The 144,179-nt window shown below is 41.3% G+C and overlaps 3 protein-coding genes and 1 pseudogene across 5 annotated transcripts; all 4 read right to left on the bottom strand.

Moving 5' to 3' along the window:
- Window positions 1-7,438: 7,438 nt before the first annotated feature.
- Window positions 7,439-8,920, bottom strand: LOC147880836 (uncharacterized; annotated as a pseudogene).
- A 20,593-nt stretch (window positions 8,921-29,513) lies between these two features.
- Window positions 29,514-47,114, bottom strand: LOC147880835 (synaptonemal complex protein 2-like). Its single transcript, XM_087370672.1, has 22 exons — window positions 46,961-47,114; window positions 46,828-46,877; window positions 46,536-46,743; window positions 46,310-46,435; window positions 46,033-46,131; window positions 45,795-45,949; window positions 45,400-45,709; window positions 45,104-45,321; window positions 44,612-44,836; window positions 44,353-44,481; window positions 44,034-44,102; window positions 43,812-43,922; window positions 43,604-43,687; window positions 43,401-43,511; window positions 43,167-43,274; window positions 42,921-43,028; window positions 42,656-42,751; window positions 41,920-42,000; window positions 41,573-41,662; window positions 41,369-41,449; window positions 31,339-31,344; window positions 29,514-29,597 (listed from the first exon to the last, which is right to left on the bottom strand). The coding sequence occupies exons 1-22, from the start codon at window positions 47,112-47,114 to the stop codon at window positions 29,514-29,516; spliced, it is 2,703 nt and encodes a 900-aa protein (XP_087226798.1).
- A 28,332-nt stretch (window positions 47,115-75,446) lies between these two features.
- LOC147880834 (diacylglycerol kinase 1-like) lies at window positions 75,447-90,374 on the bottom strand. Of its 2 annotated transcripts, XM_087370689.1 has the most exons (7): window positions 88,572-90,374; window positions 77,157-77,535; window positions 76,973-77,049; window positions 76,755-76,874; window positions 76,383-76,547; window positions 76,170-76,307; window positions 75,447-75,999 (listed from the first exon to the last, which is right to left on the bottom strand). In XM_087370689.1, the coding sequence occupies exons 1-7, from the start codon at window positions 89,874-89,876 to the stop codon at window positions 75,850-75,852; spliced, it is 2,334 nt and encodes a 777-aa protein (XP_087226815.1). In that variant the 5' UTR covers window positions 89,877-90,374; the 3' UTR covers window positions 75,447-75,849. The 2 variants fall into 2 exon arrangements, with proteins under 2 accessions (XP_087226815.1, XP_087226816.1); XM_087370690.1 differs by lacking the exons at window positions 75,447-75,999; window positions 76,170-76,307 and having other exon boundaries at window positions 76,412-76,547; window positions 76,733-76,874.
- Window positions 90,375-100,847: 10,473 nt separating this feature from the next.
- On the bottom strand, window positions 100,848-140,351 carry ATMAK3 (Acyl-CoA N-acyltransferases (NAT) superfamily protein). 2 transcript variants are annotated; one of them, XM_087371320.1, is made up of 5 exons: window positions 139,881-140,351; window positions 139,525-139,715; window positions 133,009-133,129; window positions 114,677-114,732; window positions 100,848-101,919 (listed from the first exon to the last, which is right to left on the bottom strand). In XM_087371320.1, exons 2-5 carry the CDS (start codon window positions 139,669-139,671, stop codon window positions 101,536-101,538), a joined length of 708 nt encoding a protein of 235 aa, XP_087227446.1. In that variant the 5' UTR covers window positions 139,672-139,715; window positions 139,881-140,351; the 3' UTR covers window positions 100,848-101,535. The 2 variants fall into 2 exon arrangements, with proteins under 2 accessions (XP_087227446.1, XP_087227447.1); XM_087371321.1 differs by having other exon boundaries at window positions 140,152-140,351.
- Window positions 140,352-144,179: the final 3,828 nt, after the last annotated feature.

Here is a 144,179-nt window from a genome sequence, read left to right as displayed (position 1 = left end):
TTGAGTAGACTAAGCTTTGTCCAAGATGTGTTCACCACCAATTTACTTTTTTAATCTCCTTCATGTGTGGGCCACCTTCCTTTATGATCTCTCATTTCCTCACATGTCCACATATGCCACTAAATGTTAGCTAGTCCCAGCCTTGCATCACTTGATTGCAATTTGTTGCTCCTTGTCCTTTATAATTGAATCTAAGAGGGCATCCTAGAAAAAATAGCGTTGAAGCTGATAGGCATTATGAAAGGCGCAAGAAAAGGTTTGAAATGCAAAATGCAAAACCTATTTCTACACCTTTGACTAATCATTTTAGATTATGCAGAGACATGTGTCCCAAGACATAGGAGGAGATTAACGATATCTCAAGGGTTCCATATGCATCAACAATTGGTAGCTTGATGTATGCAATGGTATGCATGATGCTAGATATTGCACATGCAGTGGGAGTTGTGAGAAGATTTATGAATAATCCAGGTAAAGAACATTGGATGGCTATAAAGTGGATTCGCATATGTTTGAGAGGTACAACTACTCATGCATTATGCTTTAAAGGCTCAAAAATTTCTTACAAGCAGATGTTGATTCAGATATGGTAGATGATAAAGATAGAAGAAGGAGTACCGCCGGGCATGTTTTCACCATCGGTGGAACAACAGTAAGCAGGATTTCAAAGTTGCAAAAGGTTGTTACACTTTCTACAATTGAAGCATAATATGTTGCACGTACAGAGGCTAATAAAGCGATGATTTGGTTGCAAAGATTTCTAGAGGAACTTGAGAAGAATAAAGAAAATTGTAGCTTGTATAGTGATAGCCAGAGTGTTATTCATATTGCAAAGAATTTAGCTCTTCCTTCAAGAAACAAATAGATAGATCTCAGATATCATTTCATCCATTCTATTTTGGAGGATGGACAGTTGAAGTTGGAAAAGATACACACTAGCCAAAATCCTGCAGACTTGTTGACTAAGGTGGTAACAAGGGAGAAGTTGAGCTCTTCCTCAATTTCAGTTGGTCTTCAAGAATGAGGAACAATATGAGTAGGGTCTCTTAATACCTCAAGATTATTCTTCCACTGTTGTTGTTCCATATTAACATTCCTCCCACTTGTGCTTGTCTTTATATTTCAACATAATTGGTTTTCTTTAAAGCATTGGTCCCCAGTGTCTCCTTTTTGATTTGGAGGAGTCCACAGTATTCATAGCAATTTAAATCTCCAATCCTCGTGTCAAGTTTTTCCTACTTCATAGGTTTGAATAAAAAGTGTCTAGCTTGATTTCTAGCAACATCCTTGCAAGATGCCATCATGTTCTTAATGACTTTGTTACTTCTAACAAAAGTGAAAATCTCTAAATCTATGCCTTGGATTTCCATGAGATAACCAATATACCCTCTCGGCTATCTTGTGCTTTCTTGCTACCCAATTGTGTGATTTACTTCTATGTGATGTAGCTACCTATCACACCTAGTTTGTATAGGACATCACAAAGGAACTATAATCAATAGGCACCGACATATAGGGAAATGCCAACTACATCTATGCTTCAACAATCTCTAATGCCATTCATGACCCTAGCCAAATTTTCCATGCACACATCCATAGTTAATCAATCTACCCTATTGAGTTTTAGCTAAGGATATATTCTCCTTTGATTCCACTTCACTAGACAGCCTAGAAGGCGACTCAATCTTGCTCCCTTATTAATGGACAATGCTTGGGCAAAATTCCCCATATGCTCAGATGTAATGTGGCAAGGATCATATCCTAACATGAATAGCAATGGAGCCTTCATCTTCTAGGCTTAACTTCAATTTAAATGGTTTGCTCTTTAAAAAGTGCTAGTAAAGAGCATAGATCCTAAAGGTACTCCATAGCTCCTAGTAAATGGAAAAGAAGAGGTACTCCATAGCTCCTAAACGATCTAGGCAAGGACACAATCAAGGTGCTATTTTACCTAAGAAATAAGAAAGTTTTGCAAATGAGGGCCCATAACAATGCACCTCTTGTATTTTTTCTTCAATCTAAAATCTAACCTGTAGAGGGAATCTAATACAAATCCCCTCCCCCCCCCCCCCCCCCCCAAAAAAAAAGAACACGTATTGTATAGATATGATTTTACATAGTTCTACAAGGACAAATAAGAATTTCTTTCTCAGCACAATGGAGGCCAAAATCGATCATTGAACTCTTGATTTCAAGCAACTCTCATACTCAATGTAGTTTTCCAAGATAGAATCAACTTTAAGTCTAGTGTGTCCATTGTCGTCTCCTAGCCTTAGCCCCAAAATTGTAAGAGGGAGACAACGATAGTAAATTCCTTTCATAGGTGAACAAGAGGTTCTAGGTTAGCATGCAAGGTCATGATGTAACAAGGTGACAACCTCCTTCTAGTTTTGCCTAGCGAATGTATGTGTTTTTTCCATAAGACATTAGCCCAAGGTTATCCGAGGGTCCCATAAAACAACGAATTGAACCCTTAGATATGTCACATTGCTCAAGAGAAAATTCCATTTAATTAGTTTGAGAGGTATTAGTATTACCTTGTCTTTAAGACTATAGAGTACATATGTTAAAGACCTATTAGGCAGGCATGGATTTTCCTTGTAAATATTTCCCCTTTCTAAGTTCGGCTTATAAAAACATGAAAGTTTGAATAGTGGACAAGCACTCATTGCATATGGTCAAAATGAGAAGCCCATTGGTGGCAAGAATAAATGTAGAGATTATCGAAGGGAGAGGCACTATCCTCATAGAATTGTGTGATGAGGAGGTTTAAAGTGGCAAAGAACATAGCTTGTTTGGTCACCAAGACAAGTGGCTAAAGACCCTTGAGTTAGGAAATGATTGCACAAGGCTCTCATACTTGATGGAAATAAGCCTTGTAGTAAGCCCCTACATGCTTCTAGATTCACTTAACCCTCCAATTCAACCATGGTCTTAATACTATTGGCTTCTTGCAAAGGATTGAATCTAGCTTTACCCAAACCAATGACTGAAATAGAGGTCAAAGATGTTTGATTACTAGGATAATTATAATATACATGATCCTTAATTCTACTCAAGCCTTTTTGGATGTATCGCCATCTTAGATTTGCATTTAAGACTTAATCTTCCACATGAAATAGCCCCTGTGCTAGGGAAGGTGTGCAAGGACCTTACAATTAATAGCATTGAGCTTGTAGCTAGGATATTTTAGCATCAAAATCCATTTCTCCCTCCAATTCAATCATGATGCTTGATTTCTAGTTGTGGAGGATTGATCTTATAGCTCTCTTATAGGTGTGTCTATTGGTTTGTGAGCTTTGTTGGTTTAGCTCCACCGAAGCACTCAATTTTCACAAATTGTAATAACAGTTTGTCTGGAAAATGTTGCCAAAATCTCAACAACATGAGAACAATAAACCACGTGACTTTGCCTTTACTTTCCCAACACCAATTGCCAAAAGACTTTTAAGGTCTCCTGATGTTGATTGTGATCAAATAGAATAATGTTTGAGAAGATTAATAGGATATCGCTGATGAGTCATAGAAAGTTACTATAGGCAAACATTGTTGAGGGATTCCTCTACCATAATCCCTAGGAAAAGCACATGTAGTTGATGTGCAACATTGTGTGCTAAGGGGGTAAGAAAATTCTAGGGAAAATTACAATTACCAAGACTATGCGTAAGTTGGTGCACTCTCACATGCACCACATGAGAAAATTAATGGCTTAAATATAAGTCTTAATAGCATTATCTTGTGTGGAGGAGGATTTTTGTAGGTAGTCAACACACATGATTGCATAATGCTTTTGGGGTTATGAGGAAATAGCACATGCTACAACCACATGGTATTAGAGTGCAAAAAAGAGGCATGCAATGCCCTTGAGTGTGGTTGCTGCAAACTAGTGTTTAAAAGCATCTGTAATTTGATGATTAATTGGTTACCAAAATTTAGAATTCCAATGAATGTACGACTAGTAGGTAACAAAGGGCAAATTGTCCAAGTAAAAACGCCACATGTGTGTTTTTGAGTAGTTTATTGGGAGTCTCTTTTGCTAGAATGTGATGTAGCTTGTGTAAAAAAGTGATGAATTAGAGGGATAAACAAGGCCCAACACTTTAGATAATACCAAATGTGCAAGCATTTATTGCATCATTCCACGCATACTCAAACACAATAATTAATGGTCTTATCCTTCCTCAAACCCCTAGCCATTTTTGTGTAGCTTTGGTGAGAAGGGTTGGGATGACTATTTGACGCATGGTGCATGCAACACTTTTGAAGTTTTGGGCAACATGTCTATACTACACCCACGAAAATATCCTTCAAAAGAGTTGATTATGTTGAACGGGTGCTTGTGAACCATGAAATCTTAAGATAAGTGAAGTTGGAAGTTGGGCAACTCGTCAAAAAGGAGAGTGAGCCAAGTATAAATCAAGCATTGTCTAGCATGATGAGGACAGCACAATAGCCACACAAATTAAAAACAAAGGATGAATGCCGATGTTGATCATGGTTATTTTATCCAACATTACTGGATGGTTACACCATAAAGAGATAATCAAAAGAGACATTCTTGGGAGCTTGTAGACCTCTCAGTAATTGTACATGGGTGTGGTTAGGTCAATTATAGACAATAATAATTCGATGTTCAATCATTATCAAGAGAATTGGGCATATGGATGTTTTGAGTAGGATGATCTAATATCCATCTAATCAATGAAGTTGGGAACCACCAACTAACTTGGGTAGCCCATGGTAGGTTAAGTAAATTGGTTAGGCTACTTTACAATAGATTTTAAAAGGTTAGTTAAAATGGTGGTCAAGATACTACCCCGATCCATTTGCTTGCGTATACTAGCATGGTAAGAAAAATGACACCCTTTGAGAATATGAGAGATTATTTTGATTTATAACTTAGATTAGATTAGAATCCTAGGGTAATCCTATATTAAACTATCCGTGTAATGATGGTTATCTCTTCCACGAAAAAGGATTATGTGTTACTTGATCATTTATATAGCAAGTAATGGAAAAGATGCATTGGCCACTATGTATGGAAATATAGGAGTCATTGCTACTTCACAAGTGATAAAAAGAGAATTTAATGAGCCAACTATGAGACAAGATATTGCAAGGTTTGTTGTAAAATATATCACTTGTTAAAAACGTTATTGAAAAAAAGCTACTGGTTTATTCATAAGATAGTAAGCCCCAAAAAGATGAGAGTACAAAACTTGGCCCACTCTGGAAAACAACCTATGGCCTACACTGCTCTGCAGCAAAATATAACCTTCAAGTCTTATAACTGAGAGAAAAATTGATATCACACAAGGAACTTCCCAATGGATCTTTAACCCATTAGATGGTACTCGTATTATCCAGTGAGGTCTCTAGTCCAAGGTCTCCAATCCAACTACCTAGCTCTACCTATCTTATTAACCAGCACAAAAAGAAATCCAACTTCCTATTTCTAGCCCTCGTCTAAACACTATCTTATTCCTTAGCCCCCAAATCACTATGAAAACCAAATCCCTTAAGTAGGGCTATATTGAGGCCAACATCAAGGTGTAGCCCTATGAGTCCCCTAAAATGATCTCTCTCCACTTGGAGGAACATGAGAAGGCTAGCATACACTCTAACCTTCTCAGCCCTCCTTCTAGGCATCTTCAAGTACACCGCGTGACCAAGCAACTCCAAAAGAGATGATGTGGAGTTTCAATTGACACTCCACACATGGGGCACAACAGATTAACCTTGAACCTTTTAGTTAGGTGCCCTCAACTAGGGAGCCAATTATGAATAGCCTTCCAAAGTAGGTATTTGGCCTTTCCCAAGTGACAAGACCTTCCAAATCAAAGGAACATGTCTTTCCACTAGGATGATCCCCTTCTCAAACTCCACTTTGCATTCAATGTGGGCACCAATGAGCCCTAAGTATGTAGATGCCAATAAATAATTTTGGCCATGGGCTTTCTCAACAACACCTTACCTTCCACTAGCCAATGATTCTTTCTTCAATTTGGGGAAACCATGTAGTTTGTTGACCAACCTTTTGGAATACATCCTAACACCAATAGGTCCATCTCCCTCATATAGAGACAAGTTCCTTAGCATATTTTCAACAACATTAGCACAATGTGTCTTCCTAAAATACCATACCGACCCTAGATCGATAGTGGTTATTGCTGCTAGACAATACATGTTGAATGTGTTAGAATTATTGATATATTAGGCAGTGACCAATGTAATGACAATAAGTGGGCTAGGGACACTTTTCCCTCATTTGGAGGTTTTCCCCCTTAACCACAATTAGTTCACTAACTACGATTAGTGAAGGATAAGGTTTGTCACTTAGACAAAACCTTATCCCCCTTTGTATTTTCTTACACTGTTCAATTGCATACTCGGTGTTTAGCTCTCACACTCTCTTGCTTCCTGCTCTCTCTCTCTCTCTCTCCATTTACATCATTTGGTATCAAAGCAGCTAGAGCTGCCGAACCTGCTCTCACCCACAAGATTTAGCTCAAGCATGAGAAGCTACCTACCTGCAAATCATTTCGTACAGCCATAGTTGGCTATTTCGTACAGTGCAATCGTCCATTCACCTAGCGCCGCTCCAATCTTACTGCATTTTGTTCTAGTACCAATCTACTCCCGTTTGTACTAGCACCGTCGTCCGTACTACAAAGTAGCATTGTCACCATCATACACTACTCCTGTGAGTAGTTCGTGTTGGAAAAGAGCAAGCTGAGCAAAATGGAGACAAGAAGATGGACACAAATGAAGAACTATCTCATAGAATGAAGAGAAATGAGGGCCATATGTAGGCTACCTCTACATCCACACTGACATCATAGATGACCTCATACCAAAGGCCGCCAAGCTCCTAGAATCTCTCCCCTATCCTCTAGAAGCATCTAGCTCCACCTAACACACCTAACTACCCCTCTAGCACACACATAGGATCACAAGTGTGCCTATGGAGAGGTAGGACATTGACAAACCCCAACAAACCCCCCCTCAAGGGACTGCCTCATGCTAAGTCAAGGATATAGCTTGGACAAGGTGTCACATGCCATCTCATGGTGGTCATGGATCTATTAATGGCTAGGATCTCAAGCTAGCAAGGGTTCCCATGGGTGTAAGGTATACAGAGTGGGGAACACAACCCCCCCAATGGTTATCTCCCTTGCATGTACAAACAAAATGTCTGCAAGAGGTACCATGAGGGCAAAAAACGAAACCCCTCCTAATGGTTATCTCCCCTACATGTACAAACACAAGTCTGCAGGAGGTACCAAGGGGACAACACATACTCACATGGTCTACATCATAGGTGACTAGAGGTGAGGACAAAGAACTCACAATTTATTACAATCATTTTGGAGGACTATCCAGGCAGAGTACCTTGACAACTAGGGGAGATACAAGTGGAGCTCAAAAAACATACTCATCATCTCCTGGATGATGTGGGCTTGATAAGAAGCGTCTTCTTGTAGCAAAGCAAAATATCCATGTAAAGGCAAGGTCTTACCACATGGGTAGCTTTACTAGCAAGCCAAGCTGTTATGATGACAGTTTTCAGAAGCCACTTATGTCTACTAGCAAGCCAAGCTAATATGATGAGAGTTTTGAGAAGCTGAAGATCATGGTTTGGATTGTTGTCGTCTCCAAAGATCGAGTTTTTTCCATCTTCCCTCTTGGCACATGATAGTACTAATCTCGACTTCCCTTCCGCAAGTATACCCACTCCTGAATTTGTATCAGGACCAGAGAAGCCACCCATCACCGGTGCTAGCGGCGATCCTGTCAGCAACCCATCTGCCCCAAACTGAGGGCCTCCTCTAGCATAATCGAATAACGTAGCTCCGCTGCCTCCCACTTTTTTCAACATCACTGGGTCCAATCCATCGTTGACAGCCCAATAGAAAAGGAATGCCTCAAATGTGTCATAGTAGTCGTTTGTACTTCTGTAACCCTCTGGATTAAAGGCTCCAAACCTGACTCCCTTCTTAGTGATGCCCACGATCACGCAAAGACCCTTAAAGTCACATTTCTAGTGAAATGTTGTGGCACTGAAGCCATCGACAGATGCCTTGTAGCAGCATTTCACTTCTCGATCGGCTAAGAAAGTGTCTGCTAGGAGAGCATCGGGAAATGGAACAGCGAAGCTTGAGGGAGTTGGTCTTGTGGTTGCTGCTGCTGCTTTTTACTGAAGAGGCCTTCGAAAAGGCAAGAAGGAGGAGGAGGAGGAAGAGGAGGGGGGAGACACCATAGCTGAGGGTCGCGAGGTCTGATGAGCAAAAGACGATGCAAAGAGTGAGAGTGAGCAACAGGAGAGAGGAGAAGATGATGATGAGGTGGTGGGATCAGGCTCAAGGAGGCTAGTACTACTCTAATACCATGTTGGAAAAGAGCAAGCTGAGCAAAATGGAGACAAGAAGATGGACACAAATGAAGAGCTGTCTCATAGAATGAAGAGAAATGAGGGCCATATGTAGGCTACCTCTACATCCACATTGACATCATATATGACCTCATACCAAAGGCCACCAAGCTCCTAGAATCTCTCCCCTATCCTCTAGAAGCATCTAGCTCCACCTAACACACCTAACTGCCCCTCTAGCACACACATAGGATCACAAGTGTGCCTATGGAGAGGTAGGATATTTGACAAACCCCAACAGTTCGTACACTGCAGTATAGTGCCGTACGTGCGTTGTCTTTTCTGAAGAGTGTTGTTTGGTACAGTCTTGCACCATACCACCCGCTCCTCTTATGCAGCTCTCTCATACAATCGTATAGACATACGGTGGTCTTACGCCCTACCACCTGCTCCTGTTATCTGTACAACTCTATCATACAATGGTACGGACACTTCTGTTAGTAGTCCATACAGTTGAGCAGAGCCGTCCGTACACAGCCACGAAGGCATACGTACACAATGCATCAACCATCCGTACAGCTCTTTGTACACTCTAGTATTGCTTTCGTACTATTCCAGCCACACTTTTGCTCTCGTGCTCCTTTCAATTTGTAGCTCTGTGCCATTTGCAGGTTACTCTTGCAGGTGATAGCCACAAAGTGCATTTTGGGCTTTTTTGTTTGCGTATGCACATAGGTGCATTTTGCAGGGAGCCATTATTTGGCTGTGGATTCAAGCAGGTGCATTTTGGGATTATGGGTGTGCTCATTTGCACACATTGGCAGTAGAATTTGGTTCTTTTGCAGATAAATTGCAAATTGGGGCTTTCAATCAATTTGGCCCTTTTAGAGTTACAATTTCTTGCAAAAATTTGGGCTTTTTTGCTTTACAATGCCATTTCTTACATTTTTGGGGCTTTCAAACAATTTGCCCTCTTTTGGATGCAATTTCTTGAAGAAATTGGGGCTTTGGCATTCTGATGCAATTTGGCAGTGTACAAGCATTTTGGGACTGTTGCAGGCAACAATTTTGGACTCATTTTGAGTGACATTGTAGACATTGGCAAGTTTTGCAGCGTTTTTTTAGCAGATTGAGAGCATTTGCAAGATAATTGAAGTGCATTTTGAGCCTTTGATAGGCTGTGACAATATTTGTCATTGTGGGCATATTTTCTTTGTAGATTTTACTTGTGCATTTTACATCCTAGGAAGGGATTTTACTTGGTCAGTTTGCTATATTTTTTGAGATTATCTGTGAAAATAGCTTAGAACAAACCCAATGAGGTGTTCGAAGTTCTCACATAGGAGGATAAGTTGGATGGCACCAACTACTCCTTGTGGAGTTTCATGGTTCGCAATATCTTGGTTGGCAAACATCTTTGGGATTATGTCAATGGAGATGCAGCAAGACACTAGATACAGCGGCTACACCTGTCACTCCCATAGCTGGAGGTAGGGGTAGAGGTGCAAATGCAACACAGGTAGTTTGAGCAGCCACTCCAGGAGCTCCTATAGCAAAGCAAAAAAGATGGGACTCTAGAGATGCACAAGCTCTTTCAATAATTTCTCTTTCTATCAAGATGTTCATTATACCTCATACTCGATCAAGCAAGACATCTATGGCACGTTGGGAGATACTAGAGGGTATGCTTGTAGCAAGAAATGATGCCGGGGTTTCCTTTCTGAAGCAAGAGCTTTCCCATATGCATATGGATGAGGGAGATTCCTTGAATTCTCACCTCACAAAGCTTCAAGACTTGAGGGAACAATTGCTGAATATTGATGAATTTAGAGATGATCACCACCACTCTGAACTCTCTTATTGAGTGCTATCTTGGTTTCCATACCTCGCTGAAGTTGTCATTGAGGGGGGGCAGCAATCCTCTCTCTTTTCACGAGTTGGTAGGACTTTTATTGCAAGAGGAGCAGACTCGCAATAGAAATATGGCAACCTAGGTTGGGGAGCATGCCATGCTCTCCAAGTTCAAACCAAAGGGTAAAGGGCAACAAAAGCCACATGCCAATCAACCCACACATCAGCATAAAGCTAATTCTGGACAGCCTTCTTATAAGGCAAAGGGTAATGCAAATAAGTAGAAAAAGAAGGGCATTTTTCATTATTGCAAGAAGCCAAGTCATTATATTGGAGAATGCAAGAAGCTCATAGCCAAAGAGAAAAAAAGGGACTTAGGTCACATTCTCATGATGGGGAAGATGTTGCAGCCAACTTTGTGGAAGAGCACTATGCCTTTCTGTCTTGCATTTCAAATTTTTTTGTGGGGGTAGTGCAGATGCTACAGGTGATGACCCATATGCTTTCTTGACTTGCAGTTATGATCCTTCAAAGGATGCATGCTCTCTTAGTGTCAATGAGACACTTCATACTTGGTATTTTGATAGTGGTGCTTCAAAGCACATCACTTCCAAGAAGAGTCTCTTTGTATCTCTGCATCCTCCACCCACCAAAAAGAAGGTGACTTGTGTGAATAATTTATTCAATGTGTGGAGTGGGAGACATTATTCTCACATCCACTGATGGCACAAATTTTAGAATTTTAGATGTTCTCTATGTGCCAGGCATAAAGAAGAATTTGCTTTCAGTGTCCTCACTCGATAGAGGAGGATTTTAGGTTGTTTTTTATGATGACAAGTGCACAATCAGAGAGACAAAGAGAATGACTATGCTTTGATGTTGTCTGGCACTTTGTATCGGGGTATTTTTCAACTTGATCTATATGAAAAAAGGTTCGATCTTGCATTATTAGGTAGCACGCCCACTGTTGCGATGGAGAATGCAGAGTTATGGCATGCTCGGTATGGGCACATGAGCTATGGCAGCTTAATGATGCTTTAGAGGCATGATATGGTTGATGCATTGCCTCGCCTCCTCCTCATGCATGTGAACATTGCATCCTTGGCAAGATGCATAGACTTCCCTTCAAGAAGGATGGTGCAGTGAAAGCTACACGGAAATTACAGCTTATTCACAGTGATGTCTGCGGTCCCATGAGGACACCTGCTTTTGGGGGTTATCTCTATTTTGCTACATTGATAGATGACCACCAACTACACTTTGGTCTATGGTCTCATGGCAAAATCAAAAGTCTTTATGCATTTCAAACACTTTGTGGCTATGGTTGAGAATGAGATAGGACTCAAGGTGCAGACACTTTGCACAGATTGAGGGGGAGAGTATATGTCTCATGAATTTGAGGCATTTTTGAAGGAGAAAGGCATCATGCATTAGCTTACAATGAGGCTTACACCTCAACAGAATGGCAAAGCTGAGTGAAAGAATTGCACTGCCATGGAGATGGATAGATGCATGCTCACAAGTAAGAAGTTGCCTCACAGGTTTTGGCTTGAAGACCTCATGTGTGCTAACTATATTTTGAACGGGCTCCTACAAAGGCTTTAAAGATAATCACTCCCTATGAGGCATGGCATGGGAGAAAGCCTTCAATGGAACATTTCAGAGTTTTGGTTGTGTTGCATATGCCCACATGCCTATGGAGTTTAGACACAAGTTGTCAAATAAGGCACTCAAATGCATTTTTGTGGGATATAGTTCACAAAGCAAAGGCTATCATCTCTATAATCCTGCTACATGCAAGATTTTTGTTAGTAGAGATGTTATATTCTCTGAAAATTTAGCACATACACATGTTGAATTTCAGATTCCAGCTTCTTCAGATGATGTGTTTGAGGGGATGTTTCCTATAGCAGTTGGTTCCCTCACTGAAACTTAGAATTTACATCAACCTCCTCCAGATCCACATGCCTGGATTCAACCACCGGCTGATTTAGTACCACCTCAGGGTGTGTATGAAGTTGTCAGGCAAGAGATTCAAGAGATACATGCAGCTAAAACAGTCCCAAATGGGTTGCTTCAGACTCTCAGGGAGAGTAGGCTTGAGGCTCCATTGCCTGGCATGACTCGTAGTGCAGTAAGGCATGCAGGGGGGGCTCTTTCAGTTGAGATAGCTTATGCAGGGACTCTTCTTGATGAAAAGGAGCCTGAATCTTTCAAAAAGGCAAAGGATAATGTGCATTGGATGCAAGCCATGCACAATGAGTTGTAGTCCATAGAGAAAAATCACGCTTGGACTGTTGTGGATGGATTTTTGCCACCAGGTAAGCATGCCATCAATACAAAATGGGTTTTCAAGGTCAAACGAAACCCCCATGGGTCCATTGAAAGGTACAAAGCAAGGCTCGTTGCCAAAGGATATGCTCAGCAAAAGGGCATTGATTATGAGGAGACATTTGCTCCTACATCCAGGATGACAACCATCAGAACTGTTATTGGCATGGCTGCACATGTGGATTGGAAAGTCCATTAGTTGGACATAAAAACAACATTTTTAAATGGAGACTTGTTGGAAGAGGTGTATGTGAAACCACCTTCAAGCTTTGCATTATTAGATGATGCACATAAGGTATGCAAGCTGAATAAAGCTTTATATGGGTTGAAATAGGCTCCTCGTGCTTGGTATGCAAAGATAGATGCCTTTTTGTCCAGTAAGGGTTTCAACAATAGTCTAGCTAAAAGCACCCTCTACATCAAGAAGGATGGGGGGAAATCTCGGTCATCATTCTTTATGTAGATGACCTACTACTCATAGCGCCAAATGGTGATAAAATTACAGATTTCAAGGTTGAATTGAAAGCCACTTTTGACATGTCAGATTTGGGCATGTTACATTATTATTTGGGGATCCAATTCATTCAAAAGAGACGTGGTATCATTAGGTCTCAATCCAAGTATGTTCAAAAACTCTTGGATAGATTCAATATGTAAGATTGCAAGCCTATAGCTACTCCCATGGAGCCAGGGCTAAGGCTTGGCTAAGGCTTACAATGTATGATGCATGAGAATCTGTAGATGCCACACTCTATAGTTAGGCAGTTGGATGTCTCATATATCTGTGCAATATATGGCCTGATATTCAGTTTGCATTATCTCAGGTGAGCAGGTATATCCATAGCCCAAAAACAACACATTGGTAGGATATAAACCATTACTTTCCAGGCACAAAGTCTTATGGCTTGATTTTTACCAGGGGGGTTGACTTGCGGATGCATGCTTATAGTGATTTAGATTGGGTTGGAGACTATGACACTAGGCAGTCCACAAGTGGTAATTGTTTCTTTTTGGGCAAAGCTTGCATTTCTTGGTTGAGCAAGAAGCAATCTACTGTGGCTACTTCCTCATGTGAAGCTGAGCACAGGGCAGCTTTCACAGTGACAGTTGAATGTGTTTGACTACATCGTTTGCTTGCTGATCTTCATCTTTCATTGGAGGGTCCTTCTCCGATTCTCACTAATAGTCAAAGTGCTATAGTAGTGGCGAAGAATCCTGTGTTTCATGCTCGCACAAAGCACATTGAGGTTCATTATCACTATGTCAGAGAGAAGTTGCATGTAGGAGAGATCAGTATGATCTATGTGTCAACACATGACAATGTTGCAGACATCTTCACCAAAGCACTTCCACCTGAGAAGTTTGAGGCATTTCCCAGTGCCTGAACTTATCTCCTTTTGGTGATTGATCATTTCCTTGTACATGACATTGGCACTACAGGGGGGTGTTAGAATTATTGATATATTCTAGGTAGTGACCAATGTAATAACAATAAGTGGGTTAGGGGCACTTTTCCCTCATTTGGAGGTTTTTTCCTCTAACCACAATTAGTTCACTAACTACGGTTAGTGAAGGATAAGGTTTGTCACTTAGACAAAACCTTATCCCCCTTTATATTTTCTTTCACTCTTCAATTGCATACTCGGTATTCAGCTCTCACACTTTCTTGCTTCCTGCTCTCTCTCTCTCCATTTACATTAGAATGGACAAGACTTTGGCATTCTATCTTGCAGTAGCAGTGCAGTCCATCTTGTGTCAGACTTTTGACATGATAGATTTTGGGCCTCTTACACTACTGTCTTAGCATTAAATTTTGGCAAACCCAAGGGGGGATCTCTATGTTATAGACAAAATATTCAAAGGGGTTGTTGCAAAAATTTAAGATGGAGAATTGTAAGCCTGTGGCCACTCCATTGGAAAAGGGAATCAAGTTGAGTAAGCATGATACAAAATATTCAAAGGGGTTGTTGAAAAAATTTAAGATGGAGAGCTGTAAGCCTGTGGCCACTCCATTGGAAAAGGGAATCAAGTTGAGTAAGCATGATATTGAAATATTTGATGGCACATTGTACAGGCAATTTGTTGGTAGTTTGATCTACTTATGGTCCATGTAGCTAGACATTGCCTATGCCATAGGGGTTCTTAGCTAGTTCCTGCATTGTCCCACACTCACACATTCAAATGCAATGAAGAGGGTTCTCGATGTACATGGTACACTTTGTTATGGGTTGCATTCTGCTCCAGATGGTGACATTTCTTTGAGTGGTTTCACCGACTCAGATTGGTCAGGGAACATCGATGATCGTAGGCCCTTTTTTGGCTACTGCTTCTCATTGGGCTCAGCTTGCATCTCATGGCTTACTAAGAAGCAAGCTGTGTGTCTCTCTCCGCAGTGAAGTAGAATACATAGTTGCAAATTCAGCCACTATGGAATGTATGTGGTTAAGGAATTTTCTGCATGACTTGCATCATGCTTAGGATGGTGACGCAATTTCGATCTTCTATGACAGCCAGAGTTGCATTGCTATTGGGAACAATCCTATATTTCATGCTCGCATGAAACACATTGAAAACCACTATCATTATGTGCTAGATTGTATCACAGATGGCTTGATTGATCTCACATATTGTTCCACTGAGGACAATGTGGCAGATATCTTCACTAAAAGCCTGTCAGCACCTCTCTTCGCATGACATCGACATGGCTTAGGGATATGAGACATTCAAATAATGTAAAGGGGGGTATGGTACTTTAGGTAATGTAGGTGCCTTTGGGATCATTCCAGAGCATTTCAATCATATCATTGAGGGGGGATTTATGGAGATATATACAATGATATGGTGGTGTAGGATAGACATGGACTTAGTCTAGTTTAGAGTTTTTGTGTGCTTTAGTACTTGGACTATATATACCAAATAATTGTACTTCATTTGGTTGAACATTTCACTTGGAGTTCACTTGTGTTCACTCCTTGTTCTCTTGTGTTCACAACTCTTGTCCATTCTTGTTTACTATACAAAGAGCTATGGAGGATGGAAGCAAAGGAAACAACTAGAAAGTATGAAAGACATAATGAAAGAGCATGAACCAAAAGAAAGTACTCACATGTAGACCAAATTGCTTGTAGGCTTGATTCGATTGAATGATTTGACAAGTGACAAATACCAGCCTTTATAAGATGATAGACATACACACTAGAGTGCACAAATGTATATGGGATGGCTCACAATATGACACGTGGCACTCACACATAAGAATCCACTAGAACTCCTAGTAGAATAACACTAAAACACACTCAACTTGACTTCATGTTCTAACACTCCCCCATGAAGGAAAGGTGAGGGACTATTGGAATGGAATTAAGAACAGAACATGACAATGATGGAGTACTAATGCACCCCATGTAACTCAAAGAGGCTAAAGTTTGAGCGTGTTCAAAGGTTGATCCAAGCACTCTCATGGCTTGAGACTCAACATGACTTAGAGGCTCACGTCTCAGCATGGCTACATGACCAGCTCATAGGTTTAGGAATACACCAACATCCTAGGACTCGGCCAGGCCTCATAAAGAGACCATCTCAAAGCCAATACATGGCTCCCACAGTACATCCCCCTCTTTGCTCCAAAACAAGGTGACATTGAGCCACACACCATAGATAACAAAACACAATTTTAGGAGGACTATCCAAGGATGAGAACCTTTATTGACTCCATATAAAATAGAAATTATTTCATTCATTTTATGCATAGCAAGGGTAGAGAACCCATAAAACATCCCCAAGTAGCTGCCTACACAAATGTGCACATCTCCCAGTTGATGAAGTTCATGGCAAGGATGCCCTTGAAGATATGTCAATGTCGGCCATGGGAGCAGCTACCAAGGGCTATTACTCCATGACTCTCTAAATGGCGGGTGGAGAGTCACCAAAGTCAGACTAGATCCTCAAATGTGAGAGATTATGCTTTAGAAAGGTCTTAATATTAATATGGATTAGTGTTAGTGTCTCATCCTTTACACTAAACTGGTAGAAGTAAAAATAGGGTTTAGGGTTTTTCACCAAAATTAGAGTTTTCAAAAATTTATGGTTGTAGGGAAGTGTCCTAGCAACACTCAGGAGCCCTCTAATCATGAAATTCCCAAAAAGTATTAAGTATCCATGGTGAAGTTTCAAAACTCAACTTTTAGGTCAAAAAATACAATTTTGACTATTTTTCTCAGATTTCAACACTGGATTTGTTGTTCAGAGTGTCATCTAGTAGCAATAGAGGTGGGCAACTAAATTTGCTATTCAGAGTGCCATCTAGTAGTAGCAATAGAAGTGGGCGACTATAGCAATAAGGGAGGCAACTAAAAAACGACCTCAACCAAACCCTAAATCATCAAAAACAGTGGAGCGACTAGTAGAGAGGCTACAAAACTACATATTTGAGTTGTTGAATAGCTAGAAAGTGGCTCTACAATAGTCGCCCAGCAAGTAGGAGCTACTTGAAGCTGATTTTTGATGATTGAGTGCCTCCAGAATTCCTCGAAATGCAGCAACATACCACAAACTTGTTGAAAAAGGGGTCTAGAGTAGTCGCCCTAGATGGAACAATAGCTTAGAGTGAAGTTTTCGTGATGAAGAGCTCCAAGACCAGTAGCTTCACCAATGGCCAACTCCAAGCTTGAATTTATTGAAGAAGAGTAGCTCATAGAGAGGCTAAGGGTGAGAAGGGGGCTATCTTCCAAGAGGCAAGAGGGAGAGTAGCTCCTCTTTCTTGGCCTCCCTCACCTCAATCCCTTGGAAGAGTAGGAGGGTAAAGGAAGGAGGAAGGATGGCTCTGGTACCACATGAAGGAACATAGTGGAGTAGGGAGAGGAGGTAGGGTAGGAAGGGAAGAGAGCTATGGAGGATGGAAGCAAAGGAAACAACTAGAAAGTATGAAAGACATAATGAAAGAGCATGAACTAAAAGAAAGTACTTACATGTAGACCAAACTGCTTGTAGGATTGATTAGATTTAATGATTTGACAAGTGACAAGTACAAGCCTTTATAGGATAGGCATACACACTAGAGTGCACAAATGTATTTGGGATGGCTTCCAATATGGCATGTAGCACTCACACATAAGACTCTACTAGAACTCCTGGTAGAACACACTAAAACACAGTCAACTTGACTTCATGTCCTAACACAAAAAACAAGCTGTATTCTAATAGATTCAAGTGTAATAGCAAAGTTTCACTTGTTTATACCACGAATGGGCTGAGCTCGGTCAAAAATAGGCTAATAATGTACTTGCAGTCAATAAGTACAAACGTGGCTTTTATAGTGAAGCCAAAATAGAACTAACTGTACTAACTAGACTATCTAATATAGTACTTATTATCCTAAAAAATCATACCTTTGTACATACTCCTGCAATTGGGTATTTTGATCCCTCTCGTCAGATGCTTGACAATATAATTATCAATTGCATTAAAAATACACCTTTGATGATGTCTAAAAATACTAGAGAGAGAATAGCACTTATAGATACATGAAGCATTCTTTTTTTGCCCCATAAAAGAGACTTTTATTAAGTATGAAAAACCCTGCATGAGCAAGCTTGTTGCGGAAATACATCATGCTGGGCATGAGAAAAAAAAACAATCCAAAGGAGTAAATAAAGACTCAAAATGAGCTGCCAGAGAAACTAAGGTTGAGGCTGAAAATGCCACCTCAACCCTGATGTAGTCTTCCAGAAAAAGGGTGAGCCCCTCCACTCCATAAGGAAAGTAACCCTTTTGGCAGAGGCTGCCCGGGAGGACCCCTGCATGCTCACCCAACTGGCCATCAAAGTATGAATACTGTAAGTCCAAATACATAAAGCATTCTCACAAATTGGGTAAGCCTTTCTTGATTATACTCGCAAATATTCTAATTGAAATAATTTTTGCATTACCATCAATTTTAGCTATATTTATATATAGACTTTCATATGATGAACTAATTTCAATTTCCTACTCTCTATCCTTATAGACACTAGGACCCTATCAAAGCTTTGAGTATTTTGACATGTAATAAACTGCAATATATCTTTGTATTTTTCACATCCCTCTCTTGATTTACTCATTATATCCTCTTCCTAAGGTACTTAACAATCCCAAGTTTTGATTTCACCCATTCATTGAGTGCTTTTCATGTCCTTATAAGTCATGTATCCTTAATGCACATGTAGTTACTGTGGCATTCTTTTATGGATGAAATCCTATTGCTCTTTGAATTCGACTCTCATATGGTACTAACATCAATTGAACTAAGCTTCAATTAACGATTTCTCACCTAGAATACCTTTATTGAGTAGCAAAATTTACAAGAGTGCATATATTATAGTTCTAACTTGCAATAGCGTTTATACTTCTTTGATCTATGTGCATATCTTTGTTTGACATGGCTCTTGTGGATTTTTGTGCAAACTATTTTTCTACTTGTTGATTGCATATGGATACCTTCATAATAATTAGTTTAAAACTTCGTCTTAGCTCCTCAACATTTTGCACATATATGTTTCTCTTTTAGCTAAGCTTGCACCTCATACAAAATAATTTAATTTTCATACCATCAAAGTATGCCAATTATATTATTATTTGTAAAGTTGTTTGGTAGTAAAGCTAAATGCATTTTATACTATTGTACTTTACAACACCTTAGATTCTTGCTTTGTGATGGCTCATTGATTTGAACAGTTCAGGTGAAGGCTCCTCGAATTTTAATTCATGGAACTCCACCCATAGTTCTATTTTCATGAAATAATAAACACAACATTAATATTACATGTATTCAAAAGACAAAGAAGCAACTTCATAATCTTCAAAGAATCTATTTATGAAATCTATATTTCTAAAATCCAGAGTTTAGTGTCTTAGCCCTGAAGTTGTATCATAGAATTTTAAATTTGATTCTAACTAAAACTTTTTCATAAGTGATTTTCCTTATTTGCAATCCTTATCTATCCATCTCATGATAATTCACTAAGAATTTTGTTTACTTCTCAAATAACAAGCTTACACTACCTTGTCCATAGCACTGTCTAGAGGAAAGATCGGCCACCTTTATTTGATTGGTTGCTACCTTCAAGGGAGTCAAGAGATGATTTTTACCATGAAGATGATTCAAATACAATTATGAGAAGTACATATTTTCACTTTGAAAGATTTTGAGCCAAAAGTATATACATCATGACATATAGCATGACACTCTTCTAAAGTCCCAATCAACGAACAAACATTGAAGTGAAGACCTCGTGCCCATGTTCCTTTTTCTACTTTGGTAACAAAAATGTAACGTTTGGATGTAGAGACTAATAACATGCTAAATCCCCTACTCTTGTACGCTACTACCCCCTCACCCACCTCCCCCCTTCACAACCTTCTTGCATTGCCCTACTAGATGACATGCAATTACAAGCTTGATCTTTTAGTTTCTTAGGGCCTATTCCCACAATTAGTTAAAAAGGATAATTAAGGATTTTAATGGGAGTGGGATTCAAGGGGAAATCTCTTAACGACATGTTAAAGAAGCATGGAAATTGAACCTCCAAAAATAGGTACCTTAAGGAACTTTTGTCAAGGGAAACAAGTTGGCTACTTTAATAGAGTCTTTTTAAACATATTTTTGAAAGACCCATAGAAACTATGCAATATGGGTACTCATTTGAAAGCCTTTGAAAAGAATCCATTTTAATTGTATGCTCAAATAATGGACATCACAATGTAAAGATATATCATTTTATGCAAAAAAAGATCCAAATTTTCTTGTTAAGATAACTTTATGCTGCATAGAAGAATGGGTACCAATGGGAAGGGAATTGTGTTGTTATGAGTAACTTTAAAATAACTGAAATCGTTATGTTAAATTACTAAGACAACATAATGGTAAGTAGGAAAAGGCCCTTGGTACATGAATGACAGAGGAATCTACTTTGTAACACTTCTCATAAGCAAAAAAAAACTTATGAAGTGGAGATAAACGAGATTCTTATGGAGACAACAATGATGCTTAGAAAAGAAAAAATAAACATCTACATAACCTACCGAGCAAGGTTGTGCTAACCTTTGTGTTAGTAAGGAAAAAAGACTTGAAGACAACTATAATGAATTGGTCCCAAAATGCATTCGTTTATGTTTTCATTACAATAAATTTAGCGTTCATGAGGGTGGCTGATTGTAGTAAATTTCTCTTTTGGGATTTGTATAGTCCCTACCATGAAACTTTTTATGAGACGACATGTTAGTCGAGTTTATACTCCAAACCACAAGCTAGATGAGACATTTGCAATGTATCCTAAACTTAGCCTTTCCACCCTTATGTCTCTCTTCCATATCATCATTGGGCATGAGGATTAGTTGTATTGGTTTCAAGAGAGATTAAGGGATCATCAATACTTTCTTGCCTAAAATTGTGCATAGAGGGTGCATCAATTAAGTGCAACAAATTATAGAAAGGGTTTATGCTCCTTGCAATGAATGAAGTAGAATCCCAAACATGGACGTCCACCGGTTCAATAGATAAATGCTGCCACACCTTTGGATTGGGTTCTTGCAAGTGGCATGCATTATTCTCGGTCTACTTGTCTTGGGGCCTTTACAAGATAAGGGATCCCAATCCAAATTATAGGATTACGAGGATCAGATAGGAATGCCTTGGCCTTTGATGTTCATTATGGGGGTAGAGTGTCCAAGCCTATGGACGATATTCTTTTGCATATTTCATTTCAATCTATCAGGGTTGTAGGTCATGGGGAGTAGTGTTTTTTGGCTTGATGTGCTGTCTAGACCCTAACCCAAATCACATTCCCTTGGGCTCATGGAGAATGTGAATTTATGGAGGTGTGCGGATAAAGTATTTACAGTGGGACCTTGAGGAGTGGGAATGGATTGATGCAGGGCATCGAAAGACGAGCTTCCCCTTCTCAATAAGGCAAAAAAGTTTTGTTGGAAGTCCACCAATGCTCCTCATTCGGAGAATTTTTAGATTTTTGTTGAATTGCAAAAATCCTTTTGGAGAGTCTCTAGAATCACTCAAAATAGAAAATTCACTCTATTCTTTTGGCATTGTCTTCATGTGGAGGGATTGCAGTGAACAAGTGGAGTTTTGTGTTCGGGCTGATTCTACTTTAATTCATTGCCTTTCTGCTCAGGAGTTGATTTAGCATTGCTTATGAAACTAGAGACAAGTAAGGACAATTTGGAAGGGGATTTGCTAGCTTATTGAGAACTATATGCCTCCTCATTTATTCATGACCTGGGCTTGGTAGCTTGGCTTTCTCTTTTGGGGCCTTGGGTGTTCTATGAGATACATGACTCTTCTTGGGCTCTTTTGGTTCGTTGATGAGTTTGGTTGAGTCATTCTCTCTAGATGAGGTTGGATGGTTCTCCTTATAGACCCCTATATGCCTCTATGGACACTTCATGGGAGGTTATATCTAGTGGTTTGTGAGTGTTTCTTTTATGATACATTTTGGATTCTTTCTTTGGACATTCTTATTCAATTATCGGTTGTCATATAGTGTGGTTTGCAAGTACACCTTTTTAAATACAATTTGAGTTCTCTCTTTGGACGTTCCTATTCAGCTATCAGTTCTTATAAAGGGCCAAACCAAAAAGGTAGAATAGATCTAGGATGGTTTCCCAAAAACAACTTGCAATTAACAAACACAATCATTGCAATAACCACCTACATCCAAAAGGAAACGATGAAGAAGTGACCCTAAATAAAAAACAAAGAAGAACAAAAGATAGAAAACAACAAAGAAAACAAAAGGTGCAAAGAGGTATCTAATCTCTGACTCATTAAACACTCATCACAAGACAACGTACATCAACTGATGCAATTAACTACCACAATCATTGCAATCACCATCTACATCCAAAAAGAAACGATGATAGCAATGACCCTAAATGCATATTGTAAGCCTCACCATTGACAAACTTATTCTTATCTCCTGATTAAATTCCTCGCTAAACCCCGAAGAATCCAGCAACAAAATTTTCATTGTCTTTGACTCACTACAGTTAAGCACATCAAGTGAAAAATAAGCAATATATAATCAACCTTGATGAGGACACATAATATTCAATGGATGCAGTTCAATCATACGTCCTCTCAAAAGAAACAGAATTGATAATAATGCAATTGTGCAGGATACCTTGCAACCAGAGTGATCATCCTCACCAATCTCAATAGAGCAAAAAGCATCTTATTCCCATGACATTCAGCTCCCCTATCAATGAATTGACACTGGTTTTGGACATGGAAGAGCACAAAAAACCGATGAATAGGAGCTAGACAAGAACATAAAAAATAATATGTTAGAGCTTACCTCTATCCAATTCAATGGGACATTTAAATTTCTTCCCATCAATTAACCAATCGTGCCACAAAATAATAGAGTTGCTCCTTGGAGCATCCAACGTGTTCAAAGTCCAACCTTTGGGCCTTTGACCAAGAAAAATATTGGATACAGTATTAGGACACACTGGTAGAATTCTACAATGAATGTGATATCAAGCTTGCCCTTAGATAGGTAGAGATCCTTCAAGCATAAACTCATCATGGCCTTTTAAGGATACAAACATTTTAGCTCTCACTTGATTGACTCAAGTGATCATGTAAAGGATGCAATGCATTCAAGCAAATACATACAATTGTAGCGGAACATACGAAGAAGACAATATACGAAGAAGACAATCGAAAGTAGTGCCATATATAGAAAATGAGAAATGAATCAAGTAACGATTGCTTTGGACATTTGACAATAGAATTCAATAGAAATCAATCACAAATACAATTACTAAAAGAGGAAAATTCTAAAAACATTTCTCGTCAAAGTATCAACCAATAAAAACCCTTCTCAATCATATAGTATGTACCAGTTCCATGCTAACACCTGACAAAAATCCTACAAGGCCATGATAAAAAGGATAGATGTAAAACACTTCAATTCCAAATGCCTTCATTACCCAAGGACAGGTGACCAAATTTGGGTGGGGGAGTCTTTTGACATGCAAAATGAGAACTCCTATCATCAGAGCTGCATGTGCGTTGAGTAAAGTAAACTCCACCTTACTGCATCATGATACTTTTCATATTTTCAAATTTTATGCTCTAGAGTGAGAAGTCTAGATTAAGCAAGAGAATGGACAAGGGTTTACTAAATTGCCAAACCTTTGCAAGACAATCTCATCGAAACTCCAAATTGACTTTTGTCTATTGGAGGATCCATTTCGCATAAGATCTTGGATTCCAAGATTTCTTTGAGGCTAGAGAGAATACTCGTATGTAAATAGCCCATAATACAAAACACTCTACATTGTTTGTGTAGTGTGTTCACTCCACTCTTGTATTTTTGTGCATTTATAATCCCCACTCTTGAACCTTGTAATACCCCCTCCCCTACCCTCACTTCTCAATCTCTTCAATCTCAAATCTACTTTAACCAATTCTACTTCCATAACCTCTTCTTCTACTCTTGAGCTACTCTTTCAACTCTTAAAACTCTTAGATAGGATTGATCAATAGTTATCTCCTTCAACCGGTAAAGAAGACTAGATTTCTGCTCATATCTTTTTGTCAACCCTACACCCTTTATTGAAACATGCTCTGTGAACATGTTGACACAAATACGCAGCTTACATTTTCATAAACACAATGAAGAGGCACCAACTTGTTGGCCATACAAAAGTACACTCTTCCTTACTAATAAAAAGCACATGATACAATTTATAATGAATCCTAACGTGGGATTCCCTAAGTCAAGAGGACTATTCACAATGGACCTTAGGTCCCTTCTAGAGTTCTCATTATCCATAACTATCTATCCCATGTATACAACATATACATATTGGTCTGACCTATGTACATAGATGATGACCATGCCAATGACTTATACTTCAACGCTCTCCATCATTGGATAGTCTCTATATAAAATAGAGATAGATAGTTTTCAACATTTTCAAACTTCTTAGGAGACAAGGCTTTTGTAAAGAAATCTTTTGCCTTGTCCTAAAAGAAACCATGAACTTGTTGGACAGTTCTTCTTCCTCCTGATGTCATTTGAAATGGTAGCAAACCGATAGCACTACCTTGGATTGTACAAAGTCCTCTAAGAGCCTTTGGAGCCAAACTACTTCACATGTATATCAGTTAAGAAAAATTTACTCAGCCTCTACTATAGACAATGAGATGGTGGCCTGCTTTTTCCTAGACCAAGATAGACACTAAGAATTAAGCATGAATGTATATCCTAAAGTAGACTTCTGGTTTGGGCCATCTCTCTAATCTGTATCACAAAACCACACAAGTTGTGGATCTGCATATGGGCTCTCTTTCATACATGCCAGCCTATGGTTATCTGTCCCAATAAGGTATCTGAAAATCGGCTTCACTCCATTCAAGAAGTGGACACGCCGCTTTACCATCAACTAGCTCACGAGGCCTACTACATAGAAAATATTAGGCCATGTCGATCATCGAATAGATGAGCTTACCAACTCCTTGTTGGTATAATGTAGGGGATATTCAAATGGAGCACTTTCCAAATTTTGCATATTATCAATAGTTGTACTCAAAGGTATGCCATCTAACATTCTGAATTGCTCCAACATAGAGTCAATGCATCTTGTTTGGCTCAGAATTTTGAATTTTTTGTTTGCTTATCTCAAAACCCAGCACGTAATACAAGAATACCAAACCATGCATTTCAACTTGTTTGCAAAGATTTTCCTTGATCAACGTGTTGTTGCTGCCCACTATGATGAGATTCTTTGTTTGCTTATCTCAAAACCCAGCACGTAATACAAGAATCCCAAACCAAGAATTTCAACTTGTTTGCAAAGATTTTCCTTGATCAACGTGTTGTTGCTGCCCATATGATGAGATCATCCACATATAGTACAGTGAGAGAATTGCATCTCTTCACATACACTCCATGATCAAGTTCCCTTCTTGTGAACCCTTGCTACTTGAAATATGTTTCAATCTTGCTTGTGGGGCTTGCTTGAGACCATAAAGTGCTATCTTCAATCTGCACAATAAGCGCTCATATCCTTTCTGCACAAATCCTTTTGGTTGCCTATATATATCTCTTTGATATCTCCATTGAGAAATGCAGACTTCACATCCATTTGATCCAAGTGTAACCCCATATTGCATGCAAGAGAGAGAATAAGGTAGGTTGTTGTCCTTGTGATTTGTACAAATGTGTCCTTATAGTCAATTCCCTCCTAGTGAACATATCCTTTTGCTACCAAGCTCGCTTTATATTTGTCTGCACTCCCATCAGCTTGATGTTTAACCTTGCAGATTCATTTACATCAGATGCTATTCTTCCCTTTACAGCACATAAAGTATAGTTTGCAATATATAGGTTGAAGACTGCAATGAGTTATGACCCTTTGGAAATACACTATATTGAATGACAATATCATTACCAAAATAGACGCAGCCACACAAGTCTGATTTGTCTTCATGAAATGAAAGAACCCGACACAAAGGTGTAGAACAAAAATCACACTGGCTGCAACATACGCAGCATGTAGCAGCTCCACACACAATCACAAAGAAGTAATCGCTGTGACACATGCAGTTGCTCTACTCATACACATGTGAAGGCGACACACACCCAACCTTACATAAGGAGAGAACTGCCTCAACAAAAACCTGCCAGCACCTAGATAGTCTAAGGAGCAAATAAAGAAGTCACATAGCTCTAGTGCACTGCCAAAGGTCAAAACAACCTTCCTAAAATCTTGAAGACGACCCTCATGGAGAAGAATCTCATCTTGAACCGTTAGGGGCCCACAAGGCAAAGCTGTAGGAAGCCACGCACAAGTAACCATGTCCGAACCTGCATGGGGGTCTGCCACGTGGCCACTACCTCACACCTTAGCAATACAAACCCCTTCCCACACAGTTTATTAGATCTAATTAATCCTAACAGCCCCCCATAAACTAAGGATCTACTACTAAAATCATCAAACAAACCAAAACTATTGACTTCAAACTGTCACTCAAAATGCACAGGACTAAATAGGCATACAGATTCTCATGTTTCCATCAACCAAGCATGCTTTCAAACTATTGTCTTCTTTGCTTCTAACATCATAGCCTTTTTCTTAGTACTTCTTCTTCTCATGGTCATCTCGACCACACTAGTCACATATTATTGAATTCTTCTTCCCACTGTCTTTTATCTTCCTCTTTCCTTTGACAACAAATGCCTGCTCACCGGTAGCTGCTGCATTCATCTCTACTCTCCTTTTTTCGCCGAGAAGCATTGCAACAACATCACAAAAGTTAAAGCATCTGAGTTAACTCTCGAGATGACAACCAATTCATTATATCTTGAAGAGAGATTGGTTAACAGAATAGCCTTTGCATCGTCGTGCTCCACGCGTACTCCCAAAGCTTGAAGCTGTTTAACTATAGCTTGCATCTGATTCAGATGTGTTGCTAGATGGTCAACATCCTCCATCTAGAGATCAAAGAGTTCTTGCTTGAGATAATCTTCGAGTTTTTCACTCTTGAACCGAAAAATTCCTCCAGTATACTCCATTTCTGAGTTGCGGTCTTAGATATATCAACGTGGTGGAAATATTCCATCCCAGAGCCCTTCCAAGTAGCCCCAATGCTCTTTCATTCTTCAAATCCCAGGTCTACATCTTCTTTAAGTCTTGGTTGTTGGCAGGCTTCTTTTCTAAGCCAAACATGACTCACCACAAGCCTTTTTCTTGAAAAGAAGACGTACGAAGAGTTACCAAGAAGAAAAATTTCTCCCATGGAATTTCACGACCGAGGTATCAGGCAGATCTGTTTTGGACAAGGACTTCAACCAGTTTTCCATGGCAATTCCACAAAACTATGCAACCAAATAGCACATGGGCCCTTACCGACCTGGTTACTCTGATACCAATTGTTGCTATTTAGGACTGAAGACAGTACATAGCATATAGTTTGCAATATATAGGTTGAAGATTGCAACGAGTTATGACCCTTGGAAATATACTATATTGAATGACAATATCACTATCAAAATCTGCGTAGCCCTCTCAGTAGATTGCACCTCAGGTCCAACTACAGAGAGGATATGAATCATACATAAAAGAAAGAAGAAACAAGTAATTTATTAAATATAAATTTTAACATTTTGAAAATTGACTCCTAAGTCTTGAGAATTGACTTCTTTATACTTTGTGCCTAGTTCATCACAGGGCCACTCAACAAGTTGGTATATATAAATGCCAACCTACGTCTGCTTGAGAAGTATATGTTGGAGCAAAGAGGAGTAGGGACATGAGGTAAGGTAGGAAGCAGAAGAGGAAAGCAAAGATTGCTTGAAATTGAAATGGAAATGGAAAGAACTAAAAAGAACTGCAAGTCCCAAAAGTGCAACTGGCTGCAAATGTGCCTGCAAATCCCAAACTAATGCTTGCTGCAAATGCAAAGTATGACTGGCTGCTCTGAAATGCCACTGGCTGCACAGTGCAATCACTGTAAAAATGGCATAAAACCAATCACTGCACTCTGCTACAATCTGAAGTGCAATCCCAAACTGAAAATGCACAACCCAAATCTGAAATAGCGCACCCACGAGTGCTCAAATGCATCCAACGGAGCTCAAAGGCATCCACATCTGTAAAGTAACTGCAAATGCACCTGAGAGTGCAAGAGTTTGGACTGCAAAAACAATCCTGAAGCGAAATAGACAGCTCAAAACACTTACTGAAAGCGCACCTTGGCCGGAACCACCTGCGAAATAGTCCACTGATTGTGTGGGCAAGTTGGAGATGACAAAGAGATGAAGTGAGTTGTTTGGAGCTGAATGAAGCTGTCAGGAGTACTTCTGAACACAATACACATGTAGGGAAGAGCCTGGAGAAGTATGGAGACGCCTGGAGCTGCTGGGAGAAGATGGAGCTGAAAAGAGTCCAAATGTGAGCAAAAACGCTAAAAAATAGCCAAAAACTACTCAAAATCACCTTCCGACAAGGTGTAGGGACTCTCAGCACTGTCCCGCAACTGTATGAACAGATCCGTAAGAACGTGCATACAACTGTACGAACAAAAAAGTCAAAATAGACTGAACTAGAGGAGCTGAATGCTAGAGCTACTTCAAACAAAAGCTGGAGAGCTGAATGTGAGAACCAAGAACGCACACTGGAGCACCAAGCTTGCGGGTGTCTGGAAGCAAGCGCGGGAATGGGCTCTAGAGATGGAAGCGCTCTGATACCCAATGTAGAAACAAAGTGGATACAAGTTGTGAATACAAGTGAGCAAGAGTGCACACACAAGAAGGCTACGATAGAAATTTTCCAATGAAACAATACAAGTACTTGGTATATATAGTACCCAAGTACTACTGGTCAACCATAGGGTTGACTTTATGAATACAACACCATATCTTTGTAATCTCTTAAAACACTCAGACCCTAAGAGCCAAAAACATCCAACACCTCTTATCAGACTAGTAGTGCCACCTTCTATTAATAGCAATCATGCTGATCTCACTGCCTATGCCAAATTTTGCATGGAATTGGAGCTCCTTCCACCCTTGCACAAAATATGTGTAGGTAGCTATAGACTTTATTCAAGGGCTGCATCAACTACCTTTTTCCTAGCAGGTTTGTTCCATTACTTCAGGTAGATATTCACATGGATTGTTCAACCGTCCTTAAATTTAACAATGACTTTTATTTCTTTGGTTCAAGCAGTGTTGCACTCCCTATATTTTCCACGAAGCGAGCAAGGTCACACACAGGAACATGCTTGTGCAACGCTCTTACATGTTTTAATAGATTTAACTTATATCTAGTTTTTGATTGTAATGCTCATGTTGATATTCTTAGAATTGTGAATCTCTGCAAATCCCTTGTTGTCGTTTATTTATGAATTGCATACTCTCAAGTGCACTTAAATTCAAAGCACTCACCTGTTCTATCAATTGAATGCATAAGGATCATCAGAATAAGGATCCAATGATTTTCCTCCAAATAGATCCCCCATGATGCATCCTTGAGATGGCTTGATTTGCCCGATTAAAAACAAAAAACAACAATTTCTTGTCAGAACAATTGTAAAATCACTTTAAAGTAAGACATACAAATAAATCAACACATTATTCAAATAGAATACTCATCTTGAAATGGAACTCTTAAAAGTGTTTTCATTCTTTTTCAAATACCCATTTTATTATTAGTGGTACAATGATTGAAATCTAAAAGTCTCACATAGGAATAGAGTTTTAGACATAAAATTGTCAGTTTTAAAAATTCGAAGAACAGTGCTTTTTCGAAGATGTTTCCTTCTCCGGAAAATCAAGGGTTACCAAGTTGTAAAAAAGAGGAAGTACTACTCACAAAAATTGTTGGAGTAAAAATTTGAATAGACAAGCTACGTAAAAACAAAAATATGAACTTTCATATTAAAACTTTGATGTATTTGCATGAACACATTTTGCATGAAGCAGATATACTCAATGTCAAATGCAATTCTAGTGAAAGATAGGACTTGCCATACTCAATTGAATATTTAAGGAACTTTCTTTTCTTCACCATAGTAAAATATCAGGAATTTACTCAAGACGTTCATACTCTACCATCCAAATTTATCTTTATTCTTATCTTTCTTAAGATCTTAATTATAGTAGTAATCCTTTTATGTAAAGCATACATTACATAAAATAGTTGTATTGGTTCGTGATACATCCCATTCAATAACTTTAAAAATGAGGTGTTCTATACATTAGATAAATAGTTGTATTGGTCCACTTTACATCCCATTCAATACCTTAAAAAATGAAATTCCCTATATAATTAATCGATAACATCATGCAATATCACAAATCACAATAATTGATAAACTATAAGAAAAGGGTGATAAGTATGCAACTTGCTATTTGATAACTTAAGAAATAAAACGTTGTGAATAAAGAATGGACAACATGAGGCAATATGATAAGTTGCAATGATTGAAAAAGTGTACCGCTACCCCTGATATGCAAGATATAATTTGGGCAAAAGTTTCCCCTCCCAAATGTATACACAAGATGCAAACAACTTCAATTTTGGTTGTGCTTACGTCCAACACATAAAAGGCCTTCAATGGCACCTAGATTTTTGGTTCCGTTTTCTTTTCAATGAAAAGACTTCTATTAGTTATGAAAAAATCCCAGAGATCAATGCTCATGGCAAAAGTACATCATGCATAGCATGGAAAATAGAATACCCTAAGTGGGTCAACAACCTACTCATAAAAAAGAGCCAGTAAAGCACCAAGGTTGAGGCTGAAAATACCACCTCAAACCCACAGTGGACTTTGAGAAAAAAGGGGAGACACTCAACTCCCGCAGGAAGATAGCCCTCCAAAGGACACCCGGAAAGACCCCTGCATGCTCAACAAAATGACCATCAGAGTGCGTATGGTATCTGTCCAAATATTGGCCAAAGTGTGAGACGGGTCGACTTGGGATCCATCAAGTGCCTTTGTGTATTTGGATCTCCATATATGCCATGATGAAATGCTCACTAAGATCTCCCAAGAATTATCCACCAAGGCATGTGCATGCTTGTAAGGAGAAAGGGGAACACCATCCAAAAAGCATGACTCGACTAAATGTCATCGAGCTGAAAGAGACCAAGAGGAGCTATGGATATCATAAAAGATATGAGGCCTCAAAAGAGAGCTACGCTACCAAGCCATACGTCATGAAGAAGGGGGAGGGAACAAAAGTACTCCAAAGCCTAGCAATCCCCTTCTAGATTACCTTTGCCTATCTACAACCTCCTAAACAATACTGAAAGGACTCTTAGCAGAAAGCAACGAGGGCAAGTAGGGGCTGATCAGAACTTGACCTCCACAAGTTTAGTGCAATCCCTCCATGAATAGAAATCTAAAAGAAAACAATGATTTTTCTATTTCCGAGGGACTTACAAGGTTTTCTCCAAAAATATTCTGCAAGACTAGAGAAATCTGAAAATTCCCCCAATGAGAAGATGTGGTGGCCTTCCAACCCTTAAGACTGAATTGGAGCCTCTTGGCATTGCTAACCATGTAGCAAAATAAGGGAGGATGTTCTCATGGCCCCTTGCATCATCCACTCTGACACCCCAAGGTCCCATTGCAAGTACTTTATAAGAACACCTCCATAAATACTTGGTTCCTTTTTTTTTCAAAAAGCCTAGTAATTCAAAAAACTACCCCCATTACTTGATTCATCACTAGGTAGCTTGAGGCATTGAAGATGCAATACTGCCTTTGAAGAATGGTTGTTTCTAAAGCACTGGTCAAGGACATATTGATTTATCTATGAAGTTCAAAAGAAATATAGTTAAAATTAGAGATCCTTCCCAATGGAAAAGCAAGAGGAGCCAATTAAGGCTCCAATGAGTTCATAGGTGTAGGTGTAGAGGTTGTAAATGGAGATAAGGTGGTGCTCATTTTCTCTTTTTGGGAAACCATCACAAGAGGTTCTAAATGGAGACAAGGTAGTGCTCATTGTCTCTCTTTGAATAGCCATCACAAGAGGTTCTCTTGTTAGAATCTCTAGTAGGAGTTTCCTCAAATGCTTGAGATACCTACACTCAAAAGTGTCATGTCCATGTATCTTGCAATATGTGCAAAATAAAGCATAGTTTGAGACCTTGCATTTTGAGGGGCATTCCTAATGGAATGGACATGTCCAAAACCTCTATCCTCAATGGATTAGAGACTAGCAAAAATGAAGTCTCAAAGGACAATGTTTCCTCATCCCATGTCCTTCCCTTAAATCCTTCTTTAATCTTGTCCAAATCCCAATTGAGTCGCTGCCATTCAAGAAGTTCCATCTCTATGAGTAAGATAGAGTGTGAAGTCCAAGCTAAGATCTCTCCATTTTCATGGCTTCTTGCAAGGTGGCACGTCCAAAGAAGATTTTTTATCAACTTCATTCTAATAGAAGACAGTAGAGCCCTTCAGGAGACTTCTTCATCACTATGTCATTAGGTAGGATAGACATCTTAACTTCTATTACCTTCATCTAGGTGGAACAACTCAAAGATAACGCTTGGACTAGCATTTTCTCAAACTTCTCCAATTTAAAAGTCCTTAGAAGTCATCCGTCAACTCACTGACCTTGTCTGGAAACGATATGAAGAGAACTAATAGTACCATACATCCATAGCATCTTCTAAAGAAGAGGCAAAGATGTGTAAGAAGGCATGCTCATTTTCCACCCCCTTAGGCTTGCAGGCCATGAGGAACTTCCTTACATGTATCTCCACATCCTCATGTAGATGTCCCTTGAACCTTTTTCTTTACCAAGACTTTGTTCAGAAACTCAAGAAAGCGTCTCTCGTCTATGAAGTTGAGAGCCACCATGGTTGACACACAATGCCTCCACCCCCTCCTCTTGATCCCTAAGCTAGCATGACAATTCAAGGATCCTCGATACCCTAGAGATGGATGTTGATTCCCTGGGGAGAGATGGTGAGAAGGGTATAGTCAAGGTAAGGACTACTAGGTAAGACCACACTAGTGTAGAAGTCACTAACTGATGCAAATGTAGATCAAGTAAACAGAGGGTACAAAGGTACATGGAAAAAAAAAAGATGGGATAGGATCCACATATGACAAATAAGGAGATGAGAAAGACATGGGATACATGTGTGTGTGTGTGTGTGGTGGTGGTGGGGGGGGGGGGGGGGGGGGTTCCTCTGTGGATTTCATTGTTTTTCTTGATCCTCCCTGCATCGATCTCTTTAGGATGCGTATGCCTAGGGTAATATTCCTCCGGCCCAATTAGAAGCATTCTTTCATTGTTTTTAGTTTTTAGTAGACTTGCTCTTTTTTGGAGCAGCTTTAAGTGTACATCTTCCTTTTTTCCCCAAAAAAAATGTGTGCACACGTGCGTGCGAGTGCTATTGCGCTCTCTGGTTGTTGTATTGTGCTCATACCATTCAGATGTATGAGCACTCTTTTGTGAATGTCTTTCCCCATTTTCAAGCTTCTTTGTTTTGATGTCTTCAGGATGCTCTTTCCTATGGAGATCTTCTTCTAGCCAAGTTGGAAGTCTTTTATTACTCTTTCTGGTTTTGAGTAGTAGCTGTCCAGATTTGGACAGCTATGAAAGTGCATTTTTCTAAATGAAATATCTCTTTTACCAAAAAAAAAGTGTGCGTGTACGTGCGCATGTGCATGCGCACACACACATATACAATGATGAAAATGATACAAAAGGTGGAAGGGAAGTAGGAAAAGGCATAGATGATACAAAAGGCACAATCAAAGCAAGAGGTGTCACAAAGTAAGAACTGAGAGATATGGTGGGTCTAGAGGATGGGGTGATAAGAAGCTGAGATTGAAGTAGAAGCAATATTGGTTGGGACTATTGAGTTAGAAACTAGAGTCGTTGCTACCCTTGATGAAGTGGCAAGACATGGCTGCAAAAGAGGAGGAGATGTACTCTTGACCATTCTGAGAATCAAATGAAGACTCATCCTCCTTGCCTTCCTCCTTGACTTGTCCTCTACTTTGTAGCTCTTCCTCTAAGTCATAACTCTAGTCTAGCCACCATTGCTCTTGTTGATCCAAGCCCACAAGGGCCTCAACGAAATTGGTGGCTCCAGTCAATCTCTAGATTGGTTCACTTTGTGCTCTCCTAGAGGACTTCATGGTTCCATTTTATGTACCAACCTCGTTTGTTCTGAAGGAAGCCTTATCAAGTACCTTCTAGTTCTTACACGTGCTCTATCAATATCATCTTCATATCTGTTTGGCATAATATCTCTCTCCATTCAACCTTTAAGACTCTAAGATGTCACTCTAGTTTATGCTCCTAGCACCACAAGAGTATCATTGTGATCGTCAAAAATTTTAAAGATGGGGGCTCGTTCTCTTTTGGAAATAATACTAGAGGCCTAGGGCCATCGATGTGAGGAGATATGCTTTTTACTTCATGATTCAAAGGAACAGAAAGAGTTGTGGTCCAACATACGAGAATGCAAGGATATAGGAAGTGTCGTGGTAGAGTGTATGAGGGATATTGTAGTATGAATACACAACATGCACTTTGGTACACATGTACAAGAGGTCCCATGGAGCAATTGTGCATGAGGATGCCAAAATGTTTGATAAGTGCAATTAGAGACACAATCATACACAGAGAGGAGAACGCACTCACTTCTTATTAATGCTACATGCACATACAAAGGACTAGTTCTCCAAGAGTCATAAGCCAGTAAGCACAAGAATTCTCAAACCCATTCACCATCAACTCTTAGTACATAACCCTTCGTATAACACTACAGAACGAGCTCTTAGCTCAAGCCTCTATCCTTTCCTTTGCCCAATGGCAGTTCCCTCTAGCTCCACGTTTTCCTTCATCTTGGCTGGTCACATCCACTAGCAATGACTTGCGCTGGTGGAATGTCTTTCCTCCACTCTCATTGGTTTTCCTTTTGTCTTTTGCATCCATTCCACCTCTGAATCACTTAATGACTTGATATATCACTATTACGTTGAAGTCTTGTCTTCTTTCAATAATGCTTTGGCTCTCCACCATATGCATGTCCATAGGCAATCATTTGGTCATCCTTGCAACAAAGGTCATGTGGTTATCCCTTGGCTGAGATGGCAAAGAGCAAGGCAAAAATTCCAGTTTTCCCCACCTTCCCAATCGATCGTCAATTGGATGACCTCCCTCAATCATGGTCTTTGGAAGGTCATGATGGAGTCTATGCTATAGTCATAAGATTTGACAGACTTCATCTTGGTGGGAGTTGACAGGCCTGATCCCCTTGCGTCCAACCTTGGGATCTTGCAATAGGAGGCCAAGATCCTGTCTCAGCTCTGGGACCGTGTTAATGCAAGGGTGAGCTCATTCATATTTCTAAACTGTACTCCTCAATGATTAATCATGTAAAGCATATGACGGTGGCCAAAAGTGTATGAGAGCGTTTGGCATCCTTGTACAATCAAACCTCTCCCATGAAGAGGGTCTCTTTGGAAGTTTCGATGAGATTGTTGGGTCCCAAGAAGTCTTCATCGATGCGGGAGCACATCAACAAGTTGCAGGAATTTCAGCAAGACATCCTCTAACCAGGGAAGCAGATATCTTCCGAGGACATGGCCATAACATTGCTGTCCCAATTATCTTCTCAGTGTTACGCTCAAGCTGAGGTAGCATGACCTCCGGAGGGTCAATGCGCATTTTCATATCAATGTTTATGTGGGCTTCATGTAAATGGTCAAAGGAATTAGTGTCAAGGTCTTCGGTGAGGGTGACATGGCACAGACTAGATGAATCGAAGGTTGAGGACCTAGGTGCACCTAAATGTGTAAATTAACAAGGGACAAATGAAATTAATGTTATCCCAAGAGAGGGGTAAAAAGGGTGCATGGTAGGGGATTCTAATTAAGAGAAGTAGGCTTTAACATTGCTGTCCCAACTATCTTCTCAGTGTTACGCTCAAGCTGAGGTAGCATGACCTCGGAAGGGTCAGTGGGCATTTTCATATCAATGTTTATGTGGGCTTTATGTAAATGGTCAAAGGAATTAGTGTCAAGGTCTTCGGTGAGGGTGACATGGCACAGACTAGATGAATCGAAGGTTGAGGACCTACGTGCACCTAAATGTGTAAATTGCCAAGGGGCAAATGAAATTAATGTTATCCCAAGAAAGGGGTAAAAAGGGTGCATGGTAGGGGATTCTAATTAAGAGAAGTAGGCTTTACGAGAGGTTGGCTGGGTGGAACGATGTTGTGCCTATGCCCGTGATTTGACAGGAAAGTTTGGTGTTATCAGTTTATTCGTAATACTCAGTATGCTGCATTCTATTCGTCCTTGATAACTAGTGGAAGGATGAATATGTTAACTAGAGAAGGCATTTTCTCTTTCTGTCATGCACATCTCTGAGGAGCCGAGAAGATCATGTTGGAGATCGTGTTCCTTGAGGAAGAATCTGTGGTGCTAGTGGCGCAGGTGTTCAGGTCGGCATCATAGTAGCGTGGCACAACTAGCGAAGCAACAATTTGCTATGGAATAGCAAGGAGTGGAAGTGTCGGAACGATGCAGCAAACGTAGTCAATGAGCTGCTCACTGCTGCCCGTCGCCTCCAATCCATTGCTCGTGATCAGTTTAGACTGCCTGAAGCTCCACATCCAGCTCGCACAATGAGCAGTTGCAGCGTCAAACCGTTAGTCAACCGCAAGATCACAAAGAGCTTCATGAGTGCGTAGATCACGAAGAGCTCTGATCTCCGTGACCTGCCCAGATTCGACCGCCATTGTTCCTTATATGCATCCAGAAACAGCCACCCTTGCCCGTAGATTGATTTCCTGCCCTACATAGTCCCCAAAACCCTAAAATACGCCATCTGCAATTTCTGCTCTGATTTTCAAATTTTTTTGGTGATATCATGCTCAAGGGTTCTTGAGTGCTGTAGGAACACTCTGATACAAGAAATCCCCAAAATATGTTGAACCCTAATTTTTTGGTAAACCCTAATTTTCAAAATTTAGAGCTTCTCTTCTTTTTGCATCCCTTGAGCTGTATTGAAGTCTCCTACATGTAGACATTTGGGGATTTCATAAAAAATTTGTCATTTCATCACTATATTGTACATTCATTTGTGAATTTTGTCCCTCTTGGGCATTATTGCCCAAATTTGAAGTTTCCAACCCGACCTTGGTAATTCAACATCTCCAGTTTTGAGAGTCATGGGCTGATTGACCTTGGTACCTACTCCCATGACCGACATCGACATATCTTTAGGGACATTCTCGCCATGATCTTCATCGACACATAATTGACAGGACAGATGTGCACACTTGTTTGCAGGCAGCTACACAGGAAACATCTCTCATTCCGAGAGATCTACATTTTTTATTTTGTGTAGGTGTCTAAGGGTACTCTGCCTTGGGATGTCCCCCAAAATGAATGCAAATAAATTGTCCATGAGAGGTTAGGGTAGGCTCAGTGAGGGCCTTTGTTGTGGGTGTGCCCACCCCCCATGAGCGTAGAGCAAGGTGGGGCTGAGGGCAAACCTATCCATTGTGGAGGCCCACCTGAGGGTCCATCTTGGCCTATTGGCTGCCACAAGCCCCTCCTTTGGTGCATTTTGCTAGGTAGTGTTGGGGGCCTATGTGGCTACCCATGGAGCGGCAAACCTGCCCCTGTGGACGCCTTTTGTAGGCTGAGGTGAGCCGACCTGCTGGTCAGACACCTTGCCTTATTGGTCGCCCTAGTGGGAGGGGCTCACACCTTCTAGATGGCTTTGTGGCTATCCATGAGGGGGCTGGAGGGGGTCAGCCCCTTGGAGCAACTCAGTCAGGTAGAGAGGTAGGGGCACAACCCCATATAGGCTGCATGGCAGCCCCTTATAGGGCAGCAGGCTGAGGTGGCCCAATTGGCTAGTGCATGGTAGGGGGGGGAAGTCCCTTTATAGGGTTGCATGGCAACCCCTATGGGCAAGAGAGGGGGTCGGCTTATCTACTGCAGGGGTCAGCCCACCTATAGTAGGGGTCAGCTCATAGATCAGCCGACTAGGGGAGGCCGGCCCACTACTGCAGGGGTCCAATTGCAAGGGTCGGCCCACTACTACAGGGGTCTAGTTGACTAGGAGGGGCGGGGGTTGGTTACCTATATATAGGCCCCTCTGAAAACTAGCTAGTTGACAACCAACGCTTTCTTTTTACTTCTTCCGCAATCAGCACCACACGGATTGCTAATTTGTATGGTTGGTTTTTTTCTCAAGCATCACTATTCTTTCTCTGGAAAAAAAGTCACAAGTTTTTTATGAGTTTCATCAAGATCCAAATTGATCTTTTACTATCCCTCAAAGGTGTATATAAGCATGATCATTATTTTGTATATGGCAACAAGTAAATGTTAGGGCCCAGATGAACTAGGTTGCTTGAATTTAAGAGGGAGATAAGTATTCCATCCAAGTTCATGGCATGAGCTAGCATTAATGGCGGGATTAGGTCCAAGCGTTGGACCCTCTAGGAGGAGTCACCTAGCATACCTAGTGTATGAGTGCCCTAAAGATAAGGACACCGAACACAGATAGTTGTTTAGAAACACAACATCCTAGACAACATTTTGCATTGTAGAAGGCTATGGATTAGGCTTTCGGTCTCAGCATTGTACTCCAGTGATATAGGCCAACTCCTCTTGGGGGACACAAAGGTGATTGCTTTTCTCTTCCCACTTGGTTGGCCAAGGGCTTGCCTTCATCCCTATCACTCTTTATAGAAAACACCCTATCGTACTACTTGTGGTCATTGGGATGCAGTTTGGCAAAATGTGCTTGCCAATCCATTAGGAGCAGGACGACTCCAAGCGTAGTTCACATACAACAATACACTCGTGATGGTCACATGTTTGAAGAGGGTCCGCTCCCTCATTGACTAACAATTTCTAGCCTTGGGTGATCGGATCTACTTACATAACTTAGTCAACTTTCTCAAGAAGGCGAAGAGTTTCCTTTCATGGTGATAGGCCTTACACTTTAGATGGATCTCCAAGGGCAAAGCTTTGCAATATTTGAGATGTCAAGTAGTGATTGATATGTAATCCAAGTGGTAGGTGGCACCAGTGTTGGAGAGTATTTTGAGCAAGCTTTTGTGGTGGAGCTTCACCAAGCACTCATTTACAATGAGAGCTTTGATGGTGAACTAGGTCTATTAGCGACCATCTCATACATAACCACTTGCTAAACCTTTCATCAAGGGTGCATGATGCAGCTTAATCAACTAATCGCCAAGTTCATGTGGCTTGGTCATATAGCACTTGTGACGTTTTTTTTTTTGCAAGAAAATTACTTCATTAATTATGAATGAAAACCGCGAGAGCAAAGCTCAAATGCGGGAGTACATCATGCAATGCATGAGGAAAAAATAGCTCAAAGTGAGCTAATGAAGAACCAAGGCAGAGGCTGAAAATGCCATCTCAACCCTGAAGGAAACTCAGAGAAGAAAGGAGATCCCCTCCAAACTTTGAAAAAAGTAACTCTCTTGGCAGTGGCTGCTCTGGAGGATCCCTGCATGCTCACCCAAATGGCCATCAGAGTGTGTATTGTGTCAGTCCAAATACGAGCCATAGTCTTGGAAGGGTGAACCTCGATACCCTCCATCGCCTTTGTACACCTGGCTCTCCAAATATGCCAAGCTGCAATGCTAGCCAAAATCTCTCAAGACATGTCTGAGGCATGAGTAGCTCTGAAAGGAGTGAGGGGAACATCCTGGAGGGAACAAGACTCCACTGAGTGTCGCCGTACAATGAAAGCTAGATCTGGATCATGTCCCTCGAAAAACACCTGTGGGTCAGTAAGAGATAACCAAGCCACTGAACCCCAAGTCATATAGAAAGGTGCTGTATGAAAGATGCTGAAAATCCTAGCAGCACCTGTGATGTTTAGATGTGCAGTGAATGGAAACCAGTGATAGCTTCCCAAGCAACTATCCTAGCATTGCTCCCCACACATGGTGGAACTTAGCCGCACTCACATTGATGCATGTCGGTCTCGTGTCCACCAACGGCCCTAAGTGACCACTGACCTGCTTCTTGGTAGGCATCCTGCTTTAGTCCTCTGAGATGTGGCCTTGCTTTTGGCTGCTATCAGACCCCTTGCTTTTGTCCACTGCTAGGCCGCCCTGCCTTGGGCCATGGCCAGGCCACTTGGTAGCCGCCTTGCTTGGCTGACACTAGGCTGCCTAGCAGCTGCCTTCTCTTGCCAGGTCACCTGGCAGCCTCCTCACCTTTAGCTGCATATTGGCCGCCTATAGGCGGCCTTGCTTGTGTCTCTCTGTTATCTTTAGGCTACAACACGGGTTGAAGATAGCAGAAGATGGGAGATGGAAGGGTGCAAGGGAGGGGCGGGGGGTGGGGGGGACTGGCTCTCAGTGGGGGGGCTTTGACCTGCAGATTGTAATTACATGTAGAAAGGAAAGCCTAGTCTTCAACTTCCACAATATATTTAAAGCTTCGTTAATGTAACCTTCAAGCCATAGACACGTCTTCTTTAGGTGTTTGTATTTTTCACACCCCATATGTTTTTGTGTTCAATATCACCGTTAAACATTTTGTATCTTCTATGTTGATCCCTTCCCATCTGCATGATTCTACCTCAAAGTGGGAGATGCACAGCTTATTTTCGTTTGAGCTGCCACTTCAAACACTCATATCCTCCTTTAGGTTTATGTTCCATGTACCATGTAGATCACCATGGCACGTTGCATTCAGGTAGGTCATGTCAATCTAGCCCCTATTTTGCAACCAACCATTTCCACACCCACTAAAAACCATTCAATACATCAAAATTCTAGAAAGGAGTGCCTGACTTTCATCTGGCTTTGAGCAGGGAAAACCAGTAAAGATCAGGTTCCTTCGTGGCTCATGTAATTTGGTTTGCTATCATCTGACCTTAGGGCGAAACAAATCTACACATAGCTCTGGGTACAGGGTAATTGCAATGGTTACTCCTAGAATCTGCTTCACTCCCTTGAAAGACATCCATCGAGCTAGGAGTAAAGATCTGGCAGCGTTATGCTGCATGCAAATTGATCCAAAAGGTGATAAATTGATCTAATAATTGATGTACAAATTGATCTAAAAAGTGGCGAATATGCCTGTTTTAGGTTGACAATCGTGGCATTGCGAATGCAGCATACAAATTGGTACCATTATGATATATAAACATGCCATATTTACAACTTCCCCAGTCACAATGCACAAGTAACTTTTCTTCTTCTTCAAATGCTGACAAGCAAATGCCAACGATACTGCCAAGGAATTAGATGAATTTGTGCCTAAAATACCTTCCTGTGCTGAGATGAGAGTCTGGTGCTCTTTCTACTTCCGATCCTTTTCATATCTAATTGAGACACGGCTGATTGTCCCTGTTTAGCAAACAAGATAATATGATACTATATGCAGCACCAAAAAGGGCCAAGTTTCAATCTTAGTGAACACCATTTACAGGATTGAACTAACAAAACACAATTTGGTAGATCAAGCTTTACCTTAAACATTACTGTACTCTTCGTCCTCTTCCGTCTTGTAATTGTCTTCCTACCATCCGATGTTGCAACCTCATACTCGTGATGTGTGACCTTTAATGAATTAAAAGGTTCAGATATTACATATATGATGTTTGAAGTAATTCATCCAAGGATGATAGAATTATGATCTTTTTCCTTTCTTTTTTTTCCTGAGAATTATGCAATTGTGATCTTAGCAATATCTGGTTTGACACTGCAAGCTCTTCATCTTCGGCAGGCTTCCTACTATAATAAATTTCCTATCTCTATCAACCATTAGCTAATTAAAACTCCCTGCAGCATTGAAAATATAGGGGCGTTTGACTTACAGTCTTACTGTGTGTTGGTAGGCTGGCACTCTCACATTTCCCTCTCTCTGTGGCAGCCTGAGTTTGTTTCCCATGCATTGGCTGGTCACCAAAGTTCACACAAAGAAGTCACAATGAGATGAGACTGTGCAGTGTGATTCTGTTATATGTTCCCTTATGTGTTTGATCATCTGACAATGCTTTCTTTTAATCAATAGAGGGAGTCCCCCACGCCCTCCTCAAAAAGAAGAGCAACAATAGAAATAAAATACTGATGGCCTCCTTTAAAGAAAAATTTAGCAATGTGATCTACGGTTTCCAACAGAGCCTTATATGCCACTTAGTACATGGAAAGACTTAGAATCAAACTGGGGTTTGTATTAAAAATATGAGACTCCATTTTCCTGAACGTGTGCGTATTGGAAGGTCCATTTATGGATATTTTGTGCATTTTTCAATGTTCCTGAATGAATTGATAAAAAGCACTTTATGTGGGTAAAGATATGGAAAACAACTTTGTAAATGCATCTAATCAAACCCCTGCTTTTTCATGCTCTGTAAAAATTGCATACAAGTGTACTACAAGGAGTGTTTGGAGTAACATTCTTTTAAAGATCAATCGCAACTCATGGAAGCAAAAAAAGTTTAAATAACTCTGACAGTTGTCCTAGCAGCTGCTTTCGATTTGCCATAACTAGCATTCATTCAAGAAAGCATACTAGAAATATCTGAGTATCATAAGCGTGAAATCACCTACTTGGACAAGTTCTCTACTTTTGACAGTCTTTGCTTTTGTATCCTGGCTATCCAGGCTTCTGCATTTCATCTCCCAAAATGAAGCTTTTTTTTTAATCTGACAAAAACACATGGAGAAATCTCAGAATCCCAGAGCCTCTGCAAGCCAGTATATTGCCGGTATGATTTACATGCTTTGATATTTTAATTATCATACGTAGCGTTTGTTTGTCTTCCTGAAAAGCTACTCTCCATGAAACTGAATGACTAAAGACGTCAACAAGTACCTCATCGATCTCTTTCTGAAAGGAACCTTGCATCGCCAATGAAGACTGTCGATGGCTTTCTTCAAGCAATTTGCATTCCATTTCAACACTGTGAACTGCCTCTTCATACTTTTCACAGACCAAACTCAGTGTTAAGCTGTAATTTAAACATCTGTTGATGTAACCACTGTCTAGGCAGTAACACATCATCATTTTGAAAGGGTTTTATAAAGCCATGACAAATATGAAATGCAAAAATTTGAGAACCTTCTTCGAAGTTGCTTTGAGATCTTGTTCCCTTGTAAGCTTCTCTTCCTTCAGCTGCTGGTTTAAATCCTTCACTTGCTGCTCCAATTTAAATGCTCTTTCTTCAGCCTTGAATGAGCAACCAAAGAAGCAAGGACTCCTCATAAGTTCGATTTTTATATTTTTATTCTTGCAAAAAAAAGGTTCAAAATTTTGGATATATCATACTCTTAAGATGAATTTCAGTGGCATTACTTGGGAACACTGTGATAACTTATCAGCCTGAACTCTCTTCATCTCTTCCATGTGCTTCCTTTGCAACTCATCAACTTTGAGGTCCAAGTCTTTCGCCCAATTAGACTTTTGCTGCTTGACACAAATTAGATAATTTTCAAGCTAAAGAAGTATTCTCAAGTCCCTCACAAAGAATTTGTGGCAAAAGGGAGGAGCTATCTGACCTTTTCCAGTTGGTGAATCAAGTCAATATTCTTTTTATTTAGCTCTTCCTTATATTGAGCTACTGTCATATCTTTCTCTCTCTCCTGTAATTGCAGAAGCCCTCTCAGTTGCACACGTTCAGAATTAAGGCACGAAACAAAAGAAAACACAACTACGCCACGATAAATGTGCATGATAGTGACGGAGGTTCCCTCTCGTTTTAATTACTTGAGCTTGATGCTCTTCCCGGGAGGCCTTCTGATTTTGGAGGGTAGCTTCTTCCAGTCTAGCGATTTGTGATTCGTACTCATTCCTCATTGTTTCAAGCATCGACCTTGCCTGGTCAAACAAAATAAAAAAGTATTGTCAAAATAAATGAGAAAGATACTAAAATGCACGAAAGCAGATAGAAATGGTGAAGTCATTGATAAACCATTGCTGAATTGTGACCTTTTGTTCTTGTTTCAATATAGCTTCTTTTGTCTCAGCTTCGTACTTCCTGCACATATCTATCATTTCCTGCAAAATGAAGTAGTTCAAATGTAGCTTATGAGAAGTCGTGAGGCAAGGTCACTAGGATTTATAAGCTTCTAAAAGCTTCTCACGCGCACACAATTTGCAAAAGGCAATCACTGAGATTCATCAGCTACAAGGGACTTCTCACGGGCACAGGATCTGACCTGCCTACAGACAGCCGATGAGACTATCCGAATGGGAGTCACTGCAAAACGGATAAGGATATTCCAACTGACGTACAGGAGGCTCATACCTGATCATTTCGCTCAGAAATATCTTTAATGTGCTTGTTAAGCTCCATTTGCTTTGTTTCCAGTTGTGCTTCAGCCTGCCTACGAACTTCTTGATTATGCCTTTCAGCGGAAGCCATCTCGGCGAGAATCTGTGACGAATTAAAGCACTCCTAGTATCAATCTATTTTTCTCCTTAAGAGGGTTTAAGACGGTCCTAACATCTTCAGTCTTTTGATTTCCGATTTAGAACACCATGTGCTATTTAGAGTTGAATCCAACCTCTGCATGTTCACTTTTTATGCGCCGTTGCTCTTCCATCAATCGCTCGATCAATTGATCTTTTTCCAAACAGATTTGACGGAACTGGGATTTCTCATTTTCACGTAAGACGAGCAACTGTGCATCCTCTGCAATTTTCCTCGTCAATGTCTCAAGTTGCCTTGCGTTTTCGTTTGCAATGCCCATTTCGGCTTTTAATCGCAAATTTTCAGAAGTCAATTCATCCTGCAAGAACGTATGCATGTGTTTGCTTTAAAAGTATGATTTACGCTTCAGTACTACTCAGCACAAACGCTGATCTGGTGCTTTGTTAGTAATTTCGATGCTGACGCTTCAGAGAGGCACACAAGAGTCTTCTTGCTCTTCTTCGTAGGACATATTCACCTGAAAATGGGTTCCGTTCATAATACAGAAGAGGGCACGAGTGTAATGGAAAGGTAGTCAATCCCTACAGTTTCAGAACATTGAGAAGTGAAGGAATAGGTTGCACACCTTGCTCTTCTCTAGTTCGTTTACGGTTTTTGACAAAGACGTGATCCTGTCTTGCATGCCTTGAGCCCGATTTTCCAATTCAATCTTTTCATTAGCAAGTCCTTGAAATCTCTGCTGAATAAGAGCTGCTTCTTCCTTCAAGCCTCGCAATTTCTCGGTGCTCTCCTTCTCACTTATGTCGTGGCGTTCATTTTGATCCAGCAGTTTTTCTTTCGTTTCTGATTAGGCAAATCGTGCTAAGCCCAGGCAAACTTCAAGGACAAGTATGACAAGCGGTCAGGGCGCTGATCACTTACCTTTAAGCTGTCTATCCGATTCTTCTTTCATACGAACAACTTCCTGATATTGTAATTTGAGCTCTTTCAAATGATTGCACGCGTCTTCCTTGGCACGGCGTTCTTCTTGAGCCCATTCGTTACATTTTTCCGATTTGCCGCGCAGCTTGTGTACAGTGTTGGCTGCCACAACATTACTCTCGTCGAGTTCCGATACTTTTGTCGTCAGCCGTTCTATTTCCCCCTTCATCTCACCTGTCTTCTCCTCTTCGGCCGCAAGCTTGTTTCTTAGATCTTCCGCTTGAAGATCGGCCTCAGCCTTGACCTTCATCTGGGAAAACAAGCTTGTGCAGGTCAGAAAAGGTGCAAATTTATTGGAAAACTTAAGTCAAATACGTTTGGCTGTCGAAGCTCACCAAATGAATGTGCGCTTCATGCAAGCTCGCCAACTCATCAACTTTCATCGCTAGATCCGTTTGCGCTTGTTCTAGCTGTCTCTGGACAAACTCTAAGGTCGCCCTTTCTTCCCGAACTGCTTCATTCGAAGCCCGCATTTGTAATTCTACCTCCGCTGTCGCAAATATCACGAATACGACGGTCAGTGCATGCTTTCTTCAGATTGAGAGGTCACATGTTTCTTGGTTTTCATCAAACCTTTTTCCAGTTCAAGCTGTTGCGATTTATCGATTTCATGTGCAAGGGAATGGCTCAACTCTTCTTGCTGCTGCTTCAGCGCTAGATATTCATTTTTCCCTGCCAAATGGTTGTATTTATAGAGATAAATTAGCACATTCTTCGCGTCATAGCGCAACGAAACAAAGAAACGCCGTGATCCTTACACTCTTAGCAGCTTTATAATAGGCAAAGATTTCAAACAATTACGAAATCTTAAAGATGTGCTCCTCCTCGTATAAAATCTATAGTGTCTTACATTTTCCCGCAGTTATTTTAGCACTTTCGTTCTTCGAAAACAGGTCATCAATCTGCATTTTCAGCCCTTCGTAAAATTTCGCTCTCTCCGCCAGCTTTTCCTCGAGCGTTTGTTTGGCTTGTTCAGCTGCATCGAAGTTTAACGTCATTAAAATCAAGCGAAAGCACTCACTTACAAGTTTCGATCATCCGTATATATATGTATAATATGTAATATAGCAAGAAACCTTCTTGCACTAGAAGTGCTAGCTGCTGGAGAGTTTCCGTCAGTTGATCACAAAATGTCTTGGTCGATGAGACCTTAGACTCCAGACCTTGCCAGAGCTTGAGGGCCTCCTGTTGCTGTACTCTGAGTATGGCGTTCTCATTATTTGTATCCTGCAGCTTAGTTTCCAGATGATGAACTTCCCGTTCGGCCTTCTGGAGCCTGGTTTGCTGCAGCGTCAACCACTGGTGATCCAATCTCATACGTAAATAGGAACACTAAAAGAGACTCTGCGGGCAAATGAGAATGTTTACCGCTATTTGGAGATCAGTTCTAACGCACGCCTGCTCCTGTATCATCTTTTCTGTTCAAACATTGCTTAATCAGTGTTCTCTGTACAGCTGGATAGCTGTTCTATAGGACTGTGAACAGTATTCAAGCTTTTACCTGCAGTTAGCTTCAAATTTGTCAAGTTTTCGCTTGCTCTGAAGTCTGATTTGTGGTAAGTTGACGGCTTCGCTCCCATCAGAGGCCTTACAGATTGTCTTTGAGTTAGTTCGAGCGTCGTCATTGCACCAGTTTTCGGAAGAGTTGATTGCATCGTGGCTATGTCGGTCGGGTTGCGCAAGAGAGAGGAGAAAGGAATCGAGACCTCAACCAGAAACACCACAAAAGTGGATGTTCTTCTCGACGAATTTGAGATAATACTCAAATGAAAGGGAAAAACATTTCATCGCTTGGACCCTAAATTTGGCATTCAATCCACCCATTAGTTAGTGAGTCACCTATGGGCCAACAAAGTAACCTATACACAACAAGGGGCACACACGTACCTAGAGCACTCCTCCCAAGTGGGGGATTATAACTCTTGCCTCTACAATAGAAACTTTGTAGTAGGTAGAGCTCTACCCCGCACTGCTAACAAATCTCTACCGAAATGGAGTGACACCACATGGCATGTTCTTTATGATTACCAGCCCGTTTGGGATTTTACTGTGGTGGCCTATAATTAATATGGATGGAACCTCGGGCTCCAGCCACTGCGGTGGCTCGACCTTTATAATATAAATAAGATCCATGGCATTTGGCATTTTAATATAATATAAATAAGATCCACACCCCTTTTCTAGCTCTTTTTCGCCCTTGCTCTACTTTGCTCCATGCTCCCTCCTCCAACTCTCGTCATTGCATCTGCTCCCGTGCTCGTCTTTTGCTCACCCACTCATCTTCAGCATGCCTAGTACCACCCCCCCTCGATGCTCTGTGTTCCCAATCATATCTGTCTTCTCATATAAGGTGATTGCATTAAGGTGATTGCATTGCACTCACCTGGAGTAGAGATGCTAGCACTAGTGGAGACCCTTCGTTCTCATAGGCGACTCCCCACACATTTGAATGTCATCACCTTAGATTACATGCTCACAGAGAGGGCCTCTTTATGGTTATGCTATATCGGTTCCCCCTAGATGTCGACAAAGGCCTCATAGCAGAGTACTCTCGACTTGCTGGGGGGTCCATAATCTGAGTCTTGGTAATGTGCATGGTCTTCGGCCTCTCCATCATATCTTCCTTTGGCTCCCTAAAATTTTTTAATGCAACAAGCTAGACTGGCAGAAAACTGAGTTGTACAAATTTCCTCTTGCTCAGACGAGGCTCTCGGCAATGGCTAGATGTAATCTTTTGGGCTCTCAACAATCTTTTGGCTCACTGGATGTAATGTTTTGGTCTCTAAGGCATTTATGTAATCTCTTTTGTTTCAAGTATGTACTATTATGTTAACTTTTATATTTGTATTTAAATGGTTATGGCTGCTACTTATAATCTTTTGTTTAAGGCTCTCAGCAATTGCCGAGTTTTTATAAATGTAAGATCCTTTGTTCAATTTTTGCTTGGTATAAGTTGATAATTTTTATATAACCTATTATTGGATGTAAATATACATTATAATCTCTTTTGCTCAATTTTCACTCGATAAATTGTACTTTTGCCATCATTTATATTTACTGCAACAAGGACTAAAATACCAAGAAAGAAGGACTACAATTTTCTTGGTTTATGACCAAAATAGCGCTACAATAACTCCAATGATCCCATCGTTGTGTTTGCATGGAGATACATATAGAAAAATACAATTAAACTTTCAAAAAATGCAATTAACGATATGGCCCTTGAGGGGTCCTCTCTAGGGACAAGGGCCATATCTACGTGCATTATACAATATCCAAGATGCCACTGGACAAAAATGGCATGTCGATATGGCCCTTGCCCCTAAAGGGGACCCCTCAAGGGCCATATCATCAATTGCATTTTGCTTGGTTGCACAACGGAATACACTTTCCTTGGTACATAAATATATAACTCTAAGAACCAACACGGTGGCTTTCATAGATCTCCTCCATAATACGTAAAAATAGGTAATGGAGCTATAACTCCAAGAATCAGTGCGGTGGTCTCTCCAAGACAACCTTGAATTTTAGGCGATGATAGGTGAGGCGATGCTCAGAATGATAGATTGCGTCTCATTATTACATCAAAAACCGGTGCGGTGGTCTCTCTAAGCCAACCTATAATTTGCATGGGCTATGGGCAAAGAAGCGGCAAAAGGTTGCATGATGATAAGTGGTTAGGCTAGAGACTACGCTGCAGCAGTGTTCGAAATGATAGATTGTGTCTAGTTATTATGGCAAGAACCAGCGCGGTGGTCCACCAAGCCAACCTTAAATTTAAATGATCTGTATGGCAATGACAGGTGGCAAAGCTGTAGCAAAAGGCTGCGCAGTGATAAGTGATCAAGCGGCATAGGCCAGAGACTATGCTATGCAAAGCAGTGCAAAGATGCCATGTGTCGAGCTATGCACTGTTTCGAACAAATAGATTGTGTCTCATTATTACGCTAGTGCGCCTTCATGATGTCGGGAAAATTTTTGGTGAGAGAGCAGGTTTGCGCAAAATTCAAATATTCACCCAAAAGTGCATCATGTCGCGGCCCCAAAATGGCCCCGAAAATAGTTCCGCGATTGGCTACACCCAAGCTAACGTTGACCTGTTGGATTAGGTGTCAATATTCTTCCTAATTATCTCTGCTTAAAGCTTAATTTATGTGGTCTAGAACCTACACCATTTCAAGTCAAAATGGCAAATACAAGAAGAATGCAACCCTTGGGAATGATCTGTGGAGTATAGATCTCAATTGAAATTCTTACTTCTCCAATCAATTTTTGTCATACTCTAACGTGAGGAGGGTGATAATGCATGAACAATGACACGTTCTTGTGAATAACTCCTCATAGATAGATTATGCTTAGTTAGGCAATGTATGCAGAAATGTTCTTATAATAATTTGAAATGCATGATGCAATACAACTAAAGGCTTTCACAATATGGAAACTCTTTGTATATAGATCCAAAATAGTATTGTTAACTCACAAATAACTTAACAATTTGACCATTACATAGTCAAATTTGAATTATGTCGTCGTGAGTTCTTAGTATATACATGTAGAAATCTAAAAAGGTTCATCTCCTTGGAGCATGCAGGATGGTCATATGCATCCAAGGGACCATAGATTTTGATCTCAAATGTGACAACCAATCTAGGTTGAATCTAGCTACCTTGACAAAAGAGGACCGAGCAAGAAGCATTGATGATAGAAGAACAAGCAGCCTATTGCATTGTCTTCAGTAGGGGAAAATTATGGGCCACAACACACACAACTTGAGAAGCACTTTGGTTTTATAGATTACTCTCAAAATTTCAAGTGAATAAACATCCATCTACTAGCATACATTTGGCTAGGAACTCAATCTTTCACGCCCACACAAAGCACATAGAGGTGCAGTACCTCTTCATTTGACAAAAGATACTATTTAGACAAGTTAATTTGATCTACTGCTCCAAACACAAGTAAGTGGCATACATTTTGCAAAGCCATTGAGCTTTGATAAGTCCTCATGCTTCAAAGATAGCCTTAGAGTTTGCTAAAACCTCTCCCAATTTAAGAGGGGAAGTAATTATAGTTAAGTTGGTCCAATGTTTCACAAGTTTGCTTTACTTTTTGTAACAGGCTCTCTATTTTGCCATTCACCCTCAAGTTATGACATGCAACTTAAGAGCGAGGTTGAGAATGTACAGTGCACATATGCAGTAAGGAGTGAAATATCATTCTTCCGAATGGTGGATCAGGTGTCAATATTATTCCTAATTCTCTCTACTTGAAGCTTAATTTATGTGGCATAAACCTCCACCATTTCAAGTCAAATGGTAGATCCAAGAAGAATGCAACCCTTGGGAATAATCTATGGATTGCAAGTCTCAATTGAAAGTCTTATTTATCCAATCACTTTTGTCATACTCTAACTTGAGGAGGGACTCATAGATAGATTATGCTTAGTTAGGCAATGTATGCAAAAACGTTCCTACAATAATTTCAAATGCATGATGCAATGCAACTAAAGGATTTCATACGTGGATTACAGATCTTAATTGAGAGTCTTACTTATCCAATCACTTTTGTCATACTCTAACTTGAGGAGGGAGACAATGCATGCACAATGACAGGTTCTTGTGAATAGCTACTCATAGACAGATTATGCTTAGTCAGGCAATGTATGAAAAAATGTTCATACAATAATTCCAAATGCATGATGCAATGCAACTAAAGGCTTTCACAACATGGAAACTCTTTGGATACATACCCAAAACAATATTGTCAACTCATAAATAGCTTAACAATTTGACCATTACGTAATCAAATTTGAATTATGTAGTTGTGAGTTCTTAGTCTTTTCTTAGTATATACATGTAGAAATCTTAAAAAATTCATCTCCTTGGAGCACGCATGAGCATCCAAGGAACCATAGATTTTGATCTCAAATATGACAGCCAATCTAGGTTGAATCTAACTACCTTTGAGAAAAGAGGATCGAGCAAGAAGCATTGATGATAGGAGAACAAGCAGTAGACTCATTTTTCCACTTGGTTCTATCTTTTCTCCTGATTGATGCAGACCTGCTCCCATGCGAAGCGAGTCAGCTCCATCTCACACTCACGAAAACCATGTATCTCCATGAGCAAGGTCTCCTAGGCCTCTGTGGTAACTAACTTCCAGCTTGGTGGAATCTTAGCCACGACAGACATGGCTGATGAGAGCCACCACCACCAGGCATAATTCTCATTACCATGCACCCTAGTTCTCTACTGAGCATGTGAGCCCGGTGACTTGTAATTTTTACTGCACTCATAGTGATCATGCATGCTAAAGCGCGATGGTGGGTGAGTGGTGGCACGGTGGAATCATAGCCATGACAGATGTGGCTAATGACAGCCACCACCATCAGGCATAATTCTCATTACCATGCACCCTAGTTCTCTACTGAGCATGTGAGCCCGATGACTTGTAATTTTTACTGCACTCATAGTAATCATGCATGCTAAAGCGCGATGGTGGGTGAGTGGTGGCATGGTGGAATCATAGCCATGACAGATGTGGCTAATGACAGCCACCACCATCAGGCAGTAATTCCCACAAAAGTAAATAGTTGCTATAGTAACTAAAAGTGAAGAATCTACAAAACCTTCAACAAATGCTCCAACTAGACCACTGGCATGGATGTCTAGCAATCCATCTGATAATGCCTTCAAGGAATATAACTCATCACCTATTACTAGATACTTTGTTGAATTTGGCACTTCCCACAAGAGGTACTTCTTCTCACCTGTCTTCAACTTCACTACACAATGGCCCTTTGAGCTACAATCATGTAAGGTTTTCATGAACCCATCTTCAGTCACATCTAGGCTCAAGATTGCACCAATACTTCTAGCTGCAAGGACAATGAATTTTAGACTCGTCATCACTTTGGATGAACTAATAAAGAAGTGGTAAGAAGCAAGTCACATGCAGGGGTGTGCCTACAAGGGATGTGCCAGTGGAGCAGTGATGATGTGGCAACTGGGTGCACATGCAGTGACTGTGTGCCTTCTTATAAGGTGCTGACGGAATCTTTGAAGATTCACTCCATCGTTGGAGAAGGCTCGTTGATGTTGGAGGCGCTCGTGAGTCATTTGGATCTGGTGAGCAGAGTTGTCAGTTGTCGTCAAGGAAAAGGCGTTCGTAGGTGCTTTTGAGCTGCAGGAGGTACTGGCAGTGGGTGGCGTCAAAGTCGCGTTTCTTCACAGGTCAAGGTTTTCCCGCAGGCTCACATTGGGTCCCCAATTTTGGAGAAGCGATCGTCATAGACGTATTTATTCAGAGGCGAAGATCGCACATTTGGATTTAGCAACATTGACAACAGAGAAGAGCTCAACTTCTTCAGACAAAAGTATCTGCTGCTGATGGGTTCTTAAATAGACGGGAAGCTCTCACCCTTTCAACAGTCGCCCTGAGATTCGATCTTCAGACGAAAGTATCAACTGTAGAGCCCGCTAGGCTGGAGCGCTGCTGAGCCAATGGTCATTTCACGAGAGGGCCGTCGGTGCCGTTGATACTGTGTGGAGGCGGGGCTATCAGCCTATGGATTTGTTGGTTGTGGAGGCCTCTGTGAGGCTGCTCGCCGTACGTCCCGATCTGTAGGCTCGCATGCTGCCGTTTCAAGATGCCGCTCTGTGTCGTTGAAGGTGCCGAGAGCAGCCGCTGCTGCTGTTTGGTCCAGGCTGTGCTGCAGTCCCGTTTGTAGAAGGCCGTGTAGAAGCTACTTAATATTGGAGACAGTTAGCCCTCGTTGCCGCCTTGGTTGGAGAAGGGAGTAGTTGGAGAAGAGGCCCAGTAGTAGGTAGCCGGCTGTAGGGAGCTTAGGCTGAGGCTCGCTGAGAGGTGGCCGTTGTGGAGCAGTTCGTAGGAGAATGGCGAGGCTGAGTCCGTTTTGTCGATGTGCCTTAGTGCTAGACTTTGGATCTCTCAGGAACTCCAGTGTCTCTTTCCCTATAAATCGGAGATTTAAAATCTCTCTTCTTTTGTGCATAAAAGAGAAGAATATCTCTCACAATAGAACATAATTTCGTCTCAATGGATTTTTCTCTCTCTCAAGGAAGGTCTTTCCCTCTCTCCCTATCTCTTTCTCACACACAAAGAAAGAACAATGGACTGAAAATCTCTCAATGCAAATTGAATAGAAATTTCTCTCACAAAGAACGGAAATTTTCTCTCACGAAAGAGAAAACTCGATCTCTCAATCTCTCAAGCTATCACACTCTCTCATACTCTCACATACGGATCGCAGTGCCTCAACGGAAGGCAAGGATGCTCTGATACCATGACAAAATATGAAGAGGGGAGAGGAGAAGAGTGGAGATGAGGAGAGAGGGCGCAGCTAGAGAGCACACCACAAATGATTAACTGTACACTAGATTTAGTTGAAAATGTAGAATATATACAAACCCATTTAGGGTTAGGGTTAGGGTTAGGGCATCTAACCCTTTCCTTTATAGCACTCTATATGTGTTAGTGCTATTCACATGATGTTGAGCATGGTCTCTCAATAGACCTTGCCTCCAAATTATTGTGGAAGACTGCATCCGATCCATGAAGCCCACACCATGGGCTTATTTTGTCATTCTTCTCATGTTCTATGTTAGCTTGAGGTGAATGTTCATCAATAAATGTGTGCACAGGTCCGCATCTTCCAGGATTGTCAGATGACCTAGCCTGCAAATTATCGACAAAGACTACATCCAAAGAAACAACATGTAAATTTTAAAATAGTGATGTATGCATTTGCAAAAAACACATACAAAGCAATGCCAAAAACACATAAAGTTATGCAAAAAAAAACACATATAAAGCAGTGCAAAAACACAAAGTATAAGAGAGCAAACATGCAAATGAGTCACAAAGCACATACAAAGCAGGCAAAGCAATCACATTGCAGTGGCATGTCACAAAGCAAGTAGAAAGAAGTGATAAAGTAGTCAAATGTAGAGCCATGCAGTAACAATGTAGTCACAAAGCACTACCAAAACACATGTAAGGCACTTCTAAAGCAGTTACAAAGCACATCTAGAGAACTTTCAAAGCACATGCAAAGCACAAAGAAAGTAGTCACAAATAGTGCCAAAGCATTGTGAATGCAGTGCCAAAGCATTTACAAAGTAGTGCCAAAGCATTGTGCATGAAGTGCCAAAACATTGACAAAGTAGTGCCAAAGCATTGTGAATGTAGTTCCAAAGCATTGACAAAGATTTAACAAAGCACATGCAAAGCAGTCACAAAAAGAAAGCAACGCCAAAGCATTCACAAACAGTGCCAAAGCATTGACAAATCATTGACAAAGTAGTGCCAAAGCACATGCAAAGAACAAACAAAGCAATCATAAATAGAAAGCAATGCGAAAGCATTAACAAAGCACTCACATTCCACACACGAGGAATTACATAGCACATACAAAGCAGGCATAATGCAGTGGCATGTCACAAAGCAGGTAGAAAGGCAATCTCATGCAAAATCAAAGCATCCATCATTGGCAAATGCCAAGCACACGCAAAGTACAAACAAAGCAGTCATAAATAAAAGTGGCATTAAAAAAGTAGCAGTGCTAAAGCATTGACAAAGTAGTCACATTCCACACACCAAGGAGTCATAGAGCACATACAAAAAGCAGGCACAATGTAGTGGCATGTCACAAAATATGTAGAAAGCAGTGCTATAGCATTCTCATGCAGAGTTAAAGCAACCATTCATCATAAAGTGGTCAGCAGTGACAAATGTAGTCCCAAAGTAGACATGCAAAGTCAGTTGTGAAAGCTTGTTGTATAATTCTTAAAAGTGGAGTAAAACAAGGAGTGAGGCATACATACCACTTGATGACCCCAATACCATAGATTTTACTATAGCGGGGATTTTTTTCGAGCAGCCAGCCAACCTGCAGTGTGATTCTTCTAAACACAAGCTTGCAAAATAGAACTGGTGGTACCGATGTTGACACATAAGCATACCAGCAATGATTTTTTCGCATTAGTTTCGTTAATAAGCAAAAGTTTTATATGGCTTGTGAAAGTTTATATGCTTTTATAAAAATAAAAGCTTAGTATATTCACCACAATTTGAAACTAAAATTAAAAAAAGAGCTAGGTTTAGCCTTTAAGATTATAAAATTATAAATAAATTCCATGAAAATTCGCCAAAGTTTTATATAATAAATAAATATATTTGGAAACTTTCACCAACATATTATATATACAATTTAAAATTTTGGCTAGATCTATAGAATTAAGCACCAAAAGAAGACTTGTGCAATCAAGAAGACTTATGCCCTTATATCCAATGTACATTTGGCTAACTTAAGCCTATGGTAGGCCCATCATCAGCAATATGTCTACCCCTCGTCATATAGTAGGGATATATCTCTTCATGCTTCTATCTTCAACAAGAACATGGAAGGACACTACATACATAGGTAAACAGAAACAACAAGTAGATTCTGAGCAAGAAGAATCAACTGATTAAAATGACACAAAATTAAAGAATGAAATTTTCTATAATGGCCTGGTAGAAGGTGTCTAGTAGTGAATATGCAGTCACGTATTTAGTTGTGTGTGTGAAAATCTAACTTTAATTTCATCATGTACTTCTATACATTTATATATTTAGAAATTTATCACAATGCAAAGAACTTGCCAGTCAATAGAGGCTTTAAATATAAATCTACCCCTCAAGCATTCTCATACATTTAGTACACTTAAGCCATCTATCCAATCTCACAATCTTGTGTAGTGGAAGACTCTATAGATTGATGACAATAAATAAGAAGAAATGAACTAAACCAAAATGCCACATGCAAATACTTTAACGTATGTATCAATGTATAGGGGAACATACTCTCTTTCTATTTTTACACACACACACACATTCAATTTACAAGAGCCTTACACACTTCTTTTTCGATTGGGAATTAGTGACATCAATTTTGTCTAAAGGCATTATTGGCATAGTGTTTCTTATGTGTATAGGCATTATTCTCATGTATTTTCTATGGTTTTGGACAAATAAATATTCTCTTAGGTTTATGAGCATTCTTATATTTATGGACAATTAAAGTATCCTTACTTTCACATATAGTGCACACACACCCAACCTTAATTACCCCTCACTAAATATTATACCCCTCACTACACACACACACACACACACACACACATGCACGCACACACACACACACACACACACTTTGAATTTTGTCTTAATTAGTCAATTTTGATCCTCATTAGAATATTTTGTTATATTTATTAGCATAATTATCCCCCCATTTAAAAATAAAACCTCACCCACACACACTCTTACTTAAAACATAATCCCTTAAGTATATTGCCCCCCTTCCTAGAACACATTCTTTTTAGTGGATAATGTTGACTGCTCCCTTAACCGCACCTTTCTCCTTTAATACCCCCCTAAGCCCTTATGTCCCTTTACAAAACTCCCCTAGACCTTCCCCTATTACCCTTATTACCACCGCCCCATGTTCCCTAGTGTATTGTACCGCCAATTCTTGCCTAACTGCCTACTATTTTCCTTTATATAGCTGACCTCCAGTGATAGTCTTATCATCTCTTTCTCTCGCTTCTTTCTGTCACCTTCATTGCCCCCTTTGCCTTTGTGTTGCACCTTCTTAACTTTAGCATCTTTCTCCCTTGTAGTCTGTCTCCCTTTTGTGCTTCTTTCTACTACCCTCGACCTCTTACTCACTCATAATTAATTCCATTTGATCTCATTTTTTCCTTACACCAGTTCTATTTTGTTCTTCTTAATATTGTGGTTTCTTTACATAATCATTGTACTCAAAACCTTTTTAGTTTCTTCTTTTTTTGTTGTGGATTTTCTAAATTAAGTTAATGGTTATAATTTTATTCTAACCTGAGAGAAGCTACAATTGTACACAATTTATTTTTCTTGTAATTTTGCTAATGGGCATGCCTAGTTCCCAAACCCCTTTTATCTAACCCCTTTTATTAACTAACCTTGTACTTACCTAACCCCTTTTATCTAACCCTATCTCCACCTAACTATTTGCTCCACCGCTTGCCACCTATCACATTCTCTCCACCGCCACTGTTCTTGGTGTGTTATTACTCCACTTCTTATCTTCATTGTTCTTAGACTGCTCCTTTTGCCTTCCTTCGTCTCTACTTCTTCATTGCCTACTTCCGTCTTGCCCCCTCTCTCACTCAGGCTCTTAACTTCCTTTCATAGGACTTTGATTGCTCCTTCCTTCTCGTACTCCCAGCTTTCGGGTTGCTCGACCTTTCCCAGTGTTCAACTTCTCCAACTTGAGTCCATTTGTTGCTCCTCGTTCTCTTGGATCTACCTTCAAGCTTCATCGCTTCATAGTCAACAAGTGCTTTGTCCATTTCACTTGATTTGCAGTCTCTTTGGGTATAATGTTCTTGCGTACTTACCTCGCTTGCTGGCTGCCTTTAACAACGTGCCTTGTTACCTTGTGCTCCCTTGCATTGCACACACCTTTGTGTTATCCTGTGGCAATGGTTTCCTTTCTACTCCTTATGGTCTATTGCACGTTGCGGGTGGTGCTCGATTGATACGGACTTATGCACAACCTCTTTTGCATTGCATGGCGGTACAAATATTAGTCTCCACAGGCCATGTTCTCACTCCACGCCCTCGCCTCCCATCGCTTACACTTCCTTTTTGGCTACCTCTTCTCTTAAAACCGGATGGGCTTTTAGACTGGCCACACCTCTACTCTTTTTGCTCTTGACCATTTGCCTGTGCAACCCTTCTCATTTATTGTTAGCATGTCATCCCCATCCTCTTTGTGTTAGTGCCTTCATGAGCAACTGGCTGGTTGATCTACTGTATGCGTGCTCCCTTTCGACCTCTCCACTCACACCTCCTGCAGTTCCTTCATCCTTGAGTACACTTCATAAACTGTACTCTAGTCTTGATGGCGTTGTGGAGCCTCTAAGCGATTGTAGCTCATGGTCAACCTTGCCTTTTATTTTCCCTCTACATATGTTCTCAATTTAAATGGGAGGCCGCGGTGGCTGGTGCATCTGGTCGAGGTCACCGTGGTTGCATTGACTGCATGGCGCAACACGCATGCTTTACTTTTTGCTTTTCCTTTGTGTAAAATCTAGTCAACCATACAACTGACTTACCTTTGTTTTTTTGGCTCCTTCTCGCTCGCTTAGTCTATTAATTTTGTACTACCTTGGTATCCTGTCGTTTTCTATTCTAACTATTATTACTTGTCTAGTACCTTTTTCACTATATATATATATTTTATATATATATATATATATATATATATATAGATATAGGTCTTTTGTTTCCATGGTTACCATTTACCTCCTGATTGTTTGTTAATTTTTTGGCTCTAGTGGTTATTTGATGTCACTTTTATTATGGTTCATTTCTTTTGTAACTACATTCTTTTAGTTCCTCTAGCTAATTCTAGAAAGATAATTTAATTAATTATATCCTATATTTTAATGACTACTTGTTGTTGTATATGCTTTATCCCTTAAAGATTTTATCTCTTGATGTCAACCTCTTAATTTCAATCTCTTGCATCACGAGCTAGGACCAAGTTTCTTAGATCTAGTTGCAAGCTGAAGAAATGTATGCTTATTTGTGTTGGTGAAAAGATAGGTTCTGGCACATATGGATTTGTCTACAAAGTACAACTCATAGGTGCTCCAGGATTATTACAACATATATGCTATGCTGGAAAGCAATATAAGGGTGACATAGGGGATCATACACGAGAGGCAAGGAAGGAGGGACAAATGCAAATTCGGCATCCTGTGCTTGTTCATGTTATTGCAACAACTCGAGAAGAGCCCTTGTGGACTATCACACCATATTTTAACGGTGGTAGCTTGATGCACTTCATGAGAACTTTACCATATGAGCAAGGCAGGTTTAGGCGCTATGTTGCCATAGTTCTAAAAGAGGCAAAGAAAGGAAGGCAAGGGCACAAGGAACATTAGAAGATGTATGCACAAGGGAGCAAATAGAGCAAATTAACTACTTTAGTTCAAATGTGCACCACATTATACATGTACTCATTGCTGGATTAGCAAGGTTACATAAGGGTCAATGGATTCATACAGACTTACATCCTAGTAACATTATATTAGATTTCACAGCAAATGGTGCATGTAGAATTGGCATAATTGATTGGGAGATGGCACTAGTTTCTTCAGAGACTAGAAAAGCTTTTAAGGATATAATGAAGACATCTCTAGAGACTAACCAACAATCTATACAGAAAGCATAAGAAAGAGCAAGAGCATGCACGAAAGAAGTGGTTTGCACCTGATCTTCAATGTTTTTCTAGGAGAGGTGTGTATAGCCCTCAGTTAGACATATATGCATTAGGATGGATAATTATAGAGATTATATAGTTTTGGGAAGATGCAGTTGGGTATTTTGAACAATCTCGCCACATGCCTAATAGTGCACTATTAAAGTATATTAAAAAGCATGCCTTTGAAAAGATGATGACTGAGAATTCTATAGAGAGAATAGCACTTATGGATACCTATAGTATCCTATCAACATTTGGATGTAATGCAAGTCTAGCAATGTAGCCCCTTGATGAGATGAATGTTGCTTTGAAGCTAGCAACATAGAAAATATACTCAGTCTACCTTTGAATGTTGCTTTGGATGTATAGCCCTCAGTTAGACATATATGCATTAGGATGGATAATTATAGAGATTATACAGTTTTGGGAAGATGCAGTTGGGTATTTTGAACAATCTCGCCACATGCCTAATAGTGCACTATTAAAGTGTATTAAAAAGCAAGCCTTTGAAAAGATGATGACTGAGAATTCTATAGAGAGAATAGCACTTATGGATACCTATAGTATCCTATCAACATTTGGATGTAATGCAAGTCTAGCAATGCAGCCCCTTAATGAGATGAATGTTGCTTTGAAGCTAGCAACATAGAAAATATACTCAGTCTACCTTTGAATGTTGCTTTGGATGTAATGCAAGTCTAGCAATGCGGCCCCTTGATGAGATGAATGTTGCTTTGAAGCTAGCAATATCTTATTGTTGTATTCATGTGGTGGACTTGTATTCATTTTGTATTCATATAGTAGATTTGTATGAAAATAAATTAAAGTATTTCTTCTCTTGGAAGATGTGTTGTACTTGATTTGCAATGCACTTGAAGTGCACATAATTTTATAAGGATAAGAATTATTATGCTATTTTTTCAGCATGTGTTTAGAGAAAAGAAATTATGTTCTATTTTATGTTCAACTAATAAAGACATAATTTTTTAAATAGGTACTTATCATGGGAAGAAAGAAGAAAGTTCAAGCTCTGGAGAAAAATACAAAAATGACATCTTTCTTATTACCTTCTACATCATTGGGCACTAATATAAACATGTTTACAACATCAAGTACACCACAGAATTTACTCTCAAGTTCATCATCCATGAATCATGAAGCAATTTATGTGAATCCTGAACATGCTTTGGGCACAATGCATCATGCTAGAAATCAATGTTCTAGATCATTGCTTAACGATGATAGTTTTAATAGGGATTTGAGTTTTCAAGTCTTGGAAGCAGGGAAGACAAGATCACAAAACTGTAATCAAGGGAATGCAATTGAAATTGAAAATCCATCAACTGGCACATCATTGACAAATAATGAGGTAGTGGATTTAAATGGATTGGAAAGTGGAAAAATATCAGAAACAGTATCATCAATGTCAACACCAACTGAAGAAGCCATTGAGAATGCATCACAAAATTGCAACTCTTCAAGTAAGCAGAAGAGAAAGAGAGCTTGGGATATTCGTAGGAATTTTCAAGAAGATTAGGTAGCCAAATATCCTTGGTTAGACGTAGAACAAGTGGACACTGGGGATGCACCAAAATGGGCCATTTGTAAAATATGCACATGGGCAAGGAAAAAGGAGGCACGGTTACAATTGAAGATTGATACGATTGAGAAGCATTGTGGGAAGGTTTACAAGACTGTAGAAGGTACAAGTAATGAAAAAAAAGTGATCAAGTGATCAAAGAATGGGACAAGGAAAATAACCGCCACTTAAAAAATGAGATTGAGTACAATAAGTTCTTGCTTGCACAAGAGTCTAGCAGAAATAAAAGTGAAGGATCATTGAAAAAGTGTTGGGAATGTATCGATGATCAGGTTGATAGAGGAAAGATAGTGCAATTCTCAAATATCATGCAAATATTGAAGCAAGGCCACTCACTGATAGACTTCTCAGGTTACCAATCATATCTTCAATTTTTTGATGTTCCTAATTTGGCAAGCATGCATTGGTCAAGGAGTAGCGCAACAGATATGACTAACCACATGAACCAAGTCATAATTGATGATTTAAAGGAGACTTTAAAACTTGTAGACTTTTTTTCTATGTCATTGGATGAGTACACAGCTGTGGATACTACATCGTGGTTGGGAATCCATTTGTATGTGGTAGAAAACAATAAGAGAAAACCATATTTTTTACATGTACACAAACTTAATTCAGAATCCAATGCTAATAACTTAGCGCAAGTTTTGATCCAAGCTTTAAAAGAGTATGGAGGCATGATAGAGTCTAAGATGGTCAAGAAACTTGTTTGTTTTGCATGTGATGGTGCTTCAGTATTGAAAGGTTGTCGGAATGGTGTCTCTATACAAATAGAAACAAAATATGCTCCTTACTATGTTGGGATACATTGTATGGCTCATCATACAAATCTAGCTTACAAAGTTGTGTCCACATTTCCATCAGTACAACGAATCGAGAAGTTGGTTAAAAAAAGCTACTCTTACTTTTGCAAGAGTCCAAAAAGATACAATCAATTTAGAGTTATTGCAGAAGAACTGGGTATGAAAGGGAGGAAGATTTTGAAGAATGTGGATACTAGATGGATATCTTTGGTTTAGCCAGTGAAAAGATTATGGGATGAATACAAGACTTTGGTCTATTTAATGCACATGGAGGCAGAAGAAGAGGTTGAAAAGGCATATATTTTGTATCATAAACTGACCAACATAGATTCAATATTGGGATTGTGTGGAATTATTCCACTTTTAGACAAAATGAATATGTTGAGTAAAATGTTGCAATCGAAGGATATTTATATCAATGAATATATGTCAAGGCAATAAAACTCACTAATTTGAGTATAACAATAGCATACAATAAGAAGTCAAGCTCTAGTTTTCAAGACGAGAAATTGTTGAAAGATTGGAAAACTTTAATGGACCTAGATGGGGATTCCTTGCTTTTAATATGTGACCAGGAAGGATATGTTTGCCTTCGTGCAAACAATCAGGTTTTCAGGATGACGAGAGAAAACAAATGACACAAAAGACTAGAATACATTAAAAAAGAGGCTTTTTTAAAGAAAGTACAAACAGTGAAAAATGCCCTTAGTGAAGTTGCAAGTGCAGTGGTAGATGAGATCAAAAGTAGGTTTCCACGAAATGACCTAATGGACGTATTTACCATCATATTTCCACATTTTTGGGTCAATGGATCTTATGAAAGTATCAAAGCAGGTCTAAAGAATCATTTGGATGCTCTCAAAAAACGAGACATTAACATGGACAATATAAAGTACAATGGTTTGTTGGATTTTGGAAAGCTTTATTCACAATCTTCCCTTTTTGGAGAAGTCATGCACCAGCAAAGTAATTTAATGGAAAATGTTCAAATGCAAGGTTCGATGATTCGGCTTTGGAAGAAGCTCTCTCACAGTACATTCCTACAAGATAACATTTCTGAGCTTGCAAATTTATGTCAAACCTTTATTCTTGGCTCAGTTGAGGATGAAAGGTGTTTTAGTACGCTCGGTTACTTGAAGAATAAGCTTCGTAATAAGCTATATGATAACTTAGATCTTAGCTTGAGATTGTACTCTTGTTCTTATGATGTTAGTAGCTTTCTGTATGATAGAGCATTAGCACTTTGGAAGTCAAGTTGTAAAAGAAAAGGCTATAATTAGCTTTTTTGGACTATTCAAACTAAACTTTGAGAATTTTCTTCCCCCATTGGATTTGAAGGATATTCATTATCCTTAAACAATTTTATGTTTTGCATACTCTACAGTGTCCTAAATGCTAACTATTTCATGCATTGAAGTTATGTAAAACGAAAAAGACAGAGTTTTCAATATAACTAGTTTTTAGTATATTTGTGAAAATTGGAAGTTTTTTAAATGCCCTAGAATATTTAGCCAAGTTTTGAAACAAAAATTATAACAAAAGATATAATTCGCCAATTCTGTGAAACTTTTAAAAATAATTTATGAAAAATTTCGCCAGTATATTATAATACTATATTTCTATACCTTTGATAAAAACATCCCTGAAGCATACACACAGCAACAAATTCTTCGAAGGTGATGAAAAACTCTCTTGATGCTCCAAATGATGCTTGATTCTTCTACAAACGGGATGTTACCTCGTGCAAGATCAGTCACTCCACATGCTCTTTTCTACTACATCGCCTACTCGATTGTATACATCTTTCTTGTGTCTCCTTATCTCCATCCCTATCCTTTTCCGTGGAGTGACTCTGTAAGAGACGAGACCTTGAGAAACGAGAGCTGCAACATTCCAATGAGAAGTGAGTAAGTAGTTACAACTGAAGGACTAGCTTCATGTTTTGAAAGTGTCAATCCAATTGGACATTTGAAACATGCAAGGTGTCCAATCCGTTACATTATGTAAATCCGACCATTAAGCTAAAAATGGGCTAAAAGAGTGCTGATTTAGCACACGCTTTCAAGCACAGAAAGTGTACCAACCAAACATGCATACACCCAAAAGAGAACGTGCCTTGAAGAAGCCAACCACCACTAAGGAAAAACCTCTCATCGATCTTTTGTAGGAATCGGGGCAGATCCCGCCACTTAGTCCCACGTGTTGAACAAGTGCATAAAGCTTCAGGCAAAGCTCAAAGCACAAGAATAAGGACAAGCACAAGTGTAGCCACCTTGTCACCCCACATCAATTGAGATGATTAAACTCTGTACCTCTCTACCGTTCATCTCTGCATAGATTTATGCCAAGTTGACATAGGAGGAGAGACGCGAACCATAAAAAGAAATGTTATTTATGGAGGCCTTGATAGCCATGGGGCGTGTAATGCAAAACATACTGGTAGGGAAATAGGAGTATTCGGCCCATCAGACAATTGCTACAAACAATGCTCGATGGCAAAGTGAACACCCCCAATGGCAACTCCAACACGAATAGGCCACACTCGAGAAGGAAAGGGTTGACTGATTGGTCATGGAGGCCAATGATATGAGGAAAAGAGAGATCAGCAAGGAGTTTCAGATCAAGCTCCAGCTAATAGAAGAGGCCCTTGTCACATACATCCCTACAAGGATTCCCTTCAAGGGTTGATTATGATGCCCTCCAACGCCAAGCCACATTGGATCAATAGCAAAAACAAGAACAAGTTTGGGAACAAAAACTGGCTGTAGACACTCAAGTGGCATAATAGGCCTACCAAATAGATCATCTCCATGCACTCTTCCAGCAAAGGCAATAGTAGAACATCCAACTATACGAACAGCTGCAAGCAGTGCATCCGATCTCCCCTCCTCAATAGCACTCCGATGACTTCTAAGAGAGACTGTTGTATGCCTTTAGATGTGCTTCCTCTCTAGCTTTCTCTATTTGCATAGTTGAAGACACCTTCAACTTCTATCTCCACACTATTTTAGTCGGTTGCCAGACATCACACATCAATTTTACATATCCACTTTCCACTACTCAATTACACACCCTCCTTTGCCACAATAATTTACATGCACATCCTATTATTGCTATGGCCTATTTTCATGAGGACATTGTCCTCCAGGATGATGCTAACATTTGAACACTCGCATACCACCCCATCGTCTATAATTTTATGACATGGGTATGAGTTATTCAGGATTCATATGTCTTCTCTAATGAAAGCCCCATGCTAGAACTCTTGAATCCCAGTGAGTTATAGGACCTTCCTTGCACCCACAAATCTTGGCTATACAAGCCTAGAATGGTTGCAAGTGTATGACCGTAATGATGCTAAGTTCATCTATTACCGCCTTTTAACACAAAATAGCAAGCACTACCACCCCAGTGGCATAATAGCCCTTTATAATAATATCCTTAAGGCCATTCAAAATATGATTCAAACAACCATTAGCCATCTTGATGATTCACATGTAGCATACCCGACAGGTCTATGCTAAGTAGACGCTGATTCAACATGGGCCATTTTTAATTCTCCTTATCCCCTTCCTCCCCCATCTAATACCAACACTTCATCTCACCAAGACCCTACTTCCACCATCCCTACCACCACTGACATGTCTCATCCTTCCACTTCACAGCACACCACCTGACACAAACATATAGTAGTAGCAGTCTCTTGGTCTGAAGGGTCTAGATGACATGGGCACTACATTTGGTACGAAATTCCAAAGCCCATGCTCTATCGATCATCGAGGGTCCCTATGAAGACAAGGACATTGAAGAAGTTAGTGAGTACCCACACGAAAAAGAGGAGCACCCCATGCCCGACCACAACTCTTGGTATCATGCCATCACATCATTCTAGGTCATCGATGATGTGTCAGATGTGAATAGGTGGAAGGGAAAGCTCCAGAGTTTCTTGGCATAGCTAATTCAACGGAGCTTCAAGAAGTGACGGCATGAAAATCTAAGGGTCACCAGAGGTGGTTACCGGCACCGAGATCCAAATCAAGTGCCTACTGCAAATGTAGTCAAAGGGCTCTAGCCTCAGTGGAGGATACCCTTTTTGAAACATGAAGCTTTTTGGTGCACATACTGTTCAATAAGAATCGACCAACTTTTTGACTCGACCTATATGCCTTTACGTCGAAGATGGCCATGGAGGGATTTTGAATCTATGTGGGCCTTCGATTTGAATAGGTGCACATGACATTGAAAAAAGACAATTCGATTAAAAGAGAGCAATTAAACTAAGGTCATGAGGGATAAATTTTGTGTGAGACCGAATTAACCTAAGTAAAAAAATCAAGAAGGTTCACAGCGCTGCCTTAAGTGAGTATTTGAGGAGGGAGGGCAGGAGACGAAGGGAGAGGCAAAGAGAGAGATGGATGACTGAGCGGTGAGGAAGGCAAGGCTGAGAGATGGCTGTAAAGGTGAGGAAGGAGAGGTCCCCCAATCACCTCCCATCCTTTTGAGAGCCAATGAACCTACACCTAGATCTTCTTCCCAAAGGCCTGAGATTTTCTAGGGGATCATCATTTGGACTTGTCCTGTATGCGCAGATTGCAACGAACCAAGTGTAGAGATGGCCATTGCCATGCCGGAGACGAGTGAACGGGCTAGCGAGAATGATGCTGTGGATGAGGAGTGAGCAGGAGTGGGAGTGAAGCATTGAAATTGCCCGGGGAGGGGTTTTGGGAAAGGAGGGGAGGATAGAAAATGCAAGCGATGGTGCAACATGCAAAGGAAGCATAAGCAAGGAGTCTGAGCTTGGAGCAGCAGAGCTTGATTAAGGAGCTCACATAGAATTCATGTGGGGAGGGAGGGAGGGAGGAATGAATGAATAAATAAAGAGAATGAGCTTTAATGTAACGCAGATGAGCGAGAAAGTGCGGAGGGCTGAGCTGAGGAGAGGCAGGGTAGAGGGTGAGCTACGAGATAATAGATTAAAGCTTAGGTTAATTTTGAGATTAGGGAAAGGAGATTCAGATTAATTAATCAAATTTGTAGGGGCGAAATAGGAGTCAATCCCATAGAAGAGGTGGATAACAAGGAGGGAGGAGGGAGGCAAAGCTATATGGGAATTTGTAGGCAAAATCAGAGAAATGTTGCTATGGGTTTGAAGTGAATTAGAGTTATGAGGTAAGAGCTATGAATTTTTGAAGTCAGAGAAGCCATTAGAGAGCCTATAGTTTTCCAAGGCTCAATTTTCTAGAAGTGGGTACCTCCTATGCGTTGGCAGCATAGATGGAGGAGTTCAACATAACTTTTGCCTCATCCCCAGATCCAATAGTTGTTGCAACTATGCATTGTTTTAAATTTCTCTCATCATTTTGCTAAGGGAACATCCCCACTCAAGATCCAACTATGGAGGAAATTTTTCAATGACAGCTGCGGTCCAAAACAGTATTCGACCTCAACACCGGCCCCCAGTTTTCACGAGTAATGCGGCTATATCTCCGCGTTCGAAATCTTCACAATCATCATATATAGGCCTTTGAAGACATGTTCGAGACACGTTTTTGGAACCCTCTCTATCCATTTTGCAGAATCTCCCATAGATAATTCGACCAACTTCGCATCATGAACAACATCCTAATCCTTGACATCATGCACCAAACCCAATCCAAGGATGGATTGGGAGCAAGAAAGGGCATGTTAACTACTACGGTTAATAGTTCATGCAAGCGCTATATGTTTTGAAAGATTAAGCGGAGAAGTAGGAGAGGAGTGAGGTAGGCAATATGAGATCGCCTAGGAGCCGTATGGGCCCAAGTGCTTGGAGAGAGAGAGAGAGACAGAGACAGAGACAGAGACAGAGAGAGAGAGAGAGGTGAGAAAGAGAACAAGGTTGGCCCTCCCTTCAAAAGGTGGAGTGTATAAAAGGCCAAAATTTTGTCTATGGTCTTCATTGTGTACATGCACCTTTTGGGAATACAAGCTCTCAAGCTCTCTCATTCTCTCCATCTTCTTGTGACTTGAGACTTCTTGCTTTCCATTATGTGTTGCCTGGTGATTGCCACTCTCCCCCCTGGACTCCCCCCCCCCTCTTCCACACCCCTCCCCTCTCTTCCCTTCCCTTCCCCTTCCCCTTCTCCCTCTTATCTCTTATGGAATCACATTGACACAATCCAATAGGAACATTCCTAACGCAAGTGATAGGCTCATGCTTGCAAAGCTCTCACAAGGAGTTGTTCTTTTCTCACACCTTATAGGGAAGGGACCCCCCTGATGTGCAAAGCCTTCTCAAGGTCTGGTAGTGCTTATTTGGAGGCCTCATTCACTCTATCCCTTCTTGCCCTAAAGGAGTTTGTGTGACAACCTATTATTCAGAATCTAGAGAGGTAAAAAATAGGAGGGGATGATATTTGGGTAGATGAAACACATCAGATAGGCCTAGTGGGATAGTAGACCCACTAGGTCCATAAGAGCCTAGCACTGGCTCCAGTAGAGACAAAGGAACATGTGCAGGTACTTCACACTTGAGGGGAGTAGTATTGCAACTCAGATGACATTATATAGAGAGCACACACAAGATACCTACAGATACATATGACATATAGTACAAATCACCACAAGACAACTCAAGACCTTCATGCCACGATTCCAGGTCAAGATAGAACGAGAGAACATGTTTTGATGCCCAAGATCCGAGGGAAGTATCATCGCCTTTCCATGCATGGATACACAGATATCTAATAGGACTCATTGAGACTACCCAAATAAGAGATGTACCGCACTCCTGGTACATTAGGTAACCCAATTTTGATCTAGATTCCTGAGATATACCATGGATCATAGGCCTCACTAGTCATGGTTAGCACGAGAGAAGATGAGACATGCTTGGAGCCTTTTGAGCTCCCACCAATTTTACATTTTCATCATCACAGTATTTTTCCAAAGCTATGTTAGTGTTAAGGGGACGTGATTTTTGGTATGCAAATGAACCTTTGGATACTTTGGCCTTGGGGGATTGGGCCTAGAGGAATGCTAAACTCCTAAAAAGTCCCTAGGAATCAACGTTAAAGAGGAGCCTAGTTCTAGGCACATTTACTAGGCCCAAATGGTATATTCACTACGCCCAATTGTTAGGCCCAAGGCAAGCATTAAGTGTGACCAAAAGGAGTGGATTAGAGGCATTAATGATGTGGCAAGGCAACTTGCCATGTGGAAGTCCATTTGACTGCTTATGTTTGCATGCACATTTTCCTCTCTATATCATGCATTTCAAGGTTGCCCCTTGGCTGTACGGTTCTTTTGGCTTGCCCGTGAGCATTTTACACATGAGGATTTTGATTCTCTCTCTCTCTCTCTCTCTCTCTCTCTCTCTCTCATGCAATTTGACGTTGCTCCTCAGGTTGTATGGCACTCTTGCATGCATTTCAAGCCATATTGTTGGTTGTACAGCTTTACTACACGCATTTCAAGGCTCTTTGATGGTTGTACAATTTCCCTCGCCTACTCTCTGAACATTCCAACACCCGGTTTCTGCTCTTTTATCCTTCCAAGCAACCAATTTCCATTCCTACCCTCTTGTTATGTGGATCTGCTGCTCTTTTGAGGTGCTCTAGCCATAATTGGATCCTTGGAAGCTGCTTTGATGCCATCTGGAGCTGGGTCAAGTTAACTTGCTACTGTCTTCTGACTCCTTTGTGGCTGAAGGTTGACTATGCATTGGTGGGGCGTGATCAGAGGATAGGTGTAAGGCCAAAGGTCACCCCTCTTCCATGGACAGCCGGGTATAGTGGCTTCAGCCTTCATTGGATGTTTTTGATCACTTTTGAGGCTCTTTATCTCTTTCTTGCAGTTTGAATTCTTCTCGTGGTCAATTTGGGGTGTGAATAGACACCCAAACACAAAGGGTGTGCCAAAATTGGAACCAAAAGGTTAATTCTATGATTTTGACATCACTTGTGCATTTCGAGATTTGTGTTGTTGCTTTGTTGCCCTGAGAGGATGGACACTTGATTGTGGGACTGTTAAACACTCTTTAGCAAGCTGGATGCCTTGTAGAATGCATTATCAGCTTTCACTTCGTCATAGACACTTTGGAATGCCTTTGCCTTGCCTTGCCCAATTGAGTACTAGTTGTTCTTGGAATTGGATGCCTTATGAAGCTAGGAATTGACTTAGATAGTGGAATTGCCAGTGAACACAAGTTCAAGGGAGAGCCCTTGTTGTAAGAGAGCACATTACATTGATTAAAGAAATAAAGAAATATCAAAAGGACCGTTAAAGCATTTGGGGCCAATCTGTGTCTCTTGTGTATGGTTTATGAGCAGGGGTGCTCTAGCCTCCCTTCTAGTGTTTTAAGGTTTATTTCTCAATGGTTCCATTGCCAAGATAGTCACCATATTCTCAAAAAGGTGAACCATGGTAGTGCTGGGAAGAGAAATCTTTCATTGCATTTGCATACAACCGAAAGTTTAGCCACAATGGTGCACACACCTAGTAATGGGGAGGAGGACTCAAAGTCTTTTGAATTTAAGCCATGTTGGGAAGAAGAAGAAGAGGAGCAGGATGATGAGGAACAATATGTTCCCTAAGAGCATGCCACTGTGGCTTCCCCAAGATGAGGCAGATGAAGCTGAAGAACAAGATGCAAAAACCCTTTTTACTGTACGGTTGGCAAGTGCAGTGGGCGCCTTGACACAGTTAACACAAAACCTTGCTGAACTTTTGAATGCCCCTCCTAAAAGCAAAAAGACAGCTAAAAGGAAGCAAAAGAAACAAACGCATGCACCCCCTAGTGGATAGCTACCCGTGATGCCTCTAGTTAGTCTTGGAATGGGAAACGCCTAACAAGCCAATAATTTTTAGTCTGTTTCCAAGGACAACAAACCTTTCCTCCCTCAGTGATGCATCCAGGGTACTTTGGAGGAGGGTCTATCTTTTAGGAAATGGTGGGACAACCCACAGAACGGATGGCAACAATATAGAAATGCAACCCAAAATGCAAATGGGAAGGCCTGGGATAATGAGTGGTTCAATGCAGGGGATGGGGCGAGGAATGCATAGATTACGGGATAGATGATGCCACCTCCATTTTTGTAGGCACCTATATTTGATAGTATCGCACCCATGGGTAAGTTGAAGGACTTCAAAAAAGGTGGGTCTGCAGTCAAGTTTGAGTCTTTTAATGGAATGTAGGATAGGTTGAAGGCCTTAACCTTTGTGCAATAGTTTGATGCAGCTTATGCTGGTGGAAAATTTATTGAATCATCGTAGGTAAGAAAGGCAGCCACCTTTCTGAAAGGAAACACACTTTAGTGGTGGACAAACTTGCTCTTGCAAGGTAGAGCTCCTACAACTTGGATGGAGTTCAATGAAATGTTTTCAGCTACATGGATCACAACCACATTTGAGGTGGAAATCTTGGCACAAGCTTGATGTAGCAAATTGCAAAAACATGGAAGAGTACAACAAGAAGACTTGGGAAGCATTGTTGCTTGTGAGTTCATACAGACATGTGGAGCTCTCAAAACATATAGAAAAGTATTGTTGTGGATTGCTAAAGAAATAATATTGTACCAAAACTAAAGTCTCTTAACATATCCCAAATCATTGAGAATGCTACTACATCATATGCCCACTTGCAAGGAAAGACTTCCGGATTCAGGGGCAGCGACCAGGAAGATCCTAAAAACTTTAGGAAGCCTTCCAAGGCTAGGTTTGTTGTAGGACAGAAGCAAGTACCGCCTCGACAAAAGATGACACCCAAAGAGAAGAAGGCACTTTATGAGGCCAACAAGTGCTACATATGCAAGGAAGAGGGTCACAAAGCATTTGAGTGCCTGACCAAAAAGAGAAAGTACCCCCCAGGTGAACTGGTTGAGCAAAGGGAAGAAAAGAAAAATGACCAAAGGCCAAGAGGCCAAAGCCCATGGCTAGTCTTATGCCGAATGTGCTTGGGGACAAATAGAATGTGGATACCATGGAGCTATGCAAAGCATGGGAAAAGATCCGTGACCAAACAACTTTGTTTTTCTTTGACCTGGTGCCAATTTCATCTCTCCAGAGTTGGTTGGAAAATTAGGAATCAAATTACAAGAGATGGGACCTCTTTGTGATGCAAATATGGCTTGTCCTTGGCACACTGAGTCAGTCACTCTAGTAATTGGAATGTTACACATGTGCATTCAAAGTTATGTGGACACAAAGGAGTTCTATATCATGCCTTTGAATGGATGTGATGTTCTGTTGGGTATACCTTGGTACTACATGGTGGGGGCTCCTTTGGACACAAGAAACAAGACACCGACTTTGTCTCATACAGGCAAAGCCATGTTTTGGATGCAAAACTAAAAGGGTAGTCTATACCAATTGTATTTGCTTCTACTATTTCTAATGTAATGAAAAATCATCTTTTAATGTACTTAGTTTTTGCAATAGAAAAACAACAAGATGAAAGATTTAATCTTCCTAAGCTGGGAAAAGAGAGGATGGGTTTTGAAAGATCTAATCTTCCTAAGCTGGAAAAAGAGAGGATGGGTTTTCTTTTTGAGTTTCAAGATTGCTTTTCTGACTCCCTACCACAAGAACTACCTTCCGAAAGACCTAAGGATCGTACCACAGACCTAAGGATCATACCTAGATCATACCATAGATATAATCCGAGGAAGCACCTCGCCAAGCACCCCCCCCTACAAAGTTAGTGTAGACCAACAAGAGGAGATCATGAACCAGGTAAAGGACCTCTTGGAAAAGGGGCTGATTCAACCAAGCTCTTCCCCCTATTGTTCACCTGTGTTGCTTGTGCAAAAGAAAGATGGATCATGGAGGATGTCTATAGACGACAGAGCTCTAAATAAGATAACAATCAAGAATAGAGTCCCTATACCCACGATTAATGACATCTTGGGGCGACTAGAGGGGTCTGCTATGTTCAGCCGTATAGACTTGGAGTGGATACCACCAGATAAGAATACGGCTTGAAGATGTGCATTAGACATCTTTTAGAACCACATTTGGCTTGTATGAATTCCTTGTGATGCCCACCTTCGATAGAATGATGGAAAGAATCTTCAAAGAGCACAGAGCTTTTGTGGGTACCTTCTTTGGCGATATCATAGTGTTCTCTAAGAGTGATGCTGAGCATAAGAAGCATTTAGCAGTTATCTTTGCAGAGCTTAGGAAGCACAAGTTATTAATCAATGCTAAGAAGAGTGACTTCTTCATGCATGAGATCCACTTTTTGGGACACACATTGTCCAAAGATGAAGTCAGGATGAACCCTACCAAAGTTGAGGCACTCAAGAATTGGCCACCATTGAAGAATATTCATTAAGTACATAGCTTTCTGCATTTATCCTCATACTATAGGCGATTCATACGAGTGTCATGCCCCACAATAAGCAAGACATAGATGCCACAGTAAAAGCAATAGAGCGTTTCTTCTATTGGCCATCTTTGAGGAAAGATGTTGAGGCATATGTGAAAGCATGCATCGTTTGTCAAAAACTAAGATATGATGGGCAAAATCTACCTGGATTGCTACATCCACTGCCTTCCCTAGATAGACCATGGCAGAGCATTGCCATGAACTTTGTGTTTAATCTTCCTCGTACTCTGACTGGACATGATGGGATTTGGACAATCATATGCAAATTCAGCAAACAAGCCCACTTCAATTCAATCTCAGGAAGAATATTACAACAGATCAAATGGCCAAAATATTCATGCAATATTATAGAATGCCTCAATCCATTGTCAGTGATAGAAATCCGCATATGACCAATCTTTTTTGGCGAGGTCTCTTTGAGAAAATGCGCACTACGTTAAAGTTTTCATCCTCTTTCCACCCATAGACAGATGCCAATTAGAAGAGGCAAATTCTACTGTCTTATTAATTTAAAAATGCTATGTCTCAGAGCATAAGGCAAAGTGGGATCCGTTTTTGCATATAACAACATAGGTCACTCTTCCATGAGGAAAGCACCCTTTGAAGATCGAAGAAAAGTCCCTCCCATTTTGCACATGTAGGAAATCATCTTTGAAGCAGATAGATCTGCGAAAAGTTTGGAAGCAGCTTATAAGAAGGTAAAAGAAGCCCTCCAAAAAAGCCAGGAAAAGCACAAGAGAGCAACCGATCGTCACCGCTGTGAGCTACATTTCAAAAAAGGTGACTGGATGCGTTTTCAAAAAGCAAGATTTAATAAGAAAGGTAGTACAAGCAGCTAAATATGAGGTATGATGGGCCCTTTCAAGTCTTGCATAAGATCAATGATATAGCTTACCAGTTGAAGCTACCACAGCTCTGGAAAGTTCACAATGCTTTCCATGTGAGTTTGCTAAAACCTTTTCATGGTGATGTGGCTGACGAGATGCCTGATGAGGACAGCCTGAAGTAGAAGAGCAGGATGAGATCTTGATTCCAAAGCAGATCTTAGCACATAGGAAAGAAAGGTCCAAGGTAGAGTTTTATCTAGTGAAATTCAAGAATTATTTTGCAATGGATGCGGAGGAAGGTGAACTGGCAGATTCACCTGGGTTATTGCAGCTCTAGCTAGAATCATTTCAGCTTGAGCCAACTGTGGTTGAGGCTCGTTCAGGATCAGCAGAGCAAAGTTCTAGAGCATTTTCCTGATGCTCAAGAAAGGGGTAGCACTTCCACTCCCTCAGGACAAACAGGCTCACGTATCTAGAGGCGGCTTGGTGACACTACATGTCTCACCCAAGGTACTGCTTGCTGACATTATTTCTGCAACGGGACCTCTATGATGAGTGTACTAGGCACTCCACACAGATGATCCAGTCGTTTGAAGGATTTTCATAAGCGCTCTCTCTCTCTCTCTCCCTTCCCCCCCCCCCCCCCCATCACCTATTTTATTGCATCCAAAGAAGAATAACTATGCTACCCCAGCTTCTCTGCCTTTTCTCCATCCCAACCTCAAAAACGAAGAAGAATGCCTCCGGACTTTGAAATGGCTTTCATCAAAATGCTACTCATGGACTCAAAAATCAAGGACAAACCTTTCAGACTTTCCAAAACCATTACGGAAGCTATTATAACATTTACTCTCTTTCAAACTTATTATACCCCACTTGTCTTGATGATTTAATAAATCAAGTTATTTACGCAAACTTTTAAAAAATGGCCCTAATAAACTCTAATCAACCTATAACGACTTGGATAATAGTAGATTTAAAACCGTCAACTTTGACAGACAGTTGTCAACTCACTTATGCCCTCAAAGTTTGACAGATTCTCAACTGAAACAGACAAGATAAATGCTTCTGTTTGATTGAAAAGCTCAACAAAATTGGTACCTATGCAATTCAAATAAATTTACAATGAATAATCTAGTTTCTTCAGTATGTGGCAGACTCTGAGTGATGAGAAAGGCCAAGATACCAGATGACACGGACTCAATTTTCATAAATAAGAAAACTAAGAGATGATCTGATCTTGGGGTTTACAACCCTTTGCTCGTTGTCAACACCAACTGTGTACATCAACCTCGAGAAAACTTTAAACAAGCCTCTACTGACCTTCCATCAAGGAGAAGGCTAACACCTGATGCCGCAGACTTCAAGATTGATGTGTGTGATAATACAAGCCTTCTATACATTGCACAGTTGGTGACCCACAAAATCCACAACCAACAGAGAAGCTACTAAATTGATGAAAGACATGTAACCTCATATCATGAAAGGCGAATGGCCATTTCTTGTAGAAGAGTTCTCTTCTGTGCAGCGCTAATGAGACCTGCACATTCTGCATTCTCAAACACCTCTGCCATGATTGCAGCAGCATGGCCCAATGGCTCCTCCGCCGGCTTTTTCAACATAAAAGACTGCATAGATACCACAGGAGAGAAGGTTGGTAAATCTTAATCTCATTTTCCTACTATCTAAACCATGAAGCTACCTGCAAGATCAGAAGTCCATGTTTGTACTAATTTTGCACATCAGTGAAGGGTTGAAAAAAATAAATAGATTCATATCAGAAATATCACAGATATACCTGACCATGATGCGTGATTTCCAAAATTCCACGTGGCTGAATCCATGGTTCACCATCAATCTGTACTGGGAAAGCAGCGCCTGTAACAATCTTGATTACTTGACCTTGTCCCAACCTGCGAGCTCGTGAAAGCCCAACCTGTGAAACAAAATATCTAGTTTAGTAAATTAACCAACTGGACCACATTTTGCACACAGTCACCAACAATAATACCTGGAGTTTTCCAAGATGCCATGTTCCACAAATGCCCACCACTTCAAGCATCTTATCATGCATTGACTGTGGATCAAACTCATCATCATGCTCTTCCTCGTTCTGCCATAGGTCCACACCCCCCATGTAACTTCCGATATTTATTACGAGAACACCCTCAATGTCCTGCATCATAACCACATGATGATTGCCTTGGTAATTTTTCAGTCCAATATCAGCATAGTTATTGTGTACTAAACCTTACTCTATGAAGCACGGATTGTTCGAAAAGAAGCAGCATTAGTAGCTCATGGAAATCATCTAACATTAATGATTTTGGAAAGGAGACATTGCCACATTTTGCAGTAAACCTGAATACATCAGAGGTACAACCTCAGGAATTTCCACTTCCACACCATCAACTATCAAGTGAAGTTGCCATGGTAAGTCAGCACATGTTCTGTCAAGAATATCTTTGGCGCCTTCTCTGGCATATAGCATTTTATTTAAAAACTGCATATTCCAAACATTACCTCATTAGCCTGACCTATAAGTTCCGAAAAGGAGCAATTTGGATCAAGATAGTTTCATGCTAACAAGGTTTACTCCACCTGATTGTAAAACTTCTCAGGACTTTCTTCACGCAAAAGATGGATGTCTAAAGCCACTTTTGCATCACAGCCAATACCTGAGAAAAGATGATCATACATAGACCATAATATTAAGTGCTCAGGAGCAAATCAAAGAAGTGGTCAAAACTGATATCTAGAAAGAAGTTGCTGCATCAAACTTTACCCAGATAATTGTTCATAAACTTTGTAGAAACAGTTTTGAAAACCCCACGGCTCGAGAGTCCATCTGTTATATTGACTTGCCAACGATCAAGCATTGTGACTGCAGCGTGGTCAATTTGACGCAAAACCATACTAAGGCCACCTTGCCTCTCAACTGCGCCAAAGCCACCCCCCCATGATAAAACTCTAGAAAGGTCATTCCCAGTTCCTATAGGAAGAATTGCAACAGGTGGTGGAGACTCAAAGTTTTGCTTGTCAATTGCATCCAAGACCCAACCAACAGATCCATCTCCACCACAAACGAGTACTTTATAATGGGGCACGTTTGCAAAAAAGGCTAAACCCACTTCTGGGCCTTGAGCAGCACTCAGTTCAAAAACCTGAAAGTTTAAATGATTTTTTTTTGTTAAGACACTGTCAGAAAAAACGCTTTCATAAAGATAAGAAGAAAAGGACATCACACTACAAAAGTCTATCTGATCACTACTTTGTTCAAACTAATCAATTCCTAAAAAGGGAACCAATCGTATTTACACTAAATTGTGCAAGGCATGTCCTGACATGTCTTGCCCAACTCAACTCATGTTAAAAGCAAAACAAGCTGTTTAGCTTCTAACCTCATAATAGTCACCCACAAGTTTAGAACTGTCAACTCATGAGCACAGCAAGAACTAGCCGCTATGATCTCTCACAATGAGTATCCAATGGGTGCAGGCCATTGTATAAACATATGCACTCAGACAAACTCTGTTGGAATGGTCACCTCCCCATCCGTAAGCCCCCATATGAGGAGAGCGTGGGGGAGGGAGACCTAGGGCAGAAGATGCCCAGAGAAGAGAGAGAGGGGGGGCTGCCACATGGGCAGCACATAGGCTCTCATGTGGGCAGCCAGCTAAGGGAACACACCTGTAGTCAAGGTGGCTGCAACAGATGGCGCCAACAACAGGAGCAGATGGCGAGGCATTCAGCATCAGGATCTGGCCTGGAAGAGGTGAATCTGGAACAGCAGACATGGCGGGGTGTCCTAGGTAAAAGGCACGATGACGTCAGCAATAGTACGGACGCGTACAGGAAGGACATGGTGCCGGAAAAGGGCTGCAGCATGGCGGGGGTCTGTGGGCAGGTGTACAGCCTGTAATAGGGTCTCCAGCAGGAGCAAATGGGGCTGCTAGTGGGCAGTGGCATGCCTTATATAGGGCTGGGCCCTTGGAGGGCCAAAGGCCCTAGCAGTTTGGGCCAAAGGGACCCCGTTTTAGAGCCCTTAAAGGGCTGGACCAGCAGCAGACTGGTCGGCCAGTCTGCTCGGCCAGTATGAGGCAGGCTGGTCGGTTTTTCCAGCCCCCTTGGGGGGCCTATAAAAGCAGAGGCCTCAGGCCTCATTTCATATCCAGCATAGCCAGCAATTCTGGGCAGAAAGGAGCAGCAGGAAGCCTACTCTCTGGGCCTATCTACAGGTGAGAGAGTGCAACAAGGGCTGCAGACTTAGCCAGGAAGGGCTGGACCTTGGCTGTCTTCTAGGGCAGCAAGGTGCTGTGATCATCATCACTTGGAACAACATTCAGCCAGAGCGGGAGCAGCCAGAAGCCACTCCCTTGGGCCTCACACTGGGGGTGAAGGAGAGTGGAAGGTGAGCTGCAGACTGAGTTCCCTAGAGGCTAGACCTTGGCTGTCTTCTAGGGCAGCAAGGTGTTGTGATCATCACATTCACTGGAGCAGCAGATTTACAGCAGACGAGAGCAGTAGAAAGGGCTTCCTTGGGCCTTTTCCTAGGAGGTGAAGGAGACCTAAAGAGTGCTGCAGACTGAGCTAGTAAGTGCTGCCTACCTAGGCTGATCTACAGGCTGTAAGGTAGAGAGAACCATTCTGGACAGAAAGTCTACAGACACTTGAGGTGGAGCACGCGGGCTCGAGCCTAGAGATAGCCAGCAGATAGGAGAAGTACCTTGTGGTAAGATCAGAGGACCACACCATTGGTGGGACTCTGGATCTATCTCTTTTGTATTGTGTCCATAGCTTTGGACGGAAATATATTATTTTGGTGGTTTCTTTGTCTGGCTGGTTCATTGTCTATTGATGAGTCTGCACATCTATTTTATGCACATTAAGTTAAAAAGTTTGTGATTTCACACACCTACACCACACTGTGTGAGCTCCTGGGCATTACTATAAGTCTTCTGCTGTGCGTACCCTCTGTTGGATCATTTCTAACAAACTCCCAAGATGCACAAGGCCCCAAGGCTGCACCTAGCCAAAAATGACTATGAAAAGGGAGAGTCAATCCTATGAAATGTGTGTCGTAAATGTTACAAACTGCAGTAACAATGCTATGTAACCATCCTTGGAGTAACTGAAATCATTTTTGGATGCTTTTCTCAAAGTGGTCAAACTTTGTCAATATGGTCACACCTGGTCAAACTGAATCTCTACTAAGTGTTTGACAAATTCAGAGAAATCCTTAATATGCATCATTTTGGCATTAACCAATTTCTTTTGTTAGACCCAATCCCTTGTTGGTTACCTTAAAAGTATTTGGCACATCTACTCGTTTTGACATATGAGCTCTAATGATTCACCGACACACATTTGGTTATAAAATTTCCTGTGCAATGGCAGGTTCCCAACTCCCACCAAGCTTCCCATGTATCCTCCTCCTTCCTGCAGCTCCTTTCCACAATTTACCAACATTGTGGCACTCTTTCTGCATTCCCCCAAGGTGCCTGCAGGTTGCACCTTCTCGAGATTTATTGACAGCCTTTTCTGCCATTGCATTAGCTTGTGAGAGAATTCAAGAAATTGATAAAAATACTTTGGGTTGTGTTTCTATATTTTCTGAAATTCGCCATTCTATATGCTTTAATTTTTGGTTTATTGGTATTGAATTTGGTGCCTCAAGAGACCTCTCTCAAATATCCCTGAGGGATCTTTTGGGACAGAGGAGAGGATGGCTAGGAGGGGCTCTGCCCACTTAGCGCTTGACACTTGGCAGCATTGCATTGGCAGCTGCCTTGGAGAAGACACGTGGAGCCTTTGGGTGTCTGCTCTACAGACTGACAAACGCAGGCCGACGTGATAGGGCTGTGCTGTTGCAGCATGAATCACAGTGTGGATGCGAATTTGACTTAACACGTGTGATATGTGACAGGCACGGGCTCCAGCCTTCATAGCATTGGCAGTCTCTAGCAGCTATCATGGCGATGGCAGTCAGTGACAACATGTAGCAATGATGAGGGCTGCTGGCCAGCTGTCCCTAGTGCTATTCCCATTAAGACATGGCAGCTTGTAGCAGTGGTGGCGGCCCAATGTTGGATCATACCCTAAGACCTTGATACCTAGATAGACCTTTCACGTAGGGAAGAATCTTGAACCAAAGAGAGCACAGACGTAGATCCAACTTCCAAGAATGTGTGCTCATGAATCAACTCACAAGCACTCAAATGGGAGTTGTAACAGGCCTTAGTTTTTCCATGGGCATGACTGATTTATTTATTTATTATTTTGTGCACATATTTACTGATCACAAGTGCGAGTGTTTTGTGCGAGTCCTCTTTGTAGGATTTCACACATCCAACTTGTTATCTAGTCCAGATCCAATGCATTGGTCATTCACAGTATCAGTTATATATTTCTATTCATGGTTTTTAACCTGACACCTTTTACAAGGGTAGCCACAGTTGACACAAACAATCACATTCCGATGACAAGATGTTGGGAGCTAGTTCCTGGGTTGGACTGCGCATCATATGAAGTTATCATGAAGAAAGGAGAAGTAAGAAAAATGCTGAGTATCCAAGCAACTCCTTTCCAAACAATTCTCGCTTGATTGCAGTCCCAAAGGCAATGTCGCATTGACTACTTTGCAAAATGACAACGAGGGCAAGTGGGATCAGCCCCAAATCATGATCTCCACTGGTTCACTGCAATCCCTCCATGAATAGAAAGCCAAAAGAAAAGAGTGATCTTTCTCTTTCTGAGGATTTCCACAGCCTCCTCTAGAAATTCCTACGCAAATCTGCGGTGATGAAGAAGCTATCCCAATGGGGGGCTCTGGAGGGAATCCAACCTCTATTGCTAGCAGTCCATCAACTGCATAGATGCCTATTAGCAGGGAAAAAAGGACTAAAACACCAAGTAATGCTGAGAAGGTTCCTGAGAAGGATGCAAGTCCTATGGCTAACTGGAAAGCAAGTATGCACCACCCACGGGCCTACAAGAGATTGTAATTTTTAGATTTGGAATCTGGATTTATCCCATGTAATGAAATGCCATCTTAATCAAGTCGTTGGTATTGTGATGTCTCTTATTGTAGTCTAAATGTCTTCCAGTTATTATGCATGCTCTCCATCTAAACAGAGATCATAAACCTTAAAATCACTTGATTATCATACATTAATCTTATAAAGTCCTCCATTTGAGGTTTGTAACTGCTTACCTCATCACTCCCCTCAAAGAACTTAAAAGCTAGGCAGGCAATTGTATCTTATTAAAATTACAGTTTAAAAATTGGGAGTTGTAGATATTTGCACACATGCATAAACATGTGTTAACTTAATGCGAGAGCGAGAGATTGAGAGAGGTGCCTTGATGAAGCTCGATCATGTTGTGGTACCAACCGTGAAACGAAAGAAGGGAATCCCCCTCTCTCACTGCCCATGATCTATCCACTCCCACTCTCCTGGGTCCCACTGCAAGCACCTGATAGGTACACCTCCATATAACCACAACCTCCAGGATCCCAGGGCCAAGAGCAAAGGGTCGGGATCTACTGCAAGCCCGCTCCGTGGTCCACAAAACCAGCAATCCTAACAGGCTGAAAGGCAACCTCTAGACGAATATCATCCGTGGATCTAGAGAGTATACCTCCATCCCCAACGTCAAAGACCAAAGCATCTTCCCCGAAACCTCGAAGAGCAGATCACCTATAGAGGAACTGCTGTCCTCGAAAAAGCTCCCATCCAAGTGGTGGAAGTAATAGGCACCTCAACTGTCCATTCCACCGGGATGGCTGCATCTATCTGCTGAATCCTACGTGCTACCCCTCTGAGGTGACTCACGGACTGTAGTCTCTAATCCTCAGGTAGCCTGATAAAAGCCTTTCAAGTGCCTACTATGTAGGCGGGGCCTCTCTCCCATCTAGACCACTGCATATAATGGGAAGTGCCCAGAGGTCTGCCATGCTCATCAAGTATACTATCGTTCCAAATGATCGGCTGACTCCAACAGCTCTTTCCAGCAGGGCGATATTGGATATCATGAACATATTTTGTTCTCACAAGATCAGGTGAGAGAGCTGAGGATACAACTGGCAGATGCTGTAGCTAGAATCCAAGTTCTTGAAGGACCTGGTAAGCATGAGGTAATCTATAAAGTATTGCAAGGATTCCCCACCTACCCCCTAGTTAGTCTCCACAGTCAAGGATCTGGTTCAAACTGAAATGCAGACAGCGAAGCAAGAGGTAATTGTGGAGTTTGGAGCAAAGGTGAATAAAGCTGATATCCAAGAATAGATTATGGAAAATGAAATCAGACAAGATAATGCAATAAAAATCAGAATTGGGGGACTCCCAGATGGATGGAGGATTCATTCAGCGACTAACATGTTAAAACAGCAATGCCTAACATTGACTGGACAGCAGATGAGGATGAAAAGCCTGGTAACTCTTGAGGATGATGGTGAAGCTTCAGCAGTCCGTATAGTCATCATAAAGGCCATGCTGTTATAGTCATCATAAAGGCCATAACTCGCGAGATTTAAGACTCAAGATCCTACGACAATCATACAAGCTGAAAGGAACTAAGCTATGGATAGCTGAGGAACTTACAAGAGCTCAATTGAAGGATAAAGCAACGGAGTTAGCCAAAGTTAAGGCTGCCAGGAAGGATGGAAAGTGGGCAGTGTACCGTGGAGGAACAGCACTCATTAAGGAATTCAAATCAAAACCAAAAGACTCTCAATCTTAAAATGATGTACGGCCAATTATATGTAGGTTAAGCTCTTGTATTGGGCAGGTTTTTATTGTCTCATAGACCTTTGGTCTCCCGTGGACGTTAATAGACTTTCTTTCTTTCTTTCTCTCAGCACTCCAGAGGTGAAGGGCAGACTCAGCCATGACAAAGCAAAATGAGAGGGAGAAGGAAGCAAGAGGTCAACATCAACACATATGGTACAATGGGAGTGAGGTGGGCTCATATAGCCCCGATTCATCATAACCCCAACTAGCACTTTGTTACAAACCATCCCACAAATGTCCTCAAAATTGCAAGTGGTGGTTAGACATAAGGGCTCCCACCTGCTGCAAAAAGATCCATGTTAGGTCAAAAAGAAAAGTAAGATAGTTCTTTGTCCCACATGTTGTGGTACCTCCTAAGTTGTGTAAGCATTACTCCCACATAGCATGCTCACCATCAAGAGTGGCCACAATCATATAGCCATTGGCTGTCTCCATGGTGACTACTTTGCACGTCTCTTTGTGCCTTGCTGTCCACTTTTGCCCCCATTGGAAGCATTCGTTGCTTTTCCATAAATGATTGCACTTTTGGCTATGCTATCCTTCACAAATGCAAGAAATTGAAAATCATCTTCATTATAGCTGCTCTGTTCGGGATCAAACAACTCCAAAAGTTCCTACATGTTAAGGCATTTGACCCTTGGTTATAACAATGTGATTCTCCTCTTCCCATGACATCCATGAGGCCTTTGAAGCAGCCCAAGAGTAGCGCTTCCTTGATGAAGTCCTTATCTTAAACTGAGCATGGCTATAGTGCTCAAAGTGCATGTCATCATCAATGACCTTGCTCTCATCATGGGTTAGATAAAAGCAAAAGTATCTGCAAGACTTGTGAGACATTCTTCTAGTTTATTAGGTTCCCTGGTCTTATTTTTGAACATGTGGATTGTCAATTCTATCAAGTCTTTGCTAAGTAGCTACCTAACATTGCCTCTACAATAACATGATAAATCTGGCCTTGTTTAGTCAAACAATCAAACCAGTGTTAACATTGGGCGATAGGGCCATATAAACATAGTGCAAGGTATTGTTAATGTCCCACGGGCCTCCTAAATCCATGTGCTGGTTGGCATATACTTTCCTCTCACACAAGCATTAGCATAATATGCCCGTCTAGGCTGTCCCTGGGCCGGTCTAGATTTTGGGTGGGGAACAGCTCTAAGAAGAGCATTCACAATAGGCTGGGATGCGCCAAATGGCTAAGTGGCCTCTGCACCATACATGTGAAGCATCAAACAATCCAATGACATCACCCACTAGTAAAGTCACATGTGCGATTCATTTACTGTAGGTACCTGTGGAAAACCTCAAAGTGGGCTGTTCACCTACATGCTTCCCAAAGAAGGAAGAATCCCATAGGGTGTTTGATGAATATCATGCAAGATGCATGCCTTGTGTCCTTTGCACATCTGCAATAAAATCTTTGTGCAGTAAGGCACATTCTCGTGCCCTACTAGCAAGGATGTCACATGCTACATCATCATGCATATAGGCATCCCATACATGACTGTTCAGTCTTCTTAAATGCACCACAACGTTCTTCTGCAAGTGGCAATACATGGTAGCATTTTTCATCACACCATGTGAGGGCACTCTTCTGAAGTTCTGGAACTGGCAAAAGTTGAGGATTTGACCAATGTTCCACATGAAACCTGAAAGACTTATCGATTTCAGGGAAAGGAAATTTAGGAATAAGTTAATTCCAGTGTTCAAAGTTGAGTGGAAGGACAGGTCTGAGGAGGACTCAGCGTGGGAGTCGATTGCTAGTTTGCATAAGAACTTTCCTAATTTCGTTTAAGAGTAAAAGCTTAGAAGAGGGAAGACTCAATCCAGTAGAGTTAGGTGGTCCCTGGGATTAAAGGAAGCAGGCTAGAGGCCTTGGAACACTAAGCAAAAGGCCAGTTGGCTATATTTAGCCAGGACATTCCATAAAGCGGGATGTTCTTCTATATAAGAGTGGCCAAGGCTATTTTGTTGGTACTCAGTGTGCACACACCACTGGATGGTTTGGTCTGGATCTTGAGCCTAGACTCCTGCCTTCTACATGGCAGATCACGAGATACTATGCTGATGGTTCTGTGGGACACGTTCTGGTGGTATAGGATGCCAGCGCTATGGGCATAGCCTTGTGGGAGGCCCATGTAAGCAACGATAATTGGAAGGTGAATTGTCGGCCAGCGCTATGGGCATAGGCTTGTGGGAGGCCCGTGTAAGCAATGGTAATTAGGAGGTGAATTGTCTGCTGATCTTTATTATGGTTTGCTCATTGTGTTTGGACTATATATAGGGTTACATCCTATTGGATCCTATTGGGGATGCAATATTGCATTTTTGTTAATCGCTTGTGTTTGCAGGTATGTGAGCCTTCAACTCACAAATCTCTTTTCCTTGTTATCTAGCAGGTCTTCATGCACTGTAGTGGGCGGACCAAGATAGGAAGGAGGGACCTGTATATTACAAAGTCCACCAAGGTAATCTCCTAGCTCTCTTGTTCTTGTGGCTTCCTAGTCGGATCAGGATATATATTCTAGTTGTGCTTTTGAGTATATGGATATTTGCTTTGGGATCTTTGGTTGTCTTGGAGTTCTCAGGTGATTGGAGAATGGAGGCTGAAGACATTCCAGACAGCCAAAGGGAGACTTCTCATGGCAAAAGCTTTCGGAGAGTTAGTCGTGGATGTTGGTATCATGGACAAATAATTCTCCAATTGCCCACCATGGTACCCTCAAACTAGCATCATGTGTAGCTGGACTGAGGCTCAAGTCGATGTTCCCAAACTGCTCACACTTCGAATTTGAATGACCGACCTCATCCTCATTCCTCCTGGTGAGTCCTCAGCCTCTAAGCAACCCTTGTTGGCCATCATCTTCACCTTCACAAAGGAAGCTAAATCTGCATCCCAACCTGCTCACACTCCAACTTTGAATGACCGACCTCATCCTCATTCCTCCTGGTGTATGAAGGCCTTGTCGTCCGCCTCTAAGCAACCCTTGCTGGCCATAGCCTTCACCTTCACAACGGAATCTAAATCTGTAGACCACTTCCTCTAAATCAGACGTCAGCACTCTGTAGACCACTCCTCACTATCGGACATCAGCACTCCCAGACCAATGTCAGGCATATCCAATCTTAGGGCTGCTGAGAGGAATAGCTTTTCCATCAGTAAAAGGAAGATAAGCAGTACTTGCAGTAAGTTTGGTTCCCATTTGGGTAGATAACTCCTCCCAAATGGTGGCCATAAATTCTGCCTCTCTGATTAACGATTTCTTGTGGTAGACCTGTTGGGATGTATGGCTCACAGCTGCACTTGTGAGCCAGTATGATCCCTCAGACTCTTCTGACAGTGAGAGAAACGGAAAGATAAATAATTTCTATTATTGTGATCAGCTTGGACACTTTGTGTGAAGAGGAGGAGGAGAACCAGTTTGATAAAGAGGATGTGAAGTCTGAAGAGACGTTGATAGGTGGTTGTCAGACATCTCTGTTTTGATACTCAAAATTTATGTCTAGCAGAATTTTGTTCCAACTCCACTAATCATACCTCTGTGGGAATATCACCTTTTGAGGCTCCCTATGGATGTACTAGTAGTACACTGAAGTTGCCATCCACTGTTATTCATGGGCAGCTTTCAAATCAACGTCTTGTGGATGAATTGGAAAAGATGGTTGCCACTTAACAACGCACTAAGGAAAACATGGCTAAGGCAAAAGCTAGGATGAAGCAGTGCGCTGATCAAAAAAAGAAGAAATGTAGAATTACAAAGAGAGACGGTGTATCTCAGGTTACATCAAGCAAGGTTGGCGAAGCCAAAATCAAATGTTTTACATGTTCTGACCTCAAGAAGCACATGGACCCAATGTTACTGTTTATACCAAATCGCTGCCTATGGATGACAGCAATCAAACTGAAAAGATAATTGGATTCTCTGATCAAATGCTCAGAAACAATGTGCTTATTGCATACTACATTAAGTGGAAGGGGATACTTAATGAGGAGTCTTCTTGGCAGCCAGATTCAATAATCCTCTAGTATCCTTATTTGCTGAGTTGATGGCGACGTGATAGCAACCTGTCCATCACTACTACTCTGTATTTTATGGATTTCACCAAAGATATCTCTTTGTCCCTTCTTATCACAGCAAAGTATTTTAAGGAGAAAATCAGGTGAGGAAGGCTTGTGATGCAACCTCGAAGAGCTGTTCATTTGGTTGCATAGGGTTGAAAGAGTAGATTAGTCTAGACCATTTGTAAGCACCTTCGTGATGAAATGCTCTAAATAGCAGTAGTCTCTTTAGTTTGCTACAAAGTCACCAGAAGTGCTTTGAAACATAGAATGGTAAAAAATTTTAAAATGTTTCCAAAAAAATAACTAGAAAGGTTTTGTAACTTTTTGGTCCCAAAAGAGTGTATAATATGTCCCACAAACATATATAGTCTGCTGAAATGATGCTATACATATAGAGTTTCAATTGTACAACCCTTGAAACAATGGCATGCCATGCATACAACATTGGAAAATATTAATCTATTGCCTCCTGTCAACAAATACAGGATAAAAATTACCTGGTTGGAAGAGAACTTACGTTCATAACCTAGCCACAAGAACGTAGAAAGACTTAAAAGTCTAGTTTCTAGCAACTGTCAACCTCAAACCAGTAATAATCAATTGCACAAATGATGAGGTCAAGACCATCAAAACCAGCAACCAACAACCACAAAACAGCACTAATGATTCATGAGGTCTGACTTAGGTACGTACTACAAAGTGTCCAAAATGAAATTAGTCACAACTTAGCATGGTTAGTAGCTAGAGTATGTTATCCACTCTACCCATGGCAGCAAGCAAACGTTTCTGTGGAAGAGAAACGTTTCAAAACATGCTTCTCAAACGTTTCCCTTTTAAAGACAGGTGTTTGTTGTACCTATGATTCGCAAATACTCTATTTTTGTACTAGAGCTACTCTTTCACTTGTCAACACAACAAACACAACGTTCAGCCCTAAGGGAAAACAAGCCAGCTCACCAGGCAACCATAGGTTGGGTGCTGCAAAGCATCTTTCAACTTGACGTCTAGACCACTGAGGAAGCTAGAATGGGACGCGTGTTTTGACTATCAGGCAGACCTGATAACCATAAGCAAATACACGCCCAATCCTGTCTTGGCTGATTGTTAAGGCCAAAAAACAACAAGGTACAAGTATCACAAGACCTGTGTTCATTTAAAGGTGCATGTTTCTGTCCGACTGTATTTGTACTCATCCTTTTAAGTTTATGGGTGCCAGTTGCTTCTCTCCCCTTCAGAAAGCAATCAAGACTTTTCGCATCCTAAAAAGCATGCTGCCTCTTCGTACGACAAGGCATTCATCAATGCAAACAACCGATTCAAATGTTCAAAAAGATTATCAGCTGACCTGCACAGGATTCAGAAGCATGTTGAAGTGTGTCCTCAAAGACAATCCATGTTGCGCCCCACTTTTTTTATTGATAAATACCAGCAACGGGCGGACATCATGTGGCATCTCAACTAAAGAATATCTTAACTTTTTCAAACCTGCATTGTCCTCACTTACAGTCCCATTCGAAGTGTCGACTTTGCTCATGTCTAATGAAGCAAGACGACCGCTCTTCCTGCCATCGCTTTCTTCCCTTTCATAAAATCCATTGTCGAGAGAGAGGGTGTTATGTTTAGCCGCCAGATCACTGTTCAATTTATTACGGCCAGCATTTTCAACCTTGGCTTTCAAACAACCATTGACTTCCTCTCCGTCATCACAACTGAGCGGAACAATGTGTTGATTAGATTCCGCGGTATCACTTTCACCGCTACTGCCATGAAAAGAGTCAAACGAAGGAACTTCGACAACACTCCTGTAGCTCGTCTCACCGACAGATGGCTCGTTTCCTCGCTTTCCCTTCTTCCTTCTCCGCCTGATCTGCCCGCGTACAGAAGAAGCAATCTCGTTTGCACCCTCAGTAAGCGACTTCAGGAATCCACTTGCTAAATTCTTGCTGCCGTGGTCTTTCACATAAAGAGGTGACACAATTAACCTCTTGAGGGGTCCAAGGTCGCAGATTTCATCCACTTCCTTAGATGAAGCAGCGTGGCAGTCAATATGAACTTGACGTTGGCACCACATGCAGCGCCAAATAGCAGAAGGTGCAAAGAGGGAGCCGCTGCAAGGCTCTTCGCAGTGCACGCAGTATGCTGGTTCTTCGAATTTACTTTCCTTATCTCCCAGTCTCTCAACCCAGTGATGGAGAAGAACTTTTGATCCAGCCATGGCTATATTCTTGCAATCTCGATGTGACTTTTTATAGCAATTTAAGTGCGCGGCAGCTCCACAGACAAGGCACCGGGGTACCATAGCATCTGAGCTGGCCTTCGTCCCGAGAGATTGTGACGGTGCTAAAGATTTTAAACAGACACAGCAAGTAGATGTAACGCCCTTGTAAATTTCTCGACTCCATGTGTGAGGAAAGGAAGAGGGTTTCCTTTTCCCCCTTGATCTCCGCTTGGCACGAGCCGCTGCCTGCATCCAGTGAATGGAAACTTTTCTGTTCCACTGAGTGATAACATACAAGAATGTGAAGATCGTTACAACTATTGCCGTGAACCATCCCAGGACAACCACCGGTGATTCATTGAATCGCCTGATTACATTCGCAATCGATGTCAACAGCTCTTGGGTCGATGAGCTGTGATTGCCACGATCCATTCAGAGCGTGCGAATCCTCATACCAAGCGTAAAAACGTAGAAATACATGCCCAATAAGTGATGCAATCCATGAAGTCGTTGATAGCGGGTAAAAAATTTGGTAATCATATATCGTCGTTTCACCTGGATGTGCTCACGAGGCCAGATTGATTTCACCGGTTATACGCAGAGAGAGCGACGAATTTCCAGGTAACCGACGCCCGAATCTAGGCGCAAAAACGCACAGACGCCGAGCCGGCTATGTCCTGAGGTGGTGCGCAAACAGATCGGCTCAGATCGGAGCAGACTTTGGCATGTTATAGTAAGTCGCGGTTTTTTTGGGCTGTGATCGGATCTGGAGGGCGATGGAGAATCTCAAGATGGGGCGAGGGCGAGGGCGAGGGCGAAGAGCGGTTGCTGGTGCTGGTGCTGCAAAAGGTACAGAAACTTGAGCAAAAGCCAAGGTCGACAGGACATACTCTACGTGTTTGAAGAAGAAGAAGAAGAGGAGGAGAAGAAAGATTGTTTGTTTGTTATTTTTTCTAGTGTGGAGAGCATCCCATTTCCCACTCCAAAATAAGAGCATACATGGCTTTAATCGTCGCGATCACCACGAAGCTCACCTCCTCAGATACAACACAAGGCCTCAAAGGTCACCTCCTCAACACGTCCGTTTTCTGCACCATCTTGTAGATTTGGAGGATCATCTTCTAGCTATCAACTCAAGAGTTTGGGATTCATTGCTAGCTATCAACTCAAGAGTTTGGGATTTAGTGCCATCTTGACCGTGAACCTTGATGAAGTAGGGAATCGACAAGCAAACCCGTGAAACAAGGTAGGTAGAGAGCCAATTTCATCGACAGTTGACCATCAACGGGCTCAAAGGACATGTGGCACATGCATGCAAGACATGGGCGCAAGTTAGGAGCCAATTCTGACAGCTTGTAGAGATGGAAGGCACATGGCATGCACACGCAAGACATGGCAAGCAACAATTGGTAAACATTATGCTATCTAATTCCTAGGATCAAAGGGTTAGATTATTGATGCTATCTGATTCCATGGATCAAAGAGTTACAAGAGGCTTCACAACATATTGATCCCTAGATCGGATTAGAGTGCAAGCTAACTCTAATCCAATCAGGGGAATCAGAATTGGGTGAAAACTTGAAATAGGTTTACACTAATGTGATGAGCTCTCCAAGGATCAACATAAGCATGGAGCTCCACCCAGATTTGATCCCGAGGATTGGAATGGCATTATCCTCTTGCAAATTCGATCCGTGAGATCGAATTAGCACTGGCATGCACACACTATGTCAATCCTAAGGGTCTAATTTGTGTCCAATCTCATACTAATTCGATCCCAAGGTTCAAAATTTCGAGTAAAATCATACTAATTTTATCTTAGGAATCGATTTCCTATGTGTTTTAGGATATTTTTCCTGTCAATTTTCTTGTTCTCATCACTTGAATCTTCAACTTCATATCCATTTTCATATAGTTTTTATATAAGAACCTACTTTTTGCATTGAGAAAGTCCATGGATTATTTTGTTTGTGTTTGTGTTCACTATCATCAATGGATTTCAATTCCATTCCAAATTTGTTTTAGGTTCGTTTTGCATTGAGAAAGTTCATTGATTATTTTATTTGTGTTTGTGTTCAGTGCTGTCAATGGATTTCAATTCCATTCCAAATTTGTTTCTTCTTCCTTTCTGCAAACCATTGAAGCTTAAGATTGTGAGCAAGTGGGGGAGTGCTTTAGAGAGTGACCCCCAGTTGTCTTCCCTAGAGGTTACACCTGCCAAGCACCCAGTTGCAAAGTCCAAGCTATACACTTCAAGTGATCATCAAAGAAGGTTCATTAACCCTATATTACCTTCGTAGAATCTCTTGGTTGTCGAGCAATTTCTAGATGTAGACCCCCAACCACAAAACACCCACCAATACCCTCATCATTGATGGTATTTGGAATTTATAGATTCCAAGAGCTTGCTCTTCTATGTTGCTAGGGATTCCATTCTCTAGGTAGATGAAAAGAATTATAAGTCTTCTTGCACTATGAGGTCAGTTTCCTACAATGAAGATGAAAGCTATTTTTTGTGATGTTCATGGTGTCCAGCAAAATTAAAACTCCACAAAAGCATATTGCAATTCTTGACATGAATTGTGAATTTGAGAGAATTGAGCCCCTTGCTCTCAAGGAATTGGTAGAAGAATTTGTTAGAACAAATGCCAATGTCTTGCCCAAACTAGTTCCTTATATGTTTTCCACTCAAGTGCCATCTAGGGACTCACAGAGCAAGAAGTCTTCAAAGGGGGGTAAAGAGAGACCACCACCAACGAGTAATGAGCGCTTAAAGAAGAGTACAGCTGAGGCAATGAGGCCTCAAAGAAGAGACAAAAGTAGATGCCCTAGCAAGTGGAGGTTGCTTCATCACCATCTTCTAACAACAAGAGGAGAAGATGTAGAGGCTCCTAGAATTTTACCAACTTCTGGAGTTGTGAGCACACAACAAAATACTTTGAGGGAGAAGATTTGATAAGCATCTTGTGGACATGAGAACTTTGAAGTTGCAAGTGAAGAAGGTTCACAGGCCCCCTGTTGACCCTGATACTGGAAGGAGACCCTTGGAGGTCAAAATGCCACACGCATTGCACATAGTACATCTGAGGGCAAGAATGAAGATTAATCCTTTTGCCAATGTGGTTCCATTCTTTAATGGGTGATCCATCACAATGCCTTGAGAAGGGAAATTTTGATCAAGTTTTGATCTTTTAAAGTCCAACTCCTATGACTATTTGGTGATTAGAGTATATCATAGTGCACGGGCTTAGAGACAACTAACCATAGAGTACCCAAATTCTATGCATTTTAAATTAACAGAGTGTAAGATATATGTAGGCCTTACAAAGGAACAGGCCACTCTTCTTGCTTGGGACCACAATATTGATAATAACTACTGATAGGATATGTCATTTATCCAATTCCACAAGGACTACCTTGATTTTATGAGGATTGATGACAAGGTCATTCTAGCATTTAAGATCTAGTGATACAGGAGACTAGCCTCATTTTTTTGAGATTAAGTGTTCAAATGCCATGTAGAACTATGATGGTCCTGTCTAGGATTTTCAAGAAGAAATTCTTTGTATGTGGGAAAGATAAGCATGGGAGACCCTATTTGATGAATAAAGATCATCAATGCAAGGCATAAAGGATGAGAAAGTCATTCTTTCGGCAATGACTTGAGTGAAGGCATTGGAGTTTAGCCTTAGTGAAATGTCACAACATTTTGAAGAGTAAACTCCTATTCTTTTTTTACAGATATTTTTGTCATTGTGTAAGATGTAAGGGAATAATTCTATATGTCCCTATTTTGTGCAAGCATAAGATATATATGAAGATGTAAGAGCAAATGATGGTTAGGCTCAATCAACAATTGATGGGATCAAATAGATTATGATTATCCTATCTCAAATGCCTATGAATCATTGAATCCATTTTTTATTGAAAATTGTAAGTAAGACCTCAAATGTCTTGCTTGGAGGTATTGTATAATTACAATCAAGCCTTGTCTAATTTTTGTTTTTCTTGTTAAATAGAATACTAGAATAAAATTCAATAGCTTGGAAAGACATAGTTTGGGAATGTCTTGGTGCACATTGAGGGTGCACGATTGGAGAAGTAGATAGAGGGTCTTCATCTTTGTATAAATTGACAAGCAAATGAAAAGTTTTAGTCCTCTGTGAATCCTTTAAGGACTAACTACTAAAATATGTATTGTTTGACATTAGAAATTTTGCAACAAAGATCACTATGAAAGATTATAAGCTAGCCATAGCAGATATCCCTTTTGGATTTAGGTTAAAGTAAAGTGCAAATGATATATCTTTAAGCCTTCAATTCATACAATACAGCTCTAATTGGAGCATTCTACGGCTTAGGTAGCTTCCGTAACTAGAGCACTCACGGTCCATACACATTCTCAGCTTCATGACTAGAGCACTCATGGTCCATACACATTCTCAAGAGAGTACGATCTCATAAATTTATTGTAAGTTATTCTATCATCTTCAATGTGTGCTAGATGTTGTTGCTATAGCTTTGCACATTAATAATCTTTTTATTTTTTGATTTGGTTAACAAGGTAAATATAAATATGAAGGATGTACATGAAACAAAAAGATACATTCCTTTGAGATGATATTGGTTACTACTCTTTATGGAGAAGTGTAAAATAGTTTTGCATTGTCCAAGATCCTTGTAAATAATATATTCCATTTTCTAGCACTAAATAATATATTCAATTTTCCTTGAAAATCGCAGTGTGTAGAGAATAGCAAGTCCATCAACCCATACCAAAAGCTGCAACTTCTAATCAATGAGCTTCTAGATCTATTCACAGTTGATGATTATGGTTATGAATTTTTATCAGGGATAGGTACGGCCACTATTTGTGCTCTCCAAAAGAATAGGCACTACATGACAGTTGCAAAAGAACCCTTGCAAGCATAATTTATGCGATGAGTATGCATAATAACTAGATGCTGACGAGGAGTTGGGAGTAAATTTCATCTTAGATATAGATAAAGTGCAATTGGCATGTGGGGATCCCCAACCTTCCTCTAAGGATGAAGAAACTAAGCTGGTAGAGTTGGAAGAGCTAATGGTAGTAGATAAAGTGGTCAATCCCTCAATAGAGGAGCCATATGATAGAGAGAGGATGAGGAGCATGCTAGTGATGAGCAACTTCTAGACGTTTAGAGTTGGTTTTAGATGTTTAGAGAGAAGAATGAGTGCCATGATGATGATGAGCAACATGATAGAGAAAGAAGAGAACAAAGAAAGTTTATTAAATTTTTCAAAAGGCCAAAGGGTCTATGAGACTAAAAAAACCAAACACAATGAGTTGAATGGGAGGATCCAATAAGAGGGCATTTACTTCCAAGACAAATACAAACACAAACACAATGTAGATCACATAGGGGTTAAATGTAATCGCCTCTATGTATGCCCTCATCCTATCTAATATTAATGCATAATGGATGCAAAGAAACAAAAAACTACCCAATCGAAATCCTTGAAGAGTGGGGGAGGTAGATCCATGTGTAGCCTAATTTGGGTCGATCAAGCCCTCTAATATTATAGACAGTGACCTCTATAGAAGATGAGCTTCACCAAAAGCTCACTATGGGCTAAACAAGTCTTGTATGTGGGTAGTTGTATGAGATCCTCCTGAATGGCCTCATTAACCTCGTGATAGGTGATCAAATATAGAGGGAGCTTCAAGGCTATACTAAAAGTGAGGCAATCTATCCATGTGGAGTCCCATGCTTGCAAAACATCTATAAAGTATGGGCATACCAACACCTCTAATCATCCTTAGCTGCTGCTACTAATGTCACGAATGTGGATAAGGCCATCCATGATAATCTACATTAGCCAAGAGCCGAAATCCTTACCTTGATGGAGGTATGTGATCACCCAGAATGTTACATCAAGCGAGAGTGGCGGGGCCCCAAACTCACCCAAAATGATCTAGTGAAACTAATAGCATACTGCAAATCATTAGTGCTAATAAGAGAATTTGTAGCCCCTCTACTCGAGCTAAGTCCACCTCTAATAGATCAGGCCCCCAATGTAGGCTACCATACAAGCTCGTTGGGTGAACCAAAGAATCAAAGAGAAGAGACTTGGTCCAGGGATCCTGGAAGTGAGAGTGAAAGCACTGTCACTAAGGAAAAGCAAGTGACAAAAAGTGAGCGATACAATATAGTTAAATATTTATAGATCCCCTATTTCAATAGCAAAAAATAATAATTTATTCAAATGTCCATATGTTTACTCAATGATAGAAGGTTGAATATGCATATAACTTTAAAGCCACTAACATTAATTTCACATCACCCATAAGAGAATTGGTATGTTTTCATTGCCAATACATCATTAGTATCAAAGACAAACCCCAGTGCAATCAAGTTCTCTCTTTCCACCACAGTAATTGAGACCATCAATGCAACCTTGCATAGAAGTGGGGAATTTCCAACAAGGACTCCTTGAATGAATTTGTCTACATTCAATGCATATGTAAGTGCCTTTTTAACTCTATTCACTCTTGGAAAAAAACGCATTTTTCTTTGTTACTATAAAACATCCCTCCCTAATGATTCGAATACTTTTACATCCCACTATTTCTAGTGCACAAATTTATATTGAAGTGCATGAAATTTTACTAGATGGTGCAAAAAGGCATGATAATCATCTAAATGGTGCAAAAAGGCATTTGATTTGAAAATTTACTAGATGGTGCAAAAAGGCATGATAATCATCTAAATCATGCTTTGCCATTTGATTTTGATATGAAACATAACCCCATTTGGACTTGTAAATAAGAAGTTAGAGGGATGTGAAAATTTCATCTTTTGGGCCAAAATAGGGAGCGTGTTAATGCGCTCCAAAAGATGACATTTTCACATCCCTGTATCTTTGCAAGTTGTTAAAATTTGGTTATTTGGTCCAAAAGATGAGTTTTTGACATCCTTGCGTCTTCTTTTGATTATCAAATCCAAATGGCATAATGTTACAAATGACAAGGCATGATTTAGATGGATATCATGCCTTTTTGCATCATCTAAAAAAATATGTGCAACAAAATATGAAATTTATGAAATATTGTCAAGTTTGTTGCACCAAATTTAAAGCAAGGTTTCCCATGATAGGGAGTGAGAAGACACCGTCTATTTTGCTAAAAACAAAAGCCAAACTTTAACATCCTCTACCTTTTAATTGCACTCAAGGGGTCACTCTTCATAAACCCATAAAGCATGTGCGAGCAAACATGTGTTAAAAATTACCCTATTCTTTCATTTTTGCATTTTCTCATGGACTTGGTTAAAACCCTATTCGTGTTTACATTTTCAATTTTAAAATTGTGACACCCCTTCATAAATTTACATATATAAATTATGTTAAGTTGCTATCTTATAAACCCCCTTATGCACATAAATGGCATGTAAGTCCCCCAATAATAAAATACCCCTCAGTGCACTAAAGTGATATGTTACATGTTTATGAGTGAACCCCCCCCCCCCCCCCCCCCCCCGGGAATTGCCAAACCCAAATGGGTCACATTAAAATAGTCCTTAACTTTGGACTACTCAATTTCAAGAAATGTGTCACATAACCTCCCCTTTGAATACTTTCTACTTCAAGCAATTATCCATTTATTAGTGATAATACTCTAACATGATGAAATTACCCTTCCCATTTAGGTTAATATTGTCCCTAGTTTAATCACTCTTTTAATGTTATCAAAATATAATTTTTAATACTCTCCATCATCTAGATATTGTTCATAATGTGCAATCTTCCTTGGAGTCATCTTATGAGTACTTCTACTTTCCATAATTGCACATTTTATTTTTACAATGTGCTTCAAATTATCTGTATGGCTTGGGCGACCGTGTGAAGTCATTATTTTCTGAAGTTGCATTTTGAAAACTCATGGTAACAAAATGTAACAAAATGTGAAACTTCTTTGTTTTGTTTTAAAAGTCGTAGATGCCTCTTCATTTTGTAATGTGACTATTGCTACTACTAAAAATTCACTCATTATCATCATTGTCGATTCTTACATACAATCTTAAGGGTGGGCTTGTTGGGCCTTTTTTGCTATGTAGTTTGATTAGTAGACTACTATAATGATATAAGTTCCCTTAGTGCCACATGGCTAGATTGTTTTGTTGTAACATAGAAATGGCGCGTACGTCGACTATCTCTTGGAGCAAGCTATGCCAATATGCATCTCTCCTAAAGACCTAGGACCACCAAGACTTCATTACAACATGTCATGCTTTCCTAAATTAGGATGCCAATGCAGATGTAATGATGTACCTCCAAGCTAATGGCTAAATAGCTAATCTAAAGTGATTTCATCTGGCATGCTTTTTGTTATTTCATTTTTAAGATTTTGAGGGAACTACATGCCACTTGTCAAAGCAATAGAGACATTCTAATTAAGATTTCACCTCTTCTCATATTATTCAAGGTTGATATTTTTTGTCATTCCTATCATATGCACTTTTTTGAATTTAGTTCATCTCCATTCCACTTCAAAATTTGTTATTTGAGAGTTTCCAATTGTCCTCACCTAATAGTGAATTTAGAGACACCTCCTTAAACATGTGAACCCTACTTGGAAAATGAGAAAGAATATAGTATTGATATGAAAAGTCTTATAAGAAAAAGAGTGGCCACTACCATTTCTCACCTTTTTGCTCTTTACAAGGAAAGAGGGAAAGTTACATAAGATTCATGGTATTCTTTTTTGCTATAAATGGCAAAACATACCCCAGAATGGAGTTTTCAACCCTTGGCACGCATCTCCAAGAAAAGTGTCATTCATATTCTTCCAAAGGCTATCTAAACATTTGGACAATAATTGCAACTTTGAAAATACTTTTTTTGCACACCGCATGCATCACGAAGCCATAATTCAAAAAGCATAAAAACTCATACATTTGATATCGTAAGGCTTTATACAAGAGCATCAAATAGTTTGTACAGATCTTCACAAATACTTAATACTTTTGCAAGCCGTAAAACATTCGCACAAATCGAATGAGCAAAAATAACTTGAAGAAAAATCAAAAGCAACACCTTTGTACAGACAGAAGTCATTTGTCCTAGAGGGCGCTCTATTTAAACCTATAAAGAGTTGTTGAAGTTGCAAGTTCACTTATAGCTTGAAGACATATGCTCACCTATCGTAATTGGAAGTGCTTGAAGACATATGCTCACCTATCGTAATTAACTTCCAACTACTCTGCAAGTTCTTAAAAAAATTTACACATTTGTACACTTTTGCCAATTGATGTCACCAAATCGTAAAAGTTTCTTTCATGCATGTTGCATTTGACATTCAACAAATTTTTTTGCCTCTCTTTTGCTTTAGATAGAAATTGAAATTTATATCATGGACAAACATATAGGATTGCACAAAGCACCGTTCCCAAGAAAACATAACAAGTTTATGTAAGCTTGAGAATGCATTCATTCAAAATGTCTAGAAGTGACCCCAACCAAATCCCTAGAGCTAGGAGTTGGAGAAAACCAACTTTGCCATGTTGAAATCTACAATGAGTAAAATCATTGCTTAAGGCAAAGACAAGAAGCCAATTTCCATGAGAAGCCAACTAGAGTTGAGATGTAGAAGCTAGATACAATCACTATGTTAATAAAGAGCAATACAGTCGCCATTAAAAAGTGTAAACTCACCCTAAGAAGCACGAGAGATTCTACAAAAGGAATTTGAAATAACAAACTCTTCAAGCATTTTGTTACTTGAGAGCCTAGCCAGACTATGAACAACTAAAAAATGTGATTGGATATAAATGGGTTTACAAGACCGAACAAAAGGCAATTAGCAATTATCAGCATAGACAAGGATGAAGTAGACTGTCAAACCTTGTGCTTGTGGAAAGCACATCATTGTCATCTTGGTGGTTGCAATTGCAACCCACCAAGGTGGAAGCACCTTCCAATAGGTGGAGGCTTGTATGATAATCTAAAAGAGGAGGTTTATGGTGCAATGGACAAGTTGAGGCCAAACACCCTCAAGAAATAACAACGCCCAAAAGCATCCATGGAACAAAAGAGACAAGAGACCAAACATCCACAAGAGACGAATCCCACACTCTAAACTTGTTGGCGTTCATAAGCAAAACTACAAAAGAGACAAGAGACCAAACATCCACAAGAGGCGAATCCCACACTCTAAACTTGTTGGTATACAAAAGGAATACTACATAAAGAAGGAGAGGGGCACCCCTTTCAAAACCATCACGACTATCTACAATCTTCACGCACCCATGGAGCTAGGCTCACACATCCTCTAAATATTGGGAGTACACAACGAATCCAAAAAAAGAGATGCTTGAAATGGCATCCCAACTTTTGTGTTGGACTTTATCATGAATGGGACCTCTAGAGTTACTTTGGGTTGCCATATTCCTACCAGATGGGCCTAGTTGTTCACTTGTACTTTGAAGGGTTTGTCAAGTCTTGATTCCCTGCTACAAGCAATATGTGTTGTGAAATACTATTTAAAGGGTGTGCTTGAGACTAGCTAAGGTGCCTGAATCATGCTTTGCTTGAATGACCACCACAGATTAGAAATTTGACATATAAATTAGCGCGATGAGATCTTTTCTTTGAAGACCTATGTGTTGCTTACTTGCACACTAACCATGAGCTGCCTAGTAGGAGATTGTTCCATACTTTAAATTTTGGTATACCCTTTAGTTAGATGTGCTACTAGTTGGATACCCTCTCCTTCTAGGAGTAAGCTTACTCAGCCTTGACATGTAAAGTTACTCCTCTTTGTCTAATGAGGGGTATCACACACTGTATGTGATAGGGTACACTTATGGGGCCTGTCCCATCGACAGCTCATCAATGGCTCCCAAGAAACACATTTTTTGCAATAGAGCAACATCTATTCCAAGCAAAGAGCTTTTGCTTGGATAGATTAAAATGCCTACATGTGGGAGCCACTCATGCACTTTCAAATTTTAGGTCAAGATCGATGGCCTGCGAATAGTGGTGCACCGAGCGCCTAACATCATGGGAGCCCCATATTTAACTAGGTGGTCTCTCTTTGGTTGCTCAACATTTTAGAAAAATGATATAGAAAAATGTAGTTGTAGGTGTGAGAAGTAATTGTATATATACAATAGATATAACGGGTGAATGGCTATTAGTTGAGTCTCATATCCAAGCATTGTAAACTGAAACAAACCAAAGCTGTTCCATGTAAATATATTGCGAGCTCTTTTAAAACTTTCCTTATCTAGCTGAGTCAAAGTGATGTCACAGTTCTAATAACCTTACATAAGCCAAGAAAGAAGAATAGCTTCACACTTCAAACAGTTCAGTGGAGTTTTAAAAACAACCATTTGCTAACAAAACAATTTACATTTAAGAAAATGTCTCAGCAGCATCAGTTAACTTGTGCCCATATTGAGGACTGCAAAAAGTCTTGTTTGCCAGTCTTGGAAACTAAAACCACCAGCAATTCAAAGTTTGCTTTTGCATTTAGTACTCTATTCTACAGAAAACAGCCCCAGCTGTATTGCATATTTTGTGATAATACATCTCTATCAACACTATATGGCCATAATCAAAAGAGCATGATCAATACATATTTTAGGACTTGTGTATAGGAAAGATACCTTGACTGAGTTCTAGTTATATAAGGAAACTTTAGGATATTATTTGCAATTATTCTGACTTTGCTGTGACTTGATGCCACTCTCATAGCCCACAATAACTCAATCCCTCAATCAGAGAAATTTGAAAGAAACGCAGAAAAATTTTATTTAGGTCAACAACCCCTTTCGTTTGCATGAATGAGAATTCAGGCAGTAACCTGGCGCGTTATTTTGCCTGCTCCCTTACTTCAGCTCTGCTTCACTGTTCTAGAAACTTTTAGCAAATACTGCCTTCTGTTCACTTGACAGTAAACTAAAAATATTTCATCAACCCCAGTTCCTCTGTAGAGTAGTTGATTGCCTGCATCACTTGTCACCTTTCTGCTTGATTTCTGTCAAAGAACCTATAACAGACACGTGCAAGAACTTTCTAAATCCCACTATATAGGATGCATCATGCTGTCTTAATGTTCATGATGCGCACAGCTATACCCAATATGATCATGCTGTGAGTGGCTATCATACGCTGAAAAACCATGCATATGGTCATGTCCATGACCTGAACAACCACTGTGATCATGATCAACATTGTGATCATGTCCATGACCTGAACAACCACTGTGGTCATGCTCGACATTATGAGAGTGGCAATGAGGTTTTATGGTATAATTGTCATCATATGATGGCAACAAGGAGTTCTCATCGTTTGGTCGTGGAAACAGCAGTTTTAGACGAAATGCATCAACTCCATTAAGATAATATTTGAAAAGCCTCTTTGCACGAATGAAGCCGAGGTTTCCATATAAGGCTAGAGCACCCTTGTTTGTCACTTCAGCCTCTAAAGTAACCTGTAGAGTTGAAACATGTGGCCACTTAATTACCAGCATCCAATAATGAAAATATAGACTCCAACGCATGCTCTATAAAGTATGATGACTGTTTGAGCCAAGAATTTCACCAAGTAAAAATGGAGGCGACTACTCGAAAGCCTCATCACAGAGTCCACCCTACACTTATCAATAAATGAGCCAGCTGATTTACAGGATTCTTCTCAAAATGACTTGATAAAAAAGAGACCCAACTTTCAAAGACAGAACCCAGGTAACATAGAAGGGTGAACAAAAAGAACAAGTAAATGCTACAATTGGCGAGGAAGGCATTACCCATCACCAGTCAACGGAAATTCAATCATGAGCAGATGCACCTAGGAGTTTTATTTTCCTTTCACTACCAGTATTTAAGCATTCATCGGCCCCATTTGAGATTGTTTTGTTTGGCAGGGGAGGAGGCATGAGCATGTGTGTGAAGTATTTACGACAATCGGTGTGTATGTAAGTATGTGTGTATACAAGTGCGCAGGTGCACACACAATGAAATTATATAGCCATATATAGAAGAACCGATGGATACACAAGGCTTTAACTTTGTGAAGTTAAAAGTAGATAGGCCTAAAGACAAGGTTTCGTGTACATGTGCATGGTGGTTAGGTAGGTGGATGGATGGGTGGGTAGGCCCATGCGTGTGCACCTGTGTAAAATCAAAAAGTGCTGAAAAGATATGCTCCCATTGTTTTTAATCCAAAATCACATAGTCACTACCATAAAAAGCTAAGATGGGTGAGTGACTAGGTGATTTAGCGATGGGGAGAATAGAAAGGTAGGTATACATATTAAAACGGTACATAATCTCACAAAGGGTCGTTCTGGTACGTGTACCTCGTAGGATGACTGAACGAAATGTACAACACCCTATCATACCATATGCATGGAACTTCTCCTAAGAAAATAAAGAGTAATCTTTATTAGAATTGACTCCGGTCAAAGAATGGTGAAGTTGGTTAACCACGAATAAGTTTTTATTGTTTCTACTTTTGCCTTGCATTGGTAAAAAGAGAAATGTGGTAACGCCTACAAGGGACTAGCAATGGTCCAAGAACTAGAATGCATGCATTAGACTAACCTCTAATGGGTTAAAAGTGTTGGTATTTTATTTGTGGTATTGTGTAGGACCATGGGGAGTGCAAAAAGCCCTAGAATTAAGGGAAAGTGCAAAAAGCAGGTCCTACAAAGAAAAAAGCACCAAGAATGTGGGCGCCTACTTTATGGAGGACCCCACAAGTCAAAATCAGCAAGAAATCCAGTGCACTTTTTAATAAAAACCTCCTAAAGCTGATTTTAGGGCTTCGTAGGATGACTGGAACGAAATGTACAGCACCCTATCATACCATATGCACACCTTAAAAGTGTCACCATTTGGAACTTCTCCTAAGAAAATAAAGAGTAATCTTTATTAGAATTGACTCCGGTCAAAGAATGGTGAAGTTGGTTAACCACGAATAAGTTTTATTGTTTTTACTTTCACCTTGCATTGGTAAAAAGAAAACTGTGGTGACGCCTACAAGGGACTAGCAATAGTCCAAGAACTAGAATGCATGCATTAGACTAACCTCTAATGGGTTAAAGTGTTGGTATATTGTTTGTGGTATTGTGTAGGACCAAGAGGAGTGCAAAAAGGCCCTAGAATTAAGGGAAAAGTGCAAAAAGCAGGTCCTACAAAGAAAAAAGCACCAGGAATGTGGGCGCCTACTTTAGGAGAACCCCACAAGTCAAAATCAGCAAGCACTTTTTAATAAAAGCCTCCTAAAGCTGATTTTAGGGAAAGCTCAGCTTTCTGAGAAAAGTATGCCTAATTTAGGCTTACAAAAAAGCTAAAAGCTAGCCCCAGCTTATTAGAAAGCTCTTGCTTTCGGGTTGGAGGCTAAGGCTATAAAAGAAGAGCCTCAGAGCTCTAGATCATGAATATTGTACTCAGTTCATGCTCTTGTGAAAGCCAATTGTACAAAGCCTCATTATATTGCAATAAGACTTCAGGGGGGTCCAGCCCTTATTTCTGGGCCCTAGTGCTGTGTTTTTTTTCTTTCCTTCCAGCGCCAAGCTCCTTGCTTTGGGTGAAGCGATTTGATCTCCAGGCCATCCGTGGGCTCCCTAGTTGCTGCAATTTCTGTTCCATTCCCTGTGGCGATTTGAAGTTCCAGCCTGGATTAGTGCCTAAAGTGCCCACGAATCGCTTATAGGAGACCTTGTGTCGGTTTAGAGGCTATTTTGTGAATTGCGATTTCATCCAGGAGGTGTTTTCTTGCTGCTATTTAGTGTTTCCGAGGTTTGGTTTGGGTTTCAGAAAGTTTTTTCCCCCTTTTTTTGGGAGGGCAAATGTGTCCCCCTCCCTTTAGATTTATAGCTGTAATTTTAAAAGTAGTTGAAAATAAATCAGACTGATCTGGTGTTTGTTTGTGCACACTTGCCACCTCATTCTATCCACTCCTACTCAAGCCTCTCTCCCACCTCCATCCACGCACCACTTCTGAGCCCATCTCAAGGCTGTTTGTTGTTCCCCTTCCTTCAACCCACACAGCCCTTTTGTGGCTGTTGCAGTCAATGCTTACCCTTCTCATTGCCTGCCCTTCTTTAGGTTTCTTGATACTTCTCCTTGCTTCTTGCTTCCTTCTGATTGCAGCTCTCTTTCTCTACATATCCCCCTCTTCCAAGCTGTCATTTTTCCCATGGTGCACATAGACCCATATACTATAGAGTGTTCCAACTTTCTGCTTCCAGTTTTCCAGTTGAATCCCTTTAGTTCCATGTGTAATGAATGTACATCAATAGTCAATTACATTGTAATCTTTGACGGATGATTTATCATTGCATTCTATGGACTGCTCACTAGTATATTCTCCCTTTCCATGCCTCTTTCTCTCTCCCTCTCCCCTCATCTAGAAAACATAATACTAGTTTACAAAAAAGGCATGCCTGATGTCTTTAAAGAATTACCCATACGATACACATACCAATACTCGGGCCGTACTTCTGGCACCTAATGTAGGGTACCACCTTCATCTAACACTAGAGCAAGCAGGCTTTGAAGGCCCCCAATTTATTCTTCAATCCTACATTCAATAATCTTAAACATAGGAAAGATAAAGCAAGAGGCAAGGATAAGCCTAGGCTCTAGCATAGACAGCTAGCTAGAAGAAGTGTGCTATATGCCTCAACCCAAGACCACAATATGCAAAGGAAACGGCTTGCATACCAAGGAGTGCACATTCAGTGCATGAGGAAGGGTAGCAGATGTGTCTGTATTGTTTGGGCTTGTCACTATGACTCGTCAGGATCCCACAACACCTCTCGGGCGATCCAAAGGGTGGCGGGCCGAGGGTGGCGGGCCGGTGGAATTTGTGGTGTGGGAAAAAGATTGAAGAGTGGTGATCAGGGTGGCTCTATCTTCTAGTAGGGGGGCATCATCAATATCAGCAAGCATAGAAGAGAGGCAGGCTAGCTTATGTTAGAGTTGATCTCCTGGTCTCCTAATATGTGATGTATGTGTTGCGAAATGTGCTTAGTGTCGCAATTGGTATGGTCATTTCCTAGTGGTGCCAATGGGATAGAGAAATTTGTAATGTAAGATCTTCATAGATGTTTTGTGTCTGGAATCTCTACATTGAGCAATTTGTAGCCCTTCTAGCTTTATTGACTCATGAAGGACACTATTCTGATGGTCATCCCTGTACCTTGTGTCTATGTCTTCAATCAATTTCACCTACTTTGTCTGCAGACAGACTGCCACCATTTCGGTATAGCCTTGAGGCCCCATCCATTCTGCTCACCTATCATGACGTGCATCACATCATCAGAAAGGACCTCTTACAACTCCACACATAGACGACCTGGCTAGCACCCCTTGAGCTTTTGGTAAAACTCAGCTTCTACAAAGATCACTGCTGGCAAATCACAGAAGAGGGTCCACTGGCTACACTCGGCTCCCTCTCCCACAAGCCTTGAGGATTCTCAATTAGATAGTTCCAACAAGTCTCCTCTCACTGCCTAAGTATTGAGAAGGACGAGCACAAGGCATCCATACTTTATGTTTCATGTAGGAGGTTCAGTCAAAGGGGCACTTTGCATTCAGATGCCTTGTGTGCTATGCGATACATGGATGGCACTATTGTCTATTTAGAAGCATATTTAAAACACTTCCAAGTCCATCCTGACAGCAACATGAGGTGACCTTCTTAATCAAGGTCTAGCAACAAAGAGACGGACCCCTTGGTTGTAGGGGCGAGACCAAGAGGACCCACCCAAAGGATGATCGCAGACTCTTTCAGCCCAACCACCCAAACTAGAGGCAACAAGGGACATGACAGAGTTGAGATGTAGAGAGTATGACACAATACTCTCTCCCTCTCATCGACTCACACATGAGGACCATAGATATCTCCTCTCTACTGTTCAACTTGGGGGGATAGACTGCTGAAGTGACGACGGCGCTCTCCATACGCCAACCTACCTCCTAGAGACCACAACGAGGGGCTCAAACAAATTGACTAGGTTGAGGACCAGCAATGACCTACTACTGACTTTCTTTCCTGATGACATCAGCCCTCACCAGAACCATCATCTCTCTATCCTAAGTCGACCGGCAGCATTGGTCCCTCAAATAGCATACAGTGAATCTGACACCCTGATGGACAATTGATTGACAGGGCCATTAATGGTAATATTACCCCCCTTTTTTTGCTCTCATACGAACTGTCTTATGTTTACTCTCCCGAAGAGAGAGTGGGGTGTATTTATCTATTGATGTGGATGCCTGCTTTAGTGGCCCCACCCCTTAGCTTTAATTGAATTGGGTTTTTCTTTGGTCTCATAGACCCTTCGGTTTTTTGAAGTCGTTAATGAACTTTCTTTCGTTCTCTCAACATGCCAATGGAAATATATCACGAGAGATGAGAGAAAATTTGAGACGTGCTACATGTTACGCTCTAGCCGAGGTAGCATGACCTCAGAAGAATCACTCGACATTTCCCTTAAAGGATCTATCTTTGTAATATAAGTGTTTGCGCTTCATGTAAATGATCGGGAGGGAATTAATGTCAAGGTCCTAGGTGAGGGCTGATAGCACCAGACTAGGTAGATCTAAGGCCAAGGGCCTAATGCAAAGATTGTGCCTAGGGGCTAGGGGCAAAGGATTTAATGTATCCCAAGAGAGGGGTGAAATGTTGCATTAGGAAGGCCCTATATGGACGACATGTGGCATCTAGATCTATCTAGGGAGTTGGGGCTTGTTGAGGCTAGAGAGAGAAGAGAAGGATTTTCACGTATGGTTTTTTGGGATCGAAATTTCTCTCTCCGCTCGTTAGCTTCAGCAAGGTTGGCTGGGAGGTTATACATGGTGCTGCTCCCGTGATTTGCAGTAGGAATTAGTTGGTCAGTGTTTAACAATTGGTATCAGAGCCTAGGCCAGGCACGGGAGACGTGACGTGCAGGCGCAGAAATGTGACATGCATGGAGCGAGACACGCAGGCATCTAAGCTGTTGCTGGAGCGGAGGGTTCCCGTAAGGCAACTTGACGAAATAAGACAGATGAAGAGCGCAGGATGATCCTACTACTCGTGACCTCCACGCGACGGACTCATTTGACGAAATACGGATGTGTGAATCGGACGATGCATGATCGACGAACGACATGACTTACAGTCAGAGCCATGCATGGTCACGTAAACAGTTCGTAGGCGGAGACGTGTTAATTGTTACGTGGAGCTAGGTGAAAGCTTTTGTAGTAGACAGTAGGTTTGGAGCGCAGGTGTGACAAAGATTGGCGTGGGCGTGAGATGCATGTGTGCTTTTCAACGGTCACGGGATCTGGCCGTCTCCTTCGTTGACGCCAGGTAAGGATTGGAGGCAATATATTCATTTGGTAAATGGGATCGTGTTACGAGAGGCTTTCGAAGCGATAAGTGGAAGAGGGGGCTGGTGAAGATAGACGATAGGTTGACGAACAACCTATCTGTTTCGTCCAAGGCCACGCAGACTGCTCTTAGGCTTTGATAGATTCCAAACAGAGAGCTACGCTTTGATGGAAGTAAAAGAAAACAAAGATCGTATCAGTTGCGAGCAGGCAGTACGTGGAGGCTGCAGGCTTCAGGGACTCGAATTGCGTGGAGCTTCCAGAGAGCATCAATTTTTCCTTCATTATAAGATTTCAGTTTTTTTTTGTGCAGCCTATTATTTCTGTACAGCAGAGTCTACAGTTTACTATGCCTGTGTGCTTCAGTTAGAGTCAGTTTGCAGGAATTTCCCTAGTATAGGGAAAAGCACGGTCTGAGATAAATGCCTGATCAGTATGAATGTGGGATTGCAGGAATTCCCTAGTATAGGGAATTGTGTCAGCTTGTAAATACAGCTTTCTAGCAGTGGTTTTATATAATTTTTTTTTTTTTTAAAACCCACAAAACAAAACAAAGTAAAATACCCATTGAACTAAATGGAAGCAGAAGAAGGGGCTTCCAGGAGGGACCCTGGTGAATTAGGAGTCCGGCCGACCCAACAGGTGTCGCGCCTAGTAGCTGATACTTTATCTGGCAGGATTGCATTGCTGGAGGATGCCTTGCAACAATTGTTAGCGCAGCAATTACAGGCCAATGCAGGGCAGTCCGAACTTAGGAGAGTGATACAGAGTATGTCTGCCAGACCTTCTCGAGAGGAGAAGGAAAAGGCTCCAATATGGAACCAGAATGGAACCAGAGTCTAGTGTCCATACGGTCGAGCCTAGGAAGGCTAAAGTGCCAAATATTGCCAATTATAGACCGGAAAAGTATTATGGTCGGATGAACGACCGTAGCTCCGATGTCATTGAGACATGGTTACACAAATGGGACGAGGCATTCGCCATTTGTGAAATCAGAAATGACATCAAGAAGATCCGTGAGGCCACCCACATGTTTAGTGAGGCAGGGGATCGGTGGTGGATTAAACAACAAAAAGATGGTATAGCATCCACTACCTGGGAGGGGTTTAAAAGAGAGTTCAGGAAACACTTCTTACCTCCTGAGGAAGCATCCCGAGCTTGGGATCAATATAGGAATCTTCGTCAGAGAAATTTATTGATGGCAGAATACACTGATAAGTTTCGAGAGAGTGTAATGAAGATTGATGAACCCCTGCCTCAATCAATCCAAGTGAAAGATTTCATATTTGGATTGAATGATCGAATAAAAATGGAAGTTCGGGCTAAGTACGCGAACACATTAGATGATGCAATAGCTATAGCCCTGAACTATGAGGATGCCAAGGGCAGCAAGCCGAGTGGGTTTGCACAGGTCAGAACCCACCATGGATATCCGAAGAAATCTGGATTTAAGAAGAAATGGACTAGTAGTGGGAGTGGTTCTCAGCCGAGTGGTCAAGCCAAGTAGGCGAAACTGGCTGAAACTCCTAAACCAAGTACCACCATTGGAGTGAAAAGGAAAGTAACCCCAATGGCAGCCCGGGCTTGGTCCAAGTCTCCCTTGAACCCAGAACAAAGGGAAAAAACGAGGAGAGAAGGCTTATGTTTTGGTTGCCTTCAGCCTCATCAGTGGAAGGATTGTCCACGTAACAAAGATCGTCGGATGGCTGAGATGGTGATCTCAGAGTGTGACGTGGAGATGGAGGGAAGTCCCAGAGCGGAAGAGATGCAGATTCAGCTAGCGGGATCTTCTTAGAGGTTAGTACCTTGTTTGTTATGTGTATCTGTTGCTAAGTTAGTGATGAGTGCACCTGATAACATCCTATCTAAGCCCGCAGCAACAGGGTATACAGCCTTTAATGATACGGAAATAATTAAAATGAAAGGGCAAGTGGCCAATCATAATGTCATTGTGTTGTTTGACTCGGCGTCAACTCACAATGTGATTAACTCCAAGCTCGTGAAGAGGCTGAAATTAAAGACGAGTCCATCTGACTATGCGTATACAGTCAGGATGGCAGATGGAAGTTCAACTGAAGTATGGGACCAAAGGGTTACCCACTCGGAGCTTCGTATTCAGGACTATGCTGAGAAGCTTGATTTTAAAATGACCAATCTTGCTCATGCAGATATAGCCCTGGATATGGCATGGCATTCTAGGAAGAATCCAGCCATTGATTGAAAAAAGCACGTATATCAATTCAAGATGAATGATGTGCTTTATGTCTTGCGAGGTGAAAAGATATACCTCAGGGACCGTTGGTTTCCGTGATGGAAATCCGAAAAGCTCAAGTAGAGTTTTTATTCCTTTGCACAGCGTCGGTAGAGCCGGTTGATGATTCTTCGGCTAGCATTGATGTTACGCAAAGTGGTGAGATGGCCAAGCTGGCTAATCTTATAACAGAGGAGTTCTCTGAATGTTTTAGGGATGAACTACCTTATGGGTTACCTCCAGAGCGGAATGTTCAGCATAAGATTGAGTTAATCCCTAGGGCAGAACCTATAAATAGACCTCCCTATAGAATGAGTTTTACTGAAGAGGCAGAGGTGCGTAGACAACTGGAAGAATACCTCAAGTTGGGGCAGATTCAACCAAGTTTCTCACCTTTTGCTTCGCCAATGATATTAAAGAAGAAAAAGGATGATACGTTTCGCCTCTGTATAGATTACAGAGCATTGAATAATATCACTGTTAAGCACAGGTATTCGATGGCTCGGATTGATGATTTGCTAGATGCATTATATGGAGCCGTGATTTTCAGCAAGATAGATCTTTAGTGTGGCTACCATCAGATCCGGATTAGAGCCGAGGATGTGCATAAAACCGCTTTCAGAAGCAGGTTTGGTCATTCTGAGTTTTTGGTAATGCCCTTTGGACTTACCAATGCTCCAGCGACATTCGCCATGCTTATGAACGATTTACTACGTCCGTATATCGAAAAGTTCGTAGTACATTTTATTGACGATATCCTGATATTCAGTAAAAGTATTACTGAGCATCGTGAACACTTAAGAGTAGTGTTGAGTACTTTGAGGAAAGCCAGTCTTTATGTAAATAAAAAGAAAACTATACTGTGTATGGTTAGGCTTGAATATTTAGGGTTCATAATTACTCCACAGGGGGTAGAAATGGATCCAAAGAAAGTGGCTACGATACTAACTTGGCCAATCCCTCAGAGTCTAACCGCGTGTTGCGATCATTCTTGGGATTTGTCCAGTTTTACAGAATGCATATCAAAGGATATTCCGGAATAGTATTGCCATTGACTAATCTGACCTCAGATAAAGTACCTTTTATTTGGGGACAGAATCAACAAGAAAGTTTTCACACCATAAAACAAGCTGTGGTCACAAGACCGGTGTTAAAAGTAGTTGATTCCCAAAAAACCGTTGTTCTTAGAAACCGATGCAAGTGGCATTGCGGTAGGAGCAATTCTCCTTTAGGAGGGAAGGCCAGTAGCCTTTGAAAGCAAGAAGCTTTCTCCCTCTCAAAGGAATTGGCCAACTCATGAATTGGAGTTGTATGTTGTTATCCATGCTTTGAAGACATGAAGGCATTATTTATATGGTTCAGAGTTTTATGTGGATGTGGATCATGATACTCTGAAACATTTTTGTAAACAGCCTGACTTGAGGGGCCGCCAAGCTAGGTGGGCAGAGCTCATGCTGGAGTTTAATTTAACGATTCGGTACCGAAGAGGAAAAGACAATAAGGTTGCTGATGCGTTGTCTCGCATTATGCACAACTTGAGTTTCACCGTATTAGAGAGTGCTCTAATGACCGAGATTAGAGAAACTCAAAAAGTGGACGAGTTTGTCCAGAGCTTATGGCCTAAAGCTCAGGTGTTAAAAATCGGGAAAAATGAAAAGGATGACCTGGCATCCAGAAAAGGCCAAACTTATGCAAGATATACCATAAGGGATGGTATGCTAGAAAGAAATGGCAAGGTTGTAGTACCTAGTCAGAATGATCTCACGCAGAGAGTCATTCGACAGTGCCATGATAGCCCATGTGCGGGACATCCAGGAGTTGAGAAGACATATGATCTCGTGAAGCGAGATTTCTTTTGGCCAAAGATGAAAAAGCATATTCATGAATATGTGGCATGGTGTTTCTCGTGTCAGGTAAGCAAGGCTGAGCCGGTGAAGCCACCCGGACTTTTACAGCCCTTGGAGATACCACTAAGTAAGTGGGAGAGCATTTCCATGGACTTTATTGTAGGGTTGCCTATGACACAAGGAGGGTATGATTCTATCCTTGTGGTGGTTGATTGTCTAACCAAGATGGCTCACTTCATTCCGACTAGAGAGTCTGTTAGTGCCCCGCAAGTGGCGGATTTGTTCATTAGACATATATTTCGTCTGCATGGATTACCTAGATCCATAGTGTCAGACAGAGATGTCAGATTTACCGGTCATTTTTGGACAGCGGTATTTGAGACACTGAGGACTGAGTTGGGAATGAGTAGTGGGGATCATCCTGAGACGGATGGTCAGACGAAGAGAGTCAACCAGACTTTAGAGGATATGCTGAGAGCATATGTGTCATTGAGGCAACATACGTGGGACAAGTGGTTGCCATTGTTGGAGTTTGCCTACAATGATAGAAAACATTCCTCTACCGGGTTCAGTCCGTTTGAGCTGAACTATGGGTATAGACCAGCAAATCCAACTATAGTTGGAGTACCTCAGAAAGTGCCTAGTGCAGCGAACTTTGTGGTTTAGATGCGGGAGATGCTAGCACTTGTGAGAGCTAATATCCGCAAGGCTATGGATAGAGCCAAAGTGTATGCGGATGAAAACCGGTCTATAAGAGTATTTAAGGAAGGAGAAAAAGTTTTTCTCAGAGTTCCTTCGCACTCGAAGTCGTTGACTTCAGGAGAGTGTGCAAAGTTATCACCTCGATACTGTGGGCCGTGGTTAATTCTAAAGAGAATAGGCAGTGTAGCCTATAAATTAGAATTGCCACCGGGGTGTAAGGTGCACCCGGTTTTTTATGTTTCACGCTTAAAGAGATTTTTACATACAGGTGACTCACTAATCGAAGGTGTGGTTTTGTTTCAGGAGATAGAGGATATTGCGAGGCGCAAACCAACAAGAATCTTGGACCGAGGAACAATGAAAATACGAAATCGGAAGATACCCACGGTATTGGTTGCATAGCATGGTCAGCCTCTATCCGAAGCTACCTGGGAATCCGTATACCAGTTGCGGAGAGTGTTCCCAGATTTTATCATCGAGGACGCTGATGTCTGAAGAGGGAAGGAATGTTACGCTCTAGCCGAGGTAGCATGACCTCAGAAGAATCAGTCGACACTTCCCTTAAAGGATCTATCTTTGTAATATAATTGTTTGCGCTTCATGTAAATGATCGAGAGGGAATTAATGTCAAGGTCCTAGGTGAGGGCTGATAGCACCAGACTAGGTAGATCTAAGGCCAAGGGCCTAATGCAAAGATTGTGCCTAGGGGCAAAGGATTTAATGCATCCCAAGAGAGGGGTGAAATGTTGCATTAGGAAGGCCCTATATGGACGATATGTGGCATCTAGATCTATCTAGGGAGTTGGGGCTTGTTGAGGCTAGAGAGAGAAGAGAAGGATTTTCACGTATGGTTTTTTGGGATCGAAATTTCTATGTCCGCTCGTTAGCTTTAGCAAGGTTGGCTGGGAGGTTATACATGGTGCTGCTCCCGTGATTTGCAGTAGGAATTAGTTGGTCAGTGTTTAACACTACATAGAGGGCAAACACCTGAAGGAGGAACCCATAGAGGATGCACGTAAAAAAAACTAGATCAAACTGTGCTCTACTTCTAGGCAAATCAACCTGTGCCTTGGCAAAGGAACAACTTCTCAAGGCAATGCATTCTTAGCTTTAATACCAATGGCTGGTATTGGATTCTAGAGTTACCCTCTCAAACTTGTTCACATAGAGATGAAGATATGGAGATGCTCTGGATGACATGAGTAAAAGGTTACATCTCGATTGTTCGTATAAATGATAGTTAGTTAAGAATGAAGAGTACTATGCAGAAAAAAATTACATATTTGTGCAATATTATAAATGCCACATATAAAAGGTTTGTAACTCTACAACATAATATTGAATCCCTGATGCCTTCAGTCACCTCTACTGCTAATCACAGCATCATCCACAACATCAACACTAGCCTATAACCTACAAACTGGGTCTGCATGCACGCAAGGATTTACCAACTCATAGTTCACATCCACCCTAACAAACAGTCTCCTGTCTGAATAACTGTTAAGTAAAGGGCTGGTGGAGCACTTCGCAATTGAGAATTTTAGAAGCTTGGTTGACTATGCTAACATAGCTACTTAACTCTATTGCCATCTCTCATGTCTTTGATTTATTTTGAAGTACGAACAAACATATGTAGATGTATGTATGTACACGTCCTACAAAACTCTGTGGACATCCATGTGCATTTGAGTGTAAAGTTATCTTGTCTCTCTTCATCCAAGAACAAAAGAAAAGAGAGAACTTACAGAACACTTGTAAAACTTTAAAAGCATCGGAGTCATGTGCCATACCCACCTCAAATCAAAACCCATCTAATGTTTGTATAGCTTTGTGCAATATCAAGATTAGAATTGCAGTGTTATAATTTCCTATGCTATTCAAATCAAGCATTGAAAGGAAGAGCAACTTCATCATTTTAAGGTTATAAGTGACATTCTTACATCACAAGGTAGTGTACATTCATATTTTCTTCCCAAACACCCTTGGAAATACTTTATTTCATACAACAAATAGATAGCTACTCAAATCATTGACCATAAAGAACAGGACAAAATAGAGACACACCTCCTCACAACCTGAATCACGCATCACTTGAATAGATCTGGTCACAAGCTCCGTAGCTGCACATTTCAATACGTATTGCTAACCACAATATCTAGCCGCAATACAGATGAAATTTCCTGTCAAAGTTCTTAGAAAAAAGCATCATGCCTTAATCATGGTACATTAGTAATCCAAAGCTTCATAAGACCCAATCTTCCAAATTAGATTTTTCATAAAACAAGTTAAAGAACAAAGTTGGTAAGCAACTTACACAAGATTATGAGTAAATGAGGAAAAAATAAATAAAACAACTTTGAAAGCAAAGCTATGCTTATGTTTTCATGGTACATTAGTAAGGCACAGAGCATTATGAATAAGGAGTGTAACACTTAATAAGAAGGGTAATTGGAAGCATATATTCATAAGATGCAAGGATGAGACAAAAGATAATTTCATAGTTTCAATCTAAAAGTCCGCTGTAGATGATCTTCCAGACCACCTTATGTGCACAGAACTCTCCAAACATCAAATCTATCCAAAGGTAAACATGCATCGTGACAGCAAATAAACTCAAAAGCAATGACAACTATAGTTATTGCAAAGAGACCATAATTTCCAATTCCAACTTAAACCAAAAGGGTTGTTAGAGATTCTTGATTGTGTAGACATAAGCTATACATACAAGTTGCAAGGATCTTCCACCACTCTACTCTATAGAAAGAAGTGAGAATCCGATCTCTGAAACTGCCCCACAACATCAACATTGCCTCCCTAAATGCTATGCACAATGCTTTGACCACTGTATCCATCTTTATTATTATCATTATGTGCTCCTTACGCGAAACAAAGTTCGCCACCTTGTGTGACATGTCACGAGCCTCGTGCATATAAAGGTAGAGTCCCCTACTCAAATTTCTTTAAAAGTAAAATCTTTCAAATTTCGTGCCTATGTTGCATACTTTGCATGCCTTTCAATTAAGAGCCTTCGGATTCTTGCACAATCTAAGAGACATATATCCCCAAATGCAAGGTATTAGGCAAAGCTTTAGAGTCTAGATCTAGACCCCACCTAGGGGTTTTTAGGGGTTCCAACTATACGCATTGACTAAAAGAGGCTTGATACATCAAGGATAACACCAAGAAGACACCTTCGAGCATACCCCGCTAGGGCATCTTAAGAGGCCATTCATACACTACAACATTGCCATGTATACACATGTTGAAGGGATTGCTTCGTTATATTTGATGAAAGCGTTGACATAGCATAAGCATATAATTCAAATACTAAACTGTTGCTGAAGCCTACCGTTATTATTACTACATAACATAACAAAATATATATAAAAGACTAGTTACAAGGTTGCTAATCCTAATTCCATTTGCACGACAAAGTTTCATCACCTTACTGATTTGCAAAGACCTCTACATCAACATCTCCATATTCTAAAAGGCCCAATCTACATGGGTGGCCACCTTCTATGACTACATACAAGCCAAGCAAGCCCCTCCAAATCCTCAACCTAATAGCTCGGGGTGGGTTTGTTTTTTTTTTTTTTTCGCGGGGAGGGGGGGTGGGGGGGGGAGGGGGAGGGGGGATTGTGAGCCTAATGAGGCCATCTCCCCATCTTGGTAGGCAAAAAATCTGTTGCTACATCCATGCACGACTCACCAAATGCACAACAAAGAAACAAAAACTTACCTAGAGTCTTTCGAACATGCATAGTCAAGATCATAGGGCTATGAAGAAGATCCTTCTCACCTCCACAAATATACATCACACTGTCCAATTCCAATCAATAGATGTGATTTTACCAATCCACCTCATGATTTTTCTTGCAGTGCCACGCAATTCTTGTGTGAGCAAGCATGGTTATTTCAAAAATCTAGCCTCTCTACATAGTCGTAGATGCTTAGCTCCAACAGTGTGACCCTTTGGTCCCACACCTCAATTGGATTCTCATCCGCATTCCGAACTATCTAGGCATAAGCAAATGGGCTAGGTTTCAGCTTCGATCTTTTTATTAGTTTGGAAATTAATAACGTTGTGCGTGATACTGAGTCAACCAACACCACATTATGCTTGACAACTTATCCCTTCATTTTTATTGAGTCCACTGCGAAAAAATATGAATAGCCAATTGATGTCACGGGTTTCGATGGGATATATCATGGACATTCTTAAGTTTTAAGAAACAAAACACACAATAAAGCACTTTCTATCTGAGAGAAGGTCCTTCTAGCAAAATCTGAAGGTTCTCAACCCTGGGATTCTTGCCCATTTCTGTATCGCATTCAAAGATTACCATTTCAGCCATGCGATGGCTCTTATCCCTCCCATGGTCCTTCCATAAACACAGTTGAAGGCATCCGAAACACAGTCCCTCTTTCCTTGCTTTGTCCTTCTGGTCAAGACACAAACTGCCATAGGTGATACTTTTCTTTTCACCCCTACAGTGGTACTCGGCTGTGACGTACTACAGTTATCCTAGATTGCTTGGCTTGATTATTGATGTGTTGCATTGTATCTTTTATCATAAGCTTTTTATGAAAAGTTGGCTTCTTCAAAAACTTGTCCTGAGTTTCAAGGTGTGCGAAACCACTTCTCTTCCCCCTTGCATCCTTGTAATCCAACGCAATTGCTATTGCGTTACCAAAAGTGTTGGCATATTTTCCCTTGACTTCCATTCAAGCCAAATATGTAATCTTTGGCTTGAACACACTAAGATAAAGTTTCTTCATAACTATCTCCTAGAATTTATTAGTATACTCAGCTATTGATAAGTTCCTCTGCCTGAGATACCTACACTTATCCATGCTCTTCATCTAGAGGCAAAAAATATTTTCGGAACACTAGTTTGAAATTCTCCCAAGTAACTGCAGCTACACGATCTTTTTGTTGTTTTATCCACCACCTATCTGCAGCTTCCATAAACATGAATCATCATGATATCATAGAGGACCTCACATATGGCAAATGCCTCATCCCATTTGGAAGCCACCCTTCGATGACATCCCAATTCCCATCAAACATCCTGCCCGCATATTTCTTTGGCATATAATTTGCTATATTAGGCGGCTATGGTCTATCCTTCCGAACAATGGACTCAAGTTCCAATGTCCCCTTTTCTTTGGAGGGTCTACGTGTCAAAATATGGATAGCTACACGCGTTCCTTGTTGGCCTGCCAACTGCTAAGCCAACCAGTTGTAGAGTATTCTCTACATTGCAATCTTGGCATTCAAAGAACGCAGCTCATGTGCCATTGAATGTGATACCTACAGGTTGTATTGGCCAACTCTAGAAGCTATGGGGTTCACAAGTGAAATGTCATCATCAATTTGCAAACCACTTTGACTGATGCCCAGTAATAATGCACATACAATTGCAAGCCACCTTGATTGATGCCCAATATTAATGCACCCATGCAGGCCTATAATGAAACACCATAGCGACACATGACGCTATACTGTGCCACAGCCATCTGTGCAAATTTTCACCACCCTAAGCTAGTTGACCCTGCACTACCTTTAAGACAATAGATCAAAAACTTTTGAGCTTGCTTCTGGTAGTATATCCCATTCGTCCATCAAGGCACATGGCGTTTGGAGCAAACAAATCACCGATTCACATTGTATGGTTGTGTGGGTGCTAAGGTTGAGCACAGACTGTACAGATTGCATTGTGCAAGAATCTGACGGGGACTTTTTGATAATATGGGCACTAGTCTGCAGTTCTCTTCTGCTTTTCATCCACAGGCAAATGGCCAATCAAAGGAGGCTAATTCCATAGTGTTGGATTTGCTTCTGTGGTATGTTTCGGAGCACCAGTCACAGTGGGAGAAGTTTTTACTGTTGGTTGAGTATGCATACAATAACCAGGTACATTCATCTACAGGCAAAGCTCCATTTGAGATGGTGGAAGTCAGTCATAAGATTCCACCCATCTTGCAAACAAAAGATAAAATCTTTGAGGCTGATAAGTATGTGGAAAGTATGGATGTAGCTGTGAAGCAAGCACTTCAGCGGTCACACGATAAGCAAAAGAAGGCAGCAGACAAACACCATCGTGAAGTTGACATTAAAGAAGGTGATAATGTCTTGCTGAAAACATGTCTTGCTGCGTTTTCAGAAGGCAAGGCTGAAAAGTACATGGGGTCGTACTCGGCTTTTTCCTAAGTTGAGTATGAGGTATTATGGGCCTTTTAAGGTAACTGAGAAGATTAATGATATAGCATTTCGGTTACAGTTGGAGGATTCACAATGCTTTCCATGCGAGTCTTCTCAAGCCTTTTCAAGGTGATGTGCCTAAGATTCTGCCTTGGGAGATGCAGCCAGAGGTGGAAGAATTAGAAGAATTAGATGAAATTATTGTACCCGAGCAGATTCTAGCACATAAGGTAAAAGGTAAAGTTACCCGACACTATTAGTGAAATTTTAGAATTATTCGTCACTGCATGTGAAGTGATTGGACGAGGAGGAACAGGCACACACTCCTCGGGTGTTGCAGCTTTACCTTGAGGCTTTCCAATTGGAGCCAACTTTAGTTGGCACTCATTCAGGTTCAACAGAGTGACAGGCGTCTCGAGCATTGCCTAATGCTCAAGGGGGGGGTTGTCACGAGGATGTGAAGTTATGAACCGTTTCTAACTTTGGCTTAAAGGGCTAGCCCAGGGGAAGCAACACTTCCTAGAAGTCCCTAGGTGCACACACTAGGCCTACTTGCTAGGGGCAAGGCAAGGTTTAGAGGGGTCTTAAAGTTAGGCCCAAGGAAACCAATGTTTCATTGGTTAGAAGGGTTAGGACTTAAGTGTGAGGGGCGAACCAATGTTTCATTGGTTTGTGCGGGTTAGAGCATTAATGAGGGTGCCACGTGGCAGCCCCTCATGCACACCTACCCTCTTCCTCTCCTTCCAAGGCTAATGTATGGTTTTCTTTCGACGTTGATTTTGTTTTTTCTCATTTTTCACGCATCCCGAGGCAAAAGAGGCATTTTTGCACAACGCCGTACGAATCTATACAAACGGGCACGCATTCCAAGGCTTGACTCCTTGCATTTTTTACCTACACGCATCTCGAGGCAGTCCGTACGGCTGTACGGACTGCAAGAACTGCATGCATACCTATTGTACGAGCCTTGCAACGCTGCAGTATGGACTCCATGCTGGCTGTACAGCTCTTTTATTGTTGCTGCTGAACGGGATGTTTGGGCACTCTTTCCAAGGCTTGTACAGTGGTTTTTGCTTCACGCACTTCGAGGTTCTGGCTGCTGGTTGAACTTGTTTTCTCCTGCCTGGAGGTCTTTTGCACACCTGAGCTTCTTCATCCCCTTTCTTCTGAGCTTCCAGTCTTCTCATTCTCTCTCTTTCTCCCTCTACCCCATGGTTGGAAGTCACCTACACTCTGTTGGGGGCCTGGACAATGGAAAGGTGCGAGAGCAGAGCTTGCCCCTCTTCCACGAACAGCGGATATAGTCGTTTTGACTTCCCCTTTGTTTTCCATTTGCAATTTTTCAAGTTCCTTGTGGTGCATTTGTTGTTTGGAGCTTCCTTTGGACCTTACAAGCTTAAGCAGACTCTCAGTTACAAAGAGTGTGCCTGGGAGAGTGCAGTGTATTGCATTTGGATGCCTTGAGGCTGCTTGAGCATTTTGGGACGTTATGGATGCCTTGTCACTGACAGTTGGTTACAGTCTTTGTGGAATGCTTGGACACCTTTACAGTTGGTCATGGACAAATGGTGAATGCCTTAGCTTTGCCTTGGCACTTGGGTACTATTGTGTGCACTAGGATGGAATACAGGTTATAGCCAAGGTTTGTCTTGGACAATGGAATTGCCCATGGGACAGAGCATAAGGGTGAGCCCTTGGTGTATGTACAAATCTCATTCTTAAAGAAATAAATAAATACCGGAAGGGGCACCAAGAGTTTGGGGCCAGTGTGGTGTCTTGTACTTGGTTTCATTGAGTAGGAGCACTCTAGCCTCCATCCAGTTATTTCTCAAATTGTTTCTAAGTGGTATTGTTTAAAGTTAAGTGGTTGGAAATGATGCAATGTGGCTGTGAGTAATGAATATGCAATGCGAGTAATGGTCTACTGCCCTTTAGGAAACTAAAGGCCGGTTCCAGTGGTTCCATTGCCGGGACATCACCATCTTCCTATTGAGGTGAGCCCTGGGAGTGTTGGGTGAAGAAAGCCCCATTGCATTTTTGTTACAGCCATATTATCAACAATCATGTCACACCGCGAGAGATCGTTGACTTTCTCCGAGCAAGAAGAATACAGCTTTGAGGAGGAGCATAAGACCAGTGAGGGTGAAGAAGAGCAGAATGATGAGGGACAGCATGTTTCTCCTGAGCATGCCACTATGGATTCGCAGGATGAGGTAGATGAGGTAGAGGAGCTTGATCCCAATGCCCTTTTTCAGTTACGAATGCAAAGTGCAGTGGGAGCCCTGTCACAACTACAACAAACTTTCATGGAGATTATGCAAGCTTCTCCTGGTAGTAATGTTTCCCCTGGAAGCAAAAAGACAGCTGAGAAGAAGCAGAAGAAGCATAAGAAGACTCACCGGCATGTATCTTTCAGTGGACAGCCACCACAGATGCCCACAGTCACACCTGTAGTGGGTCATGCCAATAATTTTCATTCAATCAATCAAGGACAGCAAGTCCTCCCTCAGCCCATGAAGCATCCAAGATACTTTGAAAAAGGATCAGTTTTCCATGCAATGGTGGCACAGCCCACAGAAGGGCCCGGAATGCGAAGCGGTTATATGGGTAGTGTTCAGCCAGGAATGCAGCACACATGGAGGGAGGAATGCCCCTTGCAAATGCCAATATGATGTATGCAAACATAGGGATGCAGCTTGGTATGCAGACAGGGATGCCAAGAATGATGAGCAACACTTGGAGTATGCCACAGATGCAAGGAATGGGATCTGGAATGGTCAACCCCACCATGGGCACAAGCATTATGGCAAAGAATATGGGATCCACGATGCCTCCACCATATTTACAGCCCCACATTTATGATAATCTTACTCCCAAAGGTAAAAGCTGAAAGATTATAAGGAGAGAGGGGCAGCTGTGAAGTTTGAAACCTTCAATGGGATGCAGGACGGATTGAAGGCTCTGACATTTGGCAACAGTTTGATGCTGCCTATTCCAATGGTCATTTCACAGAGTCTTCCAAGGTACGAAAGGCAGCCACCTTCTTGAAGGGTAACGCACTCCAATGGTGGACCAATTTGCTTTTGCAGGATAAAGCCCCTAACACTTGGGTTGAGTTCAAGCAAATTTTCTCATTTGCTTGGCTCACCACCACTTTTGAAGTGGATATAATGACAGCACGGCATAAGCTAGATGCCGCAAACTGTAAGAATCTTGAAGAGTATAACAAAAAGTTATGGGAGGCCTTATTGCCAATCAATTCATATAGGACAATATCACTCTCTGAGCTGGTAGAAAAGTATTGTTGTGGGCTCAAAGGAGCTTTGTGACTATTGCACCAAGACAAAGGTCTCCAACATGTCTCAGCTGATTGAGAATGCTACTACAGCCTATGCTCTCATGCAAGGGATGACTCCAAGGTTCAAAGGTAAGCAGCAAGATAACTCTTTCACGAAAAGGAAATTTGCCAAGATGACCAAAGTCAAGTTTGATATGGATCCAAGACCTGATAGTAAGCCCAATACTAGAGAGAGATTGTCTCCTGAGGAACGGCAAGCCCTATTTTAAGCTGAAAAGTGTTTCCTTTGCAAAGAGGAGGGCCATCAAGCTAAAGATTTCCCCAATCGTAAACGGAAACAACCTTTAGGAGCACAAGAAGCGAAAAAGGACAGCCACACGCACTAGGAGATTTGTTTTCTTTTGGTAAAAAGCAGTAATATTGGTATGAATAATTGTAACAGCCAGAAATTGGAGAGTCTCCTCTTTCTAGGCTGCCTTGTTATTTGTAGGATGTTTATTCCCTGCTAGTTTTGCATTGTAATTTGCAAGATGGCTTTTCCCTGCCAATTTGTGGTTTTTGTATCAGTCAAAGATGGAGAGTGTCCTCTTTCTAGGCTTGTAGAATAAGTATTCCTTGCTATTGTTGGATTGCTCTTGTTGCCCGGCATGCCTAGAGCAGCACATCCATGTATCACATACCTGCTTTGGATGCTCTTGTTGCCCGGCATGGCTCGAGCAGTAAATCCATTTAGTACATGCCTGTTGGTATTTGATTTGAACCATGAGGCACGGATCCAAGTGAAACCAGCCTCTAATCACTCAAAGGGCAGTGGAACTAAACCTTTAATCACTTCAGCACTTATTTACAGCTCACAAAGCATATATCACAACCATTAACCATTGCATGATCACCATTTGGCATTTACCCATTTGTTCACAAACAAAACCACTAAAAAAGGGATGGAGGCTAGAATGCCCCTACTCAACAAACATAAACAAGTACACCCGATTGGCCCCAAACACTGTGGCACCCCTTTCGGTATTTCTTTATATTTCACAGTGAAATGATTACAAGTTGCATCTGGGAGACCTTCCCTGCAACTGAGCACACACCCCCAATTCACTAAGCCTTCGCAAGGCTTTCTAGCATAGAACACCATCACATAAGTGCACTTAACCCATAGGCTCAATCCAAAGGCATTCTCTTTTCCGAGTGCAATTCCATTGGTTGCCCAGATGCAATCACACTACACCCCAGCTGCACTCTCTTTGAGTGGTTTCCAGATGGCATTCACAAAGCTTTTCAAAGCTCCAAAATAAAATCAGCAAAGTACCCAACCAAAGAATGACTCATATAGCACTGCCTGGGCACCTGTGAGCCAAGAAAGAGGCGGCACACGAGGCCAACCAATAGCTTATGGCAAAAAGAAATTGCAGCAGCAAAATCACAACTCGAACCAAGTCCTAGAAACTCGAACCAAGTCCTTAATCACCAAGAGGATGTAGTAGCCAATGCCTAATTGCATTCTCAGCCAAAGAGGAGTGCAAAGGCATGAAGAAAGAGCATTTACAAGAGCCGACCAGCAAGAATTCCACTGAAAAATGTGAAAAGAAGCACTTCTGTCGCGAAGAAATGGGAGTTCGTGGACTCCAAAGAAGCGTGCTTCAGAGAGGTGTTGGGATATCTCAAGGTGTATGCCTCAGGCACACCTTATGTTTCTATGTGTGAGTGCTAGAGGCACAGTTAGGTGCCCACAAGCACAGTTAGGTGGTGGAAAGCCACATAGGATGATTGAGAGAATCTAGGAGCAGATTGAGGAGATGATTGTGGAGCTCTGAGATCATCAGTGATGTCAGTGAGCTTGTATGAGGTGCCTACTTAAGGACCTCACTTTTCTTCATTCTATAAGCAAGTATTCTGAGTTTGTGTCCACTCTACTCTTTCTTTTCAGTATTCCAACATGGTATCAGAGCCATTTCATCCCCCTTGAGCCCATTTCTGCCACATCATCATCATCTTCTTCTTCTTCTTCTTCACCATCTCTCCCTCTTCTCCAAAAATTTTGCTTGAACTTGTTCTCCTTCAATTCTCAACCATTTCCCACACCCTTTCTGCTGTAGATCCCTCTTGTTAGGGCGAACTTCGGGCTGCAAGCAATTGGAGAACAACCCGCGCTGCTGGTCGCCATTGCAGAAAAGTCGTCGTTTTTCTCTTCTGCGTTTTCTCTGCACCTACTCTGTCTTTTCTTAATTCCTTCCAGGGCAAGCTTCTACATACCTAGAGCTACCTTGTGCTGAAATCTGAGCAGCAATGGCTGCATATTGAAGGAGAAAATAGAGAAAAACCAGTCGACTTTGTTCAAGAAGGTGAAGGCGACCTGACGCGTTTTTTCGCCTCTTCTTCCCAGAGGATCTACTGTGGTATACCAGCTCTCTTTTGCCTCAGAAAGCCCCCTTTCTTTTGCTTTGAAGAGTGTGCTATGAGCCCTCCAAGTTCAGCTCTCTAGTTTTGACAGTTTTTACATGCTTTTGAAAATGATGCTACATAAAATGCTACTCTAGCATTTCTCGTCTTTTGAAGTTTTTAATAACTTCACTACAAGTGTTGCTTCAGTTTTGTTTTGACTTGCTAGACCTGGTTGTGATTGGAAAGTGGTTATTTCATCCACTTCTATGAAGCATATAAAAAGTAGCATCATTGTTTGAAAACTAGTCACTACTATTTGCTACATCAAGTGACTATACTTTGGAAGTATTGCAGTTCTTTTTGCCTTGTAAGAGAGATAGACACTGCCCAATATCTGGGTTAGACCCTCTCATGGCTACTTTATATAATCTTGAGAAGTTCAATGGAAAGGGGTTCCATACATGGCAAATGAAGGTAAAATTTGCATTAATGCGGGAGAACTTATGGGGACTTGTCAAACCTTCTCCTACCGCTTCTTCTACGGCCTCAAATGCTGGGGAATCTTCAGCTCCGACACGACCGGCAAGGGATCCAGCAAGAGAAGAAAAAGCATATGGTATAATTGCTTTAGCTTTGGGTGATGATTACATACATCATATATCTGACTTGGAGTCTCCATCGGAAGCATGGCAGAAGCTAGATTTGATTTTTGGTGCAAGCTCTCATATTTCTAAACTATCACTTAAAATCTCTTTCTTTGAATTAAAGATGGCAAGTGATACTACTTTAGCTGCCCATGTCAACTATATGCGGAGTCTTATGACTCAGTTAGCTTCTATCAACTCTCCTATCACCCCTGATGATGCTATGGCAGTACTACTTAAGAGTATGCCTGAAAGCTTTGATCACATTGTAAGCACTTTGAAGAATCTTCCCAATCCAAACCTTGAAGGCATTATCTCAGCTCTCCAAGAAGAAGAAAGACACATGGAGTTAAGGAAAGGCAATGACACTGCTTATGTTATGAAATTCCAGAAGGGCAAGTACTCTCCTTGCAATCACTGTGGAAAGACAAATCACCTTTCAAAGGACTGCTTCAAAGTTAATCCATGTAAGCACTGTGGCAAAAACAACCATAGTGAGAAGTTCTGCAGAGACAAAGCAAAGACAGAAAATGCAAATCTACTTACAGTGAATTTGCCTCCACAAGATGAGGCATCCCATGAAGATTATGCATTTTAAATCATCTCTATGTATGCTCCAGATCTCTCTTTTTATGTCAAGGTACTCAGCCTGGATAGTCCTCCAAAATGAATGAAAATAAACTATTGTGTTTTGTGTGTTTTGTAAACACCTCTGGTCACCTTATGATGTAGGCCATGTGTATGTTTTGTTCCATGGTACCTCCTGCAAACATTGTGTGCATGTACATGCAGGGGAGATAACCATTGGAAGGTCTTTTTGTATCCCTTTTTGTTTACCTTACACCCAAGGGAACCCTTGCTAGCATGAGAACCTAGCCATAGATTAATCCTTGACCACCATGAGATGGCATGAGAAACTATGAGACTAGATGTATCCTTGACATAGCCTGAGGCATTTCCTTGAGGGGGGGTTTGTTGGGATATCTCAAGGTGTATGCCTCAGGCACACCTTATGTTTCTATGTGTGAGTGCTAGAGGCACAGTTAGGTGCCCACAAGCACAGTTAGGTGGTGGAAAGCCACATAGGATGATTGAGAGAATCTAGGAGCAGATTGAGGAGATGATTGTGGAGCTCTGAGATCATCAGTGATGTCAGTGAGCTTGTATGAGGTGCCTACTTAAGGACCTCACTTTTCTTCATTCTATAAGCAAGTATTCTGAGTTTGTGTCCACTCTACTCTTTCTTTTCAGTATTCCAACAAGAGGAATGCATTGAGAAGGTTTTGGAGAAGTTTCATCGCCGGAAAGTCCTCCAAAACTGAGAAAAACCAGTCAACCAGTGCGTGGGACCACTCGAAATTCAACAGAAAGCTGTAGCTTTGCAAGAGGGGAGGCCCAGGAGCCGGTAGAAGCAAAAAGGTCCAAAAAAAGCCACTTTTGCAAATTCGACCAGCAAAAGAAGTACTCAGCTTTTCCCATTCTACCAAACGCACGGAGGGAAAAGCGTATCACTACGAAGGGGAGGCAGAGGGGAAGCCATTGGGCCAAACAGAAGTCGAGGAATCCAAACGGTTGAGGAGTTATGAAGAAAAACGGAATTCAGCTGAAGGAGGCTGAAAAAAAAAATCCAAAATCTCAACAAAGGGAGAAGATAAGAGAGAAAGCCGCACATGTGAAGTTTAAAAGGCCCAAGAAGGTCCAGGAATGGCAAAGGAGCATGTAGAAGGCACTAGAGCCACCTGGAACTCTAGGGGGGCCACTGAAGGTACATGGCCCTCTAGGGGGCCCATCAAAAATGCCACATCATCATTTCTCAGCAACCACTCTTTTAATTCCTTGGAATGCCTTTGGGCCTAGGGATTAATTACGCTTATGTGCTAGGCACCATGCCGCGTTGAATTACACATTATTAAGCCCATGCTTGGACTTTTAGAACCAAAGTTGTCACGGTTTTGTAGTACATTAAAGTACTTAGAATTTCACGCCCCCGTGACACCAAGTCTAGCATAGATTGGCTGAACCAATTCAGCTTGCGGGAATGCAAGGATATCGAGTACCAAGATCTCTGCCCCTAGGATTCATTATTGCCACGTGTGTGTGGTTCAAGTTTTTGGAGGCGAGTGAACTAGCAGATTCCACTCAGAAAGGTGTAGTCCACTCAATTGTGAATTGAGCTAACTTCGGTTGTAGATCTTTCAAGCTCAGCAGAGCGTAGGTCTGGAGCATTGCCTGATGCTCAAGAGGGGGGTAGTTCCTCCACCCCTTTGTCAACAGACAAGCTTACGGTATCTAGAAGTCGCTTGGTGACACTGTATGTCTCACTCGAGGTATTATTTGCTGACAATACATCTGCTCTGGGACTTCTATGATGAGTGTACTAGTCACTCCACATGGATGATGCATTGATATATGGATGGACTCGCGCGCTCTCCTAGATCATATCATCATTGCTAGTGGTTTATGTTTATAGCAACAAACTTGATAGTTTGCTGTTTTAAGAGGAGGGTATGTCACGGGGATGTGAAGTTAAAGAACCGTGACTAACTTTGGCTTAGGGGGCTAGCCCAGGGGAAGCGACACTTCCCAGAAGTCCCTAGGTGCACACACTAGGTCTACTTGCTAGGGCCAAGGCAAGGTTTAGAGGGGTCTTAAAGTTAGGCCCAAGGAAACCAATGTTTCATTGGTTAGAAGGGTTCTGACTTAAGTGTGAGGGGCAAACCAATGTTTCATTGGTTTGTGTGGGTTAGAGCATTAATATGGAGGCCACGTGGCAGCCCCTCATGCACATCTACCCTCTTCCTCTCCTTCCAAGGCTGATGTACGATTTTCTTTTGACGTTTGTTTTTACTCATTTTTCACGCATCTCGAGGCAAAGGGGGCATGTTTTACGTGACGCCGTACGAATCCGTACGGACAGACACGCATTTCGAGGCTTGACTCCTTGCATTTTTTACTTGCACGTATCTCGAGGCAATCCATACGACTGTACGGACTGCAGGAACTGCATGCATACCTGTTGTACGAGCCTTTCAACGCTACTGTACGGACGACTCCATGTTGGCTGTATGGCTCTTTTATTGCTGCTGCTGAACGGGATGTTTGGGCACTCTTTCCAAGGCTTGTACGGTGGTTTTTGCTTCACACACTTCGAGGTTCTGGCTGCTGGTTGAACTTGTTTTCTCCTGCCCGGAGATCTTCTGCACACCTGAGCTTCTTCATCCCCTTTCTTCTGAGCTTCCAGTCTTCTCATTCTCTCTCTTTCTCCCTCTACCCCGTGGTTGGAAGTCACCTACACTCTGCTGGGGGCCTAGACAATGGAAAGGTGCGAGAGCAGAGCTTGCCCCTCTTCCACGAACAGCTGATACAGTCGTTTTGACTTCCCCTTTGTTTTCCATTTGCAATTTTTTGAGTTCCTTGCGGTGCAGTTGTTGTTTGGAGCTTCCTTTGGACCTTACAGGCTTAAGCAGACTCTCAGTTACAAAGAGTGCGCCTCGGAGAGTGCAGTGTATTGCATTTGGATGCCTTGAGGCTGCTTGAGCATTTTGGGACATGTATGGATGCCTTGTCACTGACAGTTGGTTACAGTCTTTGTGGAATGCTTCGACACCTTTACAGTTGGTCATGGACAAACAGTGAATGCCTTAGCTTTGCCTTGGCACTTGGGTACTAGTGTGTGCACTAGGATGGAATGCAAGTTATAGCCAAGGTTTGGCTTGGATAGTGGAATTGCTCGTGGGGCAGAGCATAAGGGTGAGACCTTGTTGTATGTACAAATCTCATTCTTAAAGAAATAAATAAATACATGAAGGGGCGCCAAGAGTTTGGGGCCAGTGTGGCGTCTTGTACTTGGTTTCATTGAGCAAGGGCACTCTAGCCTCCATCTAGTTATTTCTCAAATTGTTTCTAAGTGGTATTGTTTAAAGTTAAGTGGTTGGAAATGATGTAATGCGACTGTGAGTAAAGAATATGCAATGCAAGTTATGGTCTACTGCCCTTTAGGAAACTAAAGGCCGGTTACAGGGTTAGCACCTCCACTCCCTCTGTACAAACACGCTTAAATATCTAGAGGTCGATTGGTGTTACAGTATGTCTCACCCGAGATACTCATTGCTGTCAGTATTTCTACCACGGGGCCTCTATGATTGGTGTACTAGTCACTTAATTATGATGCATCTGATGTGCAATGCTATATGTATTTCTTATCCATGGCTCTACAAATATGTATACATTGTTGGTTGATCTGTTGGCAGCAAGGTTGGCTGTCCTTTTAGATTTGGTAGGTCTGTTGGTTTGCTATCCTTTCAAACTTGGATGATCTGTTGGCAGCATTGTTGGCTGTCGTTTAAGATTTGGCTTTTATTTTTGCTATTTTATTTTCTTTTCCTATTGTTTTTGTTTGCAAGCAATCACGGATGTTTGTCTTCTTTCAAGAGGGAGGTATGTCACGAGGACGTGAATTTATAGGAATTTTGATTTTGCGACTCCCGTAATTTGTGTGTGACTACCTTGAGTCTCTGGGACACGGAAGTTTGGCCACGTGTGTGGGACTTGGGGAATTAATATTCCTAGTGAGCCCCTGAAAATTGTGAATCTACACGCCAATTACTAGGCAATTAATTCCTAGGACCAATGTGTGTAACAGAGGGGCAAAAGAGTGGTGCAATCAAAATTTACTATTTTTGACAGGGGACTCCAAAAACAGCATAGGACACCAGTTTGGCATGCAGGGGACCAAATTCACGCTAGAAGAGAAAGAAAGAGAAAGAAAATCAGTCACAACTTCCCTGGCAGGGTGTGTGGCCAAGGTGACTGGTTTCTAGCTGAGTTTCTGGTCTTTTGCTGCTGTTGGTGACCTCCAAGAGGTAGGGCGACCTGTTTGGAGGCTATGTCTGCTACCGGAAGCTGAATAGGAAGTGCTATGAGTTCTCTTCAAGCTGGTTTTACTGTTTTTTGGTGAAACCGGCCTTTGATAAGAAAAAGGGCAGTGCTCCTCTTCTACTCAGTCATAAACTTCATAAATAGCCACAATGCAAGCTTCAGTCACTTAAATCACTTAGCACAACTTAGAAACAAGCTTCAACAACAACAAAGGTGAGGCTAGAATGCCCCTGCTCAATGAAAACAGTACACAGTGCACCCACTGGAGTCTGGCCCCAAATGCCTTGGCGCTCCTTACGGTATTTATTTAATGCTTCTGAATGGAAATGCTTTACAACAAGGGTTCAACCCTGCACTGTTCCTCTATGCAAATCCTCTAGTTGTCTTCAAGGCATCTAATCCTAGTGCACCACTAGAATTCCCACTGGCAAGGCATACTCAGGCATTCACTTCTGATCTGACACAACTTAGAGGCATTCACGCATCCAAACCACTAGCAAACTGAGCTCAAGGCAGCCTCAACACTATCACATGCATCCACACTCTCCTTAGGCCTTCCACATGATCACCCTTGCCTTTGGGTGCTTCCTAGAACCTGTTGGAGTCCTAAAAGGACTGCACACAACACGCATGCACTGCAAAAAGCTGCAAAGCAAGAAAGAACAAGGAAAAACCGAACCTAGAACCAACTCCCGCTGTCTGTGGCAGAGGGGCGAGCTCCTTCCTCGCACCTATCCTCTGTCCAGGCTCCCCGCAGGGTGTAGGTGTCTTCCAGCAATCAGGAGAAGAGAGAAATGAAGGTAGAGAGCGGAGGGTGAACAAGAAAGAGCTGTAGAGGAAAGATGATTCACAGATCTGCCACGGAATGATTGCCTCGGGATCTGTGCCTGCGTCCTAAGAGAAGGTGCCAAAAGCAACAGGGAAAGTTCCTCATGTAGCCTGCACCGGTCCAAAACATCTCCAAAACAGCTCCAGAAGCCACCACGCAGCCAAAAACATGTGCACAAAGGTCCAACACAGCAAAAGACAACCCCAGGCACCTGCTGGAGGCAGCTGAACACGTCTATACGGATTCTGTACAACCGTACAGACGTCCGTACAGTCCGTACGAAAATTTTTGAAAAGTTCAAAAATGACTTCTGGCACTTCCTAGAGGTGCGTACTAGCCTTGGAACAGTCAAAACAAAGTTAAAACGGCTGCAAACACGCTAAAAACAGCTCAAAAACTGCACGAGAACAACTGAAAACGTCCAACACCTCTGGGAGAGTGAGGGGAGAGAGATGGAAGGTGGGGGAAGGGCATGCATACAAATGCATGACAAATGGCATCTCCTCCTTGCCATTTGCCCCTTCATTAAAGTCCTAACCCCCATACCAAGGACAACCTTGGTTGTCCTTGGGCCCAACTTTTAGACCCCTCTTTTAAAGCCTTTGCCTTGCCCCTAGGACCTAGTGGTGCACCTAGACTTTGCCCTTAGGAACTTCTAGGAAGTGTGCACTTCCTCTAGCTAGTCCCTCACGGCCAAACCATTACAACACTTAACCCTGGTTAACCTTGGGTTAAGCGTAGGTTGAGTTACGAAGATACTTTACATCACTTTTCACATCCTCGTGACATTTGGGCTCCAGGAGGGCTGTGAACTCTTCTACAAGCTGATTTCATTGATTTCCGAGCTACAAGAGAAGAGACGACCCATCTTGTTGCTTCCTAGGTTGCAAACAGGCTGCAAGAAGAGGGGCGACCTGTTTTCTAGCTGATTTCTATCAGCTGCTGCTGAGTTAGGGCCTTTTCCAGGTGAGGCGACCTGTTTTGGAGCTGCCTTTGGGCTGCGCCAGGGCTGAATCATCTATTCTTTGCTGGATTCAAGGTTTTCAAGTTCAAACGACTTGATTCTTGTGGATTCTCGGTAGAAAAAGGCTAGTTTTTGCCTGCTTTTGCCGTTTCCGAACTGGTTGTTGGCTAGTTTTTGCCTGCTTTCACCGTTTCCCAACTGGTTGTTGGCTGGTTATTGTGTTTGGTATTATTTCCAGGCAGAGGAAGGCTGATTTATGCTGTTGGGCAGTGGCTAGGGCGACTACAAATAGGGGCAACCTGTTTTGGAAGGATTTTCTTGGCCGATTGTGCCAAAGTTTTGGCTGTCTTTGGCTCTCTGCAACTGTATAGCCGTGTTTAGCTGGTTGGGCACTTGGTTGTGCACGTGCAGTAAGCACACACACATAGTTCATACCTTTGGGTTCCGTTGCAACTTGGTCGGAAAGAGTGTCTGATTGCCTAGTGATTGGATGCATATTCGCCATATAAAGTTGAGCAGGAATTGCAGGGTGTGCTGGATATTGGAAGTCTGTTGGCAGTGGTTTGCCTGGGGTGCAGCTTTCAGGAGACCTTGTAATCAGCCTCTCAGCTTTATATGAATATTAAAGAAATTCCACAAGGGACGCCAATGTTTGGGGCCAACCATGTCTTTGTTTCTGAGTAGGAGCGCTCTAGCTCCCTATGATTTAATCTGTGGTGATTGATAATTTGATTATTTACTGTGTATGCTGGGGTTAAAGTGGATCTTACCACCCTTTGATTAGTGAAGGCTCAACCATAGCAAAGATTAGATTATATGGCATCCCCATAACCACTCACCCACACATAGGAGTATTCAAATATAAAGGTCATCATAATGGATTTTTGTAAAAACTCAAGAGATGAAGGGCAGACTTGGCATAACAAAGGCTATCACAAAAGGAAAAAGCTAATAAACAAGCAGCCCATACTCCTTTTATCCAAGTTACATATGATTTGAACAATAGAGATTTCATTTCAATCTCTCTGGCACAAGAATTCTGCACAAATAATCTTGGAAAAAAATGATAATAGGACAATGCACCACTTAAAATAGAAAGACTTAGTTACGTGCCATCACAAAAATATTTAGGCAAATGAAAATTTAAAAATACCAACGAAAACCACAAATATTAATAAGAACTTCACCTATTCCTTTCCCTCGATACGGTTTAACCACCACTAACATTGCTATGTAACCCCTGAATGTATTTCTATGTTGGCCCATTTTGCATACTATGGTTCCCACGCAATTGTCTTCATGGAAAGCCTGAAATAAGTGGAAATGTCAATAAGGAAAGAGACCATATAAACTAGCATTAGGACTTTTTATCAATCACAAATTTTATTTGTGAATTATACAATTCAAGAGAGAAGCGTAAGATAGGACAATAAGATTGTCATCTCTCCGACTTACATCCACACTATTACGTCGAGAGATCTATGAAGCAACTATTGGCAAATTCTTTAGCCAAGTAAAAAAAAGTATGTGTATGAAACCAGTTCTTTTTTCAACAAGAGAAGAGTTAGACCTTTCTTACAAGAGTATATAGGCATAGCCTTAAGCAAGTTTATATCCCAGCCAAAATTGGCCTTGATTATTAGAGCTAAAAATGATTCCTAACAACTTCGGACTACAGAAACTTCTCACCAACCCTGTCAGTATCTATGGTAGACGACTCTTCTTATAACTACAATATGTAGGAAATCTAGTGCTACCTATTCTTTTGTAGCCTTAGGAAGAATGTCTAGGGTTGCATAATTCTACTTAACGAATGACACGATACAAAAGTTATGGTCACTTTATACTAGCCATTCGTTGGAAATAGATTCAGAAATGATGATCAAGAAAAGGATTATAAGGTCTTCTTGCTGAGAGCCAGCACTGGACTCGAGATAGAAACAAAGCAAACACACAAATGAAGGGACAAGCTAAACATTCGAACTGCCCATTACATGAAACAATATATGATCCAAGAGCACAACACAGCTTGTTACAAGCTCACGCTGAAGGCTCAAGTATAGATGCCAAACCATGGCGGTTGCCTCCACTCAACTGAGTAGGAAGCCTAAAGAGGTTTACACAATACAATGTTCTAGGAAATACACTTGTATAATGTACTCAAAAGCTTACAAGAGATGGAACTGAATCAATAATTATTGGAAGTATCGACTATGCAAGTTTCAAATCATGCCCTTGGTGTGGTATGTATGCCGCGGCATGCTGACACAGCGTGCTATCATGTCATCAGCAATGACTATGGCATAGGAAAGCTATCAACAAATGCATTCAACACAGCATCCCAAACCAAATAGCAATAAGAAATCCAAAAATGGCATCACAATGTAGACAAGGGTATACAATAAAATGGCATAAAAGTTGACATCAATTAATCACTTTTCTTCACTCTTCCCCTTTATCAATTTCTCAGCCATCATCCTAATTGATTCTGAAAAATTGATGCAACTGTCCCATGTGAGAAACCCTCTAGTTTGCGACCTGATCATTGAAGAAACAATAGATTGCTAAACTCTAGTCCACCTAAAGTTTCTGAACAAGTTTGCGACCTGATCATCAAGGAAACAATAGATTGCTAAACTCTAGGTCCACCTAAAGTCAAATGAAGTGATGACAGAAGTCAATATACTTGGGCCTCTCATGTCTTTTGCCAAGGTATGGCACTTTGGTTATTGCAAAAGATCACAAATACTTCACGTTGGGCTGACCCAAAATTCTTGAGGACCATGTTACCAGTGAATGGGCATGGGACCATTCCGGAAACATCGGATGCTAGAATAGGAGCATTTTGAGAAGGGGGGACGTAGACCTGGAATGCATACAATACATCACCATATGACACCAACATATGCATACTATTTAAATCCATTTCAGCTTCAAACTTTGACTCTAGTCCACCTAAAGTTTTCTGAACAAGTTTGCGACCTGATCATCGAGGAAACAATAGATTGCTAAACTCTAGGTCCACCTAAAGTCAAATGAAGTGATGACAGAAGTCAATATACTTGGGCCTCTCATGTCTTTTGCCAAGGTATGGCACTCTGGTTATTGCAAAAGCTCACAAATACTTCACGTTGGGCTGACCCAAAATTCTGGAGGACCGTGTTACCAGTGAATGGGAATGGGACCATTCCAGAAACATCGGATGCTAGAATAGGAGCATTTTGAGAAGGGGGGACGTAGACCTGGAATGCATACAATACATCACCATATGACACCGACATATGCATACTATTTAAATCCATTTCAGCTTCAAACTTTGACTCTAGTCCACCTAAAGTTTTCTGAACAAGTTTGCGACCTGATCATCAAGGAAACAATAGATTGCTAAACTCTAGGTCCACCTAAAGTCAAATGAAGTGATATATACCTTTGTAAGACTAGAATAAGTCCAATCATACAAATTTAGAATTTTTGTTGTTCTAAAGATAAAAAATCTACAAAGAAAATAAAAGAGAAGAAAAAAGAGGTAAACAAAAACTTTTATGAAAAACAAAAGGAAGACATACTTAGCAAGCAAAGCAACACTTATGTCGTCATCAGTGCCCAAGCATAAGCAGCTATACTAGGTTTCTAAAGACCCGCGGAGTCTCTTGGGCAAACCCAATGCTTACTAAAATACGTCAAATAAACAAAAGAGAATGAAAACAAGAAATCAAGAAGAAACGAAGAAGGTGACTTAAGCAAAAATAAACAAGCAAGTCAAGAAACAAAACAAAGAGGCAAAAATACATTTCTAACTTAGAAAGCACAAGTATACTCAAACAAACTCTCTTTTGAAACTAAAAGAAAAACGGGCTATTCAGCTCCCCGCTTTTTGTTTTCAGCTTATGTTCAATCATTCTAAACAAACCTAAGGCCGAAACACCATAGATAAAAGACTTCATATCTAAGAATGTACGAACTTTTTTCATTCTTTTCCTTGGATTATACCTCTTTTGTAATAGTAAAGTGATCAAATTACTACATTGAGTGATAAAAGACTCCTTAGTTGTACAAAGGTGGGAAAATCTATGGAATTGGGAAGAAATGACTCCATATTTTGCCAAATCAGAAATGTTTGAGTCAATGTGAGGCATTTTTATAATGTGTAAACCACTATATTCAGGTTGTTCACGTTTATCGTATATATCAACCTCTAATCCTATGGTAGATTGAGAAAGTCTAAGATCTAAGAAAACACAAGAATCCCCTCTTGAAGTGCAGTTCAGTTCACAAGAGTCACGAGGATAGTTCAAATGAAGTGATAACAGAAGTCAATATACTTGGGCCTCTCATGTCTTTTGCCAAGGTATGGCACTTTGGTTATTGCAAAAGATCACAAATACTTCACATTGGGCTGACCCAAAATTCTCAAGGACCGTGTTACCAGTGAATGGGAATAGGACCATCCCGGAAACATCGGATGCTAGAATAGGAGCATTTTGAGAAGGGGGGACGTAGACCTGGAATGCATACAATACATCACCATATGACACCGACATATGCATATTATTTAAATCCATTTCAGCTTCAAACTTTGAAATACACATGCTATGCACCAACCAGAGCATGCCACGTGTCATTGCGACAGTTCCAGGCAAGGTTCCATGTGTTGCTGATCCTCCAAATCTTCTCCAAACTTCATTGCCTGACTGCCCCGTGGCAGCCCTGATCATTGTGACCATGTTCAGCTCCTTTCTGTCCATCAGATCATTGCTTGTTGCAGCCTCCCCAATCACAGCCAGGTAAGCTCTCTTGTGCTGCCCACATGACAGCCCATGTGCTGCCCATCTGGCAGCCTTTCTTTACTTTTAGACCTGCCCATGTGGCACCTAATCTAACCTGGCACATCTCCCCCATGCATTCCTCATTTGGGGGCTCACAGATGGGGAGGTGACAACCTGAACTCCAACATTCCAGAGGTGAAGGGAAGACTCAGCCATGATTGAGCACTAAAGGAGAAGCCTCTCTTCTCAGCCATTCAGCCAGTTTCAATTTGTAGAATTTGAGACTGCCTCTTGCCCTGTTTATCATGTCTTTTATCCATCAAGATTTCATCTAGGTAGTTTAAATGGCCATACACAAACATGAAGTGAAGTCCTTTATATTGAAATTTCAGTTCAGCCCATACTTCTGTCAGAAGAGCCAAACCTTAGCTAGGGTTAGTTTTTAGTATGCAATAGGCGACGTTGGTAGGTCAGGCACCATGTGGCTGGTTTGCATGGCTACGCATGGAGACCTTTGGGAGCTGGAGATCATGTGGATGTTCGGTGATTTACACTCCATGAAACAAAGAAGCTAAGGAGACACCTGACAAAGCTACCAGAAACAAAAAGGTGCTCGGGATTTTAGGCAGAGCTCTTGGCAAGTCACCTGTACCTGTCGAAATCTGCATGTGAGAATTCGGTAGCTGTGGAAACATTCTTCAGGTCCCGTCTGAAATATTCCAAAGTGATATCGAAGCAATTGTTTTTTAGCTTGAAGATGGCTAAGAACGTGACATTGGGTTAACATCTAAACAAGCTTTGTTCAATTATGAGACAACCTTTGGACCTGGGAGTTCGTGTAGAAGATGACAACACTAAGGTGGCCCTACTATTCCGTGAAGATATTGCAGGTCAACAATGATGTTAGCCTCAACAAGATGATCTCCACCCTCCTTCATGATGAGCGTCATCGTGGTGTATATCCATACAAGCAGCAAACATATATTACAAAGGCAGCAACTGGCAAAAACAATTGCCTCAAGAAAGACAATCGAGATCAGTTCAATTGTGGATACTATGGCAGGCAGTGTCACAAGGAAGAGTTTTGATGCAAGAAGCGCGAAGACAAAGAAGAAAAACAAGGAAGATGCGAATATTGTTGCTAATGAATATGCTAGGTTGCGCTTGGCAGGACCAAGTACCAACGATGATTATGTTTTCGAAGGATGTAACAACACGGTAGAGTCCATGATAAGTTATCTTTGTCTTTAGATTTTTGTTTTTGGTGAAGCCTTTCAACTTTGACGAGCTGTCAAGTTTTGACTCTTTGATCCCGACTTTGTGGAAACTTTTGTGTATTCACTCATTTTCGTCTCAACTTCGACTGTTTTGTGCGTTTGCTAGTTTGTCGGTTGTGGAAACATTTTGGACAGGTAGTCTTTGAAAACTCCACCTTCGGTTTGAACGAGGGTGTTAGAAGGGCCAAACCTTAGCTAGGGTTAGACGTTAGTATGCAATAAGGGAGGCTTGTAGATCGGTCACCAAGTGGCATGGCTATGCATGGAGGCCTTTGGGAGCTGGAGACGTTGACTTGCTCACGTGGGTGTTTGGTGATTTACACTTGACAATTTGTGGCGAAATCTGCTGGCTTTCTCCTACTGATTACCATGATTCCCGTGCATGATTATATCAGCTGCTACTCGCCTCTACCTGGTTATTTCATGGCTCGGTGTCATGGTATGTAGAGACACCTAGTCTTTTACAATGTAACTCCAGCAAGCCCCATAGGGATAAGGAGAGGTCACTCTGGTTCGTTGTGTTTCATTCATGCAATATATATTGACTCTTTCTATGCTTCTACTTTGGGTGTTCTTGACATATTTCTCGTTTATTTTACGGGATTAGTTTATGAGTTCAGTCCAACAACTCTATCCATTACACTAGCCGCTTTAGTGCAAGTACTTCTTCGGGTCTGTCTTGTGTCTTCTCTTGTCCGGTACCTTGCAGACTGGCTTGTACTCCTCCATCAGCCAGTTTCAACTTCTAAATATGGGAACTGCCTCTTGCCCTGCATATCATCTGTCTTTTACACATCAAGATTTCATCTTGGAGGTAGTTTTGTCCTCCATAAACAACCCCTTTTTGTGAAAGACCAATTTTTCCCTTTATATTTTATCCACCATGTTGTATTGCACTAGCGCCTTTATTAGCCTTCTTGACAGTCCATCTCGTTTTGGTAACGTCCTGAATAAAAATTGGCAACGTGCTTCTGTTTCTACAGGGACCAATCCTACAAGTTCCTCACTTGACTTCTAGTTCTTCTGCTGTGAGCCTCTTTTGGACAGATTCAATTATTTTCCATGCTCGTGCTAGGCCACATCCCCATGCTTGGAGGCCGTACAAAACAACTGGTTGTATCAACGTGACAGATAAGAGGGTTGGTTGTATACATACACAATCGCTCCTGGGGGGGGGGGGGGGGGGGGAGAGAGAGAGAGAGAGAGAGAGAGAGGGATCAACGCCTCCAAAAGACCAAATAAGTATGTAAAACAATAAGGACATAACATGTCAAAATACAGGACTGCAAGAGCCACTGCCAAAGGGGAGAATAATGGAATGTAAAGTAGCTCATAAAGCTGGAATACTATTTCAAATTCTGCCTAAAGAATGAAATGAGGACAATATCAAAGATGCAAGCTTGCACTTGGAGGATTATGCTTAATGGCATTCAAGAGGGCTCAAAGATTCCTAGCACTTGGGAGAACTTCAAACTTTGATCGTTGTAACTGTTGGATAATTAGTCCTCCTTCATGAGTAAGTGCACCAATGGTGTGAGTTGACAGGGGAGAGGGGGGGGGGGGCGGGCAGAGAGAGAAAAAGAAAAAAAATACCACCACTCCAAGAGAGAGCATTGCTAACACTCTACAAGGGAGCGTTTTGGAGAGTTTCGACGTATACCATGAAGCATAACTGTGGCCAAAGAGTGATGAAGTAGCGGTAGGTGAAGATGGAGTAAGGTTCGCTCAGTTCATGATCTATAAGCCCCATAATCAAGGGCAGTTGTTCCTCCCCCTTGTAGCTCACGTATCTGATTGCATCAGCCATTTGCCGCACCAATTCCCGCCTTCCCTTCTTTTGTCTCTCGCCTTCTGTGATAATGGAAATTTGCCTAATTAGCTTCAGTATTTGATGTTTTTAAAAGACTGTAGGGTCAATTTTCAAGGATTGAACCACCAAAAGATGCCAAAGAAAGCTGAACAAAAGCACTGGAAAGGTAAAGTGAACGAAGTAGCCCTTTCTCCCTCTCTATATACCGGTCCGATTCCAATACGTCGGCTCCTACATGTATTGTTGACTTGATTAATTGGGTAACGAAGAGGGGGGACGACTCAGATACTAAAAAAAGAGCTGCAAACTTGATTAATTGGGTGACGAAGAGTTAGGGCATCAGAACGGGCAGCTTCTTTGGACCATCGCCTGCATAAGTACACTCCTCTCCCTACTTCTAGAGAAAGAAGCCCGGCCTCCTTGCAGGAACCCACCCAAAGGATATGCACAGACAACACACAGGGACGTAGGGCTCACTGCTCAATGTCTTCTTTGTCCTCGGAGGACAGTGTATACTGCTCCGCTACAAGCCCTACTTTGATCATCCATACTTCGCTCTTGCAGATGCCCATGGGTGGAGGTTCCGCTTTGAGAAGCTAAAAATGTTGATTTTTAGAAATTCTGATTTGGATTTTTATGATTTGGAAAAGAGAAAATTCATGCTTTTGTTTTTTACAAAAACGTAGTTTTGGCTTTAGTAAAGGCTTTAGTAAAGGCTACTTCCCTTAGAAATGACGTGGTTTTGGATTTCCATGTTGCCTACGCGTGTCTATTGATATGTGGCTTGCATGCGTGATATCAAGTGGGTTTGCTCCATCTCCCTTGTGACACATGTTCTTCTATAACTTCTCACTATGTCCTATTTTGTTGTTGCCCTCATTCCTTGCTTTGCCTCTTCCTCCGTTGTGGTCCTTGATGTTAGGGTTGGATATCTACGACCTCTGATGCCACGATGGCACCTTCCCCGATGGTGGCGTCATAAAAGGTTTCGTATCTCCTTCGTTCTGCTCTGCGATGTTGGGGTTGGACATCTAGGACCTTTGCTCCAACGATGCCGTCTTCCTCGCTCGTGGCATCCGCAAAGGCTGCGTATCTGTCGAAAATCCCATATGCATTTCTATCGGAGAGCCATGTTAGCCTTCGAATCCCGCAATTCTTGGGGTGCAAGTTTGTGGCAGTGCTAGTCAGTGGTTCGTGTTCCGTCACATGTATGGTATTGGACAAAATGTATGTTCCCCACAACTCTTAGAGCCAAACTTTGTCGTGGTGTTTTGCAGTGGATTTTCCCTTGCAAGTATAGTCATGGAAGCCCGTATTTTGGTGGTGGTGGGCGATGCTCCTTGGCTTGCAGGAACGGCCGTTGGAAGCCCTCTGCCGATTCTACTTGTAAATCGACGTGGCACCTTGTTGGCAGAGCTCCTATGGCAGTGTTACGATTTGGCTTGCAGTTTATTGGAGGAGATGTGCTGGTTGGAGTTGTTCGTGACCTTTCCACCATGAGTGGAGGGCCTATTCGACGATTTGTGCTGGTGCGACATCCGCGTGACGTTTCGATCACCTCTAGGAGCATGTTGCTAGGCGAAAGATGGCAGTTAGAGAAAGTGTATAAGAGCATGCTACATGCCCAGTGCACGATCGACTGTGTTTTGCTGATCTCCTTGCTTTTCAAACCCTTCATTGCTCTCGTGCTCATCTATTCTACTATGGCACCTATGGCTTCTCCCTCCCACGTCTCTCCTTCTGAATCTATGGGGTCGACTGGTGGAAGCAAAACATTTGAAAGAGGTAGTCGTATGGATGGTATCCGAGCAATGTAGATTTGTCGTTGCTTCCTTCCTTCAAAATTTTCACTTGCATTCACTCAAAACGTTGCATGGCCATGCTTTTCAGAGCTCGAACAATTTGCAAGCACTTACGTTGACGGTGTTACAGAAAGTTGTCGAGGTTCCTCTTGCTTTTCTATTCTCGTCACCCTTATGGTGTGGTTAACATTAGTAGAGGAACTCTCTTGCCCTTTAAGGAAGTGTGTCTGTAATTTTAGAAGTAGTTGGAATTTTTTACATGGTATCGACAGTGTTCATTTTGTTTCCCGTCATGTACCATTGTAATGATTATAGCTTGTAATCTATTTACATGTGCAATTTGCTTTTGTCATTAATTTATTCCCTCCGCTTTGCAAATTGGGAACATACATGCCCACTAACTTAATTTTTATGTTCTGACCTAAGCCCAATATGTTTCATTCGATGTTATATGCTTAAACAATGAATTTGCATATCATATCATTTCCCATATTGATATGTTTTTGCTCCATTTCTAGCAACCAGGCAATCATCAATAAAAAGGGAATATGAAGATGATGCCACATCAAATGCGCCACTCCAAGATAGGCATACTGATGTTCCCCCTTTGCATACTAGTCCATACAATGTCCATGCCATTGTTCCTTTGAGAGACAACTTTGTTAGTGGGGGAAACTCCTTACCCATATTGTCCATTGATGTCATATTTGAATTTATACGGCATAGATGTGCCTTTGAGGGAAAACTGTTAGCAAAGTATGGAACATATAAAGCTCGAAACACAAGCTATCCCATATGCATTAGAGCTAATTTCAATAATCACCGGAACTATGACACCATTACTTTGGTGGTTTTGCATGCATTTGTTGACCAATACAGGGAGTACATGGAAGTGGATTGCTTTTACCGAGAATAGAAGGAGCTACTGTTGTTCCAAAAGCAAGTGGTGAGGGTGGCACCGCCAGCTACTCCTTGCATGTCAATGCGACAACCGCAGTTATTCGTGGTGGGGAACCATTTGATGGTACCATTTCCTTCTTTCCTGAAACGACCATTGTATTATACTTTCCTTGGGCAGCGGAAACAATCAAGTCAGGCTTGGGTGACATATCCACTATGGTTGGAACACTTGCTTTCGTGATCATCAAGGTGGAATGTAAGGGTGGATCAAATGACCAAATTATTATTGCTGACGAGCCTCGCAATGAGGACCGTGATGTGGTAAGTTTCCTCTCACAGCCCATTTGGAATGAGTCATTCAAGAAAGTGCATGCACTGACATTTGTGTTTGCCACAGCTGACCTTTGTAAACGAGCATAGGAATGTCCAAGCGTGATTAATTCAAGAGTTCCATGAGAATGGCATGCACATTTTGAGGAATGTTTCATACATGCGTGCACGAGATTGTCTCTGTGTGTTCGATTTCACAATTTTGGGAGAGGTTCCAAAGGGAGCATAGAGGGAAGAGTTGAAGCAAGTCTTCATCGACCAAGTATCTAGATTGGGATATGGACGAAAGGTGAGCGTACATGTTTTATGATTTTACATAAAAGTCACGCTCGATTACAACTTTAACATGTGAATGCGTTGTTTCAAGTCCATGGGATTCTTCACTTTACTAGATTGAATGGCCATCTTTTGGAGTATCATTGCTCAATATGTTCTACACATGAGTTAGTTGAGACCCAACCCACCCATTCTGCTTTACTTGTGAGGCAACACATCCAGTCATCCCAGTAGCATCTCTTAAAGGTAGAATTCTGATGCAAGATGGTAGTGACATTTGCATTCAGATTACAGGTTCCCATGTTGATGCTGTCCTTTCTCTATAAACTTCTTTATTGTCTTGCATAATGATAGTATTATACGTGTGCGTTCAATGCTGCTGGAGCTGAAACCCAGTAGACAATTTACAATAAACAGTTCTAGGCATGTGATTGCATTCGATGCAGAGTGACCGGATTGGTTTATGGATATCTAGAGTGCTTCATACTTTCATTTCTGTTCTCGAGGATTGCAGTACCTTATTTTGGCTTGCGCTTTTTCTATGGATTGACTTGAGAGAACTGTCATGTCCAATTTTGGGTTGTGCTGTCATTCACCATCACTGAGTGCTTAATTGGCTTGCACAGCAGTGTAGCCTTTCATTTTGGTTTTTTGCCTTTTGATGTATTGATTCAGACAGACTTTGATGTAGCCTTTTGAATTGCAGTATTATTTGGCAGTAATTGAGTGTCTGAAACTCCACTTTTGGGTCCAATAGTGCTGTGTAAGTTGTTTTCTGGCACACAATCTACCACAAGAGGAATGTATTAATCCAAAAACATACTTTGAATAACATTTTCAGGCTTTGGATTTGTATTTAATTATAAGAAATGGGTAACTTCATTATCTTTGAAGGAAGTGTTTGCTATGTTTAATAACTTGGATATCAGTTTTTGGGTTGCATTTGTTGAGATATGGTGCCATGAGCACATAGATTAAAGGCTAAGGTATGGTATAGGAAAGAATTAAAGTAGCTAAGGTATGGGATAGGAAAGAATTAAAGTAGCTAAGGTATGGTATGGATTAAAGGCTAAGGTATGGTATAGGAAAGAATTAAAGTAGCCACCCTAGGATGTGGACTACATGATGTGGAGATGTGGATTAAGGATATCCACAAGGAGAGATGTGTATGAGAGGATCCCACATGGTTGGACTATT

This window comes from Dipteris shenzhenensis, chromosome 32 (genome assembly GCF_047967505.1).
Source record: "Dipteris shenzhenensis isolate YYH24624 ecotype China chromosome 32, Dip_SZ_1.0, whole genome shotgun sequence".
Taxonomy (NCBI): Eukaryota; Viridiplantae; Streptophyta; class Polypodiopsida; order Gleicheniales; family Dipteridaceae; genus Dipteris; species Dipteris shenzhenensis.
This window is presented reverse-complemented; position numbering and strand designations above follow the sequence as displayed.

Excerpts from the sequence above, each read along its gene's own strand:
- LOC147880835 (XM_087370672.1), bottom strand. The coding sequence starts at position 47,114 with ATGCAATCAACTCTTCCGAAAACTGGTGCAATGACGACGCTCGAACTA. Across the intron at positions 43,923-44,033 it reads TATTGAAACAAGAACAAAAG|GCAAGGTCGATGCTTGAAAC; the intron begins GTCACAATTCAG and ends TTGTTTGACCAG. Across the intron at positions 42,001-42,655 it reads AAAGTAGAGAACTTGTCCAA|CCAATGCATGGGAAACAAAC; the intron begins GTAGGTGATTTC and ends TTTGGTGACCAG.
- ATMAK3 (XM_087371320.1), bottom strand. The coding sequence starts at position 139,671 with ATGGCTGATGCAATCAGATACGTGAGCTACAAGGGGGAGGAACAACTG. Across the intron at positions 114,733-133,008 it reads GTATCGAGGGAAAGGAATAG|CTACGGAGCTTGTGACCAGA; the intron begins GTGAAGTTCTTA and ends TGAAATGTGCAG. Across the intron at positions 101,920-114,676 it reads GTGATTCAGGTTGTGAGGAG|GTTACTTTAGAGGCTGAAGT; the intron begins GTGTGTCTCTAT and ends TCAACTCTACAG.
- LOC147880834 (XM_087370689.1), bottom strand. The coding sequence starts at position 89,876 with ATGGATCGTGGCAATCACAGCTCATCGACCCAAGAGCTGTTGACATCG. Across the intron at positions 77,536-88,571 it reads TGCTTCTGAATCCTGTGCAG|GTTTTTGAACTGAGTGCTGC; the intron begins GTCAGCTGATAA and ends TTAAACTTTCAG. Across the intron at positions 77,050-77,156 it reads GTTTATGAACAATTATCTGG|GTATTGGCTGTGATGCAAAA; the intron begins GTAAAGTTTGAT and ends ATCTTTTCTCAG.